The sequence below is a fragment of the Helianthus annuus genome, chromosome 9, assembly GCF_002127325.2.
Source record: "Helianthus annuus cultivar XRQ/B chromosome 9, HanXRQr2.0-SUNRISE, whole genome shotgun sequence".
NCBI lineage: Eukaryota > Viridiplantae > Streptophyta > Magnoliopsida > Asterales > Asteraceae > Helianthus > Helianthus annuus.
The window spans coordinates 79,143,190-79,287,368 of record NC_035441.2 but is presented as its reverse complement, the minus strand read 5'-3'; the positions used below and the strand labels follow the sequence as shown (position 1 = coordinate 79,287,368).

At 40.9% G+C, this 144,179-nt stretch overlaps 7 protein-coding genes and 1 non-coding gene across 8 annotated transcripts; 5 read left to right on the top strand and 3 right to left on the bottom strand.

Moving 5' to 3' along the window:
• The first annotated feature begins 20,286 nt into the window (after nucleotides 1-20,286).
• LOC118482503 lies at nucleotides 20,287-20,393 on the top strand. The gene has a single exon (XR_004868537.1). It is a non-coding gene; the product is annotated as a small nucleolar RNA R71 (small nucleolar RNA).
• Nucleotides 20,394-44,421: 24,028 nt separating this feature from the next.
• On the bottom strand, nucleotides 44,422-45,045 carry LOC110875950. The gene has a single exon (XM_022124141.1). The coding sequence runs from the start codon at nucleotides 45,043-45,045 to the stop codon at nucleotides 44,422-44,424; it is 624 nt and encodes a 207-aa protein (XP_021979833.1).
• A 4,994-nt stretch (nucleotides 45,046-50,039) lies between these two features.
• Nucleotides 50,040-55,182, top strand: LOC110875949. The gene is made up of 2 exons (XM_022124140.1): nucleotides 50,040-51,507; nucleotides 51,614-55,182. The coding sequence occupies exons 1-2, from the start codon at nucleotides 50,040-50,042 to the stop codon at nucleotides 55,180-55,182; spliced, it is 5,037 nt and encodes a 1,678-aa protein (XP_021979832.1).
• A 3,762-nt stretch (nucleotides 55,183-58,944) lies between these two features.
• Nucleotides 58,945-59,736, bottom strand: LOC110875947. The gene has a single exon (XM_022124139.2). It carries the CDS (start codon nucleotides 59,734-59,736, stop codon nucleotides 58,945-58,947), a length of 792 nt encoding a protein of 263 aa, XP_021979831.2.
• Nucleotides 59,737-69,264: 9,528 nt separating this feature from the next.
• Nucleotides 69,265-72,933, top strand: LOC110875946. Its single transcript, XM_022124138.1, has 3 exons — nucleotides 69,265-70,709; nucleotides 70,846-71,910; nucleotides 72,009-72,933. Exons 1-3 carry the CDS (start codon nucleotides 69,265-69,267, stop codon nucleotides 72,931-72,933), a joined length of 3,435 nt encoding a protein of 1,144 aa, XP_021979830.1.
• Nucleotides 72,934-76,185: 3,252 nt separating this feature from the next.
• LOC110875945 lies at nucleotides 76,186-76,935 on the top strand. Its single transcript, XM_022124137.1, has one exon. The coding sequence runs from the start codon at nucleotides 76,186-76,188 to the stop codon at nucleotides 76,933-76,935; it is 750 nt and encodes a 249-aa protein (XP_021979829.1).
• A 13,690-nt stretch (nucleotides 76,936-90,625) lies between these two features.
• Nucleotides 90,626-91,965, bottom strand: LOC110877980 (probable LRR receptor-like serine/threonine-protein kinase At4g36180). The gene has a single exon (XM_022126223.2). It carries the CDS (start codon nucleotides 91,880-91,882, stop codon nucleotides 90,758-90,760), a length of 1,125 nt encoding a protein of 374 aa, XP_021981915.1. The 5' UTR covers nucleotides 91,883-91,965; the 3' UTR covers nucleotides 90,626-90,757.
• Nucleotides 91,966-107,575: 15,610 nt separating this feature from the next.
• LOC110875944 lies at nucleotides 107,576-108,481 on the top strand. The gene has a single exon (XM_022124136.1). It carries the CDS (start codon nucleotides 107,576-107,578, stop codon nucleotides 108,479-108,481), a length of 906 nt encoding a protein of 301 aa, XP_021979828.1.
• Nucleotides 108,482-144,179: the final 35,698 nt, after the last annotated feature.

The window sequence follows — 144,179 nt, the reverse complement described above, 5'->3', positions numbered from 1 at the left end:
CTATTAAGACATAACACCCTCATGTAAACTGATTTCATAATAACCCGATTTCACTAATATATCAACAAGTTATCAATCCGGAGCATACATCGTCACAGTAACATAACAAGCACCATTGAATCGATTTAAACTTATTATCATGCCATACGACTACAAGATCATCTTTATACGATTCATATCATTCAACATACAATCAATTCGAGTCGTTCTTAATCAAAGCATGTAATAATAATAACATCATGTCATCAACGATGGTAGTGAAACACTAACCGGATTAGGGGATTGAAACTAGTGGGGGTTTCGGGTGCACAAGAACTTTCAGCCGACTACAAGACTTCGAGAGAGAGAGAGAAGGGTATTAGGGTTTGTGAAACTAACTGCCGGTTACATGCATCACGTATTTAAACGTATCACAGAAATGGGCCAAGCCCATTAGAAAGGCTGGGCCGAAAGATGTCGAAGGATAGGATCCTCGGTCGAAGGATATGTTTCGAGATCCTTCGGACCGAAAGTTGATCCTTCGAATCGAAGGATATGTTTCGAGATCCTTCGAACTGTAAGTCATGTTTCGTGATCTAGACTAAATGTTTCAAATAATAATTCTAATATTATTTTCTACCACAGCAAGTAATCACATTTAGGCAAAACTACAATACGTTTCATTAAAATACATCGCGTACAATTTCAAGTCCACAATTCAAACAACTAAACAGTCAAGGTCAACGCGCATTTAATGCGAAAGTGAAAGTCAGAAACTCGAGTTGTCACATTATCCCCAACTTAAAAGAAATTTCGTCCCGAAATTTGGTACGCACTCACTGAGGAAGCTAGGTAAGTTACATCGTTCACTGGTTTTCCTGGGGTGTCACATCATCCCCCCGTTGATTTGGAATTTCGTCCCGAAATTCAGTAGTAGTAGCTTCAGCCTCAGCAGTGGATGCATTGGTTTCGAATAACTGGGGATACTTTTCTTTCATCTGATCTTCGCGTTCCCAGGTATACTCTGGACCACGCTGGGAGTTCCAACGAACTCGAACAAGAGGGATTCTCTTGTGTTTGAGGACCTTAACATCCCGGTCCGTGATTTCAACTGGTTCCTCGACGAACTGCAACCGCTCGTCGATAGTGAGTTCCTTAAAAGGAACTATAAGGGTCTCATCTGACAGGCACTTCTTCAGATTTGACACGTGAAATACATTGTGAACTGCACCGAGTTCAGCTGGTAGGTTTAATCTGTAGGCTACTTTGCCAATCTTTTCTAAGATTTCGAATGGTCCGACGTACCGCGGATTCAGTTTGCCTCGTTTACCAAATCGAACCACACCCTTCCAGGGTGAAACTTTCAATAAAACCCGGTCCCCGACCTCAAATTCCAATGGCTTTCTACGCTTGTCCGCGTAGGCTTTCTGACGATCGCGTGCTGCCGCCATGCGTTGCCGTATCTGTGCTATCTTTTCTGTGGCGTCCACTACAATGTCTGGACCCGTAATTTGACTATCCCCCACCTCTGCCCAACAGAGAGGTGACCGGCATTTACGTCCGTACAATGCCTCGAATGGAGCGGCTTGAATGCTGGTATGGTAACTGTTATTGTATGAAAACTCCACTAAAGGGAGGTGTTTTTCCCAGCCGTTGCCGAAATCGATAACACACGCTCGAAGCATGTCTTCTAGAGTTTGAATCGTGCGCTCAGACTGCCCATCCGTCTGAGGGTGATATGCTGTGCTCATGTCTAATCGTGAGCCGAAGGATTTGTGCATCGCTTGCCAAAGCTCTGACGTGAATCGTGCATCGCGATCCGAAATAATGGAAGTGGGCACTCCGTGCCTCGAAACAACTTCTTTAAGATAAACGTCTGCTAGGGTAGAAAACTTATCCGTTTCTTTGATAGCCAAGAAGTGAGCAGACTTTGTGAGTCGATCAACGATTACCCAAATAGTGTCATTCCCCCGCTGGGATCTTGGTAAGCCCGTAACGAAATTCATGGAAATTTCTTCCCATTTCCACTGCGGTATCTTGGGCTGCTGAAGTAGACCAGCTGGTTTCTGATATTCAACCTTGACTCTCGCACAGGTTAAGCATTTTCCAACGTACGTAGCGATGTGAGCCTTCATACTAGGCCACCAATAAGTAGTGCTGACGTCGTGGTACATTTTATCCGACCCTGGATGTACCGAATAGCGAGACTTGTGAGCTTCATCCATTACAAGTTCGCGTAAACCGCCATAAAGTGGAACCCAAATACGCCCCGTTACATAGTAGGCGCCGTCTTCCTTTTGTTCCATGCGTTGCCTTGAGCCGCGTAAGGCTTCAGCTTTGACGTTTTCGGGTTTCAGTGCTTCTAACTGAGCAGCTCGTATCTGTGCAGGAAGACTGGACTGAATAGTAAGCTGTAGCGCTCGCACACGCTTAGGTAGAGTGTCTTTCCGACTGAGGGCATCAGCCACAACATTGGCCTTGCCTGGATGATACTTGATGGCGCATTCGTAGTCGTTCAGAAGTTCAACCCATCTCCGTTGACGCATATTCAAATCCTTTTGCTTAAGAATATGCTCGAGACTCCTGTGATCGGTGTAAATCGTGCACCTGGTACCGTACAGGTAGTGTCGCCATATCTTAAGCGCGAAAACAACAGCTCCCAGCTCTAGATCGTGCGTCGTGTAGTTCCGTTCATGAACTTTGAGTTGCCGAGAAGCGTAGGCTATCACTTTATCACGTTGCATCAATACACAACCCAGACCCTGTATAGATGCGTCACAGTATACCACGAAGTCATCTGTGCCCTCTGGCAATGAGAGAATAGGTGCGCTGCAAAGCCTATCCTTTAAGTACTGAAAAGCGGTCTCCTGCGTATTACCCCATCTGTAAACGACACCTTTCTGTGTTAACATAGTAAGTGGTTGCGCGATCTTTGAGAAGTCTTTAATAAATCGCCTGTAGTAACCCGCCAAACCCAAGAATTGGCGTATTTCAGTCGGTGTACGCGGTGCTGGCCAGTTTCTGATCGAATCAACCTTGGATGGATCGACATGAATCCCATCCTTGTTCACCACATGGCCTAAGAAGTGGACTTCACGAAGCCAGAAGTCGCATTTTGAAAACTTTGCGTACAGTTGCTCCTTTCGAAGAAGTTCCAAGATAAGACGTAAGTGCTGCTCGTGTTCCTCCTGACTCTTGGAGTAAATCAGGATGTCGTCGATGAAAACAATGACGAACTTGTCGAGATAGGGTTTGCACACCCTGTTCATAAGATCCATGAAGACTGCTGGCGCGTTCGTAAGCCCGAATGGCATGACAAGAAACTCGTAATGACCGTAGCGAGTTCTGAAAGCGGTTTTGGAGACGTCCTCATCCCGGACTCTCAGCTGATGATACCCTGACCTTAAATCAATCTTGGAATAGTAACACGACCCTTGCAACTGGTCGAATAGGTCATCTATGCGCGGAAGAGGATAACGGTTCTTCACCGTCACCTTATTGAGTTCGCGGTAGTCGATGCACATCCTGAACGTACCGTCTTTCTTCTTTACAAATAACACTGGGGCTCCCCAAGGTGAAGAGCTTGGACGGATAAAGCCCTTTTCCAAGAGCTCTTGTAGCTGCTTCGACAGTTCTTCCAGTTCGGTTGGAGCTAAACGATACGGTGCGCGGGCTATTGGTGCTGCTCCAGGAGCTAATTCAATCTGAAACTCGACTTGGCGATGAGGAGGTAAACCAGGTAAATCTTCAGGAAACACTTGAGGAAAATCACGCACAACTGGTATATCCTCCAGCTTCTTTACCTTTGCTGATGCGTCAGTGACAAGTGCCAGAATGGCAGTATGTCCCTTTCGTAAACATTTCTGCGCCTTTAAGAAAGAGATGATGCCAACCACAGCACCACTCTTGTCACCTTGTACTTCGAGAGGTTCTTGACTGGAGCGAGGAATACGAATAACTTTTTCCTTGCATAAGATCTCCGCGTGATGTTGGGATAACCAATCCATACCGATGACGACGTCGAAACTACCCAAAACTATGGGTATGAGATCAATCGAGAAAGTCTGACCCGCTAGAACAATACTACAACCCTTGACTACTTGTGTGGCTTCTACACTTTTACCATTGGCTAGTTCTACGACGTGTTTGGTGTCTAGGGGTGTTGGTGTACGTTTTAATAATTTACTCATTTTCAATGACATATAACTTGTATCAGCACCCGAATCAAATAAGACAGTAACATAAATATCGTCGAGAAGAAACTTACCCATAACCACATTGGGATCATTCACTGCGTCTCCTCGACCCAACACAAATGCACGACCACGAGCTTCATTGCCGTTGTTGTTGTTGTTTCCCCCGTTGTTGTTGTTACCATTACCCTGATTGTTGTTATTTCCGTTGCCCTGGTTGTTGTTGTTGTTGTTGCGATTCTGGTTCAACTGAGGGCAATCGCGTTTGTAATGACCTTCAGCCCCACACCGGAAACATCCCCGATTTCCACGCTGTGGCTGCTGCTGCTGATTCTGTGGAGCTGGCGGTGGGAGTTGCTGGTTCTGGTTTACTGGTCGCGCGCTTCTACAATCTTTGGCCTCATGGCCCATCTTGTGGCATCTTTGACAGCGATCTTTCCGACACCTTCCACTGTGGTGTTTGTTGCACTTGTTGCACCACGGATGATTTCCCTGATAACCCCGTTGTCCCTGACTTCCCGATGATTGCTGACTCGGACTCTGGTAATCGTTGGTGCGACGTTGCTGAGTTTGGGACTGAACAGACACCGATCCCCTGCTGGAATCCCCATCCCATTTTCTCTTGTTGTCGCTGGGTGTAGCAGAAGTAGCAGCTGTAGTGGCAGCAGTAGCACTGATACGCTTTGGCAGTTTGTTCTGATCCACTGCCTGATCGGTGATGCGATGAGCGAGACGCTGTATTTCCTGGATGTTGTTGAGATTAGCCGAGGTAACGTGGCTCTGTATTTCTGGTGCCAAACCTTTGAGATACAACTCGATACGCTTGTATGGAGGGTCCACCATGGTTGGACATAACACAGCCAACTCATTTGATCTCTTGGTGTATGCTTCGATTTCCGAACCAACCATTTTCAAGTTATACAACTCGTCCTCCAACTTGTGAATGTCTTCTCTAGTGCAGTATTCCCTCTTGATCAGTTCTTTGAATTCATTCCAGGGTGTGGCGTTAGCAGCTGCCAACCCTAAGATCTGCACTTGTGCGTTCCACCAAGTGAGCGCAATCCCTTCAAGTGTGCCAGTGGCGAACTTCACCCTGCGAGCCTCAGGGCATTCACACATTTCGAAAACCGACTCGAGCTTTTCAAACCAGTGGAGGAGTCCAACTGCTCCCTCCGTGCCACTGAACGAGCTAGGACGACATTCCATGAAATTCTTGAAGGTGCACCCAGGCTGTTGCTGAGCGGGTTGACCTATTGTGTACGAATAGGGCAAAGTTAAGTACGAGAATTAATGTAGGATCTAAAGATCCTAGTGTCTATACTGCAGGGTATACTACCTGCTTGGGCGGCTGCAACTGCCGCAGCAACGAGAGCCTCTAGCTGGGCTTGAGTCATGGTAATTCGTGCGGCCATTGATCTTCACATCAAAGGCAACATAAGTGAGAAAGGTTCGCGAATAGTGCGATGACAGAAGAGTGTAAGCACATAAATATTCTCATGCAATGACATGTTGTGAGCAAGGTAATGTAAGCATACTACGAGCAAAGTTCTAAGCAAATTCTAGCATGTAGGCAATAATCATAAACCTTATTACCTAAGAAGTTGAGTCTTGCACGTGGAGCGAAGCGTCGTTGTGGATCGTTGAGAGCACTGTTCTGGTTATAGTCTGGTTTTAATAAAAACGTTTTCCCATATTAAAACCAAGTTCTCTATAACCAATGGCTCTGATACCAATCTGTCACACCCCCAAAATCCACACGCGGAGTATCACCGCTTGGGAGCGTGACTGACCAGGATCAAGCCACCAATCATATTGAACATGCAATTAATATCAAGTAATATAAAAGTAAACCATCCATTCAACACGAAAGGTGTTCAAACAAAACCATAGTTTAAAATGTAGCGGAAGCATAGTAAATAATCCAGTAGTAGTTAACAATTTTAAGTGTCATAATAGTTCAAAAGAAAAGCCACGATCCTTGTCCACAACGACCCGCTTCTCCAGTGCAAGCTCCAAGTACCTAACGATCTGCAAGGCATGTAACAGAATGATCAACAAACTAGTTGAGCGAGTTCACAGTTAATAGTTTAGTTTGGGTAATAATGCGTTCGTTCAATTAAGTCTCATATCGTATCAGTTCCATCGCGGCCTCACAGGCATGTGTGCGAAGATTAGGTTCATCAGTTCGCGACCGTAGTCTTTACCGACCAGGGTGTGTGCGAAGGCAATTTATCAGTTCTTTCGCGACCATAGTCTTTACCGACCAGGGTGTGTGCGAAGGCAGTTGAGTAGTTCGTTCGCGACCATAGTCTTTACCGACCAGGGTGTGTGCGAAGGCAGTTCGACAAGTATCATTTAAGCATGCACAAACAATCATCCAACCCATTCCCACCCTGGGAACCCATGCCTTGGCTGTGTGAACTCACCTTGGTTTGCTCGGTATGCTAGGTTATGCACTCACAAGTAATTAATCACGTCCTATTGTATGCACGTATAACAAATCAGTTCATGTTCGCAATGATACGCATGCAATTTAATGTTCACATAACAGTCAGTTTGCATATCGGCACAACACGTATTGTTTCACATCAAACCATCAGCTAGTGTACACGAATACCAATGTTAACATTCATCACCAAGCATGGCATGCCAAATAAAATCAAACATACATTCCAATATTCAAAATATGTACATAATTATACATCTTTCGATCCACCCTTATCTTTCGGTACATTAGTGATCTTTCGACAAACAGTTATCACAGTTATCCTTCGGACCGAAAGTTATGTTTCGAACCAATGCCATCTTTCGACCAACTGTCATCTTTCGGTCAACTTAATTATGTTTCGGTCAATGCTATCCTTCGGTCAATACTACTATGGTTCGACTAACAAGCATCTTTCGACCACAACTATGTTTCGAGTAACAATATCTTTCGACAATTAACAGTTACGTTTGATCACAATCAGTTACGGATATCATGCAGTCAATTACAGAAACAGAAACCCTAATCATCTACAGCCGTCATCATCATTAACAAGCACATTTCATATATTCAATCTCAAGAACCCTAACCGAAAATCATGAACAATAACCATATTCATTCGGATTACTATTAAGACATAACACCCTCATGTAAACTGATTTCATAATAACCCGATTTCACTAATATATCAACAAGTTATCAATCCGGAGCATACATCGTCACAGTAACATAACAAGCACCATTGAATCGATTTAAACTTATTATCATGCCATACGACTACAAGATCATCTTTATACGATTCATATCATTCAACATACAATCAATTCGAGTCGTTCTTAATCAAAGCATGTAATAATAATAACATCATGTCATCAACGATGGTAGTGAAACACTAACCGGATTAGGGGATTGAAACTAGTGGGGGTTTCGGGTGCACAAGAACTTTCAGCCGACTACAAGACTTCGAGAGAGAGAGAGAGAAGGGTATTAGGGTTTGTGAAACTAACTGCCGGTTACATGCATCACGTATTTAAACGTATCACAGAAATGGGCCAAGCCCATTAGAAAGGCTGGGCCGAAAGATGTCGAAGGATAGGATCCTCGGTCGAAGGATATGTTTCGAGATCCTTCGGACCGAAAGTTGATCCTTCGAATCGAAGGATATGTTTCGAGATCCTTCGAACTGTAAGTCATGTTTCGTGATCTAGACTAAATGTTTCAAATAATAATTCTAATATTATTTTCTACCACAGCAAGTAATCACATTTAGGCAAAACTACAATACGTTTCATTAAAATACATCGCGTACAATTTCAAGTCCACAATTCAAACAACTAAACAGTCAAGGTCAACGCGCATTTAATGCGAAAGTGAAAGTCAGAAACTCGAGTTGTCACACATATGGTCCGTCCGGTCTCTTCAGAAGAGGTTAAGAATGCCATGTTTTCGATTGGTTCAGACAAAGCTCCAGGTCCAGATGGTTTCACTGCGGGTTTCTTTAAAGGTGCCTGGCCGATTGTGGGTAGTGAAGTTACGAAGGCTGTTATTGATTTTTTCTCTTCCGGTAAGCTTCTTAGGGAATTAAACCACACTCTTATCGTGCTGCTTCCTAAGTCCCCTTCCCCGACTATGGTTACTGATTATCGTCCTATTGCGTGTTGCAATGTTTTATATAAATGCATTAGCAAGATTGTAGCTGATAGAATTAAAGTGGTTTTGGATGACATCGTTAGTATTAACCAATCAACCTTCGTGCCTGGTCGAAGAATCTCTGATAACATTTTGTTAACCCAAGAGTTAATGCATAATTATCATCGTAACATCGGCCCCCCTAAATGTGCTTTTAAAGTTGATATTCAGAAGGCATATGACACTGTTGATTGGAAGTTTCTCAATAGTATTTTGGTTGGTTTCGGGTTTCATCACACCATGGTTCACTGGATTATGCTTTGTGTCTCCACTACCATGTTTTCGATTTGTGTTAATGTGGAGGTTCATGGTTATTTCAAGGGTAGTCGTGGGTTAAGACAAGGTGACCCGGTATCTCCTTACTTATTCACCCTAGTCATGGAGGTTCTAACGGCCATCTTACAACATGCGGTAAGGATTGACTCTTCTTTCAAATTCCATAACAAGTGTGAACGTCAGCAAATTATCAACCTTTGTTTCGCGGATGACTTGTTTATCTTCTCGAAAGGTGAGATTGCTTCGGCTAGGTGCATTATGAAGTCTCTTGATTCTTTTGCTAAAATGTCCGGTTTGTTTCCAAGCGTTCAGAAGAGTACTGTTTATTTCTCGAATGTGCCATCTTATGTGAAAACCGCTATTTTGAACATTATGCCTTTTAAAGAAGGCTGTTTGCCGGTGAAATATTTGGGTGTGCCACTTATATCCTCGCGGCTTCTTTACAAGGATTGTCATATCTTGGTGGAGAAGCTGGAAAATCGTATTATGCATTGGAGGAATAAGTTACTTTCTTTTGCGGGCAGGTTGCAACTTATTATCTCTGTTTTGTCATCGCTTCATACCTACTGGTCTTCTGTTTTTATGTTGCCGAACCGTGTGATAGTTAAGTTGGAGGCTTTGATGCGGAACTTTTTATGGTCCCAGGATAGTGCTTTTCAGAAAGGCCATGCGAAAGTTTCGTGGAAAACGGTTTGTGTTCCTAATCTTGAGGGAGGGTTAGAGATTCGTCGGATAGGAGATGTTAATATTGCTCTTATGTCTACGCATATTTGGAGTATCCTTACGAACCGTCGATCTTTGTGGGTTGAGTGGGTTCACGCGTACAGGTTAAGGGGCAAAAGTTTTTGGGCTTGCAAGGTTCCGTCTACTTGCTGTTGGTCTTGGAGAACAATTCTTCAGCTTCGTCCTATTATGAGAAACTTCATATGGTCCGAAATTGGTAATGGCTTTGACACCTCAGCTTGGTTTGATACTTGGAGCGACTTAGGGCCTCTCGAGCAGTTTTTCTCCCCTCGTCTCATCGCTAATGCGGGTTTTCACATGAATTCTAAAGTGTCCGATGTTTATTCTGATAATTTATGGAGGTGGCCAGATGCGTGGAGGGATATATACCCGGTTCTAAATCAGATTGATCGACTGTCTTTGGATCCGAACAAGTCTGATAAACTTTGGTGGCGCCATGGTGATGATAAACATGAGTTTTCTTCCTCTCGAGCTTGGGATTCGGTAAGGCATCAAGAAGAGCAGGTTAATTGGTGTAGTATTGTGTGGTTTAATCAGTGCATTCCGCGTCATGCTTTTTTAATGTGGTTGATCATGAGGCGAAAGCTGCTTACTCAAGATAAAATATTGAGCTGGGATATTTCGCGAAGAAAGAACATGAACATGATGTGTTGTTTATTATGTTATGCGAATCATGACTCTCATAATCACCTATTTTTTGAATGTAAGTTTTCGACTCAAGTGTGGATTATGGTTAGGAATAAGGTTGGCATGGATCTGGTTCAGCCGAAGTGGGAAGAAGTTGTTAAATGGTTGCGTGATCGTGACAAGTCGAACTCAGTCAAGGACTATGTTGCGAGACTGTTAGTGGCGGCTAGTGCTTATTTCATATGGCAGGAGCGTAACGCTAGATTATTCAAGAATCAACTGCGGCCTCCGGAAACTATAAGTGAACTCATTACTCAACAAGTGCGGTATAAACTGATGGGAGCGAAGCTGAAGGATTGTGCCAATGTTCGAAGGTTGCTAGGGGATTGGGAGATAAAGAGTTCCGAAGTGCAATATGATGGCAGCTGATTAACTGATCTTATATGTGTTTGATTTGTCTAGATAGTGGTAGTCTAGTGGCTCTTCTGTTAGTAGGTGGTTTTGTTTTTTGGTTTGTTTTCTGGTTCTTACTTTCATAGGGCATGTCCTATGATTGAACTAGTGTAGGCTCTCTACACTACTTGTGCTTTGTTGATTGTGAATATATAAAATCACCGGGGTAACCCTTTACCCAAAAAAAAAAAAGAATTGAAGAGATGGAGAAAGAATATAAAGAAGTGAAGAATTATGGTAGGTATGACAAGAAACGAGAATGTTATGTGAACAGCAAAGGAGAACCAGTTGTCCATTGAAAGGAAGTGATGTTTGACGACGTTCTTGCAGTAATCCCTCTATCCGGCGAGTATTATTCAAATGTTGCGAAAGATAAACATTATGAGAAAAAGCTGGATAAAATCATTAGAGATGAAGAAAGAATGAAGAAGAATGTTGATGAATTGGTTGATGATTTGAAGAAGGTAGCTGAGGAAGAGAAAGAAATAGAAGATGAAGCAGTTGTCGAAGAAGCTGTTACTGAAGAACAGCAAAATGAAGATGATCCGGAGAAGAAAGAAGAAGATGATGTGAAGCAGGAGAGATCGGTTGAAGTGGATGATAGTGCTGGTGTTGGTAAGGAACAGAAGAAGAGAGAAGCTGATCAGACACAGACGGTAGAAAACGACGAAGTGCCAATGACTGAGGTAAACATCTCAACTGAATCTGAAATTTTAAATAAAACTGTTGAAAAGTGCAAGAAATGCATGGAAACGTGCAGTGCTTGTACTGAAAAAGATGAAAAATTCAGAACAAGAGACATAGAATTCACTAAAATTAAAAAAGTTTTCAAAGAAATTTTGAAAGATAATGACGAAAAGCTGACACAAAAATGCAAGAGTTTAGAAAAAGAAAATGAAATTTTAAAAGAAAAGGTTTCAAAAATGACTGAAGAATGTGTACAAAAAGAAAATGTTTTCAAGAAATGAAAAAAGAGTATGATTCAATAAAACTTGCATATCATATCACAAAAGAATCATATGAAGACGTGAAGAGTCAAATGAAACTTGTTCAATCGAGATTGAAATATTGTTTTGAAACATCTGATACGCTTAAGCGACAGTATGAAATTAAACAAGTTGTAAATTCTTACATTGAAGATGTTGCGAAGCTAAAGCGTAAAATTGCTGATTTAGAACAAGATAACAACAAGTTACACAGTTATCACGCTTCATCATATGTTCTTGAACGCATTTTCAATCTAAAACCGGATGGTAAAGATTCTGAGCAAAACAAGAAAGGAATTGGCTCAGAGTATCATCAAGTTCCACCACTGTTTGAGGAAAAATTCACGTTCTATGATGACGAGAAGGTGGAAAAAGCTTTCAACATGGTTGATCATTGCCAGATAACATTGACATAACCTATTCCCAATTTGATCATTCTAGTGATTCAGAAGTGGTAGGTAAGGTCGTTGAAAGTGTTTTGAAAGAAGATTCGGTTGAAACAGGTAAATCTGAATCACAAGATGAAAATGAAGGTAGTTTTCATGAAGGTTATCTGAAAAACTCAAAATCTGAGAAAAATACGAATGATGATTCAAAAGGATTTGTTTATACCATGATTGGATCGGACAAATTATTCTTAGATCTTGAAGTCCCGATTCAGAATGTGATTTCAGAAAAGATTGACAAAGTTTTCAAGTTGATTGAAATTGAAAAATCCGAAATTGCAAAGTTTGCTGGAAAGAGTCACAAAACTTTTTATAACAAACCTGGTTACAAAAAGAAAAACATGAAGGCTGGGTTGGGTTATAAAAAGAAACATAATTGGAAAAGAAATGAAACGTCAAATTATCAGAAAAAGATGAAATTTTTTCACGGAACAAGTTCCGAAGAAGAGAAAGAACTCCAATTTAGACGACAGTCTAATGAAGAGTTCCATGCTCAGAAAAAGCAACAACAACAGGTCAAAGATGTTTCAAAGAGAACATGTTTTAAATGTGATCAAACTGGGCATCTTGCTCGCAAGTGTCCAAATCCGAAACCTGTTGATGTTGAGAAGAAAAAGAAGCCTGATGTTGTGAATCAGAAGCCAACCAAGTTTGATTCAAAGCAAACTTGGAAGCCGAAAATGTCTAAGGCTGAATTACAACAATCTTGGAAACTAGTGACACCCAGATTTAGAACAACACAAAGTTGGAAAACAACGATTGATGCAACAAAACCAAACCAATTTTGGAAACCAAAAGTTGTTGTTCAAAATCGAAATGATCAAAATGAATCATGTTTTTACAAAAGAAGTGCTTCAAAAGGACAAAGCTGGGTGGTTAAGACACAACCTACTTCTGTACAGAAAACTGATTCAATTAAAAAGTGTGAAGTAAAAGATGAAAAGTTGTTTGAACAAAACGATGATAATTTTCCAAGATTGAATGAAGCTTATTGTGTCGAAATGCCTAAGGTCAAACAGGCCTGGGCTGTCACACCCTGACTTTTTGCGGAAGCGTGTACGTGTGACTAGATCAGTTTTCATTGCATTCGATTATAATAAATAACTACATGATTAAAATGATGTTCATCCATTCATAAATTTTAAAACATTACAAACACCAGTCATTTAAGTTTCAAACAATACAACCTCTGATTAATTTACAAACCAACAAAAGTGGATGACATGTAAACTTGAAATTTAAATCCCGAAAAAACGCCAGCGCCCAAGATCCATCTTGTTTCCTGAAATACATGTAATTTTGAAAACATCAACAAAAGTTGAGCGAGTTCATGTGTTTTGTATGAGTTCCAATATAGTTGTAAACATTTGAGTGATTCCTTTCAAAACAGGTATGTAAAGCGTCTATGAACAGATCAATTAATGTTTTGCAAGGACATTAATATGTGACGACATAGGGAGTACTCAACCCGAATAGACGATCTTTAGTGTCGAATCACCTCGACTGTGGCAAATCCCCTTGACTGTATCAAATCACCTTGATTGTGTTAAATCACCTTGACCGTTGTCGAATCACCTCGACTGGGACACAAAAGCACTCTAAGTGGTCACACAAGGACCATGAGTGGGGCTCGGCCATACCTGTTAGATCTAAACTTTGTCCATGATTCTTATGAGAGTTAGGGGCTGTTTGGTAGCCTCTGAATGGTCATTAAGAGGCTACCTCTTAATGGAACCATTAAGAATTTTACTAATGAGAAGGTAGAAGAATGTGACATGTGATGATTTACCATTCAGAGGTTACCTCTTAACCATTCAGACTTGAGGTTATCTCTTATTCATTCAGAGGTTTTAAACCATTAAGAGGTAGCATCTGAATGGTCATTAAGAGGCTATCAAACAGCCCCTTAATGGCATTTCAGTTTCAGCCTATGCTCACCATGATCTAATAGTTTATTTCATAGCCAAATCATACCCATGTTGACATGTATTTCACCCCCGAGAGTTATAATCCAAAAATAGTTAAGAGAAAAGGGGGACATGAACTCACAAGTTTGCGTCCTGCTGTGTCGTATACTCAAAGGTCCTTCTACGAGTCGTACAACTACCTACACACGTGCCATGTTTTATTAGACGTTTAGGTCGTGTAACGACACTTAGTCTTATTTGTTTATTAAGACTTATTTTGGAATTCTTGGTATACTTTGAGTTGCATCTTTGGTGTACATTAAATAATTCCAAAGTATATAATTATTAGTTAAAATAATAATATTTTAACTTAAATTATATTTATCCAATCATTTGGAAATATTGTTAAAATAATATACTTTAACTTGGTTTATTATGTACTTTCCACATATGTATTTTCTCAAGGATGGGTATACTTGTACTTGTGTATTTTCATACTTGTGTATTTTCATGCTTGTGTATTTTGCCAAGTATTGGGGGGTGTATTCCGGTGTGTATTTATACGTATGAGGATACGCATTTTCTTGTATTTATTAAGTATTTTGTACTTAATTTTGTATTTAATTTTCCAGAATATTATTTTTAGACAACTAAAAATCACCAAATTTATATTCTTAAAATATTCATATTTTAAGGGAATTTTTATAGAAAATACCTATAACCTTACTTGGCAAAAATAAATATACCTTCATATATATCTCAAAAATAATATATATATTTTTAAGATTCACTTTAGAAAACATGTATTTCTATTTTTCACTCAAATAATATATTTTTAACTTGTCTGAGAAAATATATATATTTAACCCTCTGTTCGGGAGCACACTTGCTCATACTCAGCACTGAGTTGGTTTTCTCTACCCAGCGAACGAACGCGACAGCACCTCCAGTGCCATTGAAGTTGAGGGGCTTGCAATCCAAGAATTGCTTGTAAGTACAACCGGTTGGGGGGGGGGGTTTATTTCCAGAGGTACCACCGCTATGCTCTGAGCAGATGGCCTCGTGCTGGGCAATACCTTTTTAGATGCTTTCTTGCAGTTCGGCTTCAGTCCTTGGCAGCGTGTTAGTGTCTGTGTCACGTCTGGGCGGCATTTTCTTCTGGCAAAAGGTATTGGGTAGGTTAGACAACATTCACCAATAATTGTCTATAAGGTACATATCACCACAAGCAAACATGTAATCACCTAATATAACATGCATATATAATCAACAATGTATAAGTAAGAAAACAACCACTGAGCTTTCATATATGTTTGACAGCTTGACACATTGTTTTTAACAGAGAAAAACAAAATGAACTCGAGGTTACATCACCTCGGTCGTACAAGTTCCATTATATGAAAGTAGTAGTTATTTTCCTTCTGCATTGGTCTTCTGATGTGCGTTAGGTGTAATATATTTTTGATGTATATTTTAAGCCCGTTTTACACTTTTAGCCAAGTTTTAAATTTATAAAACACGATATTTACTAACATTAAACACACATATGGGCAAGTGCACCCATCGTGGACGTAGTATAGTGTTGGTAAGATACCGAGGTCGTCCAAGGACACAAGAGCTTTTAGTACCAGTTTATCCTCAACGTCTAATCAAATCAAAATGTTAGAAAAGATTTTTAAACTAAAAAAAAATAAAAACTAACTAAATGCTGAAAAATAAAATAAAAATAAAAACAGATAGACAAGATGAATCACTTGGATCCGACTCGTGTATTAGTATAACCTTTGATTATTTTCGCACTTTTGCACTTGTTTAAGAGATTATCTTAGTTATTGTAGTAGGCCCCTCTTTTGAAGGCGACGTTACCCTCAACCCAGTAGTTTGAGTCAGCAAGGATACAATCCTAAAGGGTTGGATTATTGGAAGATAATGAATTAAGTTATTAATGCAAATTATGGTAGGCCCCGCTTTTGGCGGTGACGTTACCCTCGACTAAGTAGTCTGAGTCAGCAGGGATACAGTTCTAAATAGCCGGGTTATAGTATTAATAGTAGTTAACTTATGAGGGGGTCAAAGAGTTTGGATCCCCGCCATCCAATACCTATGGGCATTGAAGGAGATCCTACTAAATTTGACCCAGATCCCTTGCAGGACCTCTAAACGCTGAACAAGGGCAAGACCCTTACCAAACCGTTCCCTTAACCCCCGACCAGGTAGCCAACATACCTCCATATAGACCGTGGAGATATGAATGGTGAAAATCTTTTATTTTATATAGACAGTAAAATAATGCCAAGACACCACTGACAAACGATAAGGAAAGATCACCTTCAACATAAGCAACTAGTTATTAAAGTCATTAATACAAAACCAAATAAAAAGTGCAAAAGATTAAAAATAAAAAGTATTATACTAAACACTTGTCTTCACCAAGTGATGTAAGAGACTTAGGCAAACATGGCCTTGATTGTCAAGAACTCTTACGATCAATCTTGGATCCCGAGACGACTCACACACTCTATGATGGACAATGGATGATGGTGGTGGATGATGGTGTTGTGATGGTAGTGGGTGGTGGATGAAGTGTGAGAGAGGTGGTGTGCCAAGGGATGAGTTGAAATGAAACCAAGCACTCCTATTTATAGGCTGAACAGAAGGCTGGGCATGGCCCCGTGTCCGCTGGACATGCCCCCGTGCCCGTCTGACACTCTCTCTCTTCATTAATTGTAATTCGCAATTACAATTAATGCGCCTACTGTACTTTCGCCACGCCCCCGTGCTCACTGGACACGGCCCCGTGGTGGGCAATAGAAGCTTCTATAGGTTTGTCTTTTCTGCTGCTTCTTGGGCACGGCCCCGTGCTGGCTGAGCACGGGGCGTTTTCAATCTTCTGCCTTCTCTATTTTGCTTGGGAAGATGCCGTTGAGGGGTCAGGCAATCCACTTGTGTTCCTTTTCTTGTATTTATGTTAGATTTAGCTGTCTTTTTTGCTTCTTTTGTAAATTTGAGCTCATTTAATCCTGAAAATACAAAAGGAAGACAAAAACACTCTTTTTCCAACATTAGTACTCAAAAAGGGTTAGTTTTATGCCTCATTTGATGTAATTTATATGTTGCATTTTACACACATCAAATACCCCCACACTTGAACTTTTGCTTGTCCTCAAGCAAAACTCTTTAATATGTGGCTTGCACTCCCAAATGGAATGAGTAGAAGAGAAGGTTTTGGCTTGTTAGAATCCAAGATTTTTTTTTGGGTTTTAGTTTTATTTATTTACAATCCTATTCGTTATGATTTATTTAGAACGTTTCATAGGATAAATTACTTATTTGGGCATAACATGCCTTTTTAAAATTCCATTTATATACAAGTTCACATACCTCACGGGAGAAATCACTCACACTCGGCCGAAGGTGTATTTTTAGTGAATCACTCGAGAGCGGCATGGAACTTATTCCTACCATAAGCTTGCCAAGCAATCAATCCTCCTCCTTTTTAACTTGTTACCTTTGTAAATATCAAGAGGACTTTTTGGGTATAGGCTTGGGCTAAAGGTGGGTGAATGGGTTAGTAGAAAAGGGCGAAAAGCGTAAAAAGCATCGGTTTTCATAAAACACTTTGTTTTAGTGACTTTTTATTTTGAAGTATTTTTCCAAACAAGCTTTTTGTTTTAAGAGCTTTGTTTGTTTATTTCTAACTTCATCATTTTTTTTAGTCACACGAAAAACCGAGCTTGTTACTAAAATAAAGGGTGAAAATAAAAAGGGTTTTTGGTGGGTAAAAAGGTTTTAGGGTAAAGAAATGAAAGGTTTAGGCTCAAAGGGGTTAACTAGGGGGATTTTTGGGTAGGTGCTAAAAAAATGAAAAATAATGGTGTAGAAAGAAAAATGGTTAGTCCTAATGCCTCCATCATTTACTTACTTGGGTTTAAGTTGGTAAGGACCGGGAATGAATCGTCGTGGCAAGTTCTAGAGTCGTAAGAACCAAGCGGCTATTCACACAAGAAACGAAAAATGAGCATTTAGTCTAAAGATGTAAATTTGTATGCTCAATAAAGGCTCAAAACTCACTTTTTGTGGGAATGGGTTTTTATGTGATCAAGTATATATAATCAAATTTTAACTAAGCTTGTCATGCCGTTTCATAATTTTCTTATGTCGGTTCTTATTATCACGACGCTCTCGGTTGTAAATTTGTAAAAATATAACCTTATTAATCTTAGGATTCCTAACTTAAACTTTAGACAAGTAAAAAAAATGAGTTTTGTGTAAGGCTTGTTATTAGGACTTGCAAAATTTCAAGATTTTAGCATCCCCCCTTATTAGGACTTGCAAAATTTCAAGATTTTAGCATCCCCCCCACACTTAATTTACACATTGTCCTCAATGTGTCCCAAAAATAAATTTTTAGGTTGATTAGATGTGTAATATGGTGTTAAGAGCAAAGATTTATGTTACTGACAGTCTGGACACGGCCCCGTGGGGACCAGACACGGCCCCGTGTTCAAGTGCCAGTAACGAAAATTAAAGAAAAGAAACAGAAGCCTGGACACGGGGGCGTGTCTGGTGAACACGGCCCGTGTCCAGTTACCTGAACTGGGCATTTTTCTGCAGGGGGTTCAGCACGGGGCCGTGTTGGTTGGACACGGCCCGTGTTGAACCTTCTGTATTGGAGAAATTGATGTCGGTTGCCTTGTTCTTGTGCATGGGGTCATTTTTCTCGTTCCCCTTTTCATCCCTTACCACCACGAGTTCGTTTTATTCCTGCAAATTAAAACTAAGAGATTAAACTAAACTAAGGATAGTTCCGCGGAATGCCTCCGTGGTGCGCCACGTTTATAAGGGTCCTTGGCTAGACCCAATGTGAGGTTATATATTTTCCGAGTGGGATGTTTGGCATCCCATGTTACACCGTCGGAGAGCAGCATCCAAACTCGAATCAATAACCTTCATGTAGTTGACCGGGTCATCGTCCTCTATTCTCTTCCCAACCCTGAATTTTACTTCATCATCCCCGTACCTTAGGGTGAGCGTTCCGTCATTCATGTCTACCACTGCTTGCGCGGTGGCAAGAAATGGTCTCCCTAGTATGAGGGGGACCTCGGTGTCTTCCTCCATATCGAGTATGACAAAATCGGCCGGATAGACGAATTTGTTTACCTTTACTAGGACATTTTCGATGACACCTTGCGGGAGTTTGACGGATCGATCAGCAAGTTGTATGCTCATTTTTGTAGGACTCGTTGTTCCTAGGCCGAGTCTTTTAAACATTGATGAGGGCATGAGGTTAATGCTAGCCCCAAGGTCGGCTAGTGCATTACGAACGGGGGAGTCCCCGATTGAGCAGGGAATCGTGAAGCTTCCAGGATCGATTTTCTTTTGGGGAAGTTTGTTGAGTACGAGGGCAGAGCATTCTTCGCCTAAGTTAACTAATTGCAAAGTTTCAATTTTCTTTTTATGAGTAAGGAAGTCCCTCATGAACTTAGAGTATTTGGGCATTTGGGTTAGGACATCAATAAAAGGAATATTGACATGCAATTGTTTTAATAGACTTTCGAATTTTGCGAATTGCTCATTGGACTTTTGACGAATTAACCTACCGGGGTACGGAACTCGAGGAGCCTTGGTAGGCTCTGATGATGGATGGGAGTTCTTCTCCTGCAGAGGCGGGGGTATAGTCTCTTCTGTCGGCGGTGGCGCTTCCGCAGGCCCCACGGTGCGGTTTCGTAACGTGATGAGATGAACTTGCGCTTTTGGGTTTGTTTCGGTATTGCTTAGTAATGCACCTTGTGGTCTCTCGGAAAAATTTTGAGCTAGTTGATTTAATTGTTTTTCTATGTTTTGAATACTAGCTTGTTGATTCCTAAAATTTGATTCTAATTGTAGAAACCTTTCCGAGTTTTTCTTTTCAGTGTCGGAGATGAGGCGAGATACAGTATCTTCAAACCTTTCTCGTCCACCTTGTTGTTGAGTGAAATTTTGTGACTCTTTCTTGGTTGTTGAAAGTTTGTTCGTTGGGTTTGTTGGTTACTACTATTGCCGGGTTCTCTCCAACCAAGGTTTGGGTGGTTTCGCCATCCTTAGTTGTAAGTGCCCGTTGGAGGACCCGACGGCCTAGGTCTATTATCAATGTAGCTTACCGACTCTTGTTGATCGTCTGTTTCTTTCATACAACTCCAATTTTCATGTGGCCCACCACACCCTTCACAAGCCATAACCGAGACTGTTTTTGTCATTTCTAATTTTTTTTATTTTTGAAGAAAGGGCCTCGATTTGGGCTTGTAAAGAAGTGCTTTCATCAACCTTATGGGCGCCCGGGGCAATAGATTTATTGCCTCGGGGGTGTGCCACTGAAAATTGGTTTGAGCATTTTCCTCAATTTGATTATATATTTCATGCGGGCGGCGATTAGCTAAAAGTCCCCCAGAGCTAGAGTCGAGTGTCTGCCTTGTGTGTGGCAACAACCCATTATAGAAAGTGGATACTTGTTGCCATATCGCAAGCCCATGATGTGGACACTTTCGCAATAGTTCCTTGAACCTTTCCCAAGTATCATATAAGGATTCCCCGTCCTCTTGTGAATATGTATTAATTTCAGTCATTAATTTAGCCGTTTTAGCGGGAGAGAAATACTTATATAGAAATTTTTGGGCTAGTTCATCCTAGGTGTTTACCGATCCAGCTGGGAGGGCGTTGAGCCAAGCTTTTTTTTGGGTAAAGGGTTACCCCGGTGAATTTTATAAAAGAATCAAAGAACAGGGTGCGACAAAAAGTTTGACACACACTACTAGACTTGACAACCCAAGCCTAGACAAAACAAGAAACCACAACCTAAAAAACAACCAAAACAAAAACACAACCCGACCAAACTACAAAGACTAATGCACTAGACGACTAGCTTTAGCCATTAACCGGGGTCGTCTTCCATGAGTTCCCATCTTTCCAAGAGCTTTCTCTGGTTTATATCTCCGCCGACCTTGAAACCCATTATCCGAAGCCGCACCATATCAAGAATCAGTTTTGCTACCGTCTCTTCTCTCCTTTGCAAGTGTGAAAACAACCGATTATTCCGTTCTTGCCATATGAAGTAAGTAGATGCCGCTACAACCAGCTTGCAAATGATATGTTCCAGCCTCTTTGAGCTCGCATGCTGTTCTATCCATGTCATTATAGAACTCCACGAATCATTTACACTCCCCATATCGACCTTTTTCTTAACTATGCTCCAAACCTTGGCCGAAAAAGAGCATTTAAAAAAGAGGTGATCTCTAGAGTCTCTAGAGCCAAGCTTTTGCTCGGTCTTTTAGTGTAAAAGGAAACATTCGAAGGCGGATGGCGTCATTTGATGCTCTATTGATCCGAAAGGTATCACATATTTCTAAGAAATTAGTAATATGTAGATGGGGATCCTCGTCCGCAAGCCCATGGAAGGTTGCGGAGTTTTGGAGCATTTGTATCAAATGCGGCCGAAGTTCGAAGTTATTGGCTTCAACATTCGGTGCATTGATAGCGGCGCCTAGGTTACCTACGGTGGGTCGTAGATAATCCATGAGGGTACGTTGGTCCGCCATTGGAGGTGGATTCCCCGAAACTTCCTCTTGGTTTTTAGCTTTTAGTCTTTTTCTGAGAAAGCGTTCGGGTTCTTCTAGAGGTTCTTTTATGTCCTTATTAGAACTGGAGCTCATACACTATGTAGAATGGCGTCTGGTAAAACACGAAAACAAACCCTAATGCTCTCTCTCCTATGGAGATTTCTTGTTCTTCATGAAACCTTGATTTTCTTTGTGATCTAATGTATAACAGTCTGTGATTAGAGTTTTGATCCTTTCAAAATTCTATAACGAACTCATTAGCAATAGTGATCGATCTAAATTAGGGTTTTCTCTTTCGTTTTGCTTTCAATCGCCGCCTTAGCTATCAGATTTGAAACCCTGATTTATTAAATTGGTTGTTATTGATTGCGGTTAACTGAGTTTAATTTAGCTAGATTGATAACTCTGATTTAATCGGTTAAGGGTGGCAGATTGATTCTAGGGTTTTAGGAATTAGGGTTTCTGGTTTCGTCTTCTTGCTTTGGTATTCTAGGGTTTTTGGTTTTCTTGCTTGCCGTCGAATCTGTTTTTTGTGTTGGGAGAGTTGTTTTGGAAATAATATCTTGGTAAATCAGCTTTGCTTGAGGGTTACGTGGAACGTCTGCATGGGGAGCAATTCTGATGGACCGGGGATTGGTTCTGGGGATGTTCCTTCAAAGCGTGGAATAGGGTTACGGGTTACAAATGTTGACGGCAACATCAAACTTCCAAGACGGGGTATGTTTTCAACTTCAGATGTTTCGATCTTGGATGGATTATCCAAAATCTCCGTCCCGGTGGAAAGCCCATTTGATAAACCTGGTAATTTGGTGAACTTGGGTGCACGGAAACAATCGGAATCTCGGACAGATGGAAGTCATGAGAATGTGTTTTTTGCTGATTCCCAAAACTTGGAGAAGCCGGCGGATGAATCAGGGATTGGAGCTTCAACATCTAAGCATGGTAATGCACCTTTATCTTTTGCAAATGCGCTGAAATCTAAAAAGGAGCCGGTGAAGGTTAACTTCAGGTCGATGGAGTCCAATGAATCGGTAGAAGGGGCTGATGTTGTAATCCCCATGTCGTCGGTGAAACAGGTGCATCATAGATACGAAAATACGCTTTATGGGTATTTCTTGGGGAAACGTTTAGCTTTTCCGGTTGTGGATTTTTTTGTTAAAAATAACTGGGTGAAGTATGGGCTCTCGAAACTAATGATGAACGCAAAGGGTTTCTTCTTTTTCAAGTTCGAATCAAAAGAGGGGATGGATAGTTTAATGGAGGATGGGCCGTGGACTATAAGGAATGTGCCGATAATTTTAAATGAATGGACTCCCAATGTGGTGGTGGAGAAGCAGGATATTAAAACAATTCCGGTTTGGATCAAAATGCATGATATACCATTAACGGCGTTCACGGAGGATGGCCTGAGCTTGTTGGCCTCGAAGATAGATACTCCGAAGATGTTGGATTCTTATACGGCTACTATGTGTGCGGAATCATGGGGAAGGAGCAGTTTTGCAAGGGCAATGGTCGAAATTCATGCTGAAAAGGAGCTTAAAAAAAGCATTATGGTAGCCATTCCGTCCTTGGATGGTAGCAATCACACGAAAGTGGAGGTTAAAGTTGATTATGACTGGGAGCCTATGAGATGTTCGTCATGCTGTGTCTTTGGCCATGATGATAACACGTGCCCAAAGAAACCTTCTCAGGTTAACAACAATGTTAATGCCAAACCCAGTGATGACTTTCAGGAATCGAAAACGAAAAGATTTAATGGCCAAGGTGTGAACATCAAGAACCAAAAGCAGAAATTTTTTTACCGTCCGGTTGTAAAGCCCAATTCTAAAACGATCAAGTCAGGTGCAAATACTAACCAAATCCACACCTCTAATCCTTTCGATGTGTTAGGATCAGATGCGAAAAGTATGGATGACGTAAATGGGGGTAGTAGAGCTGATGTGGGAACCGTTTTGAAATCGAAGGGTAAAAGTCAGATCACGGATGAGGTATTGGTGGATGACACGGATGTGGATAGGCTTCTAGCTGACATTCCTAAGTACATGGAGAACAAAGTTGGTAACAATTCTGAGGGTGCAAGCACACCCGGTTCAGCGGGTTTTAATGGGTAGTATTCTTTCTTGGAACATCAGGGGGTTGAACCGCTCCCTCAAACAGAAGGAGGTTCGTCAGGTAGTTGTGGATAATCATGTTCAGGTTTGTGCAATCATGGAGACTCACGTTGATAGTTCCAATGTTTCCAAGGTGTGTCAAAAGGTGTTTAATTCGTGGTTTTGGACTACGAATGCTAGTTGCTGTATGAAAGGAACTAGGATCATGCTTGGGTGGGATCCTAAAGTTGTTGATGTTATGGTCCTCGCGCAAACGGACCAGGTAATTCACACCCAAGTGATTTTCAAACTTGATAAAAAGTCTATATTCTGTTCCTTTGTGTATGCGGAGAACCATTATATGAATAGAAGGAACTTGTGGCAGAATTTATGTGGTCATAGTGCTTTTATGAAGGATAAGCCGTGGGCTCTTATGGGGGATTTCAATTCCTCATTGTTTCTTGATGATTCGAGTGCTGGTACTTCAAAGTATAACATTGGTTCGCGGGAGTTTAAGGAATGTATTAATACCATTGAAGTCTTAGATGTTAATAGTACAGGCCTTCACTTCACATGGACGAACAATCAGCAGCGGGGTGGCACTATATTCAAAAAATTGGACCGAATCATGTGCAACATAAAATGTATTACGGATTTTCCCAATGCAGGTGCTTATTTTCACCCGTTTCGGGTCTCGGATCATGCCCCTTGCATTCTGAAGTTACCGGGGATATCTAGAGATAAACCAAGGCCGTTTAAATTTGTGAATTTGATTGCGGAGAAGCATGGTTTCCTTGATGCGGTAAATCTGATTTGGAACAAAGAAATTACGGGTTTTCATATGTATCAAATTGTCATGAAACTAAAGCTCCTTAAAACCCCCTTGAGAAAGCTATTCATTCAACAAGGAAATTTGCATGAGAATGTTAAGAAGGCTAGGAAAGATCTAGATGAATGCCAGGGTGATATGGATCGGGATCCGACTAATGGGAGCATTCTCGCAAAACATAGCACACTTCTTCAAAGATACAAGGTTGTTATTCATGATAAAGCAATGTTCTTACAACAGAAATCGAAAGTTGATTGGCTGAATCTGGGAGACTCGAATACGAAATATTTTCATAACGTTGTGAAAGCTAAGAATCATCGTAGTCGTATTCTCCCGATACGTGATTCGGGTGGCATCTTACATGAGGGGGGGGCAGCGGCCCAAGCTTTCGTTGACCATTTTGCTAATTTTTTTGGGAATGTTGGCCAAGTGGTCCTGAGTCCTAATATGGATCTTTTTCGTAATAAGCTTTCGGCAGTTAAAGCTAATAATATGATTCGATCAGTGACTGAAGGTGAAATTAAAGAAGCGATGTTCTCCATTGCCGGTAATAAGGCGCCAGGCCCGGATGGATATACCTCTGTTTTCTTTAAGAAGGCATGGGATATTGTGGGGAAGGATGTCTATTTAGCAATTCAGAATTTCTTCATGAATGGAAAGCTTCTTAATCAGCTAAACCACACGGTAATTTCGTTAATCCCGAAGGTTAAGACTCCTGAGTCTGTAACGGACTATAGGCCTATTTCTTGCTGTAATACTCTTTATAAGTGTATAAGTAAGATTATCACCACTCGTATTAAAGAGGGCCTTGGAGATATTGTTAATATTAATCAATCTGCTTTCATCCCGGGTAGAAAAATCTCAGATAATATTCTTCTAACTCAAGAGTTAATGCATAATTATCATCTGAATCATGGCCCCCCAAGATGTGCTTTTAAAGTGGATATTCAGAAGGCGTATGATACGGTAGATTGGGGTTTCTTGGAAAATATTCTTCACGGGTTTGGTTTCCACCAAAAGATGATCAAATGGGTCATGGCGTGTGTCACCTCAACCACGTTTTCTCTGGCGATAAACGGGAATCTACATGGATATTTCAAGGGGAAGCGGGGGTTACGACAAGGGGACCCTATGTCTCCTTATCTTTTTACATTGGTAATGGGGGTCCTTACGTTGATCCTGCAAAAGCAAGTTGATATGTCTACTGATTTTCGATTCCATCATAAATGCGAAGAACAGAGGATTATTAACTTATGTTTTGCAGATGATCTTTTCTTGTTTGCTCGTGGTGATCCTAAATCTGCGGCTGTCATTCAAGAATCGTTGAATATGTTCAAGAATATGTCGGGGTTGGTTCCGAGCATGACTAAGAGCACTGCTTTCTTTGGTGGAGTTCCGAATCATGTAAAAATACAAATTCGAACTATTATGCGGTTCGAGGAAGGCGTACTTACGGTTCGGTATCTCGGCGTCCCTCTTATCTCATCTCGGTTAATTTATTCGGATTGTAAAAAGCTTGTTGAAAATCTGGAATCGAGAATCACTGATTGGAAAGCTAAAAGTTTGTCTTTTGCCGGTCGTCTTCAACTGTTTAGATCAGTTTTAGCTTCTATGCATGTTTATTGGTCGTCTGTTCTCATCTTGCCTAAAAGAATTATTCACGATCTTGAAGATAGGATGCGAAGGTTTCTATGGGCTCAAGGAAATAACATCAAAGGTAGAGCTAAAGTGAAATGGAGTCGCGTGTGTTTACCTAAGACGGAAGGTGGTTTGGGCATTCGGAGAATCTATGACATGAATAATGCTCTTATGGTAGCGCATATCTGGAGCCTTTTGACTCATAGGGAATCCTTATGGGTCAAATGGGTTCACTCGTATCGTATCAGGGGGAGAAGTTTTTGGGATGTGCCTATTCGGAACAATATTACGTGGGGTTGGCGTAAGATTCTCCAATTAAGGTCGATCATTCGCCAACACATCTGGATTAAATTGGGTGATGGCGCTAATACGCAAGTCTGGTTTGATAAATGGGATGCCGTATGTCCATTGAGCCGATACATTACTCCGAGAATGATAACAAATGCAGGTCTTGAGATGGGGGCTACGGTTGCGGATATGGTTCATAACGGGGGGTGGGCTTGGCCGAATTCTTGGGTAGCTAGAGTTCCGGCTTTACAACAACTCGAGAATGTCACGTTAATCCCACAAGTCCAAGATAGGGCTATGTGGCGGTCTAGAAGTGGTGAAGATATGGAGTATAGCACATTTGGGGTGTGGAATGATATTCGTGAAATCCAAAATCCGGTTGACTGGGATCGTATAGTGTGGTTTCCACAGGCTATTCCGCGGCATTCGTTTCTTATGTGGCTTATCGTTTGCAAAAAACTTAAAACACAGGATATCATGTGCAACTGGCGGGCATCGGGTAATGCAAATTATAATTTATTGTGTTGCTCCTTATGTACTTTGGGGCCGGACTCTCATGATCACTTGTTTTTTGAGTGTGAATTTGCTTCTCAAGTATGGTGTGGGGTTCGTGACAAAGTGGGTATGCAATTGATCGGGAAGAGATGGGACGATATCATGGAGTACCTAAGACAACATGCGGCTTCAAAACATGCTTCTCACATTATTGGTAAACTAGTGGTGGCGGCTTCGGCTTACTTTGTTTGGCAAGAACGTAACAACAGATTGTTCTCGGCTAACAAAAGGAATGTGGCTCAAATTATTGAGGTGGTCCTGATGACGGTTAGAATGAAACTACATACAATGAAGTTTCGAAGAACGAATAGCGTTAACCAGATCTTAAGCGAGTGGAGTCTTCCTCGTGAGGTGCTATTAGACCAAGATGATTTTGGCTGAGTTTGATCTCATGTGTCCGTAACCATGTGTGGTTACTTGTTTCTCGAGTTTTCGTTGTTTTGATCTATTGTTTGCAGTTAATTGCGTGTTTATTTGTATAACTCTAGTAATGGCATGTCATTCTAGAGAACTGGGGCGATACATTATCCCTCACTTGTTTTAATTTTGTGGAATAAAATTTAACCGGGGTAACCCTTTACCCAAAAAAAAAAAAGAATGGCGTCTGGTTCCAAGTCCTGCAATAAAAACAGAAAAGAATACTGGTCAGAAGGTTTACCACGGCCCCGTGCTCAGTGAACACAACCCGTGGTCGGAGTTACAGTGTTTGTTTTCCAGATCCCAGCTACTGGAGAGTTGGACACGGCCCCGTGTTGCACCTACACGGCCCCGTGGTCAGCCTTCTGTAACTTGGAAAACTAAAAACTGCCAGTGATTATGCTGGGCACGGCCCATGTCCGACCAGGCACGGCCCGTGCTGAGCTCTGCAGAGGCTGAAAACTAAGAAAATCCTAAAAAATTTTAAAAAGAAAAATAAAAATATGATTAGGCCGTTGATTCCTAACTTTCTTAAAATCCTTGTCTCCCCGGCAACGGCGCCAAAAACTTGATGTGCGTTAGGTGTAATATATTTTTGATGTATATTCTAAGCCTGTTTTACACTTTTAGCCAAGTTTTAAATTTATAAAACACGATATTTACTAACACTAAACACACATATGGGCAAGTGCACCCATCGTGGACGTAGTATAGTGTTGGTAAGATACCGAGGTCGTCCAAGGACACAAGAGCTTTTAGTACCGGTTTATCCTCAACGTCTAATCAAATCAAAATGTTAGAAAAGATTTTTAAACTAAAAAAAAAATAAAAACTAACTAAATGCTGAAAAATAAAATAAAAATAAAAACAGATAGACAAGATGAATCACTTGGATCCGACTCGTGTATTAGTATAACCTTTGATTATTTTCGCACTTTTGCACTTGTTTAAGAGATTATCTTAGTTATTGTAGTAGGCCCCTCTTTTGAAGGCGACGTTACCCTTTTTTTTTGGGTAAAGGGTTACCCCGGTGATTCTATTAAAATGCAACCGCAAATAAGTACAAGTAGTGAGGATGTGTTCCACACTAGTTCATATATAGGACATGCCCCATATATGTATGACCCAGCAAAAACAAAACAACTATGACACCCCGTAACCTAGCCTACTATACATCATGATCTAGTAGACAAAACAATGGAAAAAACAAAAACAAAATCCTCAACCGCCATCATCAAAAATAAAGTTGCCACAAACCGGCAACCCCTTCAAACGAACCAAAAGTAGCCTATCCATTTGAGAATTTTGTGGAAGAGGTGCTTGCCCCTGCTTTCGAAGAGAACGGATGAGTACCCGATGTCATAAATGCACTAGTTTCATTGTAGACTTCTTCGACCTCCTCTTCATCTGAATCCTGCCTGTCACTCGACTTTTTCTCCTTCTTCTCTATACGACCCACAGTACTACCTCCCTGTCCACCATCATCATCCTTAAGTGCATCAAAGGGGTTTGACGTTGATACCTGATTGTTCACCGGCTTCTTCAAGGACGAGATTGGTTTAGGGTTTACAACTGGTCTGTACACTACCTTAGGCTTCTGATTTTTCATGTGAAGCCCTTGGTTAGTAGATTTCTTCTTCTTTGCACCCACAACCTGAAAGTCATCAATATTCTTTCCAGAATCCCCACTCGAAACGACCTGAGGGCTCTTTGGACACGAGTTATCCTCATGACCAAACACTCAACCCAGTAGTTTGAGTCAGCAAGGATACAATCCTAAAGGGTTGGATTATTGGAAGATAATGAATTAAGTTATTAATGCAAATTATGGTAGGCCCCGCTTTTGGCGGTGACGTTACCCTCGACTAAGTAGTCTGAGTCAGCAGGGATACAATCCTAAATAGCCGGGTTATAGTATTAATAGTAGTTAACTTATGAGGGGGTCAAAGAGTTTGGATCCCCGCCATCCAATACCTATGGGCATTAAAGGAGATCCTACTAAATTTGACCCAGGTCCTTTGCAGGACCTCTAAACGCTAAACAAGGGCAAGACCCTTACCAAACCGTTCCCTTAACCCCCGACCAGGTAGCCAACATACCTCCATATAGACCGTGGAGATATGAATGGTGAAAATCTTTTATTTTATATAGACAGTAAAATAATGCCAAGACACCACGGACAAACGATAAGGAAAGATCACCTTCAACATAAGCAACTAGTTATTAAAGTCATTAATACAAAACCAAATAAAAAGTGGAAAAGATTAAAAATAAAAAGTATTATACTAAACACTTGTCTTCACCAAGTGATGTAAGAGACTTAGGCAAACATGGCCTTGATTGTTAAGAACTCTTACGATCAATCTTAGATCCCGAGACGACTCACACCCTCTATGATGGACAATGGATGATGGTGGTGGATGATGGTGTTGTGATGGTGATGGGTGGTGGATGAAGTTTGAGAGAGGTGGTGTGCTAAGGGATGAGTTGAAATGAAACCAAGCACTCCTATTTATAGGCTGAACAGAAGGCTGGGCACGGCCCCGTCTCCGCTGGACACGCCCCCGTGCTCGTCTGACGCTCTCTCTCTTCATTAATTGTAATTCGCAATTACAATTAATGCGCCTGCTGTACTTTTGCCACGCCCCCGTGCTCACTGGACACGGCCCCGTGGTGGGCAATAGAAGCTTCTATAGGTTTGTCTTTTCTGCTGCTTCTTGGGCACGGCCCCGTGCTGGCTGAGCACGGGGCGTGTTCAGTCTTCTGCCTTCTCTTTTTTACTTGGGAAGATGCCGTTGAGGGGTCGGGCAATCCACTTGTGTTCCTTTTCTTGTATTTATGTTAGATTTAGCTGTCTTTTTGCTTCTTTTATGAATTTGAGCTCATTTAATCCTGAAAATACAAAAGGAAGACAAAAACACTCTTTTTCCAACATTAGTACTCAAAAAGTATTAGTTTTATGCCTCATTTGATGTAATTTATATGTTGCATTTTACACACATCATCTTCTTAGGTCTTTAGTTTTACAAAAACAGGTATACTTCCCAAGGGATGGGGGTTGTGCATTTCTACCACGTATAGGGGGTTGGTATTTTGGTGTTTTATATTATTTTTAAGTTCCTAAAATAATATAACTAATACAATCAATATACAAATAGCACACAATTTGTGACATCTAAATATATATTCTCCTAAACATATACTTAGGCATTTTTATTATCAAAAATCAACCTCCAATATTTGTAATTTTTGTAATAAAAATTATGGCAAATTTTTATGATGAAAACCATGATCAAAATTTACTTGTAAACACTTGTTTAAAAATATTTTTTTAAGTGTTTAATTTCTACAAAAACTTTGCCATAGTTTCCCCTTAAAAATGGAGGTTTCCATGCTTAAAAGCATATCATTTTCTTTTAGAAATTCATCACCAATCATCAACGATTTACACATAACTTACCAAGAGCCAAAAATATGCATTTTACACTATGACAATGACTTGAAAGTTTGTAAAAATTTGTAGTATTTTCACATGTTGTTTAGTAAGCTTAGTTATCTCTAAAAACATGGTTTTTAGTTTATGAAACTCATTCTTGTGAATTTTGGTTCTTCACAACTTGTATGATGATTTTTCAAAAATAAATCTTCTTGTATTTTTCTTGTTACGAACATTTTTCTAGCTTTGATTAAACCCTAAAAACATGTTTACTTTCTTTAAAAACCATGATCATGTTAAATCTTGTAATAAACTTTGGTTTCTTGAAAATATTATCTTTGAAATCTTTTATTCTCAAGATATATAACTTGTAGAAATATTCATCATACACTATAACAACTTCATCTTCAAGTTCATGATTTACATAAAGGATGGTCATTATGATTTTCTCAAGATTCATCCTTATACTTGCTAGATCATGTGTTTAATCATCATCTAGCAAGTCTCTTATGATGATCTACATCATAAACACAAGAAATCAACAAACAAGTTTCATACATACACTAAAACAACTTTGATCTTCATGTTTTTAAGCTTTATGTTTATGTTCATGCTTATGTTTCTTTGAGATTCTTTAGATTCTGCTTGGGGATTGATCGAAATTCAGATTAACGGTGCTAGGGTTTTCCAACTTGTAGGCGGCTAGGGTTTGCTTCTTTCTTTGTTGAGTTCGGCTAGGGTTTGTCTCATTCAGCCGACATACCTTGGCTGAATCTCTGTTGACGGCTGCTAGGGTTTGCCAAGTTTGGGATGGATGATCTTAGCAGTTCTGGTGGAAACCAACAGGATGTTCGTGGGAAGCCGCGGGCATCGTTTGAAGAAATTGCTGCACGGTTTCTTGATGTAGAAGGGTACACTTTGCAGCCAAAGCGGGGTGTAACGATTAGTTCACAAAATGATCCTAAGTCTTCAAACATCATTGATGACCTCACCAAGGTCACAGTTCCGGTTCATTTGGAAAAGGGGGATGTTGAAAAGTCATATAACTTTTGGGATTACCCTAGCAAGTTTTCGCCAAATTCAGACTTTTTTGGTGCATCTTTCTCGGCGGACAACAGGGCTGTTCATGGTAAAGCACGTACTTCGGGGACTGCAGATCCTGTTTCCTTCGCTCACATTGTAAAGAATGCAAAGGAGAAGGTTAAAGTGAATTTTCGGGCGATGGAATCTGCCGAGAAAGTTGATGGGGCTGATGTTGTTATTCCTTTGTCATCGGTTCAACAAGTTACTGATAGGTATGCTAACACTTTGTTTGGATATTTTCTGGGTAAACGGTTGGCATTTCCTGTGGTCGATTACTTTGCTAAAAACAACTGGGCTAAATATGGTCTTTCCCGGCTCATGATGAATGCAAACGGGTTATTTTTCTTTAAGTTTTCGTCTAAGGAAGGGATGAATCAAATGCTAGAGGATGGGCCTTGGCTAATCAGAAGTGTTCCCATAATTTTGAAGGAGTGGTCGCCCTCTATCAAGATGGAGAAAGAGGACATTAAAGTGGTTCCAGTTTGGGTCAAGATGCATAATGTGCCGTTAGAGGCATTTACTGAGGATGCGCTTAGCTTGGTTGCTTCTATGATTGGGACACCTAAGATGTTGGATACGTATACTGCCTCAATGTGTGCTGAATCTTGGGGTAGGAGCAGCTATGCTCGAGCGCTTATTGAAGTGCAAGCGGGGACTGAGTTAAAAAGAGTGTTACTGTTGCTATCCCATCTATGGATGGTAGTGGGTATTCAAAGGTGGAAGTCAAGATTGAATATGATTGGGAGCCTATAAGGTGCTCCTCTTGTTGTGTGTTTGGTCATGATGACAGCTTGTGCCCGAAGAACACTCAGGTATCTTCTAGTGGGGATGCTGAAAAGAATAATGATGAATTTCAGGTTGTAGGGGGCAAGAAGAAGAAAGTGAACAACCAAGGCATCCACATGAAAAATCAGAAGCCTAAGGTAGTTTACAGGCCAGTTGTTAACCCTAAACCAAAATCGTCCTCAAAGAGTCCGATGCAGAATCAGGTTTCAACGTCTAACGTTTGACATTCTGAAGGATGATACTAGTAATCAGGGAGGTACCACTGTGGGTCGAGTGGAGAAGAAACCGTCGAATAACAGGCAGGAATCGGATGAGGAGGAGGTTGAAGAAGTATACAATGAAACTAGTGCATTTATGACATCGGGTACTCATCCTTTTTCTTCGAAAGCAGGGTCAAGCACCTCTTCTACCAAGTTCTCTAATGGATAGGCTGTCTGCTTTTCGTCTGAAGGGGCTGTTGTTTTGTGGCTTCTTTATCTTTGATGATGGTGGTTGAGGATTATGTTTTGTGGTTTTGCATTATTTGTCTACTAGATGTCGTGTCATGATGTATAGTAGACTAGGTTATGGGTTGTTATAGGTCTTTGGATTTTGTTTTGTTTTTACATATATGGGGCATGTCCTGTATATGAACTAGTGTGGAACTCATCCTCACTACTTGTACTTATTTGCGGTTGCATTTTAATAGAATCACCGGGGTAACCCTTTACCCAAAAAAAGAGATTCTTTAGATTAACAAATTACATGATACTTTAACCACTAAAATTAGAAGTAAAAACAAGGTTAAAGGAGCTTACTACTAGCACTATGGCTAGGGAAGAACAAGTATGAAGATGATGAAGAAATGTGGTGGTTAATAGCTTTCCAAGAAGGTCCTTCCAATCTCCTTGCTTCCACCCTTCCTAACTATGCTTGAATCACCTTGTAGGATGCTTAGATTACTTGGAAATGGGCTAGAAAAGGATGTATATGTGTGGGTAGTGGTGGCCATGAGTTATGGGGTTCATGGAGGAGGTTGTGTTTGATTTTTGAGTTATGGAGAAATGAGATGAAGACTCATGGGTTATAAAAAAAAAGGGTAGTGCACGGTACCCCTGACCGCGGAGGGGATAACCCCTCCCAGGCCGCCACCCGACAAGCCTGAGCCTGGCAGTAAATACCCTTGCCGAGCCGACCCTTTGAGGGTACTTTGTTCGCCCCAAGGTTCGAACCCGGTACCTCTTGGTAAGAGGTGGGTGTCGGTGGCCAACTGGGCTACCCCAGCTGGTTAGACTCATGGGTTATATGCTTATGCCTTCCAACATTTTAATACACAAAAGTCCTTATGTCCAATATCCTTGTAACTAGCTTTATAACATTGAAACAATGCTTCTAGTTAAATTTTGGTGTTTCGGGTAGTGTCCGGTTGTTCGGTTGGTTACTGCTTCGTTAAGGTGCAAAATTGCGCAGTTTAGTGTGCTTTATGTAGGCGTTTATGACAGTTTTGATTCTCGACACTTAGGAAGGTATTCTGGACCATTAAACCATAATTCTGCATTATAATTTGATGTTAAAATGCTGAAAATTGCTGAATTTTGTTGTTTTCTGTAGAATTCTGCAATTTTAGTGTGTTTCGGGCACTTAAATCATCACTCGGAATGCAGTCCTATGATCCCCTACTTTCCTACACACTATGCTAGTGTTATTCTTGATTTCGGGGCTCATTTTGTGTCTTAACATCATGTCTGTCTGAGTACTGAACTCCCGTCAGTACTTCTAGTTTGTCTGATAACTGTGCTAGCTTTGTTCTGTGCACTAATTGAACCATACTGTGTTGCATGTAATAATGATAAACAATCTTGCAACATGAAATGCCTTTGTATGTATATGAAAGTATTCAGAAAATCATTCGTCTTGTTAATTCAATCATGCACTGTCATCAAAGTATACTTTACTGTTCATTATTGTACGGAATACATGGAAAAGTGCCAGTTGTCACATTCTCCCCCCGTTAAAAGAATTTCGTCCTGAAATTCAAGCTGTGTTATCGGTTGTAGGGGAGTTGTGAAATAAATGTGGATACTTAGACTTGATTTGGTCTTCATGTTCCCAAGTAAATGGGCCATGATGTGAATTCCAACGAACTTTGACAAGTTTAAAACGACTTATCCGTGTTTTGTGGACCTTACAGTCCATAAGCTTAACAGGTTCTTTGGTAAATTGGAGTTTGTCGTTGATGTCAATCTCATTTGCGGGAATGACGACTGCTTCTTGAGTAGGACTTTTCCTGAGGTTAGACACGTGAAACATGTCGGGGACACTGATAAGTTCTTCTAGAAGTTTTAGCTTGTAAGCAACGGTTTCGATCCTTTCCAGGATCTTGAAAGGTCTAATATAGTGTGGGTTCAACTTCCCACGCTTTCCAAATCGTACCACGCCTTTCCAGGGCATGACTTTCAATAAAACCATATCTCCAACCTCAAATTCCAATGGTTTCCGCCGCTTATCAGCGTAGCTTTTCTGTATACCACGTGCTGACTTGATACGATCACGTATCTGAACGATCTTGTCTGTAGTTTCCTAAACCAACTCTGGACCAATAAGTTATTTATCCCCGGTCTCTGCCCAACACAGCGGAGACCGACACTTACGTCCATGGAAAGCTTCAAACGAGGCGGCCTGAATGCTGGTGTGATAACTATTATTGTAGGAACACTCCACTAAGAGCAAGTGAGTATCCCAACTTTCACCAAAGTCCATCACACAAGCACGTAGCATGTCTTCCAAGGTTTGTACCGTCCGTTCACTTTGGCCGTCCGTTTGAGGGTGAAAGGTTGTGCCAAGGTTCAACTGTGATCCAAATGCTTGCTGATACGATTGCCAGATTCTCGATGCAAATCGACCATCTCGGTCGGATATGATAGGTACAGGCACTTCGTGACGTGCCACAATCTCCCTGAGGTATATTTCTGCTAACTTCCTCGTGCGGTCTTTCTCATTGATCGGTAAGAAATGTGCAGACTCCGTGAGTTGATCAATAATCACCCAAATCATATCGTGACTTCTCGCGGCTTTGTAATGAAGTCCATTGAGATTTGTTCCCACTTCCTCACGGGAATCTCAGGTTGTTGCAACAGCCCTGATGGTTTTTGGTATTCTGCCTTAACTTTGGCGCAAGTAAGACGATTACCTTCCTAAGTAGCAATATCGGCTTTCATCTTGGGCTGCCAATAAAAGTCTTGGTACATCCTGTCGGATCCAGTATGGATAGAGTATCTTGACTTATGAGCTTTATTCAAAATAAGTGCGCGTAGATTGCCGAAGAATGGAACCCAAATTCGCTCCAGGAAGTACAATGTTCCATCTTCATTAGGCAACGATTGTGCTTCCATTCCATGTAATGCTTCAGCTCATAGGTTCTTCGATTTGAGCGCCTCTTGCTCAGCTTCACGAATCCAAGTAGCGAGATTTGTCTGTATGGTCATTTCTAAGGCTCGCATCCTTAGTGGTTTTGAACGTTCCTTGCAGCTCAAGGCGTCTGCTACAACGCTCGCCTTGTCCAGGTGATACTTAATCTCACAGTCGTAATCATTCAACAGTTCAACCCATCTTCGTTGTCTCATATTCAAATCCTTCTGATCAAAGATGTGTTGCAAACTCTTGTGATCAACAAAGATCGTGCAACGTTTTCCATACAAGTAATGACGCCAAATCTTCAACGTGCAATTCACTACACCTAGTCCAGGGTTGTGCATGGTGTAGTTCTTCTCATGATCCTTCGATCGACGTAACGTGTACGCGATGACTTTGTCTTGTTGCATCAACACGCAACCAAGACCTTGTCGAGAAGCGTCACAATAAACCGCAAATCCATCGGTACTGTCAGGTAAAGACAAGATGGGTACCGTCTAGGTTAGGGTTGTTAGCGGTTGAGCAATCTTTGAAAAGTTCTTTATGAATCGTCTGTAATAGCCTGCTAACCCCAGAAATTGTAGTATATCTGTTGGTGTCTTTGGGACTTCTCAGTTCTTGATTCCTTGGTCTTGGTAGGGTCGACATGAATTCCATCCTTATGCACCGTGTGACCTAAGAATTTCGCCTCGCGAATCCAAAGTTCGCATTTCGACAGTTTCGCATACAGTTGTTCTTTCTTCAAGAGTTCTAGGGTAGCTTGAAGGTGTCGCTCATGATCCTCCTGGGTTCGCGAGTAAACAAGAATGTCATCAATGAATATAATCACCAACTTATCCAGATATGGCTTACACACCCGATTCATGTTATCCATGAATACTGCCGGTGCGTTTGTTAAGCCTAATGACATGACAAGGAACTCGTAATGTCCATAGCGAGTCCTAAAGGCCATTTTAGGGATACTTTCTTCTTGTATTCGCAGTTGAGGATACCCTGACCTCAAGTCGATCTTCGAGTAGTAACTAGAGCCTTGTAATTGGTCGAACAAGTCATCAATCCTCGGCAAAGGATACCGATTCTTGATGGTTAACTTATTCACTCTCTGTAGTCGTTACACAAACGGAAAACTATCCATCCTTTTACTTGACAAATCACACTGGAGCTCCCCAAGGCGAGAAGCTTGGCCTTGTGAATGGATAACTCTTATATTTTGGACGGCGCAAGTCGATATGGTGCCTTGGCTACAGGAGCGACACCTGGAGCCAAGTCGATATGGAATTCGACTTGTCTCTGTGGGGGTAATCCTAGCAAGTCCTCGAGAGAGACTTCTGGAAGTTCCTTCCCAACGGGAATGTTTTCCAGCTTTGGCTCCTTGGTCTCCTTATCGACCACATGAGCAAGGAAGACTATGCGGCCTTTTTCGGAGGCACTCCTGTGCCTTTATGACCAATGTGGGATGTCGCCATCCTCCGCCTTATTAGGCCCAGCGTCCTTGCATCAACTGCATGAAGGCCGTGTACTATAAATGTTTCATCATTCGCAAGAGGGATGCGAATGATTTCCTCATGACAAACAGCCTCAGCTCTACTCTTGGATAGCCAATCCATGCCGACTACAACGTCATAACCTCCCAAATCAACTGGTAGGAGTTCAATAGAAAGTTCCCACTCCCCAAGTTCCAAAGTTAAAACCCTTAATCACCTCATATGCTTCAGCTAACTTTCCATTTGCCAATTCTATAGAATATGGGACGTCTAGCTTACTTAAAACTAGGCCAGGTATATTCTTAAATTCTATAGATACAAGGCTAAAGTCGGCGCCAGTATCAATCAAAACGGATGCATAGTGTTGGTTAATAGGGAACGTACCCGTAACCACATTGGGATCCTGGCGTGCTTCACGAGCTCCGATCATGAAGACTCTTCCTCGCTTGGTTCTTCCTGGGGCAATCTTTCCTAAAGTTCCCCTCGTCACCACAGTTGAAGCAACCTGGAACTCTTCCATTATCATCTCCGCCCTGGTTGTAGTTACCATTTCCTCCTTGGTTGGGATATCTTGTCCAACAGGCATCCTTGTTGTGTCCTTCTTTTCCACATTTGTCGCACTAAGGTCTCGGACATCGACCTTCATGGTGAAACTTGCATTCGTCACATCTCGGCTTAGTTCCCAAATAAACCTTACCACTGGCCTTATTGGTGGCTCCATAATCTTTCACGCCGCGAGGCGGGTTCGCTTCCCTTCTTTTGTTTGCATTTGAGTTGTCATGACTTACTTGAGTGCCTTTCTACAAGTTTGAAAACTTTCTTTTGTTGTCACCCGAAAACTCCACATGAGTCTCTTTCTTGTGTGCCTCAAATTTCGAAAACTTTCCCATACGGAGAGCTTCTTCAGTAAGTGTAACGCTCAAATTCATAACCTCTGCGATGGTTGGAGGCTTTGCGGCAGTAACCATGCTTAGGATTTGAGGCGCAAGTCCCCAAATAAACCGCTCGATTCTCTTGAATTCCGGCTCGACAAGACAGGGAACTACCCTTGATAAATCATGGAAACGCTTAATATACTCTGCTAATTTCGGACCATCCATCCTTAGGTTCCAGAACTCTATCTCCAGCTTCTGGATTTCAGCTCGTGAGCAGTACTTCTTGCGCATTAGCTCCTTAAGCTCATCCCATGTCACCGCGTATGCAGCAGTCTCGCCCAATGTTTGAACTTGGAGGTTCCACCATGAAAGCGCTTCGTCAAGAAATAATCCATAAATATATGTAACCCTCTGTTCAGGAGCACACTTGCTCATCCTCAGCACTGAGACGGTTTTATATACAGAGCGAACAAACGCGACAGCACCTCCAGTGCCATCGAAGTTGAGGGGCTTGCAATCCAAGAATTGCTTGTAAGTACAGCCGGTTAGGGGGTTATTTCCAGAGGTACCACCGCTATGCTCTGAGCGGATGGCCTCGTTCTAGGCAATAGCTTTTGAGATGCGTTCTTGCAATTTGGCTTAAGTCCTTGGCAGCGTGTTAGTGTCTGTGTCATGTCTGGGCGGCATTTTCTTCTGGCAAAAGGTATTGGGTAGGTTAGACAACATTCACCAATAATTTTCTATGAGGTATATATCACCACAAGCAAACATGTAATCACCTAACATCACATGCATATATAATCAACAATGTATAAGTAAGAAAACAACCACTGAGCTTTCATATATGTTCGACAACTTGACATATTGTTTTTAATAGAGAAAAACAAAATGAACTCGAGGTTACATCACCTCGGTCGTACAAGTTCCATAATATGAAAGTAGTAGTTATTTTCCTTCTACATTGGTCTTCTTAGGTCTTTAGTTTTACAAAAACGGGTATACTTCCCAAGGGATGGGGGTTGTGCATTTCTACCACGTATAGGGGGTTGGTATTTTGGTGTGTTATATTATTTTCAGGTTCCTAAAATAATATAACTAATACAATCAATTTACAAATAACACACAATTTGTGGCATCTATATATATACTCTCCTAATTATATACTTAGTCATTTTTATTATCAAAAATCAACCTCCAATATTTATAATTTTTGTAATAAAAATTATGGCAATTTTTTATATGAAAACCATGATTAAAATTTACTTGTAAACACTTGTTTAAAAATATTTTTCTAAGTATTTAATTTCTACAAAAACTTTGTCATAGTTTCCCCTTAAAAATGGAGGTTTCCATGCTTAAAAGCATATCATTTTCTTTTAGAAATTCATCACCAATCATCAACGATTTACACATAACTTACCAAGAGCCAAAAATATGCATTTTACACTATGACATGAACTTTGAAGTTTGTAAAAATTTGTAGTATTTTCACATGTTGTTTAGCAAGCTTAGTTATCTCTAAAAACATGATTTTTAGTTTATGAAACTCATTCTTGTGAATTTTGGTTCTTCACAACTTGTATGATGATTTTTCAAAAATAAATCTTCTTGTATTTTTCTTGTTACGAACATTTTTCTAGCTTTGATTGAACCCTAAAAACATGTTTACTTTCTTTAAAAACCATGATCATGTTAAATCTTGTAATAAACTTTGGTTTCTTGAAAATATTATCTTTGAAATCTTTTATTCTCAAGATATATAACTTGTAGAAATATTCATCATACACTATAACAACTTCATCTTCAAGTTCATGATTTACATAAAGGATGGTCATTATGATTTTCTCAAGATTCATCCTTATACTTGCTAGATAATGTGTTTAATCATCATCTAGCAAGTCTCGTATGATGATCTACATCATAAACACAAGAAATCAACAAACAAGTTTCATACATACACTAAAACAACTTTGATCTTCATGTTTTTAAGCTTTATGTTTATGTTCATGCTTATGTTTCTTTGAGATTCTTTAGATTAACAAATTACATGATACTTTAGCCACTAAAATTAGAAGTAAAAACAAGGTTAAAGGAGCTTACTACTAGCACTATGGCTAGGGAAGAACAAGTATGAAGATGATGAAGAAATGTGGTGGTTAATAGCTTTCCAAGAAGGTCCTTCCAATCTCCTTGCTTCCACCCTTCCTAACTATGCTTGAATCACCTTGTAGGATGCTTAGATTACTTGGAAATGGGCTAGAAAAGGATGTATATGTGTGGGTAGTGGTGGCCATGAGTTATGGGGTTATGGAGGAGGTTGTGTTTGATTTTTGAGTTATGGAGAAATGAGATGAAGACTCATGGGTTATATGCTTATGCCTTCCAAGATTTTAATACACAAAAGTCCTTATGTCCAATATCCTTGTATCATATCTAAATAAAATATTCAAGAAATTAATATGGTGGTGGGACCCACTTGTAACCGGTTATGGGGGGGGGTATCTTGTTTGGTTTCAACACTTAGTTGCATGAGCTAGTTACTCTTTAAGTGTTAATTTAGGTGTTAATTATGTTTAAGTGCTTTAAGTAGTAATATGATGTTTAGTGATCATAACTAGTTATGTAACATTGAAACAATGCTTCTAGTTAAATTTTGGTGTTTCGGGTAGTGTCCGGTTGTTTACCGGTTCGTTAAGGTGCTAAATTGCGCAGTTTAGTGTGCTTTATGTAGGCGTTTATGACAGCTTTGATTCCCGACACTTAGGAAGGTATTCTGGACCACTAAACCATAATTCTGCATTATATTTTGATGTTAAAATGCTGAAAATTGCTGAATTTTGTTGTTTTCTGCAGAATTCTGCAGTTTAGTGTGTTTCGGGCACTTTTGGGCACTTAAATCATCACTCGGAAGGCATTCCTATGATGCCTACTTTCCTACACAGTATTCTAGTGTAATTCTTGATTCTGGGGCTCATTCTGTGTCTTCACATCATGTCTGTCTGAGTACTGAACTCCCGTCAGTACTTCTAGTTTGTCTGATAACTGTGCTAGCTTTGTTCTGTGCACTAATTGAACCATACTGTGTTGCATGTAATAATGATAAACAATCTTGCAACATGAAATGCCTTTGTATGTATATGACAGTAATCAGAAAATCATTCGTCTTGTTAATTCAATCATGCACAGTCATCAAAGTACAATTTACTGTTCATTATTGTACGGAATACATGGAAAAGTGCCAGTTGTCACATGGGATAAATTGTTCAAGTAATTGAATAATTGTGAATGTGTAGGTGCTCCCGAAGAAAACTGGATGTCTAATCAACGGTGGAAGCAGCCTGGCACAAAAGGAGGAGGCTGCTGATCCCTACATCTGAAACAGGGAGTTTGTTCATTTCTGTACATAAATAAACCTTATTACAAAACCCTAAAAATTGAAAAATTTAAAAACCAAAAATATGTTTTCATTTTGTTAAAAAATTGAAAAATCAAAAATATGTTTGTTTTTAATTTTTTTCAAAAAATCAAAAATTTCAAAAGTATGTTGAGTGAATATGACAAAACCCTCACGGCGGATCAAACATGATTAATTTCACAAGATTGAAAAACGGTTTTCAAACTGTAAAATATCAATGTGTTGTAAATCATGGGGGTATATTTTCTGCAAAACAGAGCATGTGAAGCAGAAAATGGATGGCGAGACAAAGCTATCTACATCGGTTATCAAATTTTCTATAAATGTTTTGAATTTTAGGGGGAGTATAGCGTTGTCAGAAAATCCAAAAACATTAGAAAATTTGAAAAAGCCAAAAACATGATAAAATCAAAAAGAGTGTTGTGTAAAAAGAGGAAATGATAGTACATCAGTAGACAATCACAGTACGCTAAAAAAATGGAAAGTTAAATGTGATAAACGATCTCACTGATGATGTACCAGTAGGTTTTTACACGCTTAGTAGATTGTTTTCGAGATATAAACCTAAATATCAATACTTACTTATCTCGTGGGGAACATCTCTCGGATATATGGGTAACCCCCGAAATCTTGTTTGAGAGATTGCCTGATTCTAAGATACTAGGTCTTTATACTGTTTGATATCTGGGGTATTATACTTGGTCTTCTGATATTGCGGAAGCAATGGCCTAGACCTCGTATAATACTTTACGCGCTTTTAAAGCTTACCCTCTGCATAAAAATTGATAAAATATCGAAAGATACGAATCAATTGCAGTTGAAGAAAAGATTCTCTAAAGGGAACACACCTAAAGTCGAGCCATCATCTCTTTGACTGAACGGACGTTCATACCTGAGCTCTCAAGGTCTCGCACTAACCTAGAGTACAGATATCAAATTGGTATACTCACCTGTAAGACTGAATCTACGGAATTTTGATACGGGAGTATATTCTGAGGTGGGACACACGAATAAGTTTAAGTCCTTAAAACACTAATCTCGTATCAGTTGAACTTTGTGTGAAAATTATAGTGGATCAGTATACTGACAATCTAAGTGAATCCTTTAGAACTTAAAGTGTTTAAAGCTCAACGGTGCTAGTGATTTGTCATAAACTGATATGATCTCTGACACGAACTAAAACAAAAATATTTTCTGTAAATATGTTTGTAAATATTTCTTTATTGCTTTATGTTTCAGAAAAATACAAAAAGATTTTGATTTCTGCTTTATTTTCGACAACCAATGTCTGAAAGCTGAGTTTCAAAATCTAAGTATGTTGATCGTGTTTGTGAAAATAAAACAAGTTCATTAATTTGAAACTTGAAGTTTTTAATCAAAAATCAAAAACAGTTTGTGATATCTCCAAGGTCATTAATTTGGACTTGGATGATAAATCGTGAAGGTTTTGGATGTTTAAATTGATAAAATCTGTTGTAAAGAGCCAGGTTACGGTCTTGGTTGCTTAAACTGCCAAATATATAAAGTGTTTTGATAGGGGGAGTGAAGTCAAGTAATCCTGGAAATATTCATATTTTTATATTTGTGCAATAAAGCCAGGTTATTGATTCAAAAATTTTTTAAGAGCCATGTCATCAATCCTGGATGTTCAAAAATGCTTTCACTTATAAATGTTTGAGATTTGTAGATGTTGTACCAGATTACAATACCGATAGCCGAGTCTAAGGGGGAGTCTGAAGACGAGCTCGACGCAAGGGGGAGCTTGTAACCAGAAAGCCAGGTGTCGATCCCAAAAGCACGGAAGCTTAACGAAAGGGGGAGCCTAAAGAAAGAGGCTACCGCAAGGGGGAGCTAAAACTGAAGACAGATCCACGGGGAATCTGTTCGAGCAAGAGGGAGTCTGTGGTTTCTGAAGACGTTAAACCTTCAAGAAGACTCAGGGAGAGAGAAAAGACAAGATGCTACGAGATTAAGTGCGGCAATATCCAAGGGGGAGTCTGTGAGTGTAGGAATGTCTATCGCCTCCGTCAATTTAGTTCATAGCAGAATATTAGAAGAAAAGTTGATTTTATAATCTAATATGTAGGGAAAAGGCAAGGTGGCACTATTGTAATTAATGAGAACTTCCTTAAAAGCCTTGGCCTATAAATAGGAGGCTTATGACTTAGATTTAGAACTTTTGCCATTTTGCACATTTGAGGAGCTTGGAGCCTAGAGAGAGAAAGTAGAGAGAGAAAGTGCAAAAGGTGATTCGAGGTGCTTGTATTGTGTTACATATTCTATAGAATCAGATTATAGACGTTCTTGTGTTCGGTCCACGCACGTGTACAAATTTCGCATGTCACACGTGTCGTTCGCAATCGTTCGGGAGTCAAAACCGATCCTACATCTGCCTTCAAAATCATGAGTTGGGTTCGCATAACCATCTTGAATACAGATCCACATCCGTGTGTCCTGATATTCAATGCAAGACGGAAACCTCTCTTTCCATGTTAGATAGTTCTCCACTTTCATCATCTTAGGCGGTTTGTTTGTGGTACCAACATCATGCTCCATCCTCAAAAGTTCATTCAAATTTGTCATGTTCGACATTTTTTTTTTTGGGTAAAGGGTTACCCCGGTGATTTTATAAAAATAAATAAAAACAAGTAGGAAGCTGAAAATACTCCCTAGTTCTCTTAGTGGCATACCACTAAAGAGTGAAACACAAAACCAAAAAACAACCAATTACATCAAATGACATATCAAAAAATGGTCTTCACTCTTCATCCAAGAAGTCTTCCTTATCCATCATCCATTCTTCCAAGAACCGCTTGACATTCACATTCCGCTTGTACTTGAAAGAAGTTAATTTTAATCTGACAGTGTCGATAATATCATCAGCAAGTTGCTCCGGGGGTCTCAGCTTGTTTTTGAAGAGTTTCGAGTTTCTTTCCCTCCATATAGCATAGGCTGAAGCTGCCACCACTAATCTACTAGCCACAGCATAAACCGATCTCGAGTTTGCCGTAGCTACAAGTTTCGAAGTGATGTCATCCCATGTTTCTCGAACCGTACACATTCGGATTTTTTTCCTCACTTTATTCCATACCAGCTTCGAGTAAGGGCATTCAAAGAAAAGATGCTCATGGTTCTCTAACCCTGAATAACATAATACACAACACATGAGATTCATCGAACCTGTGACCGTATGGTTCCAACGTAGAATCCGGTCTTGTGTCCATAGCTTCTTCTTGTAAATAAGCCAGCAAAGGAACGGATGTTTTGGAATATTGAAAGCGGACCAAACAACCTTCGCCCATGATGTTTGCTGATCACGCCATCGAATAGAATCCCAAACCTCCCTAGATGAGAACGGAACCAGCTTGTTATCCGAATTCATCCATAAAACTCTATCCTTTGTATCCGCCAAGTTGAGAGGTTGGAGCTGAAATAGGATCGGGTACACGCTTCTCCAAGCTTCCGGCCAAACCATTGGCCGTCACTAATCGCCTCAGCCACTTTAGATTTGATATTAAAGCCATAGCGAGCCATCTGACGAGGAGTCACTATATATTGCAACGGGCACTCGGACGTCCATTTATCAAACCAAAGCGATGTGCTAAGACCATTAACAATTTTCGTCCATAAATGCTCACGAAAACTATCTTTGCATTTCATAAGACGTTTCCAGCCCCAAGGAGAATTAACTTGAACCGGAATGTCCCATATACTCCGGCCGCGCAGCCTATACAACTCTATCCAGGTAGTCCACAACGACTTCCTACCCGAAAGAATGCTGTAAATATGATACGCCATCAGAGATTTATTGACATCCGATATCCGCCTTATGCCCAACCCACCTTCCATCTTTGGAAGACACACCTCCTTCCATGCCACTTTAGCTCTACCCTTCGAACCCGACCCATTACCCCATAAAAACTCTTTCATTTTGTTCTCCAACTGTTTTATAATACTGACTGGCAGAATAAAGACCGACGCCCAATATACATGTATCGAAGAAAGCACAGCAACCACCAGTTGAAGCTTACCAGCAAACGAAAGAAAACGGTTCTTCCAGTCATTGATTTGTTTCTCCACACGCTCCACTAACACTTTGCAATCCTTACGCAACAAACGTGAAGCAATCAAAGGCACACCCAAGTATTTAATAGGAAGTTTCCCCTCCTCAAACGGAACCACTTCAGCTATTCTAGTCTTGGTCGAATCTGGCACATTGCAAAAAAATATAGTACTTTTCGCATTACTAGGCACAAGACCCGAGCATTCTTCAAACTGCTTCAAGGAACGCATAATAAGCTTTACCGAGCCGACATCCCCTCTAGCAAATAAAATGAGATCATCTGCAAAACACACATTAATTATCATTTGTTTCTCACATTTGTTGTGGAACCGAAACGACGGGTCAAGCTGAGCATTTTTGTTTAATATCATCGTTAGGACTTCCATGACCATTGTAAACAGGTACGGAGACATAGGATCTCCTTGTCGTAAGCCTCGTTTGCCTTTGAAGTATCCATAAATATTACCGTTTACACTCACGGAGAAAGACGTTGACGTAATACACTCCATAATCCACGATATAAACCTTGGCCGAAAACCAAACCCATGCAAAACATCTCGTAAAAATCTCCAATCCACAGTGTCATACGCTTTCTGAATATCAACTTTCATGGCACATCTCGGGGGACCCCTTTGCTGATGATAATTATACATAAGCTCTTGGGTCAACATTATATTGTCTGAAATCCTCCTACCTGGAACAAAAGCTGACTGATTTTCACTTATAAGATCCTTTAAGCCTTCAAGAATCCTATTCGTAATAATCTTGCTAATTCCTTTATAAATCACATTGCAGCACGAAATAGGTCTATAGTCAGTAACTGTTCCGGGAGTAGAGACTTTTGGAATTAGAGCTAAAAACGTGTGATTGATCTCCTGAAGCAACCTACCGGATTGAAAGAAATCAATGATAGCAGCCGTTACATCACCTCCAACAATCGACCAAGATTTTCTAAAGAATTCCGACGTAAATCCATCGGGGCCCGGAGCCTTGTTCTCGTTGATAGAAAAAATAGCAGCTTTCACTTCTTCTGGAACAATTGGTCTACACATGGATTCTGCCACGATAGGATTCAAAGTGACCGAGAAGCAATCCTGATTAACTCGGGTAGCCATACCCCCATCAGCGCCCAAAAAATCTCGGAAATGATTAACCAATGCCATAGAAACCTCTTCCCCATCATAAGTATTTCCAGCCGTATCTTTTATGAAGTTAATTTTATTGATATGGTTGCGACATTTCACTACGTTATGGAAAAAAGCGGTATTAGAGTCCCCAGCTTCAAGCCACTTTTGCTTAGCTTTTTGTTTCAAAAATCTCTCCTCATCTATCGTAGCCTCCTTGTATTTCTTTGCACACACTGATTCAGCTTCTTTAAGATCCATATTGAATGGATCCGCATCCAACCTACCCTGCAAATTGTCCAATTGTGACTTTAAATCAGCTACCTTTTTGTGCAAATTACCTTGTTTCCTCAGTAAAACTCGTAACGGATGTTTGAGCCCTTTTAATTTCTTTACAACACGAAACATTGGAACCCCAAGAACCTCCATATTCCAGCCACTGGCTACCACATCCAAAAATTCGCTTTTATGCGTCAAGAGATTAGTAAACTTAAACGGCTTTGGCTTATTCTGTTTGGCCATTTGAATTTTCAACAACCCTGGACAATGATCCGAAATACCATTCGGAAGGAACATGGCATATGCATCCACAAACTTATCAACAAAACTCACATTTGCCATGATTCGGTCCAACTTCTTTCGAATTCCAATACCTTTTTTTGGCCGTTGATTCCACGTGTAATGCATCCCATGAGCTCTAACGTCAAACACCTCAACGTAATTCACACATTCATTGAACTCTCTCATCGCTGCATTTACATCCGACGATCCCATGCACTTGTCATCCAGATTAAGGGCCACGTTAAAGTCCCCCATGATGATCCACGGACTAGACTGAACTACTCTCTTGTGCATTCTCAACGAATCCCAAAGCTGTTTCCTCTCCTGATCACTGTTACTAGCGTAAACAAACGACACATTTATCATAGTTTTATCACTTTTAAAATGGACTTGAACATGAATGACTTGGTTCGTAGCGTGCACCACCAATACGTCAACATTATCCACATTCCATCCTAGAATAATTCGCGTACCTTTGTTACACAATCTACCATTTGATGTCCATTCCCAATTCCGAAATACCTTCTTACACACCCCATCAAGATTCTCCACCTGTACATGCGACTCCAGAATAGCAATCACTTGTAAGTTATTACCCTTTACAAACTTCTGAACCTCTTTTTGTTTAAGGGGATGGTTCAAACCCCTAACATTCCAATGATATATAATGTTGAAAACCAAATTTAGGATTTTCCAGAGTCTTTTTTTGTCCTAAAAATCCAAGGAATTCAACGATGCAAACGGTTTAGTCAGGTGAGCTACGGATCACTTTCTATTCATGAAAATGTGAATTTTTTCTTACGTTTGCCAGAAAATATTCCACCGTTTTAAATACTCTACTAATTTCGCTAGTTAATCACTTAAATTCGCTGTTAATTTCGCTGATCAGGGAGGTTATATAATTTCGCTGGTTAATTCCTCCAGATAATTTCGCTTGCAGGTTAATTTCCCTGGCACGACGACTGTTAATTTCGCTGATCACCGTAATAATGTCGCTGAGGACAATTAAAACGGTTAACTACGCCGGTCAGTTAATTTCGCAGGTCCAGACTGCGAAATTATTAAATACTCCAGTAAATTTGGAAACTTAATCAGTTCAAAATTTTGAAGATTTTCCAGATCCTTTTAACAGTTTCCTGCAGAATCAAGAAGCAAAATATCAGTAATATTTTAAAAAAACATGAAGAACACAAAGAACAGTCTTCGAATCTTCAAATCTTTTCCAGCCAAAATTCTTCAAGAAATCAAACAAAAACTGTCCCGAAAACCTGCAAATCAGCAAAACTAAAAACACAGTAAGATCAAAACAGCCACAAATTCGCAGAAATATATCAAAACTTAAGAAATTCGAAAACCCTAATTTTCAGGTTTAAAATTTTTGAAAATTTCCACCCAAATCTGCAGACACAATTCTGAACCGAGCTTCTACAAGAGCTTAAAGCTCTGATACCAATTGTAGGTCCCCTGGTTCGTACGGATCATCACAGAATCGTCAATCCAATCTAGAGTGCGGAATCCTCTGGACTAGAATAGCACAGAAACGAGTAGAAAACAGAAATTACTATCAACCGGGTTTTTATTGATTATCAAACACAAGTATTACAATCAATCAAAACCCTAAATTCGTCCAAGCCTCAATAATCTCACAAAAATCCTCTCTAAAACGTTTTGGCTGATTAACCTAAAGCCTAATGCAAAGCCTTGTTTATATAACACAAGGTTGCAACTTTAGGCTAGGGCTTCCTACATGGGCAAAGCCCAATTCGTCCCCCCTTGACCCAATGTGGGTTTGGTTTAGCCCAAAGTCTAACTATTACAAAGCCAAACCTGCTAACCGTTTATCGTTTAACTAATTACAAGATATCCAAAGACCAAATCTAAGCTGTTGTCACAAATATGCACCAACACTCAAGCCTCAACTTTTAAAGTCCAGGTGTTAAATGCTCTAAGCATTTATTTTTATGAACAAAGTACAAAAACACCCGAAAAACCAAAAAAAAAGCCTAAGTTTACCCATTACGTTATCTTTCGAGGTACTAAAATCGGTAATTTTTAGTAGATGGGAAACGGTGGCTAAACACATTCAATGCCCCAACCCAATTTATAAAAAAATTACAGATTTTCAAAAGGCTATAGAAACTACAAGAGAGCATTTTGGGATATGTAGCTTTTAACATTTGTAGAAATGGCAAAACAAAGTCAGAACAAGTGATTAAAGCCCACGAGGAGTTAATCACTAAGTTACAAGAACAACTTATACAATAAGGAAAAAATACACAGTATATATAAGATAAGATTGAATACAGTCAACACAGAGAAAAAATGGCTTCTCTGGCGATTTTGGCGATTTTGGCAGACCTCCTAAAACCCTAGCTTGTTCTTGATCTTCTTCCTTAATTTTCAATCGATCTGGGTTAGGTATTGGGGTGTTATCGTTCCCTCTAAGTAGGGTTCTAGATTGCAATCCTGGTTTCTAATCTTTTGACGTTGATTTTAGGGTTTTTCTTTTCGTTTCTTGCTTTGCTAGGGTTCTGCCGTTCGTTCATTATTGCCGTAGGTTTTGTCGTTTTTGAGTTTGTTTTCACGTTGCATGCTTAGGTCATCTGCTTCTTTTTTTCTTTCGTATGCATGGAGCACACTTATGATAACAGTTTAGAGGATCTAGGGTTTCAGTCCTTCTCTGAAAGGATGCATGGGGATGTCTTTATCAAGTCAAGCAATGCAAACCAGCCGAACCAAAAGGATTCGCGTGATATGTCTTCTTTTTGGGCTAGTCTGGATGCTAAATCGTTAAACATTGATGGATCGTCGATGTTGCCGAGGAGGGCTGTCGGCCAAAAGGAACCTAGAGTGATTAACATAATTGATGAATTGGAGAAGGTATCGGTTCCGGTTCATGAGGCAAGTATTGATGCAGATCGGAATAAAGAGGAGCCTGCCGTTAAGGTCTCATATGCGGATAGGGTAAGGAATGCTGCTGTTGTAAAAAAAGAGGTGAATTTCCGGAAGATGGATTCTGGAGAGACAAAACCTGATGCTGATGTTGTCATCCCTCGTGAGGTAATCCGCAAAGCTCAACAGAAATTTGTCAATGTTTTATATGGTTACTTCTTGGGTAATCGGTTGTCGTTCCCGGTTGTTGAGTACTATGCTAAGAATGTTTGGGCTAAATTTGGTTTTAATAAACTCATGATGAACGGGGATGGTTTCTTTTTCTTTAAGTTTGATACTAAGGAGGGTATGGAAAAAGTGTTGGAAGGTGGTCCTTGGTTGATCAGGAAGGTGCCGTTATTTCTTAACGTCTGGTCCCCGTCCATTAGCCTTAAGAAAGAAGGAATTAAATCTGCTCCGGTTTGGGTGAAGCTCCATAATGTGCCTATTGCGATTTATAATGAGGATGGGTTAAGCTTGCTAGCTTCTAAGATTGGTGAACCAAAACGGTTGGATGGTTATACAGCGGATATGTGTTCGGAAAACTGGGGCAGGAGTAGTTTTGCTAGGGCATTGATTGAAGTTAATGCAGACCATGAGCTTAAAGACCGCATCGTTGTTGCTATCCCGAAGCTTGAAGATGAGGGATATATTAATGAAGTAATCAATGTGGAATATGAGTGGAAACCTCAGAGATGTTCTGTATGTTGCATTTTTGGGCATAATGATCAAACCTGTGGGAAGAATGAGAACAGGAAAACTAAACAAGTTGTGGTGGATGATGAGGGTTTTATAACGGATAAGAGGAAGACGGTACGAGTAGGAGTGGTTCCAAGGAAACAAAAGCAAAAATTCATTTACAAGCCTAAGTTCAATAAGTCTGATCCGAGTACATCTGGTACAAAGGATGTAAATGTCAATGATAAGAAGAGTGATAATGTTAAAACTCGGAACTCGTTTGAAGCATTGTCGAAGATAGATGACATGGAAGGGAAGGAAGATAATGATAGGGAGGGAACAGGTAATTGTAACAACGGGGGTCAACCTAAGATCGTTGAGGAAGTAGTGGAGACAATTCCAACGGAAATGGCGGCTTTTATGAAAAATGACAACCTGGGAAAGGGTTCTGAGGGGGCAAGCACTCCCGGTCATAGCGGTCTCCATGGTTAGCATCCTATCCTGGAATATAAGGGGTTTGAACCAACCCCTGAAACAAAGGGAGGTTCGTGTTGTGCTTTCTAATAACAAGGTTTCGGTTTGTGCTATCTTAGAAACTCATGTGGAGGTTGTTAATCTGGATAGGGTTTGTAAAAATGTTTTTAGAGGTTGGAATTGGACGTCTAACGGGGGAATCTGTGAACGTGGTACTAGAATTATTCTCGGTTGGGATAGTGATGTAGTAGATGTCATGATTTTGTCTCAAACTGATCAAGTTATACACTCTCAGATCTGGTCCAAAGCTGATAATTCGAGTATTTTTTGCTCTTTTATCTATGCGAGAAATAAATACCAAGAACGAAGAAGCTTGTGGGAGGATTTATGTAGACATAAGCTTTTATGCTCGGATAAGGCTTGGTTCGTCATGGGGGACTTTAATTCAGCTCTCAGCTCAGATGACTCGCTTTTTGGGCCATCTAGTCGGTCGATAGGTATGCGGGAATTTTGTGAGTGTATTGAAGAGACGGAGCTTATAGATGTTAAGGGTCATGGTCTCCATTTCACATGGAACCAGAAACCGAAGGAAGGAGTTGGCTTGTTAAGGAAAATTGATAGAGTAATGAGTAATGTTAAGTGCCTAGATTTGTTTCCGGATGCTTACGTTATTTATCACCCTTATCGTGTCTCGGATCATACGCCTTGCATTCTGAAGTTGACTAATGTTACTAACAATTCTCGGCCAAAACCATTTAAGTTTCCGAACTTTATTGTTTCAAAACCAGAATTTAAAGTCTGTGTGGAGAAACAATGGGCGAAGAAGATTGATGGGTTTGCTATGTTCTCGGTTGTTAGTAAGCTTAGAAACCTGAAACCGGACCTCCGCAAAATCCTGTTTCAACAAGGCAACCTCCATAAGCGAGTTCTTGAGCTTCGTTTGAAGCTAGATGCGATCCAGGAACAGGTTGATGCTAATCCTATGGATGTGAATATTCGGAAAATGGAGCTCGAGTGTCTCCATGACTTCAAAACTGCTGCCTATGACGAGGAATGTTTTTTGAAACAAAAATCGAAGGTGGAATGGCTTTGTGCGGGGGACTCTAACACGGCATTCTTTCACAATTCTGTTAAATGCAGGAACAAGCGCACCAAAATTCAGTGCATTAGAGATGTGAATGGCAATAGGTTTGAAGGGGATGAGGCCGTGCACGCTCTAGTTGATCATTATTCAGCGTTTTTGGGAAAGGAGGATCAGGTTACTTTTATGAATATGGATGATGTTTTTGTTAATGTCATTAATCCGGAGAATGCAGCTAATATGGTCCGACAAGTAACGCGGGAAGAAGTAAAGAATGCTATGTTCAGTATAAGTGAAATCAAAGCTCCGGGGCCGGATGGCTACACTTCAGCATTCTTTAAGAATGCGTGGGATATAGTGGGGCACGAGGTAACGAATGCAGTTCTTGATTTTTTTGGGAACGGCAAGATCCTTAAACAATTGAATCACACAATCTTGGCCCTTATTCCTAAAGTTGATACCCCGGATTCTGTTCTTGACTATCGCCCTATTTCATGCTGTAATGTACTCTACAAATGCATTAGCAAGATTATAACTGACAGGATTAAAGGGAGTTTGGATTCTTTGGTTAGTATCAACCAATCTGCGTTCGTCCCAGGCAGACAGATCTCCGACAACATTCTGTTAACCCAAGAGTTGATGCACAACTATCACTTGAACAAAGGTGCTCCGAGATGTGCGTTTAAAATTGACATCCAGAAGGCGTATGATACTGTAAGTTGGGTGTTTCTAGAGAAGATTCTTAATATGTTTGGCTTTCACAAGACGATGGTGAAATGGATTATGGCATGTGTCACAACGGCAACGTATTCTTTGAGTATCAATGGAAATCTCCACGGGTTTTTTAAAGGTAAAAGGGGTCTTCGACAAGGGGATCCAATGTCTCCATACTTGTTCACTCTTGTTATGGAAGTTCTTACCTTATTACTCCAAAAGAATGCTCGTTCGGGTACGTCTTTTAAGTTCCATGCGCAGTGCGTAAAGCAACGAATTATAAATGTCTCTTTTGCGGATGACCTCTTTATTTTCGTTCATGGGAGTGTTCATTCGGTTAGAAAGGTTAAAGCTGCCCTGGAGTTATTCACGGGTATGTCGGGGCTTGTTCCGAGTCAGGCTAAAAGTACAGTGTTCTTTTGTAATGTTCCCCAACAAGTCAAAGCTGAGATCCTCAATGAAATGCCGTTTCAGGAAGGATCCTTACCGGTAAGATACTTGGGTGTGCCGCTAGTTTCGTCAAAGTTAAGTGCTGGGGACTGCAAAATGCTAGTGGACCGTTTGGATAAGAAAGTTAATAATTGGATGACAAAAACGCTATCCTTTGCGGGTAGGGTTCAACTCATCAATTCCGTCCTGTCTTCTATGCATATATATTGGGCTTCGGTTTTTGTTATTCCGGCTAGGGTTGTCAGTGAGCTGGAAAAACGTATTCGGAGGTTCCTTTGGAATGCCGGGAGTGCTGGGAAAATTAAAGCCAAAGTGGCTTGGTCCGACATTTGCCTTCCTAAAGTGGAGGGAGGCTTAGGAATTCGAAGAATTTGTGATGTGAATAGGGCCCTTATTACGAGACACATATGGAGTATCCTTGTCAAGCGGAAATCGCTATGGGTGCAATGGATTTATGCTCACAGAATTAAACATCAGAATTTTTGGAATGTCCAATGTAGGGGATCCGTAAGTTGGGGTTGGAGGAAACTCTTAGGGATTCGCAATATGGTCCGGCCATTTATATGGAACGTCATTCGAAATGGAGCTCATACAAATGCATGGAGTGACAACTGGTGTCACTTGAGCCCTCTTAGGGACTTTATCACTCCGCGGCACATTGCTAATGCAGGTTTCAACCTTCAGTCTTCGGTGGCGGATATATTAGATGCTAACGGTCAATGGAGATGGCCTCAAGCTTGGTATGATACTTACCCAGTTTTAATTGGCTTAACTATTATTCGGGATAACTCCCAATTACATGACCGAATGGTTTGGAAAGATCTTGAGGGAAACGAACGGCAATTTAGCTCGATGGAAGTTTGGCATGCTATTCGTCTGCGTAGTAATACAGTTAGCTGGGCAAACATGGTCTGGTTCAGTCAATGTATCCCGAGGCACTCGTTTCAGCTGTGGTTAGTGATCAAGAATAAATTGAAAACCCAAGACAGGTTGAAAGTCTGGGAGGCGGGTAGTGAAACAAACCTAAGATTAATGTGCTGCCCTTTATGTCAGCGAGACCGTGACTCTAGAGATCATCTTTTTTTCGCGTGCAACTTCTCTTCGCAGGTTTGGATGAATGTGAAATCGTTGGTGGACATGAAGCAAGTTAATGAGTTGTGGAGTTCAGTTTTGGCATGGATGGAGCAATACTCGAGCTCAACGAACTTGGAACATATCGTTAGCAAGCTGGTTCTAGCGGCTTCGGCTTACTTTATTTGGCAAGAGAGGAATAACAGATTATTTTCCAGGATGCAATGTTCAGCTACTCAAGTATCTGAGAAGATTAAAAGTTCCGTGCGTTTTCGGTTGATGGGCTTCAAGTTCAAAGGTCATTCTGACCACAACCGTGTTCTAAGAAAGTGGAAAATCCCGTCAAGGGCGTCGGATGAAGACCCGGGCTGAGGTGATCGTTCTGTAGGGTCTAGTTTGTGTCTGTTTGTGGTTGTTTGAGTGGCTGTTTGTGGTTGGTTTGTGTGTTCTGGTTGTTTTTCATTTTCTTTCCTAGGCTTGGTATGCCAAGTCTAGTAGGTGTGTTCGTTCTGGCACACCCTTGTAATGATTTTAGTTGATTTATAAAATTTACCGGGGTAACCCTTTACCCAAAAAAAAAAAGATTGAATACAGTCTATTAAAACAAAAAATGGTTCTTCTCGAGGAAAAATATAGACAGTTACTACAAAAAATTGAGAAAAAGGAAAATACAACAATAAACAGAAACTATGAAATGTTTAGGATTGGAGTTCTTGATACACTATGGAAGCATAGTCTAAAGCCTATAATAGAACGTTTTCCTGAGTTTAAATTGTCACACCCTGACTTTTGCGGAAACGTGGTTAATTTGGTATGACTTCTTAATACCATAGCATTCAATCATAACAACGCTATATGATAAAAAACATGAGATGTTCATCCATTAATAAAGTTTAGAAAATACCACAAGATACTTGTCTTGAAAACATCGATACCAAAATAAGTTACAAACCATAACATGTTCAACTGAGTTCATAAAGACTCCACAAAAGACTTTAAATAAAACCTGAGTTTAGAAACATGTATCCCGTCCAGGATTAGGATACACCCCCTAAACTCAACACCCATGGATAACATCTCTTATTTCATGACGCAGCTTGAAGACACATGCATACCCTGCCTGATCCACTAGTTCCCTGAAATACATGTAATTTGAAAAACATCAACAAAAGTTGAGCGAGTTCATGTGTATGTCTGTGTGTATAAACCTTTAAAGTATGTCTGTATGAATGTATGTCCCTGGTATGTAGAAATAAGGAAAAAAAACAGATCACCAATGGGTTGCAAAGCCAATGGTATGTGTGAAATGGTGCAGGAAGACTCAAACCTAGCAGATTTGTTACCGGGCCTCCGGCTGGAAGACATAGTCCTATGGGCCACCCTAGTCCCCATGGGTGTGGGCTCGCTATACCCAAATAGATCTATCACTCATGTCCCTCGGTTCTACTACGAGGATTAATTGCCTTAAGTGTTGTACCCACCTTTCACATGATCTAGCAGTAAATCCTCCTTAAGCTAATCATACCATGTATAAAACGTTTGTAATAATCGTAACATGTATTTCACCCCCGAAGTATAAAACTGAAAACAGTTAAAAGAAAAGGGGGACATGAACTCACAGTAATGCGTCTTCAGTACCGGCAACTCAAATTTCCGCAGCTAACACGACTACCTACAGTGTACGACGAACGGGCCATGCCTTGGCTTAGAGTTTAACGTTTTTGAGTTGCGTTTCTTATGTTCCCAATATTATTCCAAGTTATAATTATTTGTTAAAATAATAATTATTTTAACTTTAAATTATATTTAATGTTTGGAATAATTGTCTAATCAATATTTTCGTATTAATACTTCTCAAGTATTTAATTTCGTATTTTCCTTCCCAAGGATGGGGGTATCTTATACATGTATTTTTCGTATTCTCGTATTTGTATTCACAAAATAATATATTTCTAAAACAATATACTTTAGAAAATATATATAACTTATTTGTCAAAAATAATGTATCCCAAGAAAATATATATTTTTCCCAAAAATCATATATCTTCAAAATATACTAGGAAAATATATTTTTATCTCCCAAAAATAATATATTTTCTTTTTGTCGAAAATATGATATAACTTGTCGATATGTACAAAAATCATATTTTCAATCCTTTCGTTTCCAAAATAATATTTACCAAAAATATATTGTAAAGGTATTTCTCGGAATATTTTGTAAGTTACGTTTTAGTGTTTGGTTTCACAATATCAAGTGCAATGTAATTTTTGGTATTATTTTGTAATTGTAAATTCCATGGTATTTGTTAAGTTATATTATTTTACCCTAAAATAATATAACTATTCCACAAAGTATACAATTATTCACACAAGTGTCTTTAATATAAAATATATATTCTAAATATATACTTATCCATTTTTATTTACAAAACCAACCTCTGATACTTTGTATTTTTGTCACAAAACCTATGGCAAAGTTTACATGGGAAACCAAAGTTTAAAACATACATGTAAATACTTGCCTAGAAAATATTTTCTAAGTGTTTGTATTTTTAGAAAATTTCGCCATAGTTTCCCCTAAAAATGGAGGTGTCCTTGCTATTTAGCATATCATTTTCTTTTCAAAATCAACACATAATGATCAACAATCAACCCTAAACAATATTATACTTACTAAGTGCAAAAACTATTCCATTTACAATACAACATTAACTTGATCTTTCACAAAAACGCGTAGTAACTTGGTAAAGTGTTTAGTAGCCTTAGTTACCCTCCAAAATATATTTACTACTTGGTAAACTTCATTCTTGGAATTTTTAGATGTTTACAACTTGTAAACATATTTCACAAAAATGTTTATTTATTAGATCTTCTTGTTTCAAAAGTATTTCTACACTTATTTTATCACTAAAAATACTATAGGTTTAATAAAAACTATGATCTTTCAAAAATCATCTTTTTAAACTTGGTTCTTTTAGAAGAATCATTCATAAATCTTGGATCTATAAGTTCACTAGGTTACTTTGATCATTGTTTTACAAGAAATCATTTTTATCCATCAAGTTTTTTTTTTGGGGGTAAAGGGTTACCCCGGTTAAATTTCATTCAACAAAACCAAAACAAAACAAGTGAGGGACAATGTATCACCCCAGTTCTCTAGAATGACATGCCATTGCTAGAGTAGTAAAAAAAACACGCAACAAACTGCAAACAAAATAACAAAACAACGAAAACTCGACAAGCTGCGACCCACTGTTGCTATCCCATATATTGATGGTAGTGGGTATTCAAAGGCGGAAGTCAACATTGATTATGATTGGGAGCCTCTAAGGTGCTCCTCTTGTTGTGTGTTTGGTCATGATGACAGCTTGTGCTCGAAGAACATTCAGGTATCTTCTAGTGGGGATGCTGAAAAGAATAATGATGAATTTCAGGTTGTAGGGGGCAAGAAGAAGAAAGTGAACAACCAAGGCATCCACATGAAAAATCAGAAGCCTAAGGTAGTTTACAGGCCAGTTGTTAACCCTAAACCAAAATCGTCCTTAAAGAGCCCGTTGCAGAATCAGGTTTCAACGTCTAACCCGTTTGACATTCTGAGGGATGATACTGGTAATCAGGGAGGTACCACTGTGGGTCGCGTGGAGAAGAAACCGTCGAGTAACAGGCAGGAATCGGATGAAGAGGAGGTTGAAGAAGTATATAATGAAACTAGTGCATTTATGACATCGGGTACTCATCCTTCTTCTTCGAAAGCAGGGGCAAGCACCTCTTCTACCAAGTTCTCTAATGGATAGGCTGTCTGCTTTTCGTCTGAAGGGGCTGTTGTTTTGTGGCTTCTTTATTTTCGATGATGGTGGTTGAGGATTATGTTTTATGGTTTTTGCATGTTTGTCTACTAGATGTCGTGTTATGATGTATAGTAGACTAGGTTATGGGGTTTTTAGGTATTTGGTTGTTGGTTTTTGTGTTTGTTTTACATATATGGGGCATGTCCTGTATATGAACTAGTGTGGAACTCATCCTCACTACTTGTACTTATTTGCGGTTGCATTTTAATAGAATCACCGGGGTAACCCTTTACCCAAAAAAAAAAGCAAGTAACCACACCATGGCTACGGACACACGAGAACAAAGTCAGCCAAAGTCATCTTGGTCTAACAGCAACTCACGAGGAAGGCTCCACTCGCTTAAGATTTGGTTCACGCTATTCGTCCTTCGAAACTTCATTGTATGTAGTTTCATTCTAACAGTCATCAGGACCACCTCGATAAGTTGAGCCACATTCCTTTTGTTAGCCGAGAACAATCTGTTGTTACGTTCTTGCCAAACAAAATAAGCCGATGCCGCCACCACTAGTTTACCAATAATGTGAGTAGCATGTTTTGAAGCCGGATGATGCCTTAGGTAATCCATGATATCGTCCCATCTCTTCCCGATCATTTGCATGCCCACTTTGTCACGAACCCCATACCATACTTGAGATGCAAACTCACACTCAAAAAATAGGTGATCATGAGAGTCCGGCCCCAAAGTACATAAGGAGCAACACAATAAATTATAATTTGCATTACCCGACGCCCGCCAGTTGCACATGATATCCTGTGTTTTAAGTTTCTTGCAAACGATAAGCCACATAAGAAACGAATGCCGAGGAATAGCCTGTGGATACCACACTATACGATCCCAATCAACCGGATCTTGGATTTCACGAATATCATTCCACACCCCAAAAGTGCTATACTCCATATCTTCACCACTTCTAGACCGCCAAAAAGCTCTATCTTGAACTTGTGGGAATAACGTGACATTCTCGAGCTGTTGCAAAGCCGGAACTCTAGCTACCCAAGAGTTCGGCCAAGCCCACCCCCCGTTATGAACCATATCCGCAACCGTAGCCCCCATCTCAAGACCCGCATTTGTTATCATTCTCGGAGTGATGAATCAGCTCAATGGACATACGGCATCCCATTTATCAAACCAGACTTGCGTATTAGTTCCATTGCCCAATTTAATCCAGATGTGTTGGCGAATGATCGACCTTAATTGGAGAATCTTACGCCAACCCCACGTAATGTTGTTCCGAATAGGCACATCCCAAAAACTTCTACCCCTAATACGATACGAGTGAACCCATTTAACCCATAAGGATTCCCTATGAGTCAAAAGGCTCCAGATATGCGCTACCATAAGAGCATTGTTCATGTCATAGATTCTCTAAATGCCCAAACCACCTTCTGTCTTAGGCAAACACACGCGACTCCATTTAACTTTAGCTTTAACTTTGATGTTATTTCCTTGAGCCCATAGAAACCTTCGCATCCTATCTTCAAGATCGTGAATAATTCTTTTAGGCAAGATGAGAACAGACGACCAATAGACATGCATAGAGGCTAAAACTGATCTAACAAGTTGAAGACGACCAGCAAAAGACAAGCTTTTAGCTTTCCAATCAGTGATTCTCGATTCCAGATTTTCAACCAGCTTTTTACAATCCGGATAAACTAACCGAGAAGAGATAAGAGGGACACCGAGATACCGTACCGGAAGTACACCTTCCTCAAACCGCATAATGGTTTGAATTTGTATTTTAACATGATTCGGAACTCCACCAAAGAAAGCAGTGCTCTTAGTCATGCTCGGAACCAGCCCCGACATATTCTTGAACATATTCAACGACTCTTGAATTACAGCCGCAGATTTAGGATCACCACGAGCAAACAAGAAAAGATCATCTGCAAAACATAAGTTAATAATCCTCTGTTCTTCACATTTATGATGGAATCGAAAATCGGTAGACATATCAACTTGCTTTTGCAGGATCAACGTAAGGACCTCCATTACCAACGTAAAAAGATAAGGAGACATAGGGTCCCCTTGTCGTAACCCCCGCTTCCCCTTAAAATAGCCATGAAGATTCCCGTTTATCGCCAGAGAAAACGTGGTCGAGGTGACACACGCCATTACCCATTTGATCATCTTTTGGTGGAACCCAAACCCGTGAAGAATACTTTCCAAGAAACCCCAATCTACCGTATCATACGCCTTCTGAATATCAACTTTAAAAGCACATCTTGGGTTGAAGATGATCATCATATGTTATTACATGATCATCCTCCCACTTGCTAGATTATGTGTTTAATCACCATCTAGCAAGTTCCATGTGATGATTAACATCATCATCTCTAGTAACAACAATCAAACATCATACATGCACTAAACAACATCATTTCAACAAGATTTCATCATATTTCCTCTTATGTTTCAAGATTCAAGTGTATGTCTTTTAGTGTTCTTGTGTTAACCAACATACTACAACTTTTAACCACTAAAAATATGAAGTAACAAGTGTTATAAAGGATGTTACTACTAGCTTCAAGCTAGGGAAGAACAATGATGAAAATGGAGTGGATAAAAGCAAGCAAAGGAGGTCCTTCAAGATCTGAGTCCACCAAACCTTCTAATACGGCTTCTTACACCTTGAGTACACTTGAGAATGGATGAACTTGGGAAAAAAAATGGTGATGGTGGGGAGGGGACTCGGTCGTGCGCTTTAGGGGAGGAGAAGAGAGGTAAGGTGTTGTGAAGATGATGATGATCAAGACTACTTATAACCATACTTCTCTAATATCCAATGGGTTTAGTGTCTTGAAAGTACATTACAAATCTTGCCACAATCTTTGGGAATCCAAGGAATATCATAAGTAATCTTGTGAGATTTTTGAAGGTGGGGCCTTACTTGGGCCGTAAATTATATGGGGGGAGGGGGTCCATGTGTAAATTTGATGGTAAGAAGATAATTAGTGGAAGTTAAGTGTAAAAGTCTAGTGTTTTAAGTGTATCTTGCATTGTATAATATGCTAGGGTGTTCGGGGACCATAACTAGCCAAGAAAAAGTAAAACAATGCTTCTAGCAATATTTTGGTGTTCCGCGTAATGTCTGGTTGTTCGGTTAGATACCGGTTTGTTAAAGTGTCAAGTTATTCCGTTTAGTGTTCTTTAAGTACCCTTTTGTGACACTTTTAATTCCTGACACTTAGGAAAGCATACAGGACCATTTTGCTATATTTTTGCATGTTACTAGCATGTTAAAATGTTGATTTTTGCTGATTAGTGTAGAATTCTTCACTTTGAGTGGGTTTTAGGCACTTTCCGGCACTTAAACTATCACCTAGTGACGCAGTTTTATGGTACTTACTTCCCTACACTCCATACTAATGTAGTACCTTGTCTCTGGCCCTTACGGGGTCTCAAAACACTGTTTGTCTATGCACTGACATTGTCAGCATGTTTCTGAGTTATCCGCTAACTGTGCTAACTGTGCTTTGTGCATCATGTATGTCACTAAGGTTTGTATGTGATAAATGGTGTGACAGTATGAAATGTGATGCACATGTATGTATGATACAGAAATCAGAAAGCAGTTTATATCATCAGTTGTAATCAAGCACAGTCATTAAGCATTAATCATAATTAATTAATTGTACGGATACATGTAATTATGAGGGTTGTCACATTCTCCCCCTGTTAAGAAAATTTCGTCCCAGAATTTTAGTTCTACTACTAGATGCAGGGGTCTTGGGGAACAAATGTGGGTATTTGGCTTTCATACGATCTTCACGCTCCCAAGTGAACTCTGGGCCATGTCGCGCGTTCCAACGAACCTTGACGAGTTTGACACTACTCCGGCGTGTTTTATTAACTTTCCAATCGGTAACCTCAACAGGTTCTTCAGGAAAGTGGAGTGTGTCGTCAATGTGAACTTCGTCAGCAGGAATGATGACTGTTTCTTTAGTTGGACTCTTTTTCAGATTAGATACATGAAATGTATCATGAACGCCATTCAGCTCTGCAGGAAGGTCCAACTTGTAAGCTACCAGACCAATCCTTTTCAGGATTTTGAATGGTCCAATGTATCTTTGGTTCAACTTCCCACGCTTCCCAAAGTGTGCTACACCCTTCCAGGTTGAAACCTTTAGCAAAACCATATCTCCTACCTCAAATTCCAGAGGTTTCCTTCTTTGGTCCGCATAACTCTTTTGTCGATCACGAACACTTAATGAGTTCTCGGATCTGGAAAATCTTGTCAGTCGTCTCTTGAACCAATTCCGAACCAACAAGCTGTCTATCACCCGTGTCAGCCCAGCATAATGGTGATCGACACTTACGTCCATAGTGGGCTTCGAACGGTGCAGCTTGAATGCTTGCATGGTAACTGTTGTTGTATGAGAATTCTACCAAGGGTAAGTGAGTGTCCCAACTCCCACCCAAATCCATTACGCAAGCTCGCAACATGTCTTCCAACGTTTGAATTGTTCGTTCACTCTGTCCATCTGTTTGCGGGTGAAAGGCAGTACTCAGATTCAACTGAGAACCAAATGCTTCTTGGAAGGATTGCCAAATCCTTGACACGAACCTTCTATCTCTATCAGAAATAATTGAGAGAGGCACTCCATGTCGTGCAACAATCTCTCTCAGGTATAGCTCAGCTAGCTTGCTAGTGTTGTGTTTTTCCTTGATTGCCAAAAAGTGTGCAGATTTCGTCAGTCGGTCTACGATTACCCAAATCGTATCATGACCTTTGGGCATCCTTAGCAATTTCGTTATAAAGTCCATCGAAATCTGTTCCCATTTCCACTGGGGTATTTCAGGTTGTTGCAGGAGACCTGAAGGTTTCTGGTATTCGGCCTTTACCTTGGCGCAAGTTAAACTTTTGCCGACATATATCGCAACGTCGCCTTTCATTTTCGGCCACCAATAAAAATCCTTTAAATCTTGGTACATCTTATCTGCCCCTGGATGGATCGAGTACCGAGATTTATGAGCCTCATCAAAAATAACATTTCTCAAACCACCAAACAAGGGAACCCAAATTCGTTTCATGAAGCACAACGTTCCTTCCTCATTTGGTGCCAATTGCTTCTCCATCCCACGGAGATATTCGTTCTCAATATTCCTTTCCTTAAGAGATTCCCTCTGCGCGGCACGAATGCACAATGAGAGGTCCGTTTGTATGATCATCTCCAAAGCTCGAACCCTTATGGGCTTGATTCTTTCCTTTCGACTCAGGGCATCGGCGACCACATTCGCCTTCCTTGGGTGATACTTGATCTCACTATCATAATCGTTCAATAGTTCTACCCAATGTCTCTGTCTCATGTTAAGGTCTTTCTGGTCGAATATATGTTGTAGGCTCTTGTGATCAGTAAAGATTATGCATCGCGTGCCATATAAGTAATGTCGCCAGATTTTCAAAGCAAACACCACCGCGCCTAATTCCAAATCATGTGTGGTGTAATTTTTCTCGTGGACCTTCAATTGGTGAGAAGCATATGCTATAACTTTCTGTCGCTGCATCAGCACGCAGCCTAAACCGTGACGCAAGGCATCGCAATATACCACGAAGTCGTCAGTGCCTTCGGGTAGAGATAAGATTGGTGCATCACAAAGCTTGTTCTTTAACAACTGAAATGCTTCTTCTTGCTTGTCTCCCCATTCATCCTTCTTATCTTTTTGTGTGAGGGAGGTCAATGGTTGAGCGATTTTCGAGAAATCCTTAATAAACCTATGATAAAAACCAGCCAAACCTAGGAACTGTCGAATCTCGGTTGGCATCTTTGGGGTCTCCCAGTTTTTTATCGCCTCGATCTTTGTGGGATCCACATGAATTCCATTTCCGTTAACTACATGACCAAGAAACTGAACTTCGCGTAACCAGAACTCGCACTTCGAGAACTTAGCGTACAACTTCTCTTTCTTTAGCAGCTCTAGAATAGCCCTTAGATGTTGTTCATGTTCTTCTTCCGTCTTTGAATAAATCAAAATGTCATCAATAAACACAATCACAAACTTATCGAGGTAGGGCTTGCAGACTCTGTTCATCAAATCCTTGAGCACTGCTGGTGCGTTCGTCAGACCAAACGGAATAACCAGGAACTCGTAATGTCCATAGCGAGTCCTAAAGGCAGTCTTTGGAATGTTTTCCTCTTGTATTCTCAACTGGTGATAGCCTGATCGAAGATCGATCTTGGAGTAAAAACTCGAACCTTGTAATTGATCGAACAGGTCATCAATCCTTGGCAAAGGATACCGATTCTTAATTGTCAACTTGTTCAGCTCTCGGTAGTCGATACACATACGGAAACTACTATCTTTCTTCTTAACAAACAAAATTGGAGCTCCCCAAGGCGAGAAGCTTGGTTTGATAAATCCCTTATCCAGTAGCTCCTGAAGTTGTGTTGACAGCTCTTGCATCTTTGAAGGCGCAAGTCGATAAGGTGGCTTAGAAATAGGCGCGGCGCCTGGGACTAAGTCAATGTGAAACTCGACTTGTCTTTGGGGCGGCAATCCTGGCAAGTCTTTTGGAAAGACTTCAGGATACTCCTTCACGACTGGAATGTCTTCTAGTTTCGGTTCAGCAGCTTCCTTATCCACAATGTGTGCCAAGAAGGCAACACATCCCTTCCTCAAACATTTTCTAGCCTTCAAGCAACTAATGATCCTTAGAGGCGTGTCGCGCTTCTCTCCATGTACCACAATCGTTTCTTCATCCGCCATTGGGATGCGAATGGTCTTCTCGTGACATACAATTTCTACTTTGTTGCTTGACAACCAATCCATCCCTACTACCACGTTGAAGCTTCCCAACTCGACTGGTAGTGGATCCAGTGTAAACTCGTGCTCTCCCAGTTCTATCACGCATCCTCTAATGACTTCATTCGTTTCAACTAGCTTTCCATTAGCCAGTTCAATTGAGTACGGAATGTCTAACTTACTAGCAGTTAACCCAAGCATATTCTTAAATTCTAGCGATACAAAACTATAGTCGGCAGCAGTGTCAAATAGTACAGATGCAAAGTGTTGATTGATAGGGAACGTACCATTAACCACATTTGGATCTTGGCGAGCTTCCCTTGCTACGATATTGAAAACTCTTCCTTGTGCTTGATTGAGCCTTGGGCATTCTCACTTGCAATGCCCCATGTCCCCACAATTAAAACACCCTGGTCCTCGACCATTACCGTTCCCATTACCACCTCGATTGTTGTTTGCTCCCCGGTTACCAGCTTGATTCCCAACATTTCCACGATTTCTATTTCCGCCATTTCCTCCTTGCGGGAGGTTTCCATTGCCATTTCCATAACCTCTCTGATCACCACGACCAGCACCAGTACCAACCCAGCATGTTTCCTTTGAATGGCCAGTCTTCCCACAAGACTCACATTTCCTTAACCTGCACTGGCCGGAATGATGGTACTGGCATATATCACATTTGGGCAGAGCGCCCATGTACCCCTTTCCCTTGACTTCAGCACCAGTTTTAGCTTCAGCTGGTGGGTTCACCTCCTTCTTCTTGTCGCTGCTGGTACCCTTTTTAAAATTGGAGAACTTCCTTTTGTTCTCTCCTGAGGACTCAACGTGAGTCTCCTTTTTCTTCGGGTCAGAAATTGAAAACTTGTTTAACCTGATAGGTTCCTCAGTCAGTGACACGCTCAGGTCGATAGCCTCCGTAATTGTTGCAGGCTTTGACGATGTTACCATACTCATAATCTAAGGTGCCAACCCCCAAATGAAACGCTCAACGCGTTTGAATTCCGGACTGACCATGTATGGTACCACGTGAGATAGATCGTGAAATCTCTGCACATATTCGGCGATCTTCGGGCCGTCCATCTTGAGGTTCCAGAATTCAGTTTCCAACTTTTGAATTTCGTCCCTGGAGCAATACTTTTTACGCATGAGTTCCTTTAACTCATTCCAAGCCAAAGCGTATGCTGCTGCCTCTCCCAGAGTTTGGACTTGGAGATTCCACCATGAAAGCGCTCCATCTATGAACAATCCAGAGATGTAGGTGACTTGTTGTTCTGGTGCGCATTTGCTCATTCTTATCGCTGAATCGGTCTTCTCCGTCCATCGAACATAAGCCACAACACCCCCGGTGCCGTCAAAATTCAGCGATTTACAGTCTAAAAACTGCTTAAAGGTACAGCCTGTACAAGTAACATCATTCACAGGAAGCATTAGCGATTGCACATGGAATGCCCAAATGTAATGTAACGTAATGTGTCCCAAGCGACTTAAACATTACCATGTGGTGGGTTGTTCCTCGAGGTACCCCCGCTAGTTTCGGCGTGTGAGGCCTCGTAATCTGCTATTGCTCGGGAGATCCTTTCTTGTAATTCGGCGTCAGTAGTGGGTAAACGATTTTCCCTTTGTGGAGGCATCTTCTATAAGAAGATTGTATAGGTCAGGTCTTATGCATATAAGTATGTAGTATGCGTATGTAATAACACTCATCAACACAAGTAACACATAACATCCTATGTCATAACACAAACAAGTAATCCAACAATGCATGTAATGAGAATGTTGCGATTGAGCTATCATATATCAAGACCACAAGTACAGTTTACAAGTTTCACAATTGTATTATACATCAAAAGAGACTAAGGGTCACATCACCCTTGTCTGAATCGTCTAACTAACTACATCAGTCAAAAGTCAGAAGTCAACATGTGGTCTTCAAAATGTTGTGCAATCTGGATCAATAGCTGCACTCTCATCAAAAACATGCTACCTGCATCAAACCAAAAACCTCTAAGCTGATGGGGGAGGAGGAAGAGGTGGAAGAACGAAAATCAACCTGCGCAAGTGCGCCAAATCCTCCTCAAGTGCATGAACAATACACAACAGGTAAGCAATCTCTTGCTCCATCATGAGGAAACGGACATCAAAATCAGGGTACGGTAGGAGAGGAGCTAGTGGTGTCGCGAATGGTGACTGGCAGTGACAAGGCGGAGGACGCGGGATCCTCTCCAACTCCATGACTCTCCTACATAGCATCTCCTGCTGGAGCTGTAGAGACAAAAGCAACTCATCCCTCGAATATCCAATGTGGAAGGGATGGTATGGATCAGATATAGGCATCACGTTGGCGGGAAACCAGATAAGTGGCTCGCCCGTGGGTACAGAAGAAGAAGCCGTGTGTGGAAACGGTGGCATGAAATGATCGGCTGCTGACACAAAAGGTAAATGACCAGACGGCTGACTCGATGGTCCTTCACCTAGACGGGGAGGAGGGATATCCTGAAGAAATGTGACTGGTAGATCTGTGCGGTGAATGTCTGACACGTGCGGGTGAAATTGGGTGACATCAACGGGTGCCTGGGTAGATGCAGGAGGGGGAGTAACGGGTCTGACAAAAGGAGGATAGTCGTCGTCATCCTCAATCCACCCATTGCGGGTGTGAGCATATCTGGGGTCCACATGGGTAGCAAATGGAGCGTGATCAATAAGTACAGGTATCGGGTCAAGCAGAGGTGGTGCAACAACTGGAACATCAACAGGGATAGGGTCATGCACAGGTAAACGGTCGTGAGCAAGTATAGGCTCTGGTGCAATCTCAGGCTCTGGGTCAGCTGGAGCAAGCTCATGATCAGCGGGTATATCGAAGAGCTGATCGTCAGGAATGACAGGTGCCTCAAAAGGGTGCTCGTCAGGTACAAACTCAATCTCATGATCTGGGTCAAAGTCATGTGGAAAGATAGGTGCAGCAGACATCGCCATGTCGGAATCAGTGTCAGTGGGGTAATGCTGCACGCCCCATGCGTGTAATGTAGCGGATGATACAAACTCAAACGAATCGGGACCTGAATGATCAGATGAGATCTCATCAGCAGGAATCTCGACCAACGGAACTGCAATAATGTCAGCAACTGGAAGCTCAAAAAGAGGGATAACAACATCATCATCGACTGGAATCTCTGCAGACGGAATAGCGACATCGTCATCAGCCAGAGCCCTGCCATCCTGGTCATCCTCAGGGGGACCCTCGATAAAGAGATCGATGTCGTCATCGGACATATCATCAAGAGGCAAATCCTCCAAAGGAAATGCAGCCAGAGGAAAAGGAGCAGGGATCTAAACAAGAGGTAGATCCCCATCATGAAAACCATCAGCTATAGGTATGTCATCTCCAAAATCCGGTAAGGCGAAGGGCTGAAAGTCATCGTCGTCGTCGTTGGTGGTATCTGATGTAAAAACCTCCGGGTCCGTGGCTATCTCATCATCTAAGACAATGGCCATAGGGTCTATCGTGTCAGATACTCCACTCTCGGATGAAGATGACATAATGTCTGTAACAAACAATCACACATATGGAAAAAATGGCTTTTCTCTGGTACTCTAGGCGATTTTGGCGACTATTCTAAAACCCTAGTTTCTTGATTTTCAACCCTAAGTTCGATTGATCTAGGTTAGGTATTGAGGTGTTGTCGATCCTTCTGAGTAAGGTTTCTAGAATTCTACCTTGGTTTCTAATCTTTTGAAGTTGATATTAGGGTTTTCGTTTCTTGCTTTCGGCTAGGGTTTTGTTGCTACAATCGCTGCGGGTGTTGTGTTTTTCTGTTCGTTGATTTGCATGCTTAAGCCATCTGGTTATTTTCTACGTCCTTGGATATGGATGATAATCGTGATGAGGGTTTGGAGAATTTAGGGTTTCAATCGTTCTCGGATAAGTTGCATGAGGATGTCTTTATTTCCTCTAAGGGTCCTATGAATATTCAGGGTTTGCGTGATAAACCGTCTCTGTTTAGTAAGCCATTAAAGATTGATGGGAATCCATTGCTTCCCCATAGGGGCGTGGTGCAGAAAGATCCTAAGATCATAAACGTTATTGATGAGTTACAGAAAATCACAGTTCCAGTTCAGCCTGCGCCTAGTCAGAATGATCAGCATGCTGAGCCGTCAATGCCAGTTTCCTATGCAGATAAACTTCGGTCTTCCATCCGGAACAAGAGAGAGATTAACTTCAGACTTATGAAGCCGCTGGAAACAAGAGAGGACGCGGATGTGGTTATTCCGAAAGACGTGGTCAAGAAGGCTCAGGATAAACTTGAGAATGTGCTGTACGACTATTTCTTGGGCAATAGGCTGCCGTTTCCGGTTGTGGAATATTATGCAAAGAATGTTTGGGCGAAGTTTGGGTTCACAAAACTCATGATGAATGCGGGTGGCTTTTTCTTTTTCAAGTTCGACACCAAAGAAGGTATGTTAAGTGTGTTAGAAGGTGGACCTTGGCTTATAAGGAAAATTCCATTATTCTTGAATATTTGGACTCCCTCGGTAAGCTTGAAAAAGGATGGGATTAAAACGGTGCCTGTGTGGATTAAGTTACATAATGTTCCTCTTGCTGTTTATACTGATGAGGGTCTAAGTTTATTAGCGTCGAAGCTTGGGATTCCAAAAAGACTTGATGCCTACACGGCTGATATGTGTGCTGAAAATTGGGGCAGAACGAGCTTTGCTCGAGCAATGATAGAGATATCGGCAGATAATGAATTGAAAGATCACATTGTTCTTGCTATCCCTAAGTTGGATGAAGAAGGTTATCTGATGGAAAAAGTGGACATTGAATATGAATGGAAACCTCATAGGTGTGCGGCTTGTTGTTTATTTGGTCATTCGGATGCTAAGTGTCCTAAATCTGCTACTATGAAGCCTAAACAAGTTACAACCGATGATGAGGGGTTTGTAACCGATACAAGGAAAGTTGCAAGGCACGGATTTCCTCAAAAGAAGCAAAAGGCTAAAGTTTTTTATAGACAAAAGAGCAGCCATGCGTGTTCGGGGCCATCTGGTACAAAGAGTGTTGAAGGGGAACGGCACTTGGATAAGGCAAGTCAAGGAGTTAACAATAGTAATCTGAATTTAAGGAACTCTTTTTCGGTTCTGGATAGAATGGCTGATGGGGATCCAAGTACGAGTAATAGTAAGGAGGATAGTTCATTAGTTGATGAATTTGTAAAGCAAAACACAACTGAGACTTCAGAATTTATGTGTGCTGGTACTAGTGACAAAAAATCTGAGGGGGCAAGCACTCCCGGTCAACCTGGTGTCCATGGGTAGCATAGGAGTCTGGAATATAAGGGGATTGAACCTTCCCCTGAAACAAAGAGAGGTTCGGCAACTTGTATCTGAAAATCGGCTCCAGGTGTGTTCTGTATTGGAATCTCATGTTAATGTTAATAATCTTGATAGGATCTGTAAAGGGGTGTTTAGATTATGGGATTGGACCTCAAACGGTAGCTGCTGTTCTAGAGGTACTCGGATCATTGTTGGTTGGAATAAGGATTTGTTGGATCTTGTGGTGATAGCCCAATCGGACCAGGTTTTACATGTGCAAATTCGTATAAAATCGGATAATAAAGTTCTTTTCTGCTCGTTTGTTTATGCTGAAAACAAATACCAAGATAGAAGGGCTCTTTGGGATGACCTATGCAAGCACAAGTGTTTCATTCAAGATAGACCATGGGTGGTGTTAGGAGACTTTAATTTGGCTCTTTCAATGGATGATTCCTTAGTTGGGCCATCTTCTATTCCGCCAGGGATGAGGGAGTTTTATGATTGTGTGCAACATAATCAACTCTCGGATGTTAAAAGTCATGGGTTGCGGTACACATGGAACCAAAAGCCGAAAAATGGTATAGGGGTGTTAAAGAAAATTGACAGAGTTATAAGTAACACTCAGTTCCTTGATCTGTTTCCAGATGCTTATGCCCTTTTCCATCCCTATCGGGTCTCAGACCATTCGCCATGCATTCTTCATTTGTCGCCGTTCAAGCATAACCAGCCTAAACCTTTCAAGTTTGCTAATTTTTTAGCAAATAAGGAGGGTTTTATTCCTTGTGTTGCCAAGGAGTGGGCAAAGGTGATCCCGGGTAAAACTATGTTCTCGGTGGTTAAGAAGTTGTCGGCTCTCAAGTCTCCGTTGAGACGTCTTCTGTTTGTTCAGGGTAATCTGCGCAACCGAGTTAAGGAGCTTAGAGAGAAGTTGGATGCTATCCAAAAGGCTATAGATGTCAACCCGTTGGACCTGGCTCTTCGAGAATCTGAAGCTAGATGCATTCAGGAATTCAACACCGTGTCTTATGACGAGGAATGTTTTCTAAAGCAAAAATCCAAGGCAGAATGGCTAGCAGCAGGAGACTCGAATACGAAGTTGTTTCATAATTGTGTTAAAATGAGGAATGCATGTAATAAGATTCATAGTATTCAAGATGTTCTGGGAACTGGTTTCATGGGAATGATGTTTTTGGTGTCTGGGTAGCGCACTATTCGGATTTTTTGGGTACCCATGACCAAGTCACCAAGCTGGTGAATCATGATTTATTTGCTAACGTTCTTGACACGAATGTTGCTAGCCATATGATTCGGCAGGTTACTCGGGAAGAGGTTAAAAGTGCTATGTTCTCCATAGGTGAAAACAAAGCCCCGGGGCCGGATGGATACACTTCGGCGTTCTTCAAAAACTCTTGGGATATTGTGGGTGATGAAGTTACGAAAGCAGTTCTGGATTTTTTTGATAATGGTAAGATGCTTCAACAAATTAATCATACTATCATTGCACTGGTGCCGAAAAATCCTTCCCCTAATTCAGTGACCGATTATAGGCCGATATCTTGCTGCAACGTTATTTATAAGTGTATTAGCAAAATTCTCACTGACAGAATTAAAGGGAGTTTGGATTATTTAGTTGACATTAATCAGTCTGCCTTTGTCCCGGGTAGGAAAATCACAGATAACATTCTTCTTACTCAGGAGCTTATGCACAATTATCACCTAAACATAGGGCCGCCCAGGTGTGCGTTTAAAATTGATATACAAAAGGCTTATGATACGGTGAGCTGGTCATTTCTTGAGGATGTTCTGCATGCGTTTGGGTTTCATCAGAAGATGGTTAAATGGATCATGGTTTGTGTTACGAATGTCTCCTATTCGCTGAGCATTAATGGCAACCTGTATGGATATTTTAAGGGTAAAAGAGGGCTCAGGCAGGGTGACCCTATATCCCCTTATTTATTTACACTTGTTATGGAGGTTCTCACGTTGCTGTTGAAGAAGGTTGCCTACTCTAGTAATGCGTTTCGGTTTCATCTTTATTGCAAAAAACAAAAGATTATTAATGTTTCGTTCGCTGATGATCTATTTTTATTTGCTAATGGTGATGTGGCGTCGGTTAGAATTCTTAGAGACACTCTTCAGAGGTTCACAAGTGTGTCGGGTTTAGTTCCAAGTCTTCCGAAGAGTACCGTTTACTTTGGTAATGTTCCCCGTCTCATTAAATAGGAAATCCTTCATATTATGCCTTTCCAAGAGGGATCTCTCCCGGTTCGCTATTTGGGAGTGCCTCTAATATCAACGAAGCTCGCTTATAAAGACTGCAGAATTTTAGTTGATAAAATGGGAAAGAAGATTGATAACTGGATGACGAGATCTTTATCCTTTGCGGGTAGACTTCAGTTGGTAAACTCTGTTCTATCTGCAATGCATATTTATTGGGCGACTGTTTTTATGTTACCCACTAAAATTGTTAATGATCTTGAACGATGTATGCGTGCTTTCCTTTGGTCTGGTACTAACCAGTCGTCGGTTAAGGCTAAAGTGGCTTGGAAGGTTGTCTGCTTACCCAAGTATGAGGGGGGATTGGGTGTTAGATGTATTTCTGATGTCAACAAAGCGCTTCTATCCACGCATATCTGGAGTATCCTTAATAACAGAAAATCGCTTTGGGTTCAGTGGATCCACATGTATAAGCTGAAAGGTAGAAGTTTTTGGGAGGTCCCGAGCCGTGGTCGTATGACTTGGGGTTGGAGGAAGCTTCTCGCAATTCGCAACTTAATCCGTCCTCATTTGTGGTCTTCTATTGGCAATGGGGCTCAAACAAACATATGGAGTGATATGTGGTGTAATCAATGTCCGTTGAGTAGTTTTATTAGTCCGAGAAGTATCTCTAATGCTGGTTTTCATCTTCAGATGGCACGCGAAGCGCATGCGGAACGGGCACGTTCGGTTGCTGAGTTGGTTTCGCATAGTGGGGAATGGAAATGGCCTATTGCTTGGTATGATTTATTCCCAGTTCTAATTAATATACCGGTTCCTACTTTTCTTGATAGGCAGGATCGGCTGATATGGAAGGATCTTGATGGCAATTCTCGCCACTTCTCTTCTTGGGAGGTTTGGAATAATATTCGGCATCATGAAAACTTAGTGTCATGGGTTAATATGGTTTGGTTCAAACATTGCATTCCAAGGCACTCGTTTCATTTGTGGCTTGTCCTTAGGAATAAGTTGAAGACGCAAGATAGATTGTCGGTTTGGGAGGCAGGAAGTGCTACCAATTTAAACCTCATGTGCTGCCCGTTGTGTTACCATGATAGAGATTCAAGGAATCATCTATTCATTGAATGCTCGTTTGCTGTGAAGGTTTGGGATAATGTTAAGGCGTGGACAAATATGGAAAGTGTTAGTGGTACTTGGGCCGAAATTATGTCTTGGATGAATCAGAACTCGAACATGCAGCTGCCAGAAAATATTATTAGCCGCTTGGTATTATCAGCTGCTTCTTATTTTGTCTGGCAGGAAAGAAATAATAGGCTCTTCTCTAAAAACCAGCGCTCGGAGATGGTGATTGCACGTGAGATCACTAGAACGGTTAGACTGCGTCTATTGTCATTCAAATTCAAGTAGAGACCTGGTATTCAAAGATTACTTGACAAATGGCAGCTTCCTAGTGGAAATGTGGTTATCGACCCAGGCTGAAAAGTAGAGTCTTGTCTTTATTTTGATGCTCTGTTGAGCTGAGTTGTTTAGTTGGCTGTTGTTTTTGGTTTTGTTGGTTTGGCTGTTTTGTTCTTTCCTTGCTATGCCAAGGTTTTGGTGTGTAACATTTCAGTTGCACAAATTGTGCTTTTTTGATTTATAAAATTCACCGGGGTAACCCTTTACCCAAAAAAAAAACAATCACACATATGCACATACATCAATGATCATCAAATAAGCATGTATAGTAATAATGAAAGCATGTAGTCATCCTAGTCTTCCCAGACTATCCCACCCAGCCTCTTAGACTAAACTCCCTAGTCTCTCAGACTAAAACCTTCCCAGTTTCTCAAACTGACTACCCAGTCTCTAAGACTCAATTTCCCCTAGTCTCTAAGACTCAATTTCCCCAGTCTCTAAGACTAAATTTCCCCAGTCTCTAAGACTAAACCTCCCTCAGTCTCTAAGACTGAACCTCCCCAGCCTCTAAGACTGAACCTCCCCAGCCTCTAAGGCTGAACCTCCCCAGCCTCTGAGACTGAATCTCCCCAGCCTCTAATACTGAACCTCCCCAGCCTCTAAGACTGAATTATAAATATAAGTTTTGGAATGTGTATTTGTGCCTTTTGTTTGTACAAATGTTTGTTACCTGGATCTGGACGTTTTAGTGTATGCAATGTAAAAATGTTTTCGTGAGAGCCCTAGTGATCGTAGTCTAGACTTGAGAATGAATCCTAGTTCACTATAATCGAAGCTCTGATACCAAGCTGTCACACCGTGACTTTTGCGGAAGCGTGGTTAATTTGGTGTGACTTCTTAATACCATAGCATTCAATCATAACAACGCTATATGATAAAAAAACATGAGATGTTCATCCATTAATAAAGTTTAGAAAATACCACAACATACTTGTCTTGAAAACATCGACAACAAAATAAGTTACAAACCATAACATGTTCAACTGAGTTCATAAAGACTCCACAAAAGACTTTAAATAAAACCCGAGTTTAGAAACATGTATCCCGTCCAGGATTAGGATATACCCCCTAAACTCAACACCCATGGATAACATCTCTTATTTCATGACCCAGCTTGAAGACACATGCATACCCTGCCAGATCCACTGGTTCCCTGAAATACATGTAATTTGAAAAACATCAACAAAAGTTGAGCGAGTTCATGTGTATGTCTGTGTGTATAAACCTTTAAAGTATGTCTGTATGAATGTATGTCCCTGGTATGTAGCAATAAGGAAAAAAAACAGATCACCAATGGGTTGCAAAGCCAATGGTATGTGTGAAATGGTGTAGGAAGACTCAAACCTAGCAGATTTGTTACCGGACCTCCGGCTAGAAGACATAGTCACCCTATGGGCCACCCTGATCCCCATGGGTGTGGGCTCGCTACACCGAAATAGATCTATCACTCATGTCCCTCGTTTCTACTACGAGGATTAATTGCCTTAAGTTTTGTACCCACCTTTCACATGATCTAGCAGTAAACCCTCCTTAAGCTAATCATACCATGTATAAAACATTTGTAATAATCGTAACATGTATTTCACCCCCGAAGTATAAAACTGCAAGGATACGTCCTCATGTAGCTGGAGCTGGAGAAAGATTCTCCAATTGCGTTCGTTGGTTAAGGATCATATATGGTCGTCGTTAGGTGCTGGCACCTCCATATCAGCCTGGTATGACTCGTGGTGTCACCTCGGGCCTCTTTCAGCTTTTCTTTCGCCTAGAGCTATATCTAATGCAGGCTTTCGTCTGGATGCTATGGTTGCGGATATTTTTAGAGATAACTCTTGGGCATGGCCGTCTAGTTGGAGGGATTTGTTTCCGGCTATTAATCAGCTTGACCATATAAGGCCGGATCAAAACAAACAAGATCGCTTGTTATGGAAGGATGGAGACAAATTGATAGATTATTCGTCGGCTACGGTTTGGGACACTATTCGGGTTAGGGAGCAGGAAATTAATTGGGTTTCTATTGTTTGGTTTCCGCAATGCATCCCTAGGCATGCTTTCTTGGTGTGGCTTATAATGCGTCGGAAACTTTTGACTCGAGATAAAATTCTAAAGTGGGATTTTTCTAGGAGGAAGAACATGAATATGATGTGCTGTCTTTTATGCTATGCTGATGTCGATTCTCATGACCATCTTTTCTTTGAATGTAAGTTCTCAGAGCAAGTGTGGAAGTCGGTTCGTGACAAGACAGATATGGTTGATGTGGACCCTAAATGGGTTTCGATTATCGGCTGGTTGATGACGAGAATCCGCTCGAAGAAGGCTTCTTTTTATGTGGCTCGGCTGCTTGTTGGTGCAACTGCCTACACTATTTGGCAAGAACGTAACGCTAGGCTTTTTAAAAATCAAACTCGCCCACCGGAAGCAATCTGTGAAGTAATCTTAAAGACTGTTCGATATAAGCTGATGGGCGTGAAGTTCAAACCGTGTGCAAATGTTAAGTCTTTGCTTGGGAAATGGGGGATTGATGATGCTGCTATGATCGATGATGGAGGCTGATTAAAGCTTGCTTTGTGTTTTGTTTTTTAGCTCTAGATGATAGTCTAGTCGAGTTGTATTTGGTTTTTTGTTGATTTGCTGTGGTCTACGCTCTTGAGGCATGTCTCTTGAGTGAACTAGTGTGGATGTTCCCCCACTACTTGTTTTATCTGCTTGTGAATATATAAAATCACCGGGGTAACCCTTTACCCAAAAAAAAAAAATTTCCACAGCTAACACGACTACCTACAGTGTACTAACGTTTATTAGACGAACGGGCCGTGCCTTGGCTTAGAGTTTAACGTTTTTGAGTTGCGTTTCTTATGTTCCCAATATTATTCCAAGTTATAATTATTTGTTAAAATAATAATTATTTTAACTTTAAATTATATTTAATGTTTGGAATAATTGTCAAATCAATATTTTTCGTATTAATACTTCTCAAGTATTTAATTTCGTATTTTCCTTCCCAAGGATGGGGGTATCTTATACATGTATTTCTCGTATTCTCGTATTTGTATTCACAAAATAATATATTTCTAAAACAATATACTTTAGAAAATATATATAACTTATTTGTCAAAAATAATGTATCCCAAGAAAATATATATTTTTCCCAAAAATCATATATCTTCTAAATATACTAGAAAAATATATTTTTATCTCCCAAAAATAATATATTTTCTTTTTGTCGAAAATATGATATAACTTGTCGATATGTACAAAAATCATATTTTCACTCCTTTCGTTTCCAAAAAAATATTTACCAAAAATATATTGTAACGGTATTTCCCGGAATATTTTGTAAGTTACGTTTTAGCGTTTGGTTTCACAATATCAAGTACGTAACTTATATATTTATTTCGTGTAATTTTTGGTATTATTTTGGAATTGTAAATTCCATGGTATTTGTTAAGTTATATTATTTTACCCTAAAATAATATACCTATTCCACAAAGTATACAAATATTCACACAAGTGTCTTTAATATAAAATATATATTCTAAATATATACTTATCCATTTTTATTTACAAAACCAACCTCCGATACTTTGTATTTTTGTAACAAAACCTATGGCAAAGTTTACATGGGAAACCAAAGTTTAAAACATACTTGTAAATACTTGCCTAGAAAATATTTTCTAAGTGTTTGTATTTTTAGAATATTTCGCCATAGTTTCCCCTAAAAATGGAGGTGTCCATGCTATTTAGCATATCATTTTCTTTTCAAAATCAACACACAATGATCAACAGTCAACCCTAAACAATATTATACTTACTAAGTGCAAAAACTATTCCATTTACAATACAACATGAACTTGATCTTTCACAAAAACACGTAGTAACTTGGTAATGTGTTTAGTAGCCTTAGTTACCCTCCTAAATATATTTACTACTTGGTAAACTTCATTCTTGGAATTTTTATATGTTTACAACTTGTAAACATATTTCACAAAAATGTTATTTATTAGATCTTTTTGTTTCAAAAGTATTTCTACACTTATTTTATCACTAAAAATAGTATAGGTTTAATAAAAACCATGATCTTTCAAAAATCATCTTTTTAAACTTGGTTCTTTTAGAAGAATCATTCATAAATCTTGGATCTATAAGTTCACTAGTTACTTTGATCATTGTTTTACAAGAAATCATTTTTATCCATCAAGTTCATGTCTTCACAAGAAGATGATCATCATATGTTATTACATGATCATCCTCCCACTTGCTAGATTATGTGTTTAATCACCATCTAGCAAGTTCCATGTGATGATTAACATCATCATCTCTAGTAACAACAATCAAACATCATACATGCACTAAACAACATCATTTCAACAAGATTTCATCATATTTCCTCTTATGTTTCAAGATTCAAGTGTATGTCTTTTAGTGTTCTTGTGTTAACCAACATACTACAACCTTTAACTACTAAAAATATGAAGTAACAAGTGTTAAAAAGGATCTTACTACTAGCATCAAGCTCGGGAAGAACAATGATGAAAATGGAGTGGATAAAAGCAAGCAAAGGAGGTCCTTCAAGATCCGAGTCCACCAAACCTTCTAATACGGCTTCTTACACCTTGAGTACACTTGAGAATGGATGAACTTGGAAAAAAAATGGTGATGGTGGGGAGGGGATTCTCGGCCGTGAGCTTTAGGGGAGGAGAAGAGAGGTAAGGTGTTGTAAAGATGATGATGATCAAGACTACTTATAACCATACTTCTCTAATATCCAATGGGTTTAGTGTCTTGAAAGTACATTACAAATCTTGCCACAATCTTTGTGAATCCAAGGAATATCATAAGTAATCTTGTGAGATTTTTGGAGGTGGGGCCTTACTTGGGCCGTAAAATTATATGGGGGGAGGGGGTCCATGTGTAAATTTGATGGTAAGAAGATAATTAGTGGAAGTTAAGTGTAAAAGTCTAGTGTTTTAAGTGTATCTTGCATTGTATAATATGTTAGGCTGTTCGGGGACCATAACTTGCCAAGAAAAAGTAAAACAATGCTTCTAGCAATATTTTGGTGTTCCGGGTAATGTCCGGTTGTTCGGTTAGATACCGGTTTGTTAAAGTGTCAAGTTATTCCGTTTAGTGTTCTTTAAGTACCCTTTTGCGACACTTTTAATTCCTGACACTTAGGAAAGCATACAGGACCATTTTGCCATATTTTTGCATGTTACTAGCATGTTAAAATGCTGATTTTTGCTGATTAGTGAAGAATTCTGCACTTTAAGTGGGTGTTAGGCACTTTCCGGCACTTAAACTATCACCTAGTGACACAGTTTTATGGTCCTTACTTCCCTACACTCCATACTAGTGTAGTACCTTGTCTCTGGCCCTTACGGGGTCTCAAAACACTGTCTGTCTATGCACTGACATTGTCAGCATGTTTCTAAGTTATCCGCTAACTGTGCTAACTGTGCTTTGTGCATCATGTATGTCACTAAGGTTTGTATGTGATAAATGGTGTGACAGTATCAAATGTGATGCACATGTATGTATGATACAGAAATCAGAAAACAGTTTATATCATCAGTTGTTATCAAGCACAGTCAATAAGCATTAATCATAATTAATTAATTGTACGGATACCTGTAATTATGAGGGTTGTCACATAAATAGATCGTATCATAGAAGATTTGTAAATAATTTCCTCTAATTTTCTATGAACTACAACAAAGATTGGTAGAATTGGCCCTTAGAGATCCACTCACCACTAGAGTAAAGGTAGTAGAAAGAACAGATGACGAAGGTAATGAAACTGGCCTTCTTTTATTACAAGTTTTTCTTCCTACACAGTTAAATGATGATAAAATAGTTCAATTCTACCACCATGGTATGATTGACTATATGGAAATCAGATTAAACAGCAAGACAGAATAACCTCTTAATCGTTTTGGAGAGAAATTTATTCAGACAGCAGGAAACATTACTACACACAACTTCCAACCTACAATCGGATGTAAGTTTTTGCCTCATTTCCTTATGTCGACTCCAACACATACAGACCAACAAGAAAACGAGTTTTTTATTGATCATCATATTTCTACAAACACCTACCTAGAACGCCTGGCAGTAACTACTGGTATAAACTTTGCAAATATGCCATGGCTAAAAACAAATCATAAAACTCTAGAAATTATACCACATGTTTAGCCACAAGTTGAAATAGGGTCACTAGACAAGTTTATTGAAAAGTGTCAACAAACCCTAGATTTACTAACTATCTAAACTCTCTCTCTAGCCGGCGATCCTGGTTCCCCACGCAAACCCTAATGTTTTCCTCGTAATCTTTGCGTTCAACAGGTTTGTTCTTAGTGATTTTGATCGTTCAGATCTCTAAAACGTATTCTGTTACCGTTTGGATTCGATCTAATATTAGGGTTTCTGTTTCCTCTTTCATTCGCCATTAACCTGCCGCCGTATTTGATTATGGGGTAGGGTTTCTACTAGATAAGGGTTTTTTTCGTTGTACTTTGGTCCGTTGCTTGCTTGTTTGGTGTTGTTTATTGGAGAGAGTTTGTGTTCAGCCGTATGGATGATCTCAAGAATCCTGGGGGTTATCCACATGATGTTCGTTCTAAATCTGATTTCTCTTTTGATAGCTTGGAGAATCGGGTGATAGATGTTGATGGTAATACACTGATGCCTCGAAGAGGATCAGTCCTGATGTCGCAAAAGGATCCCAAGGGAATTAATATCATTGACGAATTGTCGAAGTTTTCTGTCCCAATCAATACCGGAAAGCAACAGCCGGTTTCTAGGGTTTCTGATAGGGTCGGTTTGAATCAACCTAGCATGAGATATGCGCCAAGGTCAGAATTTGATGCTCCTTCATTGGCTGATCAAGGGAACAATCCTCTATCATTTGCCAAAGTAGTAAACAACACTAAGGAGACGGTAAAGGTCAATTTTAGGGCGATGGAATCTACCGAGGCTATTGATGGAGCTGATGTTGTTATTCCGTTGTCGTCAGTTAAACAAGTCACGGACAGGTATGTGAACACTCTTATGGGTACTTCTTGGGTAAACGTCTAGCTTTTCCTGTGGTGGATTATTTTGCTAAGAACAACTGGGCTAAGTACGGTTTGTCTAGACTAATGATGAATGCGAATGGATTCTTTTTCTTTAAGTTCAAAACAAAGGAAGGGATGGAAAAAATGGTAGAGGATGGGCCATGGATGATAAGAAATGTTCCGATAATTTTGAAGGAGTGGTCGGCTTCTATCAAACTTGAAAAAGAGGATATTAAAGCTATTCCAGTTTGGGTTAAGATGCATGATGTGCCGTTAGCGGCATATACCGAGGATGGTCTTAGTTTGGTTGCTTCTAAGATAGGGGTGCCTAAGATGTTGGATTCGTATACTGCCACGATGTGTGCTGAATCATGGGGAAGAAGTAGTTATGCTAGAGCTCTAATTGAAGTACATGCGGGGGCTGACTTAAAAAGAAGTGTCACTATTGCAATTCCATCTTTAGATGGTAATGGTTATTCTAAGGTGGAAGTCAAAATTGAATATGATTGGGAGCCTTTAAGGTGTTCTTCTTGCTGTGTATTTGGTCATGATGATAGTTCGTGCCCAAAGAACCCTCAGGTTGTTCCAAATGGGGATTCTGGAAAGAATGGTGATGATTTTCAGGTTGTGGGAGCTAAAAAGAAGAAAGCTAACAACCAAGGTCTACACATGAAAAATCAGAAACCTAAGTTTGTTTATAGACCAGTTATCAATCCTAAACCAAAACCGCCTTTGAGGAGTTCGAACCGGGTTTCAACATCAAACCCGTTTGATGCCCTTAAGGACGATGATGGTGATCAGGAAGGTACCACTGTGGGGCGAATAGAGAAGAAGGAGAAACAGTCGAGTGACAGGCAGGATTCGGATGAAGAGGAGGTCGTTGAAGTCTACAATGAAACTAGTGAATTTATGACCTCGGGTTCTCATCCTTTTTCTTCGAAAGCAGGGGCAAGCACCTCTTCCACAAAATTCTCAAATGGATAGGCTGTTATTGGTTCGTTTGAAGGGGTTGCCAGTTTGTGGCAGCTTTATCTTTGATGATGGCGGTTGAGGATTTTGTTTTTTGTTTTGCATTGTTTTGTCTACTAGATCTCTTTCATGATGTATAGTAGACTAGGTTATGGGGTGTCATAGATACTTTGTTTTGCTTTGTCTTACATATATGGGGCATGTCCTATATATGAACTAGTGTGGTACTCATCCTCACTACTTGTACTTATTTGCGGTTGAATTTAATAGAATCACCGGGTAACCCTTTACCCAAAAAACCCTAGATTTACTAGAACATTTTCGTTGGGAGCAATTCAAACTTCTAGGAGAGGGACATTATATACAAATATATGCTAAACAAAATTGGAGAATGCTTTTACCATTTGGAGGTGAAAATGATATTCTAAAATTAAAACATATTGTAAACCTAGAAACATCCGATGATGAAAATGATGATTCAGGAACACCACAGCATATCGACAACACACTCAGAGATTTCTGAAAAAGATGACATAAGCAACGAAATCAAGGGAGAAGTGTACACAACAACAGAAAAGAGAAAGGTTCTAGATAGCTATAATTTCTACAAAGCACATGCATTCTGGTAGTCTGAGCACATGCAGGAGACAAAGAATCTCTTATTGTATATAATTTTTTTGTCTTTTTCCTTTTTAAATTGTATTTGTTTCTTTTTCTGACATTAGAGTGCATTGTATAGTGGTGCATTATTAGTATAGTCCTTCTTTCTTGCCTATATAAGGGCAGAGATTTCAGTTGTAAATATCATCCTGGAGAATTCAGTAAAACTTCTGGCATTCTCAATCATCCATATGGCACACTAAATTTCTCTCCGATACTCCGTAGCCTAACCTCCTAGTCCCTTAGTTTGTCCATTATTCTTCATATTATATTCCCAAAAAAAACAGTCTTGTTTACCTTTTGTTACTGTTTGCTCAACCCGACGTGCATAAATCTCTAGGTTTGCTCAAGCTTCTGTGTACACATTACTGAGCCATTTTCTCTTTACCCACTGTAAGTAAATTTTTTTATTACCCACCTTTACTTTTATGGTAATTTTTTACTGTTTGCACCAAAAAATTAAAATTTTGTAAAAAAAAAATCTAGCTATGTATCCCTTCTATATAGGGTAGAGTTATTGTAAAAATGGGTTTTTTGTGAGAAGTTTAAGAAGTGGTTTAACCCTTAGATCTTGTAGTTGATGGTTGAGATAAAAAAAGCGCTTAAACTGTAATTATGTTTATTTTTCTTGATTAATTTGGCTAGATTAGGGTAATAGTGTCTTTTTGCTATCAACCTCCATGCACATGCAAGTCCCCCCCCCCCCCCCCGGTCTTTTTTAAACATGAATAACTTTTTATATGTAACTATTTAAAAAAATACACATAATAACGAACATTTTTTATCTTTAATATGAGTACCATATTGCTATACTTATATAGAGAAAAAAATACATTTTAATCGGATATTTTAGTCCATGGTGTTTTATCTATGTTCATACAATAGTGTTTTAACAGTATTGTGATTCAAGGCGTGATGTTTTAAACATCTGGAAACATTGTATTGTGATTCAAGTTAGGGTGTTTTAACATTTGAAATCTAGAAACATTGTATTGTGATTCAAGTAACGATGTTTTAACATTTTGAATAACAACACAATCATTCCCAAATGGTGTTAAAACACTACGACTTTAATAGCAATACAATCATTCCAGATGTTAAATGACTTATTACAATTCAAGTCGTGGTGTTTTTGAAATTTATATGGTGTTTTATACCTGTAAAATAACAAAACACATTCCAGATGTTCAAACACCATGATCAGTTATTGATACGTAAAAAAATAATTATATCCTAAAATAACTCCTAAAGCGATTACAATCTATTTTATAATTAAATTGGTTTTTGAAGTTAATTACATTATCACCTCTCTCTCTCTCTCTAATGGAGAAAAACGGCGACCACCTCTCTGTGACCTAAAATTCGTGATTTCATGCTGATTATGATGATTGTTTGTATGATTAGAGTCTTATGATCTCTAGTTTATCTTTGCAATTCATTATAATTCGTCTTTGGTCCGTTTTTAGGTATTAGGGTTACGTTTTTTCTTCTGTTCTTGGGTTCTTTCCACTTGGCTGCTGCGGTTAATTGGATTCAAGTTTAATCATGTTTGGGTTTACTACAAGAGAGTATCATTGCTGTTTCGCTGAATTCGTCATCTTCTGATTGCATTAGGGTTGACGGCGCCAAGGTTGTTCCGGTTTCGTTTCTGCTTTTTTTGGGTACGGTTGCTAGGGTTTCTTCAATCTGTTTACGGCAGATTGGGAGTACCTAGTGGGTGTTATCCGATTGCTAATAGAAATCGTTTTGGAGGCTGCAAATCTGAGCTAGGGTTTGTCGATATTTTGGTTTCTGGTTGGGTTTGATCGAACTTAAGCTTGACGGCGGCTAGGGTTTATTTGTTCAGTTGTTTAAGTTCGGCTAGGGTTTGTCACGGTTGCTTTTGTTTTCAGCCGGCATACATTATGGGAATGGATGAACTTAACAATTCTGGTGGAAACCAACAGGATACTCGTGGAAAGCCGAGATTATCGTTTGATCAAATTGCTGCACGGTTTCTTGATGTTGATGGGAACACTTTGCAGCCAAAGCGTGGTGTAACGATTGGAACACAAAATGACCCTAAGTCTTCAAACATCATCGATGATCTAACAAGGGTCACAGTTCCGGTTCGCTTGGAAAAACGGGATGTCGGAAAGTCAGACAATTTTTGGGATTACCCTAGCAAGTATACGCCGAAATCAGACTTTTTTGGTGCATCCTTCTCGGCTGACAACAGGGCTGCTCAAGGTAATTCGGGGCCTGCAGATCCTGTTTCCTTTGCTCACATTGTAAAGAATACAAAGGAGAAGGTTAAAGTGAATTTTCGGGCGATGGAGTCTGCCGAGAAAGTTGACGGTGCTGATGTTGTTATTCCTTTGTCGTCGGTTCAACAAGTTACTGATAGGTATGCTAACACTTTGTTTGGATATTTTCTGGGTAAACGGTTGGCATTTCCTGTGGTCGATTACTTTGCTAAGAACAACTGGGCTAAATATGGGCTTTCCCGGCTCATGATGAATGCAAACAGGTTATTTTTCTTTAAGTTTACTTCTAAGGAAGGGATGAATCAAATGCTAGAGGATGGGCCTTGGCTAATCAGAAGTGTTCCCATAATTTTGAAGGAGTGGTCGCCCTCTATCAAGATGGAAAAAGAGGACATTAAAGTGGTTCCAGTTTGGGTCAAGATGCATGATGTGCCATTAGCGGCATTTACTGAGGATGGGCTTAGCTTGGTTGCCTCTATGATTGGGATACCTAAGATGTTGGATACGTATACTGCCTCGATGTGTGCTGAATCTTGGGGAAGGAGCAGCTATGCTAGAGCACTTATTGAAGTGCAAGCGGGGGCTGAGTTAAAAAAGAGTGTTACAGTTGCTATCCCATCTATGGATGGTAGTGGGTATTCAAAGGTGGAGTCAAGGTTGAATATGATTGGGAGCCGCTTAGGTGCTCCTCTTGTTGTGTGTTTGGTCATGACGACAGCTCGTGCCCGAAGAACCCTCAGGTATCTTCTAGTGGAGATGCTGAAAAGAATAATGATGAATTTCAGGTTGTAGGGGCCAAGAAGAAGAAAGTGAACAACCAAGGCATCCATATGAAAAACCAGAAGCCTAAGGTAGTCTACAGGCCAGTCGTCAACCCTAAACCAAAATCGTCCTCAAAGAGTCCGATGCAGAATCAGGTTTCAACGTCTAACCCGTTTGACATTCTGAAGGATGATACTGGTAATCAGGGAGGTACCACTGTGGGTCGAGTGGAGAAGAAACCGTCGAATGACAGGCAGGAATCGGATGAGGAGGAGGTTGAAGAAGTCTACAATGAAACTAGTGCATTTATGACATCGGGCACTCATCCTTTCTCTTCGAAAGCAGGGGCAAGCACCTCTTCTACCAAGTTCTCTAATGGATAGGCTATCTGCTTTTCGTCTGAAGGGGCTGCTGTTTTGTGGCTACTTTATCTTTGATGATGGTGGTTGAGGTTTTTGTTTTGTGGTGTGCATTGTTTGTCTACTAGATGTCGTGTCATGATGTATAGTAGACTAGGTTATGGGGTGTTATAGGTCTTTGGTTTTTGTTTTGATTTACATATATGGGGCATGTCCTGTATATGAACTAGTGTGGAACACATCCTCACTACTTGTACTTAATTGCGGTTGCATTTTAATAGAATCACCGGGGTAACCCTTTACCCAAAAAAAAAAATACATTATCACCCTTAATCCATTAAATTAAATAATGGCACGTGTTGTCTCCATAATATTTCTCTCACTTCTTGCAAACTTCACCATTTTTATAAGAACCTAAACCTATATATATATATATATATATATATATATATCACCTGAATTTGGGTTGGCTTTTCTCAAATTTACATGGTATCTAGCCAAAGCCAATTTGTTTCCTCCCTCACCTTCTACATCGCTAACCCTAATTCTCCCATCGGACATCTCGTTTTCTGCTAAAAGTCTCTATTTCTTCATCGATGGTTGCCACGTCTTCTTCTATATCTGATGGTACCCTCCCTATGGCCGCTATTCTACATATGAGGCATGTTGATGGTTCTTCCTCTCCACCCCCTATTACCACCCTTATTGACGAAAAAGAGGTTACGAACCAAGCATATGTGACCTGGTTGGATAGTGATCGGGTGATACTATAAAGAGGAAGCAATAAAGGTAATTTAATGCTAGCTCCACTTGAAGGTGCTTATAGTCTTGTATCTTCTCCAAGTTTGCAAACTTACTAAAGTGTTGTATTTAGCCATGAGTTATTAAGATAGTGATATTAACTTGTTAAATCTCTGAAGTCTCAAGCCAGCTTTGATACCCCTTGTCATGGAGCCATCGTTTGAGGCCCCGTGTGCGTCGTCGAATACCATGTTATCCATCCCACTTTTGATCATGTGTCACTAGTTTCACCCCTAAGGGGAGTGTCCGTGCAATAGAATACGAGAAGTTCATACACTTCCTGAATACACTCTTAATTAATCAATTGGCACTCCCAACAATATAACAATGTACACATAAAGTAGATGCACTCTTCAAACATTTAGCTTGTAAAACCTTGGTTAACCTATCCAAATATTGACGTTGAGAGTGTAGCCACTTCACACAACCGCTCACTTGTTTTGAGGCTTGTTATGCAGTGATGAGAGTTTTTTTATGGCTTTGTGCAGCGCAATCGAAGGTGATTAGTGTACTAAGTCACACATTACATTAATCAGTTTGCACATATATGTTGTTTAGTGATATGGTAGCTTTTATCATTGTTCATGTAGGTGAATTGGACATTCATAGAGGAGCGAATCTTCACCCGATCATTAAAAGTAACCCTATATCTAGAGGGGGGGGGGTTAGTGCACGGTAAGTAACCCTATATCTAATTCTATTAGTTTTAGGATACTAACATACTTTTCAAGGTATATCTAATTCTATTAGTTTTAGGACACTAACATACTTTTCAAGGTATAAAAGAGTATATTTTGTATTTGATTGACATATTTTATTTAATAAATTAGACGGTTTTATAAGTTTTGTAAAGGATGGGAATAATATAATATGTTTTTCACCATTTTCTATGGTGCATATATAACTAAAATACTTGATTATGCTCTATCTTGATGTGCATTCAACAAGTGGATTAGTTTTATAAGTGTTGGGGTAAGAGTGGGGCCACACCCACAACAAAAGGCTGGGCGTGTTGAGTCAACAATGGTTGGTAGAATATATCGTCTTCAATGATATAGAAAGTTGCAATTTAAACTAAACCAATTAGTTTATAAAGTTCACAAATGTTTGCTACTCGTATTTTCTTGAATATATTTTTTATTTATATATAGAGTAAATTGTGATTTTAGTCTCTAAGATTTAGCCTAAATTGTTACATTAGTTTAAATAATTTTTTTCTTCATTGGGTCCTCGATTTTTATAGTTTTTTGCCATTTTGGTTCAACCCGCTAACTCTGTCAAAAAAACTCAGTTTAGTTTAGTGAGGAGTATTTTGGTCACTTCACATTAATATTTTGTTTTTGCTGTTTTGATCCAAAATCTTTTTTACATTTATATTTTTTTAATCATTTATATTAAATATATATACAATTATATTATAAATATAACATAACATTAATATAAGAGTGAATTTCAAAGATTGTCCTTTATTTTTATACCCATTTTCAGGCGCTGTCCTTTATGTTCAAAATTGACGAGTTTTGTCCTTTATGTTTTAATATCATACATGTTTTGTCCTTTAGGTCTAACCTAGTTAGTTTTTTCAGTTAAATTTGGTCATGTGCTTTGCACATGAGGGCATTTTTGTCAATTCAAAGGTAAGTTCAACGACAGATTTACAGCTCAAAGCTTCTGCAACCTTTGAATTGACAAAAATGCCCTCATATGCAAAGTACATGACCAAATTTAACTGAAAAAACTAACTGTGTCAGGCCTAAAGGACAAAACGTGTATGATATGAAAACATAAAGGACAAAATTCGTCAATTTTGAACATAAAGGACAGCGTCTAAAAATGGGTATAAAGATAAAGGACAATCCTTGAAATTCACTCTTAATATAATAATAATAATAATAATAATAATAATAATAATAATAATAATAATAACAATATACTACAAATATTTAGACTATGGGGTATGGGGCAGGGGCAGGGGTTGTGGTGTGGGTTGGGTACAAACGCTCAAGTCACCATCCCGGGTGAGCTTGGGTTTCGGCGTGGCCCCTTGGGCGGGGGTTTCAGCCCGGGCGTTGGGCGGGGCTATCAAGATGACATGACGGTATCTCATTGGCCAAGAAAAGTAGCCGTTTGGGCTAGCCGTTGGCCAACGGCTATGTGTAAAAAATTATTTTTCACTATAAAAACTCACACTTCTATTATTTTTTACCACAACTACTCCACCTCTTCTATAATCATCTCTACCTTATTTTTTCTAAAAAAAATCTCATCCAACCACAATACGAAAAATGAATCCTCATAATCGTGGTTTTGACCCGAACAATCCGTGAGCATTACAAGAAACACCTAGCCCACCATCCAATCGTCCAATTGCTCCCTTTTAAATACACTCCACTATGCCGGATATGGCTAGTTACGCATCGTTTGTATACTAACTTCCCTCACACCGACGATTTTATACCTAGCCCGATTCCACAAACGCCCATCAACCTTTCACAAACGCCTCAACCTTTCCCAAATCGAAAGCGTCCCCGAAACTCAACCCCCATCGATGGTCCTTCCGCATCCAAACCCATCAAGAAGAGAAGTCACAAGAAAAAAACCGAGGCCGAGAAAGCACTTGAAAGCGCCAAACGAAAACAACAAAGATGGGTCCTTAAAGAAGAAGTTGCATTGGCGAGTGCTTGAGTTCAGAAATCTCTACATCCAACTTTAGGTATTTCTAAAAATTTTGTAGCACTTATTTTAGTATTTATGTTTTTTATAATATAACTTTGTATTATATTAAATGTTGTTTTTATTAAAATAGGAAATTCTCAACATAGAAACCATTTGTGGGACTCGATCAGTAAAGCATTCCATGAAGAAATGGAAAGAGAGCTTTATCTTGAAAATGATAGCTTATCCACGCGTTGTCAGTTCCATGCGTTTTCAAAAGGGGTGGCGGCGGTGTGCGTGATGGTTCCACGCGTGGTGGTGACGACGGGGCGCCCTGTCCACCTTATTCTCACTTCGGAGGGTGGTCACAAGGAGAACCCCCTAATCCCCTCTTTTTGGCAAGTCACCGGTGTTCTGTTTTGCAGGAGATTCAACTAACGACGAGTGAAGGAAGAAATTGAACCCTTACTTCAAGAGACGACCAACTGGGATAACCTAGCGTTAACCAGTGTTTCATCAAGGAGATACGCCAATGGTTGGTCTTCTCTAATGTTAGAAATAACGAGCGGATGCGCCGGAGAAAAAGCAACGGTCGATTACTAAAATATCAATTTCACCCATCAAATAAATTCTTTATTATTAACTTGTAAAAAACATTTGATTCCAACGGCCAAATAAATAAAAAACCATTTGTTTTATAAAAAAACCTCGTAGAATCTGAGTCTCCGATAAGCAAAAATAATAATAAAAAAAATGATTCCCTTAACATGATTCGTACAGCGTATGATTAATCAAAAAGAAAAAAAGATCCAAACATTTTTTAATTACAAAAAAAAAAAAAAAAAAAAAAGATGATGAACCAACTTTACGACTATTGTTTCACTTTCCCCTGATAAGCTTTTTGGCAAATCGAAAATGGTTTCTGCGATTTCACGCAAAGCTCCGACCAAACCGGACAACTCTTTAAACAGTTGTCCCCTAAGCTGCCGGTAATTGAGATTTTCCGGGAGAAAAGTTCCTTCGGCGGCAACCCAATTAACAAATTTCCTTCAAGAAACAGTCTGCTTATCTTGCTATACTCAGATGGGATTCTTCCTCTTAGCTTGTTGTAACTCAATGACAAAGAAGCCAACATGGAGTACGCCGGAAATGTCGCCGGGAGGTAGCCGTAAAGTTTGTTGAACCCGAGGTTGACGGCAACGAGGGTGCTGTTAACCGGTTTTAAGATCACAAGTCCGGTGAAACTATTGTTGGCTAAATTGATTTGCTGAGTTGAGGGTGTTAAAAAGAACCAGCCGGGAATTGTTCCGGTGAGTGAGTTGTCACTGAGTTCGATTACTTCCAACTGAGTTGACTCGGTAAAGGATTGTTTTGTTAGGTACCCGGATAGCGAGTTTGATTTGAGAGCGAGTTGTATTAAGTTTTTTGGGAGTTTTGGGATGGGTCCGGTGAGTTTGTTGAAACTCAGGTCGAGACGAGTCAACTGAGTAAGTTGAGTTAACGAGTTGGGTAATGAGCCGGTGAAAGAGTTATGAGACATGTCTAAAGTTTGTAAGTTTTTGAGGTTTGAGATTGCTGGTGGGATGAAGCCAGAAAATGAGTTGGAGCCGAGGATGAGTGTTTGGAGATTATGGAGGAAGAAGAGGGAGTTTGGAATGGGTCCGTGGAAGCGGTTGTCGGAAAGGTCGATGGTGATGAGTTGGGTGAGTTGAGAAATGAGAGGCGGGAGAGTGCCGGCGTAACCGGCTGGGTCGAGGGTGAGTTGGGTGACTCGGTTGCCGGAGCATGATAATCCGCAAAGGAAGTGAGTGACATGAGGTGGTGAGCATGGGTCCGAGGTGAAGTCCCATGAGTGTAAGCATGTGTAAGAGGGGATGGTGGCAGGGTTGATGGCAGATTTGATCGCTCTGAGGGCGGTAATATCAGATGAGACGGTGGCCGTGGCCGTGGCCGTGGTGGAGAGGAGAAGGAGGAGGGAGATGAGGGTGGTAGACATGGTGGTGGATGAATTAGATGTTTTTGGTGTGTCGTTGGGTGGGGTTATTATTACTTATTAGAGAGGGTTTTTGTGACAAAAAAAAAAAAAAAAAAAGCATTATAGAAATGGGGAATGTTATGTAAATCAAGGTTGTTTTTGATTTGTAGGTAGGTAAAATGTCCTTATAGCCTCCTAGTTTCGTGTTGGAAGTTTGGTAGTCTAACTAACAAAAATGATTTAGGAAGTCAAACAAAATGAAGTTAACTAATAAGTTTCATAATTTCTTTTAAGATTGGAAAACTGTTAAAATTGAGTTAAGATTGAAATCTATGATTATGAATATTCTAATTTAAATATCTAAGGTTATATTGTGGGTAAAATATGAGAAAACCGAACATCAGCTTACTTTCTAAATCATGATTTTTTGATAACTATGACATGTAGAAGTGGCTTTTTACTATTGATGATGACATGCAATGAAAGGACAAGAGCCTAAGAAGTAACAACGTCCGTCCGTAGTGGGCGGTATTTTTTCAAAAAAACCACCAAACACGCCTAATACTGCCCGACCCACCGCCCCTGCGCGTGTTTTACCTTTTTTTTTTTGTTTTTGGCTTTTTTGAATCACGCGATTGGGGCGAAATTTTGACCAATCAATACGTTGCAACGGTCAAAAAGCAACGGCTAGTTTTATTTTATTTTTATTTTTTCATTTCTCACCTATATACATATACACACTTTCATTCCAGTTTTACAAACAAAAACCTCTACAATCTCAAATATTAAACCATTTTTATAAAAAAAATGGCTTCCCCTAGTTCCTCCATCGCAAATTATTACTATACAGAGTTTTTAGCGGATCATGGTGAATCCACCGATGAGTAGGTCGAGCAAGAGGCGGTTACGAGTGCTTGTCAACTAGCGGTTCGATATGTGAAGCATTGTAGCAGGCCCGAACGTGAAATTAAAACAAGAGATTATATTGAACGAGACCGACGTGCGGCAAACGATCGGTTGATGAAAGATTATTTCGATGAAGCGCCACCATTTCCGAATCCAGAAGTTTTTAGGCGCCGTTTCCGAATGAGTAGGCCTTTATTCTACGCATCGTCGACGACCCATTACACGAGTCATCCCATTTTCATTCATCTGATTTTTAAGAGTATTGCAGTTTTCGTCCAAACATCAAGTTTCATACACCTTTAACACTATTCATCCATTATCTTTTAAATTTTAACACTTTTAGTCCAATTCTCTAACTCTGTTAATTATTTTATGTTAATTCTTGTTAATGATCAAAATGCCTTTGGAAATTACATAAATAGGGTTAGGATGTAATAGGAAGTTTTTTTGGCTAGAAATGCTAGGAAGTAATCTTGACCATCAATTGATTTAATCAAGAGCTAAGATTAAATGAGTGAAATTGAAGAGAAAAAAAGAGACGCGTGGGTTTGTGTAAGGGCATTCTAGTCAATCCAGTACAATAGTTTCTCTCTCCTCAAATCCCCCACCCCTAATTTTTTAAACGTTAATAACTTTTTCATACGACATTATTTTTTTTATAAAAATTGCACCAAAAAAACGAGCGTTTTTTTATCTTTAAAACGAGTATACTATTGCTATATTTTCGAATTTTTTTTCAAAATCCAAGTTGCGTAAAACGCAATGGACAAAAAACGTAAAAAATGACTTTTTTTTTCTAAAACCCAATGCACCAAAGAACAAAGAAATGTCTTATTTCTAAAACGCAATAACCAGAAAACACAAAGAAATGTCTTATTTCTAAAACGCAATGGGCTAAAAACACAAAAGAAAGTGTTTAACCTAAAACACAATGGCCAGAAAACACAAAAGAATGTGTTCTTTCTAACACATAGTGGACTGAAAACACATAAAAATGTGTTTTATCTAAACGCAATGGACGGAAAACACTTCAAAAATGTGTTTTCTAAAATGCAATGGCCAGAAAACACATAAAAATGTCTTATTTCTAAAATGCAATGGCCTAAAAACACGAAAGAATGTGTTCTTTCTAAAACGCAATGGACTGAAAACACATAAAAATGTGTTTATCTAAAACGCAATGGACTGAAAGCACTTCAAAAATGTGTTTTTCTAAAAAGCAATGGCCAGAAAACACATAAAAATGTCTTATTTCTAAAACGCAATGGCCCAAAAACACAAAAGAAAGTATTCTTTCTAAAACACAATGGACTGAAAACACATAAAAATGTGTTTACCTATGGACGGAAAACTTTTCAAAATGTGTTTATCTAAAAAGCAATGAACTAAAAACACTTTAAAATGTGTTTTTCTAAAACGCAATGGAACAAAAACACTTAAAAATGTCTTTTTTTCTAAAACGCAATGGCCTAAAAACACAAAAGAAAGTGTTCTCTCTAAAACGCATTGAACCAGTGTTCTCTCAAAAACTGTCTACGATTTTTTGTCTATGAAATGAGGCAATTTCCAGAAAATTAAATTTACTGATGCAGTTTTATTAAAGCAATTTAATAAAAAAAAAAGCTTGACCCCAGCCAGGGGCTGCCGCCCCTTGGACCCTGCTCCTAGGGGCGCTGCCCTCGGACCCCCGCCAAGGGGGCGTTGCCCCCTTGGAACCCCCGTAGAACGCAATGACTCAATTCAAAAACCCAGATCGTAAAAATGCAATTTAAGAATTTCTTACATGGATCGAAGCCCAATTTCTTCAACGATTGACGAAATTTGGATGATAGAAACACTTATCAGCGTTCTATGGTGGGATGGAGATGATCTTAATGAGTTATCGGCGTCGTGTGTTTGGCACTCGGTGTGGTATAGAGAGCCGGAAGTAGAATGGTGCAAAGTGTAACACCCCGTGTTTCGGAGGTCAAAGTCAAAGTCAAGATTGAAGTCAAAGGAATAAAAGATTGCTAATTGCGATCTGTCTCTCCTTGCTCAATTCCTGTTTTGACTTCTTTGCTTATAGTTAGTCTATTTTATTTCTCACTTTAGTTGTATTATGTGGAGTAATTGTTATGAATCGCAGTAATCGATGTATACTTATCGCTATGAACCGCCTTACGACTGTGAACAATAGGAAGTAACAATGTGATAAAGACAATTAAACGCTAATCGAACTAATCTAATCAACATCGCGCTCGCAACTCGAATTACGCATTTTGGTGATTGTTATACGTGTGTGAGTGCCTTATGTGTTACTTGTGCATGTTTACTTATGTTATGTGTGGTGATCAATCGAATCACAATCGAATTCAATCGCAATCGAATCACAAATGCTAAACGAATACGAAACAAGGATGCTTGTATGTAGATATAGTATGATAATTTGTGGAGAAGAGATAGCGCGAGATATGAGTAGTTGGGATTAAAAGTAATTTGACTAGGAAACTCCATCGCATCGCAATGCTCACAATCGAAATCGAAACAGCAAAACTCGTCGCACCGAACGCTCAAACCTAGCGACCGATCGATCAGGCAACCAGCCGATCGACCAGCCGTCCGCTCGGACTGCTGTCCGATCGGACAGGCTGTGCGATCGAGCTGCCTGGCCGAACGGCCAGCCCTTTCCTCTTTGGGTAACCCTATAAATACCCATGTCACTTTCATTCTTTCCAGTCGTTATGCTATTGTTCTAATCAGGCTAACCTTACTCTCTAGCGCTCCCTTCAATCCATCAACCGCTGTGAGTATACTCGATCCCTTTTTGCTTTACGCACTTTTGGGTGTTACATACGTTACTTATTCTAAATCACATCGAACACACTACGCAATACTTTTAACGCTAGCTGTTACCGCATGTTATACGTGACTTAATGAATGCTTGTTTGTTATGTTTACACATGGAATGCTGTCTACCTGCCTTAGCAACGATAGTACTATGGACTCAGCACCAGTTCACACGGGGGTTGTTAAGGACAATTATTTGCATGGATTACAGTGGTGATCATGTATTACGAACTGCCTTGGGCAGTCAACCCGCAGTCATTGGTATCAATAGGTTCATGTCGATAACTAACATGCTTCGTTTTACTCAGTGTACATGCTGGTTATGCGTAAACTATTTCGAACTCTATATGCTATTATCAAACTTGTATGCTCGCCTTTACACTATGTGTATTGACTTTATTTTAACGTATGTGACAGGTGCTTAAGGTGTCTATTTGCTTGGAAATCAAGGCTAGGAAAGAGTCTTAGAGACCAACAAATAGTTGTCTGTACTATTGAAACCTGAGAACAGAACAATTTGCCTAGATTTGTGTTGTAATAATTATATTATCTTATATGACATGGTATGGGACGTGTTACTTAAAATATTTGGTAAATATAATTGTTGTGGAAACTTCTGGACAATCTGTTTCGCTCAGTGCCGCGCCCCGATGTTTCCGCCATCGGTTGGGGTGTGACAGATTGGTATCAGAGCCATAACTATAGGGAATTAGGCAAGACTCGACCTAGTCCGGGTCGACGTCTTAGAGACCTAGTCTATAGTTAGGACCCAATAGACCGACTCGTGCATATCCAGTAGGGATTATGTATGAGCTTACTGCTATTCTTCGCCATTCTCGCCTACGCTACACTATCACTGTACTCGAATTGAAAATTATAAATAAGCGATTAAGTCGAGATTAGGTGTGAAAACTGCAAACTCTCGATTAAATTGCTTGTTTGATCTGTATTATCTATAAAACGTGAGAATTCGCGTTAAACTAGGAGTGAAATCCATACTTTAGCGTGAATTTTTGTGACAACTCGAGTTTCTGACTTTCACTTTCGCATTAAATGCGCGTTGACTTTGACTGTTTAGTTGTTTGACTTTGACTGTTTAGTTGTTTGGATTGTGGACTTGAAATTGTACGAGTTGTGTTTTAATGAAACGTATTGTAGTTTTGCCTAAATGTGATTACTTGCTGTGGTAGAAAATAATATTAGAATTATTATTTAAACACTTAATCTAGACCACGAAACATGACCCATAGTTCGAAGGATCTCGAAACATATCCTTCGATTCGAAGGATCAACTTTCGGTCCGAAGGATCTCGAAACATATCCTTCGACCAAGGATCCCATCCTTCGACATCTTTCGGCCCAGCCTTTCTAATGGGCTTGGCCCATTTCTGTGATACGTTTAAATACGTGATGCATGTAACCGGCAGTTAGTTTTCACAAACCCTAATACCCTTCTCTCTCCCTCGAAGTCTTGTAGTCGGCTGAAAGTTCTTGTGCACCCGAAACCCCACTAGTTTCAATCCCCTAATCCGGACGTGATTAATTACTTGTGAGTGCATAACCTAGCATACCGAGCAAACCAAGGTGAGTTCACACAGCCAAGGCATGGGTTCCCAGGGTGGGAATGGGTTGGATGATTATTTGTGCATGCTAAAATGATACTTGTCAAACTGACTTCGCACACACCCTGGTCGGTAAAGACTATGGTCGCGAACGAACTACTCAACTGCCTTCGCACACACCCTGGTCGGTAAAGACTATGGTCGCGAACGAACTGATAAATTGCCTTCGCACACACCCTGGTCGGTAAAGACTACGGTCGCGAATTAATGAACCTAATCTTCGCACACATGCCTGGGAGGCCGCGATGGAACTGATACGATATGAGACTTAACTGAACGAACGCATTATTACCCAAACTAAACTATTAACTGTGAACTCGCTCAACTAGTTTGTTGATCATTCTGTTACATGCCTTGCAGATCGTTAGGTACTTGGAGCTTGCACTGGAGAAGTGGGTCGTTGTGGACAAGGATCGTGGCTTTTCTTTTGAACTATTATGACACTAAAAATTGTTAACTACTACTGGATTATTTACTATGCTTCCGCTACATTTTGAAACTATGGTTTTGTTTGAACACCTTTCGTGTTGAATGGATGGGTTACTTTTATTTTATTTGATATTAATTGCATGTTCAATATGATTGGTGGCTTGATCCTGGTCAGTCACGCTCCCAAGCGGTGATACTCCGCGTGTGGATTTTTGGGGGTGTGACAGATTGGTATCAGAGCCATTGGTTATAGAGAACTTGGTTTTAATATGGGAAAACGTTTTTATTAAAACCAGACTATAACCAGAACAGTGCTCTCAACGATCCACAACGACGCTTCGCTCCACGTGCAAGACTCAACTTCTTAGGTAATAAAGTTTATGATTATTGCCTACATGCTAGAATTTGCTTAGAACTTTGCTCGTAGTATGCTTACATTACCTTGCTCACAACATGTCATTGCATGAGAATATTTATGTGCTTACACTCTTCTGTCATCGCACTATTCGCGAACCTTTCTCACTTATGTTGCCTTTGATGTGAAGATCAATGGCCGCACGAATTACCATGACTCAAGCCCAGCTAGAGGCTCTCGTTGCTGCGGCAGTTGCAGCCGCCCAAGCAGGTAGTATACCCTGCAGTATAGACACTAGGATCTTTAGATCCTACATTAATTCTCGTACTTAACTTTGCCCTATTCGTACACAATAGGTCAACCCGCTCAGCAACAGCCTGGGTGCACCTTCAAGAATTTCATGGAATGTCGTCCTAGTTCGTTCAGTGGCACGGAGGGAGCAGTTGGACTCCTCCACTGGTTTGAAAAGCTCGAGTCGGTTTTCGAAATGTGTGAATGCCCTGAGGCTCGCAGGGTGAAGTTCGCCACTGGCACACTTGAAGGGATTGCGCTCACTTGGTGGAACGCACAAGTGCAGATCTTAGGGTTGGCAGCTGCTAACGCCACACCCTGGAATGAATTCAAAGAACTGATCAAGAGGGAATACTGCACTAGAGAAGACATTCACAAGTTGGAGGACGAGTTGTATAACTTGAAAATGGTTGGTTCGGAAATCGAAGCATACACCAAGAGATCAAATGAGTTGGCTGTGTTATGTCCAACCATGGTGGACCCTCCATACAAGCGTATTGAGTTGTACCTCAAAGGTTTGGCACCAGAAATACAGAGCCACGTTACCTCGGCTAATCTCAACAACATCCAGGAAATACAGCGTCTCGCTCATCGCATCACCGATCAGGCAGTGGATCAGAACAAACTGCCAAAGCGTATCAGTGCTACTGCTGCCACTACAGCTGCTACTTCTGCTACACCCAGCGACAACAAGAGAAAATGGGATGGGGATTCCAGCAGGGGATCGGTGTCTGTTCAGTCCCAAACTCAGCAACGTCGCACCAACGATTACCAGAGTCCGAGTCAGCAATCATCGGGAAGTCAGGGACAACGGGGTTATCAGGGAAATCATCCGTGGTGCAACAAGTGCAACAAACACCACAGTGGAAGGTGTCGGAAAGATCGCTGTCAAAGATGCCACAAGATGGGCCATGAGGCCAAAGATTGTAGAAGCGCGCGACCAGTAAACCAGAACCAGCAACTCCCACCGCCAGCTCCACAGAATCAGCAGCAGCAACCACAGCGTGGAAATCGGGGATGTTTCCAGTGTGGGGCTGAAGGTCATTACAAACGCGATTGCCCTCAGTTGAACCAGAATCGCAACAACAACAACAACAACCAGGGCAACGGAAATAACAACAATCAGGGTAATGGTAACAACAACAACGGGGGAAACAACAACAACAACGGCAATGAAGCTCGTGGTCGTGCTTTTGTGTTGGGTCGAGGAGATGCAGTGAATGATCCCAATGTGGTTATGGGTAAGTTTCTTCTCGACGATATTTATGTTACTGTCTTATTTGATTCGGGTGCTGATACAAGTTATATGTCATTGAAAATGAGTAAATTATTAAAACGTACACCAACACCTCTAGACACCAAACACGTCGTAGAACTAGCCAATGGTAAAAGTGTAGAAGCCGCTCAGGTAGTCAAGGGTTGTAGTATTGTTCTAGCGGGTCAGACTTTCTCGATTGATCTCATACCCATAGTTTTGGGTAGTTTCGACGTCGTCATCGGTATGGATTGGTTATCCCAACATCACGCGGAGATCTTATGCAAGGAAAAAGTTATTCGTATTCCTCGCTCCAGTCAGGAACCTCTCGAAGTACAAGGTGACAAGAGTGGTGCTGTGGTTGGCATCATCTCTTACTTAAAGGCGCAGAAATGTTTACGAAAGGGACATACTGCCATTTTGGCACTTGTCACTGACGCATCAGCAAAGGAAAGGAAGCTGGAGGATATACCAGTTGTGCGTGATTTCCCTCAAGTGTTTCCTGAAGATTTACCTGGTTTACCTCCTCATCGCCAAGTCGAGTTTCAGATTGAATTAGCTCCTGGAGCAGCACCAATAGCCCGCGCACCGTATCGTTTAGCTCCAACCGAACTGGAAGAACTGTCGAAGCAGCTACAAGAGCTCTTGGAAAAGGGCTTTATTCGTCCAAGCTCTTCGCCTTGGGGAGCTCCAGTGTTATTTGTAAAGAAGAAAGACGGTACGTTCAGGATGTGCATCGACTACCGCGAACTCAATAAGGTGACGGTGAAGAACCGTTATCCTCTTCCGCGCATAGATGATCTATTCGACCAGTTGCAAGGGTCGTGTTACTATTCCAAGATTGATCTAAGGTCAGGGTATCATCAGCTGAGAGTCCGGGATGAGGACGTCTCCAAAACCGCTTTCAGAACTCGCTACGGTCATTACGAGTTTCTTGTCATGCCATTCGGGCTTACGAACGCGCCTGCAGTCTTCATGGATCTTATGAACCGGGTGTGCAAACCGTATCTTGATAAGTTTGTTATCGTCTTCATCGACGACATTTTGATCTACTCCAAGAGTCAGGAGGAGCACGAGCAGCACTTACGTCTGATCTTGGAACTTCTTCGAAAGGAGCAACTGTACGCAAAGTTTTCAAAATGCGACTTCTGGCTTCGTGAAGTCCACTTCTTAGGCCATGTGGTGAACAAGGATGGGATTCATGTCGATCCATCCAAGGTTGATTCGATCAGAAACTGGCCAGCACCGCGTACACCGACTGAAATACGCCAATTCTTGGGTTTGGCGGGTTACTACAGGCGATTTATTAAAGACTTCTCAAAGATCGCGCAACCACTTACTATGTTAACACAGAAAGGTGTCGTTTACAGATGGGGTAATACGCAAGAGACCGCTTTTCAGTACTTAAAGGATAGGCTTTGCAGCGCACCTATTCTCTCATTGCCAGAGGGCACAGATGACTTCGTGGTATACTGTGACGCATCTATACAGGGTCTGGGTTGTGTATTGATGCAACGTGATAAAGTTATTGCCTACGCTTCTCGACAACTCAAGGTTCATGAACGGAACTACACGACGCACGATTTAGAGCTGGGAGCTGTTGTTTTCGCGCTTAAGATATGGCGACACTACCTGTACGGTACCAGGTGCACGATTTACACCGATCACAGGAGTCTCGAGCATATTCTTAAGCAGAAGGATTTGAATATGCGCCAACGGAGATGGGTTGAACTTCTAAACGACTATGAATGCGCCATCAAGTATCATCCAGGCAAGGCCAATGTTGTGGCTGATGCCCTCAGTCGGAAAGACACTCTACCTAAGCGCGTGCGAGCGCTACAGCTTACTATTCAGTCCAGTCTTCCTGCACAGATACGAGCTGCTCAGTTAGAAGCACTGAAACCCGAAAACGTCAAAGCTGAAGCCTTACGCGGCTCAAGGCAACGCATGGAACAAAGGGAAGACGGCGCCTACTACGTAACGGGGCGTATTTGGGTCCCACTTTATGGCGGTTTACGCGAACTTGTAATGGATGAAGCTCACAAGTCTCGCTATTCGGTACATCCAGGGTCGGATAAAATGTACCACGACATCAGCACTACTTATTGGTGGCCTAGTATGAAGGCTCACATCGCTACGTACGTTGGAAAATGCTTAACCTGTGCGAGAGTCAAGGTTGAATATCAGAAACCAGCTGGTCTACTTCAGCAGCCCAAGATACCGCAGTGGAAATGGGAAGAAATTTCCATGGATTTCGTTACGGGCTTACCAAGATCCCAGCGTGGGAATGACACTATTTGGGTAATCGTCGATCGACTCACAAAGTCTGCTCACTTCTTGGCTATCAAAGAAACGGATAAGTTTTCTACCTTAGCAGACATTTACTTGAAAGAAGTTGTTTCAAGGCACGGAGTGCCCACTTCTATTATTTCGGATCGCGATGCACGATTCACGTCAGAGCTTTGGCAAGCGATGCACAAATCCTTCGGCTCACGATTAGACATGAGCACAGCATATCACCCTCAGACGGATGGGCAGTCTGAGCGCACGATTCAAACTCTAGAAGACATGCTTCGAGCGTGTGTTATCGATTTCGGCAACGGCTGGGAAAAGCACCTCCCTTTAGTGGAGTTTTCATACAATAACAGTTACCATACCAGCATTCAAGCCGCTCCATTCGAGGCATTGTACGGACGTAAATGCCGGTCACCTCTCTGTTGGGCAGAGGTGGGGGATAGTCAAATTACGGGTCCAGACATTGTAGTGGACGCCACAGAAAAGATAGCACAGATACGGCAACGCATGGCGGCGGCACGCGATCGTCAGAAAGCCTACGCGGACAAGCGTAGAAAGCCATTGGAATTTGAGGTCGGGGACCGGGTTTTATTGAAAGTTTCACCCTGGAAGGGTGTGGTTCGATTTGGTAAACGAGGCAAACTGAATCCGCGGTACGTCGGACCATTCGAAATCTTAGAAAAGATTGGCAAAGTAGCCTACAGATTAAACCTACCAGCTGAACTCGGTGCAGTTCACAATGTATTTCACGTGTCAAATCTGAAGAAGTGCCTGTCAGATGAGACCCTTATAGTTCCTCTTAAGGAACTCACTATCGACGAGCGGTTGCAGTTCGTCGAGGAACCAGTTGAAATCACGGACCGGGATGTTAAGGTCCTCAAACACAAGAGAATCCCTCTTGTTCGAGTTCGTTGGAACTCCCAGCGTGGTCCAGAGTATACCTGGGAACGCGAAGATCAGATGAAAGAAAAGTATCCCCAGTTATTCGAAACCAATGCATCCACTGCTGAGGCTGAAGCTACTACTACTGAATTTCGGGACGAAATTCCAAATCAACGGGGGGATGATGTGACACCCCAGGAAAACCAGTGAACGATGTAACTTACCTAGCTTCCTCAGTGAGTGCGTACCAAATTTCGGGACGAAATTTCTTTCAAGTTGGGGATAATGTGACAACTCGAGTTTCTGACTTTCACTTTCGCATTAAATGCGCGTTGACTTTGACTGTTTAGTTGTTTGACTTTGACTGTTTAGTTGTTTGGATTGTGGACTTGAAATTGTACGAGTTGTGTTTTAATGAAACGTATTGTAGTTTTGCCTAAATGTGATTACTTGCTGTGGTAGAAAATAATATTAGAATTATTATTTAAACACTTAATCTAGACCACGAAACATGACCCATAGTTCGAAGGATCTCGAAACATATCCTTCGATTCGAAGGATCAACTTTCGGTCCGAAGGATCTCGAAACATATCCTTCGACCAAGGATCCCATCCTTCGACATCTTTCGGCCCAGCCTTTCTAATGGGCTTGGCCCATTTCTGTGATACGTTTAAATACGTGATGCATGTAACCGGCAGTTAGTTTTCACAAACCCTAATACCCTTCTCTCTCCCTCGAAGTCTTGTAGTCGGCTGAAAGTTCTTGTGCACCCGAAACCCCACTAGTTTCAATCCCCTAATCCGGACGTGATTAATTACTTGTGAGTGCATAACCTAGCATACCGAGCAAACCAAGGTGAGTTCACACAGCCAAGGCATGGGTTCCCAGGGTGGGAATGGGTTGGATGATTATTTGTGCATGCTAAAATGATACTTGTCAAACTGACTTCGCACACACCCTGGTCGGTAAAGACTATGGTCGCGAACGAACTACTCAACTGCCTTCGCACACACCCTGGTCGGTAAAGACTATGGTCGCGAACGAACTGATAAATTGCCTTCGCACACACCCTGGTCGGTAAAGACTACGGTCGCGAATTAATGAACCTAATCTTCGCACACATGCCTGGGAGGCCGCGATGGAACTGATACGATATGAGACTTAACTGAACGAACGCATTATTACCCAAACTAAACTATTAACTGTGAACTCGCTCAACTAGTTTGTTGATCATTCTGTTACATGCCTTGCAGATCGTTAGGTACTTGGAGCTTGCACTGGAGAAGTGGGTCGTTGTGGACAAGGATCGTGGCTTTTCTTTTGAACTATTATGACACTAAAAATTGTTAACTACTACTGGATTATTTACTATGCTTCCGCTACATTTTGAAACTATGGTTTTGTTTGAACACCTTTCGTGTTGAATGGATGGGTTACTTTTATTTTATTTGATATTAATTGCATGTTCAATATGATTGGTGGCTTGATCCTGGTCAGTCACGCTCCCAAGCGGTGATACTCCGCGTGTGGATTTTTGGGGGTGTGACAGATTGGTATCAGAGCCATTGGTTATAGAGAACTTGGTTTTAATATGGGAAAACGTTTTTATTAAAACCAGACTATAACCAGAACAGTGCTCTCAACGATCCACAACGACGCTTCGCTCCACGTGCAAGACTCAACTTCTTAGGTAATAAAGTTTATGATTATTGCCTACATGCTAGAATTTGCTTAGAACTTTGCTCGTAGTATGCTTACATTACCTTGCTCACAACATGTCATTGCATGAGAATATTTATGTGCTTACACTCTTCTGTCATCGCACTATTCGCGAACCTTTCTCACTTATGTTGCCTTTGATGTGAAGATCAATGGCCGCACGAATTACCATGACTCAAGCCCAGCTAGAGGCTCTCGTTGCTGCGGCAGTTGCAGCCGCCCAAGCAGGTAGTATACCCTGCAGTATAGACACTAGGATCTTTAGATCCTACATTAATTCTTGTACTTAACTTTGCCCTATTCGTACACAATAGGTCAACCCGCTCAGCAACAGCCTGGGTGCACCTTCAAGAATTTCATGGAATGTCGTCCTAGTTCGTTCAGTGGCACGGAGGGAGCAGTTGGACTCCTCCACTGGTTTGAAAAGCTCGAGTCGGTTTTCGAAATGTGTGAATGCCCTGAGGCTCGCAGGGTGAAGTTCGCCACTGGCACACTTGAAGGGATTGCGCTCACTTGGTGGAACGCACAAGTGCAGATCTTAGGGTTGGCAGCTGCTAACGCCACACCCTGGAATGAATTCAAAGAACTGATCAAGAGGGAATACTGCACTAGAGAAGACATTCACAAGTTGGAGGACGAGTTGTATAACTTGAAAATGGTTGGTTCGGAAATCGAAGCATACACCAAGAGATCAAATGAGTTGGCTGTGCTTTTGCCGAACGCCCAAGACTCGAGGCAAAAGCACAGTCCTGATAGTCAAAATGTGTACAACAAGTCCTTGAGAATAGTCGGATCACTTTGGGTATTCAATGTCTAATAGCCGCAGACAGTCTATTTCTCGATTTTTATGTGTTTCGATTCTGAGCCCGCAACTGCCGACTCTGATGATTCGTCGATTTTATGTGTTGTATGTGTATTTACCTGCTTATGTGTTTAAATTTTGGAGACTTATTCGATTTTTGCCTTCACTTCGATCGATACGCACGACTCACACTGCATTTCTACCTCAAAACGCTGACAAATCACTAAATCATGGACGGCCTTATGCTACGTTATACGCTTATACTACAAATAATCGCTACGCTAAACGCGATCGCTATATTCGAACGCTCGTAGACTTTGAATGATAGGTTTCTGTATTCTGACTGCTTCTGGTGATTATGTGCTTACGTGCTTCTGTGTGCTACGTGCTTCTGTGATTATATGCCTTGGTGATTATGTGATACATGTTTCATTGTGCTCCTGAGTTTTAGTAAGTATTGAACGCGTGAGGTGAGATTCGAATAATGACGTGTCTGAGACCTATTACAATGTCTGTTGCAGACAATGTCAACTGAACCATCATCTGGACCTCGACACCCACGACTCACTCGCCAAGAACAGAGGGACAAACGCCTTGCTGCCATCCTCGCTAAACAAGTGGCCAAGGTTGTGCCCCAGATCGTGAGTTAAATCTACGAGAACGTTAGCAAATCGTCTGAGGAGTCTAGAACCGAAGCTCCTAAAGTTGCTACCAAGACTGCTTTCAGCTTCAAGCAGTTCAAGGCTTGCGGTCCAAAGGAATTCACTGGAGAAGGGGGCCCAACGGCTATGTTTCAATGGTTCGATTCCGTCGAAGTCACTCTGTGCCAGAGCGGTTGTCCTGAAAATCTTCGTACCCTAAACGCTACCGGCGTCTTCCAGTCCCGCGCATTAGACTGGTGGATGGCCGAGAGAAACAAACGCAGGAATGATGCAGCTTATGAGCTGATCTGGGAAGAGTTGAAAGCCATCATGATGGACGAATTCTACCCTCCTCATGAACGCCAAAAGCTGGATGACGAGTTCTGGAATATTAAGCAGAAGGATGGAGACAACGCTGCCCTGACTGCTCGCTTTAAGCAGCTCAGCATCATCTGTCCCGATCAAGTGAAGACGTCTGACATGGCTATCAAGAAGTACATCCGAGCTCTACCCGACTGTGTTGCTGATTTTGTGCATGCCGCAAAGACAGCAACGATCGAAGAAACTTACCTACTTGCCGCAAAATCAACGACAAGCGGGTAAAAGCTGGTTTTTGGGATAAAGCTTCCAAGTCTTGTCTGTTTCCTTGATAGCCAAGAAATGTGCAGATTATAACATTCATTAACCCTAATTCTCTCTCTAGCAAATGGCGATTTGGTTCCTTCATCCATAACCCTAGTTTCTCTTCGTGCAATCTGTTGCTGATTAATTCGTTAGAAGATTCATAGTCTACTACGGAATCGGTTCAAGATTTGGTGCGATTTTCTTCTAGGGTTTCGGTTTATTGCAATCGCCGCCCAACTCCATATTCGCATAACTTGTTGTTCTTTCTTTGGTTATCGTTCTGATCTCCCAAGTAAGTTATCAGATTTAATCGAATTATGGGTTAGGATTTCTTTGCTAGTTTAGGGTTTCGGCCAGTTTTCTTCGCTGTTCTTGGTTCGACAGGTTGTTTGGTGATTTGTTTTTCGATTGGGTTTCTTGTTGCTTGTTTCAATACTGCCGTAGGGTTATAGAGAGGTGTCAATCTTGTTATGGATGATCGATTGAATACGAGTGGTAAGCCGACACTTACGTTTAAACAGATTGCCGATAGAATTTTGGATGTTAATGGGAACAATGTGCAGCCAAAACGGGGTATAAACATCATTGATGAACTCACAAAGGTCACCTTACCGGCTCAATTGGATAATCTTGGTTCATCAACAACAGGGGTGGATGGTATGAAGTTGTCGGCTGATCCGGGGAGGGTTACGAAACCGCCTGTTGTGCGACCGGAACAATTTTGGGATTACACCAATATGGGATATTCGCCTTTAGCAGGTCTGGATGGAATGAATGGGTCGGATGCACAAGGGAATTCACGCAATATGGGGGCTGCAAATCCTACATCATTCGCTAACATTGTTAAGAATGCCAAGGAGAATGCTAAGGTGAATTTCAGGGCGATGGAATCTACCGAAACAGTCGAGGGTGCTGATGTTGTAATTCCAGTGACGTCGGTTCAACAAGTCAATGATAGGTATGCTAACACTTTGTATGGATATTTTCTGGGCAAACGGTTGGCTTTCCTGTGGTCGATTATTTTGCTAAAAATAACTGGGTTAAATATGGTCTGTCACGGCTAATGATGAATGCAAACGGTTTCTTTTTCATCAAGTTTAATACTAAGGAAGGGATGAATCGAATGTTAGAGGATGGACCTTGGTTGATCAGAACTGTACCGATAATCTTGAGGGAATGGTCGGCTACTTCAAAGATGAAAAAAGAGGATATTAAAGCAGTTCCAGTTTGGGTTAAGATGCATGACGTGCCGGTAGCGGCATTTACCGAGGATGGTCTTAGCTTGATTGCTTCTAAGATTGGAAATCCTAAGATGTTGGATTCGTATACAGCCACGATGTGTGTTGAGTCTTGGGGAAGAAGCAGCTATGCTAGAGCACTTATTGAGGTTCAGGCTGAGGCTGAGTTAAAGAAGAGTGTTACTGTTGCAATTCCATCCTTGGATGGTAATGGTTATTCAAAGGTAGAAGTCAAAATTGAGTATGATTGGGAGCCTCTAAGGTGCTCCTCTTGCTGTGTGTTTGGTCATGACGATTGCTCATGCCCAAAGAACCCTCAGATTACTTCAAGTGGGGATTCTGGAAAAAAGAATGATGATTTTCAGGATGTGGGTAATAAGAAAAAGAAAGTTAATAATCAAGGCCTCCATATGAAAAATCAGAAGCCGAAGGTAGTGTACAGACCAGTTGTCAAACCTAAACCAAAATCGTCCTTGAGGAGTCCGGTGATTAACCAGGTTTCAACATCAAACCCGTTTGACATTCTTAAGGACGATGATGGTAATCAGGGAGGTAGTACTGTGGGTCGAGTGGAGAAGCAAGCTGCGCAGCCTAGAAGTGACAAGCAGGATTCGGATGAGGAGGAGGTTGTTGAAGTCTATAATGAAACGAGTGAATTTATGACTTCGGGTATACATTCGTCATCTTCGAGAGCAAAGGCTAGCACCTCTTCCACAAAATTCCCCAATGGATAGGTCTTTCTTGGTTCTTGTGAAGGGGTTGCCGGTTTCTGGCAATTTCATTTTTGATGATGGCGGATGAGGACTTTATTTTTGTTTTGCCTTGTTTCGTCTACTGATGTATAGTAGGCTAGGTTATGGGGTGTCATAGTTTTTCTTGGGTTTTTTGGTTTTACATATATGGGGCATGTCCTGTATATGAACTAGTGTGGAACACATCCTCACTACTTGTTCTTTTTTGCGGTTGTTTTAATAGATTCACCGGGGTAACCCTTTACCCATAAAAAAGCTTCCAAGTCTCTGCATCAAGCTAGCACCGCACCAACCGCTGAAACCGCCACCGCTCAACCGTCAAAGTCCTCACGCCGAAAGAAGAGGAATAACAACAGCAGCTCCAGCAACAAGAACTGTGCTGTCACCAGCACTGCTGCTCCACTTCAAGCCGTACCGGCTCAACAGCAGCCTCACCACCGCCCAGCTCCAGTTACTTATGCAGCGCCTGCAAAGCGTGCATACATAGGCCCACACCCGGCTTGCCCAACATGTTCCTATCATAATCCGGTGGATCTTGCCTGTCGTTTCTGCACCCACTGCAATATGTACGGCTACTTCACTGTTAATTGCCGTACTGGTCCCCGCAACACCGCAGCTCCGGCCACTGCTCATCAAGCTCTACTCCCAGCCCCACAAGGCCATCACGCGGCTCAGACACCCGCGATCAATGCCCGAGTCTGCTTCGCATGTGGTGATCCCAACCACTTTGCGAACATGTGCCCGAACAGGGTTGTGAAACAAGAGCCTCAGCAGCAGCAGCCTCACCAGCAGCAACAACCGCAGCACCAGCAACAAGTCGCACGCGCCATGACGTTCAACATCAATATGCGCCAAACCCAGGCTGACAAAAATGTAGTCAATGGTACGTTCCTTGTGAATGGTATTTATACATCATGTTTGTTTGATACTGGAGCCGATAATTGCTTTGTGTCGTTTGAATTCGAGAAGCTCCTTAGTCGTAAGCGCTCCCATCTCCCCTCGACGTTCGATGTTGAAGTTGCTACCGGAAGAACTGTCGCCATTAATTCTATTCTCCGTGATTGTACTCTTGAGCTCAACAATAACATTTTCCCAATCGACCTTGTCCCAATGCAACTCAGAAGTTTTGACATCATAGTAGGTATGGACTTTCTTCGCGAATACCATGCCGAAGTTGTGTGCTTCGATAAGATGATTCGATTCTCGCTCACGAATGGTGATTTATTGTGTGTCTATGGCGAAACTGCTTCGAAAGGCCTCAAACTCATGTCCTGTGTCCAAGCTAGCAAGTATCTCCGCAAGGAATACAGAGCTTTCTTGGCTAACATAGTAGTAGCGAAGAAGGAAAAGAAAAGGAAGACAGAAGTAAAAGACGTCCCCGTGGTCCGCGAATTTCCTCAGGTGTTCCCTGATGATCTTCCTGGACTACCGCCAAGTCGTGATATCGACTTTCGTATCGACCTCATTCCTGGAGCCAACCTGTTGCCAAAGCCCCTTACCGACTCGCACCGTCCGAAATGCGTGAACTCTCGAGTCAGCTTCAGGAATTACTTGAGAAAGGCTTCATTCGCCCGAGCACCTCTCCTTGGGGCGCGCCAGTCTTTTTCGTTAAAAAGAAGGATGGGTCATTCAGGATGTGCATCGACTACCAGGAATTGAATAAGCTGACCATCAAGAACCGCTATCCCCTGCCTCGCATCGACGATTTGCTTGATCAGCTACAAGGTGCTACGTGTCACACCCCAAAATCCACCTGCGGAGTATCACCGCTTGGGAGCGTGACTGACCAGGATCAAGCCACCAATCATATTGAACATGCAATTAATATCAAGTAAAATAAAAGTAAACCATCCATTCAACACGAAAGGTGTTCAAACAAAACCATAGTTTCAAAATGTAGCGGAAGCATAGTAAATAATCCAGTAGTAGTTAACAATTTTAAGTGTCATAATAGTTCAACAGAAAAGCCACGATCCTTGTCCACAACGACCCGCTTCTCCAGTGCAAGCTCCAAGTACCTAACGATCTGCAAGGCATGTAACAGAATGATCAACAAACTAGTTGAGCGAGTTCACAGAAAGTAAATGCGTAATAGTAAGTTCGTTTGTAACAGGTGGCTCTACTGGGCCGATTGTATGTTCTATTGGTGGTGGTGTTCCACGTTGTATAACCACTAGACTACTCGTAACTATAGGTATCCTTCACAACCGAGGATAGTGATCAATATAAGTAAAGTATCCTGCACATCCGAGGATAGTGATCAGTGTATGTATCCTTCACAACCGAGGATAGTGATCAGTATAGGTATCCTTCACATCCGAGGATAGCGATCAGTATAAGTATCCTTCACATCCGAGGATAGTAATGTGGTAGTCCAGTCATAGTGTCAGTAGCATATCTATTCAAACTTATCCTTTCAATCCCATTCCCAACACCCCGGGAATCCCATGCCTTGGTAAGAGTGTGAACTCACCTTGGTTTGCTCGGTATGCTAGATTATGCACTCACAAGTAATTAATCACGTCCTATTGTATGCACGTATAACAAATCAGTTCATGTTCGCAATGATACGCATGCAATTTAATGTTCACATAACAGTCAGTTTGCATATCGGCACAACACGTATTAATTCACATTAAATCATCAACTATCATTCGATTCACATTACCCATCCTTCGATACATTGCTCATCCTTCGATACATTGCTCATCCTTCGGTCTAACAATTATCACAACTATCACAATTATGTTTCGACACGTCTTTCGATACACAGTTATCATCTTACGATTCATGGTTATCTTTCGACACATCAGCTATGTTTCGACATAGTTATCCTTCGACACACAGATTATGTTTCGGTCAACACACTATCTTTCGGTCAAAGCTATTCTTCGGTCAACACTACTATGTTTCGAAGGACATGTATCTTTCGACAAATAACAGTTACGTTTACACCAAGTTTCCAAGTTTATCCGATTATCAATTAACACAAATTCAAGTATTCAGTTACTTCAGAATCGATCAAACAGGGAGTTTCATATTAAATCTCATGAACCCTAATTTAACCACATGAACAATAATAACACGATCGAACCGGCCCTAAATCACTATCATGCGATTCTATTAAAACAACATCAAAACCTCAAGTATAGACAACCAATCATACTAACTGAACCGTTCGGAATGCATCACATACATAATCGATTAAACAGGTTAGCATCATACAAACAATCCGGCCGATCAATCAAACAGGTTTGGCCGATTTGCTAGCCGATCAACAACAACATCTTAACAATCATTACAATTCTATCCAATTATATTTGCTAAACCTACCTTATCCGATTCATAACAACATACAAGCAACATATTGCAAGACAATTGGTTAATCATGAAATCAAAGCATCATAAACAACATCACACACTAACCGGAAATCTGGATTACGGAATGAAATCCTTCGAACAGGGAATGGGTCTGCTATGCCGTCACACACACACAAGGGAACTAGGGTTTTTGGAACTAACTGTCGACTTACATGCATTCACGTTAATAAATCGTTTCACAGGAATGGGCCAAGCCCATTAGAAAGACTGGGCCGAAAGATATCGAAGGATAGAATCCTTGGTCGAAGGATATGTTTCGTGGTCCTTCGAACCGAACGTTGATCCTTCGAATCGAAGGTTATCTTTCGTGGTCCTTCGGATCCTTCGAACTGTATGTCATGTTTCGTGATCTAGACTAAGTGTTTTAATAATTCTAATATTATTTTCCCACCACAGCAAGTAATCACATATAGGCAAAACGACAATACGTTTCATTAAAACACAACGCGTACAATTTCAAGTCCACAATCCAAACAACTAAACAGTCAAAGTCAACGCGCATTTAATGCGAAAGTGAAAATCAGAAACTCGAGTTGTCACATTATCCCCAACTTAAAAGAAATTTCGTCCCGAAATTTGGTACGCACTTACTGAGGAAGCTGGGTAAGTTACATCGTTCACTGGTTTTCCTGGGGTGTCACATCATCCCCCCGTTGATTTGGAATTTCGTCCCGAAATTCAGTAGTAGCAGCTTCAGCCTCAGAAGTGGATGCATTGGTTTCGAATAGCTGGGGGTACTTTTCTTTCATCTGGTCTTCGCGTTCCCAGGTATACTCTGGGCCACGCTGGGAGTTCCAACGAACTCGAACAAGAGGGATTCTCTTGTGTTTGAGGACCTTAACATCCCGGTCCGTGATTTCAACTGGTTCCTCGACGAACTGCAACCGCTCGTCGATAGTGAGTTCCTTAAAAGGAACTATAAGGGTCTCATCTGATAGGCATTTCTTCAGATTCGACACGTGAAATACATTGTGAACTGCACCGAGTTCAGCTGGTAGGTTTAATCTGTAGGCTACTTTGCCAATCTTTTCTAAGATTTCGAATGGTCCGACGTACCGCGGATTCAGTTTGCCTCGTTTGCCAAATCGAACCACACCCTTCCAGGGTGAAACTTTCAATAAAACCCGGTCCCCGACCTCAAATTCCAATGGCTTTCTACGCTTATCCGCGTAGGCTTTCTGACGGTCGCGTGCTGCCGCCATGCGTTGTCGTATCTGTGCAATCTTTTCTGTGGCGTCCACTACAATATCTGGACCCGTAATCTGACTATCCCCCACCTCTGCCCAACAGAGAGGTGACCGGCATTTACGTCCGTACAATGCCTCGAATGGAGCGGCTTGAATGCTGGTATGGTAACTGTTATTGTATGAAAACTCCACTAAAGGGAGGTGCTTTTCCCAGCCGTTGCCGAAATCGATAACACACGCTCGAAGCATGTCTTCTAAAGTTTGGATAGTTCGCTCGGACTGCCCATCCGTCTGAGGATGATATGCTGTGCTCATGTCTAATCGTGAGCCGAAGGATTTGTGCATCGCTTGCCAAAGCTCTGACGTGAATCGTGCATCGCGATCCGAAATAATAGAGGTGGGCACTCCGTGCCTCGAAACAACTTCTCTCAAGTAGATGTCTGCTAGGGTAGAAAACTTATCCGTTTCTTTGATAGCCAAGAAGTGAGCAGACTTTGTGAGTCGATCAACGATCACCCAAATAGTGTCATTCCCACGCTGGGATCTAGGTAAGCCCGTAACGAAATCCATGGAAATTTCTTCCCATTTCCATTGTGGTATCTTAGGCTGCTGAAGTAGACCAGCTGGTTTCTGATATTCGACCTTGACTCTCGCACAGGTCAAACACTTGCCAACATAGGTAGCGATGTGGGCTTTCATACTTGGCCACCAGTATGTTGTTTTGATATCGTGGTACATTTTATCTGCCCCTGGATGTACCGAGTAGCGAGACTTGTGCGCTTCATCCATCACAAGTTCGCGTAGACCGCCATAAAGTGGGACCCAAATACGCCCCGTTACATAGTAAGCGCCGTCTTCCTTTTGTTCCATCTGTTGCCTTGAACCACGTAAGGCTTCAGCCTTGACGTTTTCGGGTTTTAGTGCTTCAATCTGAGCAGCTCGTATTTGTGCCGGAAGACTGGACTGAATGGTAAGCTGTAGCGCTCGCACGCGCTTCGGTAGAGTGTCTTTCCGACTGAGGGCATCAGCCACAACATTGGCCTTGCCTGGATGATACTTGATGGCGCATTCATAGTCGTTCAGAAGTTCAACCCATCTTCGTTGTCGCATATTCAAATCCTTTTGCTTAAGAATATGCTCGAGACTCCTGTGATCGGTGTAAATCGTGCACCTGGTACCGTACAGGTAGTGTCGCCATATCTTAAGCGCGAAAACAACAGCTCCCAGCTCTAAATCGTGTGTCGTGTAGTTCCGTTCATGAACCTTGAGTTGCCGCGAAGCGTAGGCAATAACTTTATCCCGCTGCATCAATACACAACCAAGCCCTTGTATCGATGCGTCACAATAAACCACGAAGTCATCCGTGCCCTCTGGCAATGAGAGAATAGGTGCGCTGCAGAGCCTATCCTTTAAGTACTGAAAAGCGGTCTCTTGCGTATTACCCCATCTGTAAACGACACCTTTCTGTGTTAGCATAGTAAGTGGTTGCGCGATCTTGGAGAAGTCTTTAATAAATCGCCTGTAGTAACCCGCCAAACCCAAGAATTGGCGTATTTCTATCGGTGTACGTGGTGCTGGCCAGTTTCTGATCGAATCAACCTTGGATGGATCGACATGAATCCCATCCTTGTTCACCACATGGCCTAAGAAGTGGACTTCACGAAGCCAGAAGTCGCATTTTGAAAACTTTGCGTACAGTTGCTCTTTTCGAAGAAGTTCCAAGATAAGACGTAAGTGCTGCTCGTGCTCCGCCTGACTCTTGGAGTAGATCAGAATGTCGTCGATGAAAACAATGACGAACTTGTCGAGATAGGGTTTGCACACCCTGTTCATAAGATCCATAAATACTGCAGGTGCGTTCGTAAGCCCGAACGGCATGACAAGAAACTCGTAATGACCGTAGCGAGTTCTGAAAGCGGTTTTGGAGACGTCCTCATCCCGGACTCTCAGCTGATGATACCCTGACCTTAAATCAATCTTGGAATAGTAACACAACCCTTGCAACTGGTCGAATAGGTCATCTATGCGCGGAAGAGGATAACGGTTCTTCACTGTGACCTTGTTCAGCTCGCGATAATCGATGCACATTCTGAAAGTGCCATCCTTCTTTTTCACAAATAACACTGGAGCTCCCCAAGGCGAAGAGCTTGGACGAATAAAGCCCTTTTCCAAGAGCTCTTGTAGCTGCTTTGACAGTTCTTCCAGTTCGGTTGGAGCTAAACGATACGGTGCGCGGGCTATTGGTGCTGCTCCAGGAGCTAACTCAATCTGAAACTCGACTTGACGATGAGGAGGTAAACCAGGTAAGTCTTCAGGAAACACTTGAGGAAAATCACGCACAACTGGTATATCCTCCAGCTTCTTTTCCTTTGCTGATGCGTCAGTGACAAGTGCCAGAATGGCAGTATGTCCCTTTCGTAAACATTTCTGCGCCTTTAAGAAAGAGATGATGCCAACCACAGCACCACTCTTGTCACCTTGTACTTCGAGAGGTTCTTGACTGGGGCGAGGAATACGAATAACTTTTTCTTTGCATAAGATCTCCGCATGATGTTGGGATAGCCAATCCATACCGATGACGACGTCGAAACTACCCAAAACTATGGGTATGAGATCAATCGAGAAAGTCTGACCCGCTAGAACAATACTACAACCCTTGACTACCTGTGCGGCTTCTACACTTTTACCATTGGCTAGTTCTACGACGTGTTTGGTGTCTAGGGGTGTTGGTGTACGTTTTAATAATTTACTCATTTTCAATGACATATAGCTTGTATCAGCACCCGAATCAAATAAGACAGTAACATAAATATCGTCGAGAAGAAACTTACCCATAACCACATTGGGATCATTCACTGCATCTCCTCGTCCCAACACAAAAGCACGACCACGAGCTTCATTGCCGTTGTTGTTGTTGTTTCCCCCGTTATTGTTGTTATTGTTCCCGTTGCCCTGATTGTTGTGATTGTTGTTGTTCTGATTCCTGTTCAACTGAGGGCAATGCCTTTTGAAGTGACCCTCTGCACCGCAATGAAAACACCCTTTGTTACCCTGCTGCTGATTCTGCTGTGCTTGAGGTTGCTGCTGATTCTGGTTTGCAGGTCGAGCGCTTCTACAATCTTTGGCCTCATGACCCATCTTGAGGCATCTTTGACAACGAACCTTATTACACTGGCCACTGTGATGTTTGTTGCAGGTGTTACACTTTGGAAGGTTTCCTCGATACCCTCCCTGTCTGTGGCTGCCTGAGGAGTGCTGACTGGGACTCTGGTAACTGTCTGTCTTTCGTTGCTGAGCTTGTGACTGTACTGAAGCTGACCCCTTGCTAGAATCCCCATCCCATTTTCTCTTACTTTCACTGGGAGTAGCAAGTGTAGTAGAAGCAGTAGCGGTAGCAGTAGCACTGATACGCTTTGGCAGTTTGTTCTGATCCACTGCCTGATCGGTGATGCGATGAGCGAGACGCTGGATTTCCTGGATGTTGTTGAGGTTAGCCGAGGTAACGTGGCTCTGTATTTCTGGTGCCAAACCTTTGAGATACAACTCAATACGCTTGTATGGAGGGTCCACCATGGTTGGACATAACACAGCCAACTCATTCGATCTCTTGGTGTAAGCTTCGATTTCCGAACCAACCATTTTCAAGTTATACAACTCGTCCTCCAACTTGTGAATGTCTTCTCTAGTGCAGTATTCCCTCTTGATCAGTTCTTTGAAATCATTCCAGGGTGTGGCGTTAGCAGCTGCCAACCCTAAGATCTGCACTTGTGCGTTCCACCAAGTGAGCGCAATCCCTTCAAGTGTGCCAGTGGCGAACTTCACCCTGCGAGCCTCAGGGCATTCACACATTTCGAAAACCGACTCGAGCTTTTCAAACCAGTGGAGGAGTCCAACTGCTCCCTCCGTGCCACTGAACGAGCTAGGACGACATTCCATGAAATTCTTGAAGGTGCACCCAGGTTGTTGCTGAGCGGGTTGACCTATTGTGTACGAATAGGGCAAAGTTAAGTACGAGAATTAATGTAGGATCTAAAGATCCTAGTGTCTATACTGCAGGGTATACTACCTGCTTGGGCGGCTGCAACTGCCGCAGCAATGAGAGCCTCTAGCTGGGCTTGAGTCATGTTAATTCGTGCGACCATTGATCTTCACATCAAAGGCAACATAAGTGAGAAAGGTTCGCGAATAGTGCGATGACAGAAGAGTGTAAGCACATAAGTATTCTCATGCAATGACAAGTTGTGAGCAAGGTAATGTAAGCATACTACGAGCAAAGTTCTATGCAAATTCTAGCATGTAGGCAATAAACATAAACCTTGTTACCTAGGAAGTTGAGTCTTGCACGTGGAGCGAAGCGTCGTTGTGGATCGTTGAGAGCACTGTTCTGGTTATAGTCTGGTTTTAATAAAAACGTTTTTTCATATTAAAACCAAGTTCTCTATAACCAATGGCTCTGATACCAATCTGTCACACCCCCAAAATCCACCTGCGGAGTATCACCGCTTGGGAGCGTGACTGACCAGGATCAAGCCACCAATCATATTGAACATGCAATTAATATCAAGTAAAATAAAAGTAAACCATCCATTCAACACGAAAGGTGTTCAAACAAAACCATAGTTTCAAAATGTAGCGGAAGCATAGTAAATAATCCAGTAGTAGTTAACAATTTTAAGTGTCATAATAGTTCAACAGAAAAGCCACGATCCTTGTCCACAACGACCCGCTTCTCCAGTGCAAGCTCCAAGTACCTAACGATCTGCAAGGCATGTAACAGAATGATCAACAAACTAGTTGAGCGAGTTCACAGAAAGTAAATGCGTAATAGTAAGTTCGTTTGTAACAGGTGGCTCTACTGGGCCGATTGTATGTTCTATTGGTGGTGGTGTTCCACGTTGTATAACCACTAGACTACTCGTAACTATAGGTATCCTTCACAACCGAGGATAGTGATCAATATAAGTAAAGTATCCTGCACATCCGAGGATAGTGATCAGTGTATGTATCCTTCACAACCGAGGATAGTGATCAGTATAGGTATCCTTCACATCCGAGGATAGCGATCAGTATAAGTATCCTTCACATCCGAGGATAGTAATGTGGTAGTCCAGTCATAGTGTCAGTAGCATATCTATTCAAACTTATCCTTTCAATCCCATTCCCAACACCCCGGGAATCCCATGCCTTGGTAAGAGTGTGAACTCACCTTGGTTTGCTCGGTATGCTAGATTATGCACTCACAAGTAATTAATCACGTCCTATTGTATGCACGTATAACAAATCAGTTCATGTTCGCAATGATACGCATGCAATTTAATGTTCACATAACAGTCAGTTTGCATATCGGCACAACACGTATTAATTCACATTAAATCATCAACTATCATTCGATTCACATTACCCATCCTTCGATACATTGCTCATCCTTCGGTCTAACAATTATCACAACTATCACAATTATGTTTCGACACGTCTTTCGATACACAGTTATCATCTTACGATTCATGGTTATCTTTCGACACATCACCTATGTTTCGACATAGTTATCCTTCGACACACAGATTATGTTTCGGTCAACACACTATCTTTCGGTCAAAGCTATTCTTCGGTCAACACTACTATGTTTCGAAGGACATGTATCTTTCGACAAATAACAGTTACGTTTACACCAAGTTTCCAAGTTTATCCGATTATCAATTAACACAAATTCAAGTATTCAGTTACTTCAGAATCGATCAAACAGGGAGTTTCATATTAAATCTCATGAACCCTAATTTAACCACATGAACAATAATAACACGATCGAACCGGCCCTAAATCACTATCATGCGATTCTATTAAAACAACATCAAAACCTCAAGTATAGACAACCAATCATACTAACTGAACCGTTCGGAATGCATCACATACATAATCGATTAAACAGGTTAGCATCATACAAACAATCCGGCCGATCAATCAAACAGGTTTGGCCGATTTGCTAGCCGATCAACAACAACATCTTAACAATCATTACAATTCTATCCAATTATATTTGCTAAACCTACCTTATCCGATTCATAACAACATACAAGCAACATATTGCAAGACAATTGGTTAATCATGAAATCAAAGCATCATAAACAACATCACACACTAACCGGAAATCTGGATTACGGAATGAAATCCTTCGAACAGGGAATGGGTCTGCTATGCCGTCACACACACACAAGGGAACTAGGGTTTTTGGAACTAACTGTCGACTTACATGCATTCACGTTAATAAATCGTTTCACAGGAATGGGCCAAGCCCATTAGAAAGACTGGGCCGAAAGATGTCGAAGGATAGAATCCTTGGTCGAAGGATATGTTTCGTGGTCCTTCGAACCGAACGTTGATCCTTCGAATCGAAGGTTATCTTTCGTGGTCCTTCGGATCCTTCGAACTGTATGTCATGTTTCGTGATCTAGACTAAGTGTTTTAATAATTCTAATATTATTTTCCCACCACAGCAAGTAATCACATATAGGCAAAACGACAATACGTTTCATTAAAACACAACGCGTACAATTTCAAGTCCACAATCCAAACAACTAAACAGTCAAAGTCAACGCGCATTTAATGCGAAAGTGAAAATCAGAAACTCGAGTTGTCACACTACGTGTTTCTCAAAGATCAATCTATGCTCAGGCTATCACCAGCTATGCATTCAAGAGGAGGATATACCAAAAACCGCTTTTCGCACGCGTTACGGCCACTATGAGTTTGTTGTTATGCCTTTTGGTTTAACCAACGCACCCGCGGTTTTCATGGATCTGATGAATCGCGTGTGTAAACCATATCTCGACCGTTTCGTCATCGTGTTCATCGATGATGTCTTGATCTATTCCAAGTCGAAGGCCGAACACGCGCAACATCTACGTTTGGTTCTCGAACTACTCCAGGGGAATTGACTCTATGCCAAGTTCTCCAAGTGTGAATTCTGGCTAGAGGAGGTTCAGTTTCTGGGTCACATCGTAAATAGTCAAGGTATTCATGTCAATCCCGCGAAGATTGAAGCCGTTAAGAGCTGGATTACCCCTAAGAACCCGTCTGAGGTCCGCTCTTTCCTCGGACTAGCGGGCTATTACCGACGATTTATCGAAGGATTCTCAAAGATCGCTGTGCCGCGATCAGGTGTTACGTGTGCATGGAGGGTAGAAGTGACGGTATGATGGAGGATGGTATCCCTCCAGGGACGGAAGAAAAATCACCACCTATCCGTGGTATAGGGTTGCGGGTGACGAACATTGAGGGGAATAATCTGTTCCCTAGACGAGGTATTTACTCTACCAACAATCATTCGGTGATTGATGGTTTGTTGGAAATCTCAAAACCTGTGGAAGTGAAATCTGGCTCGGCTTCTGGAGGGAGTGTTATGGCGGCGGAAACCGATCCCCATGCAAACCCTAGGAATTCAGGAAAATATGGTTCGGCTTCTGGAGGGAATGTTATGGCGGCTGATCAGGGTTTTATGAGTAACAAGGGTGCGGATACGACTAAACCTACATCCTACGCGGATTTGGTGAAAAATCAGAAGGTGCAACAAGTGAATTTCAGGTCTCTTGCTTGTTCGGTGCAACATGAGGATTGTGACATTGTTCTTCCTGTGGAATCGGTTCGGGTAGTTCAAGACAAGCTAGCGAACACCTTGTTTGGATACTTTTTGGGTGACCGAATCGCGTTCCCTGTAGTTGATTACTTTGTCAAGATTAACTGGAAAAAATTTGGATTGCAGAAGTCAATGATGAACGCGAATGGCTTTTTCTTTTTTAAATTCGAAGACCGGAAAGGGATGTTGGATGCTCTTGCTGCTGGCCCGTGGCTTATAAGATCGCAACCATTTTTTCTCCAAGAATGGACTCCTAATACAAAGTTAGAGAAAAAGGAGGTAAAGAAAGTTCAACTTTGGGTGAAAGTTCACGAAGTTCCGATTGCGGCATATACGGAAGACGGCCTTAGTATGATTGCGACTACCATAGGTGAGCCGAAAATGCTTGATTCATACACAACGTCTATGTGTGTAGAAAATTGGGGTCGTAGTAGCTTTGCTCGGGCCCTTGTTGAGGTGACAGCGGAAAAAGAGCTTAAAGAAAAAATAACTATGGCTATTCCCAATCTGAATGGAGATGGCTTTACGAAAGAAACGATGTACGTTGAATACGAATGGAATCCTTTAAGATGCTCGTCATGTTGTGTCTTTGGTCACTCTAATGAGTCTTGTCCTAAGAAGCCGAAACTTGCTGTTCAGAAAGGTGGTACAACGCAAGCTAATCAAGGTAGATCGAAGACAAAGTCTACTCCTAGAGTTGATGATGATGGGTATATGGGAGTTCATAACAAGAAAGTGGCCAGGAAAACGGGTATAAGCATCCCTAAACCGAAACCAAAGTTTGAGTATAGACCGATCTCTAATAGTCGTAAAGCTGATTTGAAACTTAAATCAGTTTCAACGGATTTTCAATCCTCAAACCCGTTTGATGTGTTAAATTCGGCTGATGCGGATGAAGGGCAAAGTAGCAAACAACATAACGGAGATGGATATGATGACTCTGATGATGAGGAGGTGATAGAAATATACAACGAGACGAATGAATTTCTGGTAGGTGAATCCTCAAAAACGAGCAACACTAAAGGGGCAAGCACTCCTTCTCCAATGGTTACTGATGATTAGTCTGGCTGCGTGGAATATAAGGGGGTTGAACCGCCCTCTAAAGCAAAATGAGGTTCGTCAGGTGGTGAAGGAAAATGGGGTTAGTTTTTGTGCGATTCTCGAGTCTCATGTAGACATTAGTAAACTTGATAAAGTTTGCAATTCAGTTTTCCGTAATTGGGAGTGGACGTCTAATGGTGGCATTTGTAACAAAGGAACTCGTATCATTATTGGTTGGGATCCGGATGTTTTTGATATTATGGTCTTAGCTCAAACGTCTCAAGTGATACATGTTCAAATGACGATTAAAAGCGACAAAAAGGTTATCTTTTGTTCGATTGTCTATGCTTCTAATTTCTATATAACTAGGAGAGAATTGTGGAGCCACTTGGCTAGACATAAAATTCTGGTAGACAATAATCCTTGGATTTTAATGGGGGATTTTAACTCCGCGTTGAATTTGGAAGATAAATCGATGGGATCCTCGGGTATTTCTGCTAGTATGAGGGAGTTTCAAGAATGTGTGAATCATATTCAAGTGGCGGATATTAAAAGCATAGGGTTCCACTTCACGTGGACTCAAAAGCCGAAAAAAGGGGTTGGTTTACTAAAGAAGATCGATAGAGCGATGAGTAATATTCAATTTGTTAGTGATTACCCGGAAGCAGTTGCGATGTTTCAACCTTATCGAGTATCTGACCATTGCCCTTGCATTCTTAGAATTAATAAGACAGTAAAGAAAAAGGCTATTTCTTTCAAGTTTGCTAACTTTTTGGTTCATAAACCGGGGTTTCGGGATGTGGTTAAGAACAATTGGGATCTGGCGATTTCGGGAGTGCACCAATTTAGGTTGGTCAAAAAGCTTCGGGCTCTAAAGTCCCCGCTTAGATCTCTTTTATTTAAGCAGGGTAATCTTCATAAAAGGGTTGAAGAGTTACGCGGGAAATTAGATGCTATTCAAAGGGTTGTAGAGAAAGATCCTTTCAATGATAATGCTAGGCGTGAAGAAGTCAGGGTCACTCATGCTTTCCAAGAAGCGTGTCTGGATGAGGAAAGATTTCTAAAGCAAAAATCTAAAGTGGCTTGGTTACGAGCGGGGGACGCTAATTCAAAATTTTTTCATTTGTCGCTGAAATCTAGAAACCACCGAACTCGCATTGAAGGTATTACGGATCTAAGTGGGATGTTTTGTGAAGGCCAGGCCGTTCCTGAAGCGTTTGTCAACTATTACGAAACGTTTTTAGGGAGTGAAGGGGATATCTCTTCGGTTCTTTCGCCGGAGATGTTTCAAAATCGTCTAAGTCAGAGCGTTGCTGATAACATGGTTCGGGCTATCACTGTAGAGGAGGTTAAATCGGCCATCTTTACTATTGGGAATGACAAAGCTCCGGGTCCTGATGGCTATACAGCGGCTTTCTTCAAGAGCTCGTGGGATATTGTCGGTACGGACGTTACAAATGTTGTTATGGATTTCTTTATTTCAGGTCGGTTGCTCCAGGAGATTAATCATACTCTTATTGTGCTCTTACCTAAAATGACTACCCCTGCTACGGTAAAAGATTTTCGTCCCATAGCTTGTTGTAATGTGATTTACAAGTGCATCAGTAAAATTCTGTTGGATCGGTTGAAGGTGGCTCTTAATGACATTGTCAGTATTAATCAATCAGCTTTTGTTCCTGGTAGAAAAATTTCAGACAATATTCTTCTCACGCAGGAATTAATGCATAATTACCATAAAGATTATGGGCCTCCTAGGTGTGCATTTAAGGTTGACATCCAAAAAGCTTATGACACGGTGGATTGGAACTTTCTTGAAGATGTTCTGCTGGGTTTCGGGTTCAACCAAATGATGATTAAGTGGATCATGCTTTGTGTTACTACCCCATCATATTCTATTTGTGTGAATGGTAGTGTTCATGGTTATTTCAAGGGCAAACGGGGCCTTCGACAAGGAGATCCTATCTCTCCTTACTTGTTCACATTGGTAATGGAAGTATTGACGTGTCAGTTACAACATGCCACCTCTATTGATTCATCGTTCAGGTTCCATAATAATTGCCATCGTCAACGTATCATCAACCTTTGCTTTGCGGATGATTTGTTTCTGTTCGCTAGGGGGGATGTGCAATCGGTTACATGTATTATGAACGCTCTCTCTCAATTTTCTCGTATGTCTGGCTTGATTCCCAATGTTCATAAGAGTACTAGCTTCTTTTGTAATGTCCCGCAGCATGTCAAGGGAGCTATTCTTGGAATCATGCCTTTCGTTGAAGGTGAGTTGCCTGTCAGATATTTGGGGGTCCCATTGATTTCGACTAGGCTCTTATACAAAGACTGTAGTATTTTAATTGAGAGATTGGACAAGCGTATCTTGAATTGGAAGAATCGCCTTTTGTCGTTTGCGGGTAGAGTCCAGCTAATGCTCTCTGTCCTGTCCTCTATGCATATTTTTTGGGCTTCTGTGTTAATTCTGCCGGCTAGGGTTATCAAGGAGCTAGAAACAAAAATGAGGAATTTTCTGTGGTCGCAAGATGTTTCCTTTCAAAGAGGGAAAACTAAGGTTTCGTGGAATTCTATATGTAAGCCGAAATACGAAGGAGGCCTTGGGTTGCGAAGAATTCAAGATGTTAATAAAGCTCTTATGGTGTCTCATATATGGAGCATTATTACCAAGCGGAATTCTCTTTGGGTTCAATGGATATACTCTAACAGGTTAAGGAATTCTAACTTTTGGGAATGCAGGATTCCTTCAGTGTGCTGCTGGAGTTGGAGGAAAATTCTTCAGTTACGACCGATGATTAGACATTTTATTTGGTCAAAACTAGGTGACGGTGGAATGACATCCGCATGGTATGACCGATGGTGTGAATGCGGGCATTTAGCCGGTTTCATATCTCCTCGTATCATTCATGCTGCTGGGTTTTCCCTTCAGGATTCGGTCAAGGATATCTGGGTGGATGGCTATTGGAAGTGGCCTATGGCTTGGCGAGATCTGTTTCCGGTTTTGATTCAGCTTGACAACATGCAACTTAGCCCGAATCATAGAGATCGTTATATGTGGAAGGTTGGGGATAAATTGTGTGAGCATTCGTCTGCGTGCGTGTGGGATTCTATCCGAGACAGGGAAACGGAAGTAGAGTGGGGTAATGTGGTTTGGTTTTCTCAGTGTATCCCTCGACATGCTTTCCTTATGTGGCTTATCATGCGGAGGAAACTCTTGACTCAGGATAAAATTCTTCAATGGGATCTATCGAGAAGAAAGAACATGAACATGATGTGCTGTTTATTGTGTTTCGAAAATAATGACTCTCTCGAGCATCTTTTTTTCGAATGTAAGTTCTCGACTCAGATTTGGCTCTCAGTTAGGGATAAGGTGAATATGGGCAAGGTTGAACCGAAGTGGACAGAGATAACGAATTGGCTTTTAGCGAGAGGAGCGTCTAAATCGGTTTGCAATTATTCTAGTCGTCTCATAGTTGCTGCTTCAGCATATTTCATTTGGCAAGAGCGAAACGCTAGATTGTTTAAAAATCAAACGAGACCTCCTGATGTTATTATCTCTTTGATTCTTCAAACAGTTCGTTACAAACTTATGGGGGCGAAGTACAAGAAAACGGAGAAAGTCAGACGCTTTCTAGAGCTGTGGGATATTCATGAGGACGTGATGCTAAACGACGCGGGCTAGTCTGTTTATGATTCATGTCTTAGTTTGTTTTGCCTAGAGTTGTCTAGTGGGTTTAGTTTTGTGTGCTAGTTGTTTGGTTTGATTTCTGGTTTACTTTCATGGGGGGTTGTCCCATGTTAGAACTAGTATGGGTTCTCCATACTACTTGTTTTTCTGTTTTGTGAATATATAGAATCACCGGGGTAACCCTTTACCCAAAAAAAAAAAAGATCGCTGTGCCGCTTACCGCTCTTACGCATAAAGACAAGCCTTTTGTTTGGGGAAATAAACAAGAGTCTGCTTTCCAAACCCTCAAGCACATGCTCTGCAATACTCCTGTTCTCACGTTGCCCGACGGAAACGATGGTTTCATTGTCTATTGTGATATTTCCAACCTTGGTCTTGGTTTTGTTCTCATGCAACGGGACAAGGTTATAGGTTATAGCTTACGCATCTTGACAACTCAAAATCCACGAGAAGAACTATACAACCCATGATCTCGAGCTAGGCGCGGTTGTTTTTACGTTAAAGATCTGGCAACACTACCTGTATGGTACCAAACGTATGATCTTCACCGATCATAGGAGCCTACAACATATCTTTGATCAGAAAGAACTTAATATGCGTCAACGCCGATGGGTAGAACTTCTCAACGATTACGACTGTGAGATTCGTTATCACCCAGGCAAAGCAAATGTCGTTGCCGATGCTCTCAGCAGACGGAGCTCTTTGCTCAGCATTCGCGATACCCAAGCCCAATATGATCTCGAAACCCTCATCCGCGAAGCCCAGCATGCCTGCTTTACTGAACGCACTCTGAAGAAGGAACGAATCTATCACGATGGAGCTCAACTGGTGAATAAGTCGAATGGGATATTTCACTTCCTGGACCGAATTTGGATCCCTAAGCGGACCAATTTGCGACAGAATTTGATGGACGAAGCCCATAAATCCCGGTATTCTATTCATCCCGGTGCCAATAAAATGTACCAGGATCTTCGCTACAAGTACTGTTGGCCGGGCATGAAAAGGGATATTGCTCTCTACGTTGGGAAGTGCCTGACTTGTGCAAGGGTCAAGGCTGAACATCAAACGCCCTCTGGCATACTCGAACAACCCCCAATCCCCATGTGGAAGTGGGAGAGTATAGCTATGGACTTCATAACAAAGCTTCCTCACACGTCATCAGGTCACGACGGCATCTGGGTTGTTGTTGACCGTTTGACCAAATCTGCTCACTTTTTGCCAATACGGGAAGACTACATGGTAGAACAATTAGCCCGAATCTACACCAACGAGATCATTTGTAATCATGGGACGCCTCGGTTTACCTCGCGACTGTGGGAAACGTTTCAAGCTGCTCTCGGTACTACGCTTAATCTGAGTACCGCATTCCACCCCCAAACCGACGGTCAGACTGAAAGAACAATCCGTACTCTTGAAGACATGCTCCGTTCGTGTGTCATAGACTTCGGGGGTAATTGGGACACTTACCTGCCGTTAGTCGAATTCTCGTATAATAACAGTTATCATTCCAGCATTCAAATGGCACCATCCGAGGCTTTATACGGAAGAAGATGTCGATCGCCTATCGTGTGGCACGAGATCGGTCACTCGCAACTAACGAGTCCTGAGCTATTGCAAGAAATGACTGACAAAGTCCTCCAAATTCGAGACAACTTGTTGAAAGCTCGAAGTCGACAGAAAAGTTACACCGATAGACGATGCAAGCCCCTTGAATTTGACGTTGGTGACTATGTACTCCTAAAGGTATCACCTTGGAAGGGTGTGGTCAGATTCGGCAAGAAAGGGAAACTAGCGCCTCGATACGTTGGACCTTTTAAGATTCTGGAAAGGATCGGAAAAGTCGCCTACAGACTCGAACTACCGGAGCAACTTAGTAATGTCCACTCGAATTTCCATGTGTCAAACCTTCGAAAGTGCCTGTGTGAGCATGATTTAATTGTACCCCTCGACGACCTCCAAGTAAACGTAACACTACACTTCGTGGAGAAGTCTGTCGAAATCATGGATCGCTAAACCAAGCAGCTCAGACGCTCGCGCATTCCTATTGTGAAAGTCTGATGGGAAGGCAAACGAGGCGCAGAGTTCACTTGGGAACTCGAAAGCGACATGAAGGCGAAGTACCCGCAGTTGTTTGTTACGGCTTCAGCCTAATTTCGGGACGAAATTCCCTCAACTAGGGGAGGCTGTAACACCCCGTGTTTCGGAAGTCAAAGTCAAAGTCAAGATTGAAGTCAAAGGAAGTAAAGATTGCTAATTGCAATCTGTCTCTCCTTGCTCAATTCCTGTTTTGACTTCTTTGACTTATAGTTAGTCTATTTTATTTCTCACTTTAGTTGTATTATGTGGAGTAATTGTTATGAATCGCAGTAATCGATGTATACTTACCGCTATGAACCGCCTTACGACCACAATGCGATAAAGACAATTAAACGCTAATCGAACTAATCTAATCAACATCGCGCTCGCAACTCGAATTACTCATTTTGGTGATTGTTATACGTGTGTGAGTGCCTTATGTGTTACTTGTGCATGTTTACTTATGTTATTGTTGGAACCTGAAGGTTTATTCATATAGAATTATAATAGTACAAGGTTGATCTTTTAATGTTTTAACTATTTTGTAATGGGTCGAATATTGTAATGGGTTTGGGGTGTTCTCGAGTGGTCCTTGGACTGTTCTCGGTCCATTGTAATTAGTATATAAGCTAATCTTAGTTATGATTAGGGGTTAATGGTTGAGTAGAAGCTTAAGGAGGCCACTCGAGATCACGGTTCTTGTGTCTTGTATCCGTCATCAACTTTAAGGTGAATGCAAGATTGTTTTGATTTAATTATCTCAATTATATTCTTAACTGTTTTCTTGAATCCGCTTGTGTTTGGATTCCGCACTCACACAAGTTATTATTGATATCATTGAAAGATCCCATCGGGTTTTACAATTGGTATCAGAGCCAAGAAACCAAGTCTTGGTTCAGTTTTGATATCATTGGATTCAAGAAAACATTAATCGGTACTAATCCTGTTTGCTAAGTGTTTTACAGAGTTTAAATTTTTTGTGACCGTGTTCGGACTCAACTGTTCTTCACAAATATTGTTTAAAGTTGCTGATTTTATATTGTGATTCGTTGTTAAGGTGTTTGCTGAAATTACGGAAGGTTGTTGAGGATAAAAGATTCAAAGATATCATATCTTTGAATTTTGGGAAGCTGCTAAAAATCAGGAATCACGGTTGCTGTTATCTCATCAATCTGTTTTGCAGGTCTCGATTGAAAGTCATTGGTCTCGACTCGCAACAGCTTTGTTCTCGAGTATTGAAGTTTTGCTCTCGACATCGGTCTCGACTCGCAACAACTTTGTTCTCGAGTATTGAAGTTCATGTTCTCGACATAGGTCTCAACTCACAACGACTGGGTTCTCGAATATTGAAGTCTCTGTTCTCGACATTGGTCTCGACTCGTAACGATTGTGTTCTCGAGTATTGAAGCTGTGTTCTCGACACCAGTCTCGACTTGCAACTGCTGTGGTCTCGAGTTGTCATTTAACTCGCAATTTCCGTTTCGACTTATGGTCTCGACTCGCAACGTCACTTGCAACGTTAAATTGGACATTTGGACTTCTGAACTTAATTAATTAATTAATCAGTAATTTAATTAAGGACTTAAGTAACCATGACCTCGAATAATCAAACTGTGGACTTGGCAGCTATGTCTAAACATCAAGAACTGGATTCCATCATTGGAACTACCACTCGTGTTCCCCGGTTGTTGGATGGAAATGAGTTCCCTGAGTGGAAGTGGCGTTTCGAGAAACATGTTAAGGTCAAAGATGCAAAAATCTGGCGTAGCATTTTAAGAGGCCCAAGAGAAATTATGATGGACAGTCCAACTGATGAGGGTGTAAAAGTGAAAAAGCCTGTTGATAAGTATACTGAAGAAGATTTTAAGATTGTTGAGGAAGATGAGATGGCATTTTCTTACCTGACCATGGCATTGGGACCAGACATTGCCATTGGTTTTCGCACTTGCAAGTCTACTAAGGAATTGTGGGAATCATTGATAGATGTATATGAAGGAAATGAAGATATGAAAGAAAGCCGTAGGAATCTATTGAGTCAAAATTTCAACAACTTTAACCATATATATGGAGAGACTGTTGATAATCAAATTCAGAGATTCGTTAAGTTGGTTACTCAAATGCAGATGGAGGAAATGCAGACATCCAATGCTTCAACAAATAGGCAGCTTCTGAATGCTTTACCAAAAAGCTGGGATCATCACGTCGCAATGATAAAGAAAACCAAGGATCTAGCAAGATGCAGCTTATCTGAAATGATTTCTCACATTAAGGCTTGTGAGCTAGATGATAAACAAAGAGAAACAAATTACAAGAATAACATGTTGGCTGCAGGATTCACCGCAACATCCCCAAATTCAAGCAACAATACTGCCTTTGTATCTCATGCTGGTTTTCAAATGTTCAGCAACTCTGCTTCTGCTAAAGCAGCTCCTACCTCACCAAATCTGTACTACTCTAGAACTCCCGCTCCTGCTGCTGCTACACCACCTTCTGCTAATGCTAATGTTACTGCTACTGTTGCTGCATCGTCAACTCCCACTGCTACAAATGAGATGATTGCTTTCTTCTCGCAACAGACAAAGGAAAACCTTGAAATAGCCGCTTCTGTCATAAACTGCTTGAATGCTTTTGCTACTGGTAAACTCGGTCCTCCTAAGTTTTCCATGGATGACTTGGATCAAATTCATCCCGAAGATGTAGAAGAAATGGATATAACTTGGCAGATGGCTATGGCGGCATTTAGAGCCAAAAACTTCATGAGGAAAACCAGGAAAAACAAATGGCAAGGTCTTACCTTTACAGGACCCACAAAAATGCCATTTGAGTTTCGTTGCTACAACTGTCATGAACAAGGTCATTTGGCTAGAAACTGTACCAAACCTAAGGTCAATGGTGAACAAACTCCAGTCAACCTGCTGTACCTGCTACACCCAATCGAGAAAGAGCTCTTGTGACCACATCGAGCATGTCTGCTGATGCTGCTAACAGTGGAAGTCCTCAACCTTTGGGATTGGCTCAAGCCTTGGTGTTTCAGCCTGATTCGCCCTTTGATTGGAGTTCGGAAATTGAGCGACTGAACATCTCAGCTCCAGAAAATCAAGCAAATTCAAGCAACATCGCCTTCATGGCCACAGATGATCAAGTTCCAGTAACTGCAAATGAGACGTCAGCGCCCGAGGAGGAGCTTTCAGCTGAAAATCTTGCCTTCATGACTCAGATTCTCTCAGCTCCTGTCAAGGGTCTCACGAAAGAAGAGGTGATTTTCGTTTTCTATACCCCTGAATGTAGAGAACGTGTTGAAGCTTATAGAATAAACAACGCTGAGCTAATCGAAGATTACAATGAAAATAAAAGGAAAAATTTCACCTTAACTAATAACAAAAAACTTTTTAAGGAGAAAATCGAAGCTCAGTGAAAGGACATCATTCAACTTAAGGATGATGTTAGTGTAGCTACAACCCAACTTTTTATGGTTAAAGAAAAACTATGCGTAGTGACTAAAGAACTGGAGGATATCAGGGATAAATATCAAATTAATGAGCTAAATATTAAAAAGTTTGATTCCTCTAGCAAATTAGTCAAAAATCTGTGTGATCAACAGCTAGCATACCATAAAAAGAAAGGGTTGGGATTGGATTATAATCAGGCTCCTCCTCCGTATAATGACAATTATACTTACTTGCCTATGACTGAGGAGGAGATGTTGAATGAAAGCAAAATGACATATGGTCCCAAAAATAACAAGCCTTCAGTAAATGTCAAACCTGCTGAAAAACAGACCATCAGCTTGTTTTGTATCAAAGGGTACTTTTGATCCTAACGTTTCTTCATCATGTGCAGATAAAGTACCTGAAGTGATATGGGGAGACTTGTTTGGGAATGAACAAGTTTTAGATTCTGATTCTTCTAAAACTACTTCTGATAATACTAATTCTGGTTGTGTGTTTGGACAAGCGTTTTTGAACTCGTTTCATAGTTATGTTTCGTCTTCTTTTGGGCCTGATGTTTTGGGCAAAACTGTGAATGCTTGTGATGAACCTTTTAAAAATGTGTGTGGTGATGAATGTTTTTCAGTAGCTGAAAATTGTGATCCTAATGTTTCTAATTCTTCAGCTGATACTAGTGTGACAGGTGAGGTCCCTCAGGACGCATTCAGTGAAACCACTGAAACTACTTCTCAAGAAAATCAACAGTGTTCTGATTCTTCTTCAGAATCGATCTCAGTGGATGTCCCTAATGTTGAACCTAGTGGGACCCCATTAGAAACCAAGGTTGAAAAGGAACCATTATTAAACTCGGATGATTTAGGCGTTGATGAAGTCTCAACATCTTCTGAGATTAAAACTGATAATGATTTTCAAAAGGAGAAAGAGGCTGTTTTAAATGAAAATTTGCAAGAAAATTTTTGTGAAGAGAAAATTAAAACGGAATCTGAAACATTCTCTCAAAATGGTTTTGATGAAGTGATAAGCAAAGATAAATCTAATTCATCTAAATCTCACGCTTGTGCTAGTGCTAGTTCTGACCAACAGGTATCTAAAAGCTCAGAAAAGGCACAAGCCAGTCAAACAAAACAGAACAAGCAAGCTCAATCTTCAAGACCCAAGAGACCAGCATCTGCTGTGAAGCATCAAAATTTTCCCGCACTGAAACGATAAACTTGTTTCAATTGTGGAATTGCTGGACACATCGCCAAAAACTGTGTTCACTTCCCATGTGTGCAGTCTAAAAATAAACATGCACAAAATCAGAAAGTCAAGCCAAACCGATATCGTTATTCAGAGTCAGTGACGACTGAAAGGTCTAAGACAATGAGGAATAACTATCGTAAGGTTAGACCTTCTGATCAAGATTGGAATGCAGCCAAACACAGAAATCAAAATCAACAAAAGGATTTTTCAAAAAATCAATCTAAAGCGTTTGATCATTACAACTCTAAATGGTCGAACAAGCATTGGAAACCTACAGCTAAGGCCATGCATTCCAATTCGCCTCATACATTTCATCAAAATTCTGCTGATAAAACTCCTTCGAAATTTTTAAATAAAGATAATTTGGTATTGCAGAGAGTATCTTACGTTGATGCACAAGGGAAACCCAGATCCACTATGGGCTGGGTTCCTAAATCTAACTGATCCCGCTATTCGTGCAGGAACAGCTGTGGAGGACTACCGTGCGCCTCTGGTACATGGATAGTGGCTGTTCCAGGCATATGACGGGAGACTTGTCTCAACTGGTCAATGTAAAAGAATTTGACGGTGGATATGTCTCTTTTGCGGGAGAAGACTCTGGAAGAATCACATTGAAGGGAACAGTGAAAAACGGCGTTTTAAGCTTCAAAAATGTGAATTATGTCCCAGAACTAAAACACAATTTGCTGAGTATTTCACAAATTTGTGACCGAGGAAATTCAGTTCATTTTACAAAGAAAGGATGCTATGTACTGAAGCCAGGAATTGTTATTCCTGAAGATTGGTTTTTGATGACAGCTGAGAGACGGGGAAATGCTTATGTCATTGATATGAACAAGAAGCCGTGTGAAGAAATTACTTGTCTCTTTTCGAAGATATCAGAACATGATGGCTTATTGTGGCATCGTCGTCTTGGACATGTGAATATGAAGAATTTGAATCGTCTTGCCAAAGGTCAACTGGTCCGTGATCTGCCAATCAAAGACTTTATGGTTGTAGAAAAATGTGTTGCTTGTGCTAAGGGAAAAGCTCATCGGAAGCCTCATAAATCCAAGCCTACACCCTCAACCAAGGCTGTGCTTGAATTACTTCATATGGATCTGTTTGGTCCAGTGAATGTGTTAAGTATTGGCAAGAAGACGTACTGTCTCGTGATAGTCGATGACTACTCACGTTATACCTGGGTGTACTTTCTAAGTCACAAGAGTGAGGCTGCGGGTTTGATCAAACAATTTATTATTTTGGTGGAAAATCAAGCTAGTACGAAAGTGAAGGCTATTCGATCAGACAATGGGACGGAATTCAAAAATGTTACCATGGATACATTCTGTGCAGAAAAGGGAATTGATCAACAGTATAGTACACCACGAACTCCACAACAAAATGGAGTGGCTGAAAGGCGAAATCGTACTCTTATTGAGGCTGCGCGTACTATGCTGGCTGACTCAAAGCTTCCTAGTTTCTTCTGGGCTGAAGCTGTTAGCACGACTTGTTATGTCCAGAATCATGCTTTAGTTAATAAACGTCATATGAAAACTCCTTATGAGATTCTGGAAGGACATAAACCTTCGGTTTCACACTTTCGCATCTTTGGTTGCCCATGTGTATTACTACTTATGGACACCAATGGAAAGTTGTCAAAGGGGACGACTGTTACTTTGTTGGATACGCTAAAGGTTCAGCCTATAGAGTATACAACAAGGTAACTAAAAAGGTCATTGAATCGTGCAACATTGAATGGCTAGAAGAAAATACTACTGATGCTAGAGTTGGACCAGATTGGTTATATGATTATGCTGCATTATTTAAATCATTTAACATGTTGTCAAGTGTCCCTACAGCTGCAGGTGTGTCTACTCCAAAACAACCGTTGTCATTCGGTGACACTGAAGAAGAAGAACAAGCTGAAGGAAGATCAAGAAATCATACCATTGATCCACCGGGAAAGGTTTTTACTCGACATCCTACGCCTCAGCATCTGTCCCATTTATCCCCTGAAGGTGTTTCACCAGATGGTACTGTCTCTGATGGTTCAGGATCTGCATTGTTTCCTGAATCCATTCCTGAAGATTGCACCGTTACCACTCCATTCCTTCATCATACTGCAACATCTAATGAGGGGGAGTCTAGCAACACTAATGCTAATAGTCAAGATGCTTTTCCTGAAGACGAGACCGTACCTGACATGGCTATACCTACAAACGTCCAACGAAATCACCCTATAAAGAATGTGATTGGTCCTGTAAATGCAGGAGTTTTAACAAGGAGCCAATCAGGAACCATCAATACATGCTTATATTCTTGCTACATTTCACAAATAGAACCTAAAACTGTTGATATAGCTTTGCAGGAACCAGGCTGGGTAGATGCTATGCATGAAGAGCTGAACCAGTTTGAGAAGCTTGGAGTATGGAAACTTGTCAAGTTGCCAAAGGGAAAGCGCAAACTTGTAACTAGATGGGTGTTTCGAAACAAGCAAGATTCTGCAGGTGTTATTGTTCGAAATAAAGCAAGACTGGTGGTTCAGGGTTTTCGACAGATAGAGGGTCTGGATTACGATGAAGTATATGCTCCGGTTGCCCGACTTGAAGCCATCCGGATCTTCTTAGCTTACGCGTCATATATGGGATTCACTGTATATCAGATGGATGTCAAGACAGCGTTTCTATATGGAGATGTGAAGGAAGAAATCTTTGTTGAGCAGCCACCAAGTTTTGTGCATCCAGATCATCCAGAATATGCCTACAAGCTAGACAAGGCATTGTATGGATTGCACCAAGCACCACGAGCTTGGTATGCCACACTAACTGAACATCTTTTGGCACATGGGTACACACGTGGCACGATAGACCAGACTCTGTTTATCAAGAGAGTGGGCAAGGATCAGATCTTGGTTCAAATTTATGTCGATGATATTATCTTCAGATCTACAAGCGAGGAGCTGTGCAGAGAGTTTGAGAGAGTTGTGAAAAAGAAGTTTGAAATGAGTGCTCTCGGGGAGATGACACTGTTTTTGGGTCTACAAGTCAAACAGAATTCGCAAGGCATTCTTATTCATCAAGGGAAGTATGTGGATGATGTGTTAGCAAAATTCAAGTTTACGGACGCAAAATCAGCTGAAACACCAATGGCAGAGAGACCGTTATTGACTGAAGATGAAGAAGGATCTCCTGTTGATCAACGTCAGTATAGGTCTATGATCAGGTCGTTGATGTATCTGACAGCTAGCCGTCCGGATATCATGTTTGCTGTCTGCAACTGCGCAAGATATCAGGCTAATCCTAAAACTTCTCATCTTATTGCTGTTAAACGAATCTTTCGGTACCTTAAAGGCCGACCTCGGTTTGGTCTGTGGTATCCGAGGGATTCCAATTTTGACTTGTTTGCGTTTTCTGATAGCAACTTTGGAGGTACTGATAGTGACAGGAAATCTACATCAGCTGGATGCCAATTTCTGGGTGACAGGCTTATTTCTTGGCAATGCAAGAAACAACAAACGGTGGCGACTTCTACAGCTGAAGCTGAGTACGTTGCCGCCTCTGCATCTTGCTCTCAAGTGGTGTGGATGCAACATCAATTGCAGGATTACGGTTTGACTTATCTCAATACTACAATTTACTGCGATAATAACGCTGCAATACAAATTGTTAGAAATCCTGTTTTTCACTCCAAAACCAAGCACATAGACATAAAGGTTCATTTCATTAGAGACTGCTTTGACAGAGGTCTTATTACACTTGAACAAATCGACACAGATGCAAATGCTGCCGATTTGTTTACTAAACCTGTAAGCAGCTCAAAATTCAAAGTGCTTGTTGATTTTCTGAAAATGATCCGGTATACCGACTGAGTATGGTCGTTTGTGTTTTAGTAAATTTGTTCATAAAGTTTTCTATTCTTAGGTAGATTTTATTTATGCACAAATTTAGGGGGAGAAATTCTGAAAAATACAAAAACAATAAAAAATTGAAAATCCAAAAAGAAACTTTGCTATGACTGGGAAATGAAATGAACTTTCACATTATGGTCAAGGGCTGACTCATGTAAGACCAGTATCGAAACAGTTTGACTCTAGTATTGATGTGTTGGTAGGCTCTACCCTTAAGACTGGAAACATTGGCTGTTTCTGTTTAGAACTAAAACAGTACATGACCTCAGGTAAGAAAATCACTTAGATTTAGCTCATGTCTATTTGAATGTCTGTATGCTGTCCCGATACACACAATTTTGGTCTGACTCTGAAATCTTCTCTGAAAAAGTCGTGTACCTCCTCTGCTGCATCCAGATACATGCTGACCTGGAGGTGCTAGGCAACGACAGCTTCTGCTGCATCCAGATACATGCTGACCTAGCTGTACGTTGTCGCGCTGTAGATCTAATATACCCGAAAGAGGCCCTCAAGTGCCCAAAAGAAACCCCAAGAAACCTATATCAAATTGAGAAACACTCATTTGATCTGTATATTATATCTTCTCTGCTTAAGATCTATTCTGTTCTCTTCTCAACCTATTCCTAGTTAAGCTTTCAGAGATCTGGATTGGACTTGTGAAATATATGGTAGGGAAGCTACTTGCATGATAGAGTGTGCTATTTATATTTCTGGGATTTGATTAGTATTTGCTTGGGTGTTCATTGTTAAGAAATTAAAACATGATAAAATATGTTACAGGCAGTTATATGGAACAGGTCTAGGGAGATGAGTTTAGGTGGACAAATATACTGGCAATCGTCTAGATCATTCGGTAGTAGATCAGTGTTGATAAGTGAAGTCAAGCCCAAAACCTCGTGATTTGATCCCTGAGCAAATTATGATATTTCCTATTTTATTTTTATAAATAATATTTCGATATTATTTAATTTTGTGTTTGTAGTTTTTTGTTTTGGTCTAATAAAACATGCTCAGGAAGTAGAAGGGTTGTATAAGAAAATATTTTTAAAAAAAAATTGGATTTCTGAAATAAATGACAATTATATTTTTGAATCCAAATTAGTAAAAGGATTGTGGTCTCGAATCGAGACTGTGGACTCGGCCCATTTCATGAAAGGCCGGCCCACAGACTGAGTATTTAAAGGGATCTCGACTCGAGACCCCATTATGCACTCGAAACAATCTCCGGTCATCTTTGAAGATTCTCTCATACTCCGGCAATCCTTTGAGTTTTTCCGATATAACTTCGGTCTCGACTTGTTGAAAAGGTAATCTTATGAGTTTAATGATATTTTGGTGAAGATTTGGTTGAAGGTTTTGCAGGTTTGTTTAAAGTCTTGATGAAGATTGTTTGAAATCGTTTGAATATTTGAAGATCCTCATGAACCCTAAACTTGGATATATTTTGATCTTCAAATAGGTTTGAAAGTGTTGTTGGTTTTTAATCCAAATTTCAATAGATCAAAAGGTGTTTGGGAGATCTCGACTCAGATTGAAGAAAACCTTTTAGAGACTCGAGATCTGCGTTGCGAGTCGCAATCTCTGTTGTCTCGAGTCGCAATCTCTTAAGTCTCGACTGAGGTCTCGAGTCGATATCATTTCGGTCTCGAGTCGCAATCTCTGTTGTCTCGACTGAGGTTTCGAGTGGTTGTTTTGTCTCGACCATGGTCTCGACTCAAAATCATATGGTCTCGACTTGAGATATCATGGTCTCAAGTGATTAGAAACACATTTTTTAAATCTGAGTAGTTGATTGATGATCCGCCTGTTGACTGTTGACCATTTGTTTTGTTATTAAGCTTCATCTAATAAGGAATTCTTATGAAATGAATGTTTCTGTTGTGCAGATATGGATCTAAAGTTCATTCCTACACATAATCAAGCTGGATATTTGGCTGCTCCTCCAGCAAAGCACAGAGGATTATATACGTCACTGATTAAAGGATTGAATAGCTGCAGACTTGTTCATGCATTGAGAGAGAATCCCGTTGTTTACGAGAATTTAGTTCAAGGCTTTTGGAAGACTGCTAGATTCGACGCTCTTGGAGCTGAAGGAAAGGGAGCGTTAATTGCTGAAATTGAAAAGAAACCAATTACTGTGACTGAACAGATGATTAGAGAGGTACTGCAATTCAACGACTAGGAAACTGATTCTATTGACCTGCCAGCTGGTATTGTGGAAGCAATTCTGCCAAGATTAAGCTATGAAGGAAAGTACCCTCCGTTAGTGAAGAAGTTTGTGCATCCTTATTGGCGTTTGTTGGTACATATGTTCATTCTATGCATGACAGAAAACCGAGGGGGCACTGATCAATTAAACATCACTCAATCTGCTGCTTTTACTTGTCTAATAACCAACGCACTTTTCAATTACTCGAAGTACATTTTCGAAGGAATGAAGAGGAATGTGACAGGAGTCCGAAAAGACAAGTTTCTGATGTATCCGAGGTTCTTGCAGATGATTTTTAATGCCTGTTATCCAGACTTAGAGCGATCTGGTGATACTCTGGAGTTGAAATCTATGGGCCCTGCTTGTTTTGGTGCTCTTACTCCGAAAAAGGGTACTGAAAAGAAGTTTGAGGGTTTGATTCCTCTTGAAAAGTTTGGTCATTTTGCTGAGACAGAGGATGTAGTTGCTGATCCAGTGTGACAACTGTGCTCTGTAATCGATGTATGATATAAAACAATGTTGATTATTAATAAAACAATGTGCTTTGGTGTTATTATATGTGTTTTGGTGTTATTTTGTGTGTATTTGTGTTTGGTGATTTTATAATTCGATTCAATTCCAATTTCAAGCTTTAAATCGCTTTCTGGAAGGTTATACGCGCACTGATGCGTAAATATAACCAGTTTAATGCAACAAACACTCCAGAATAGTGAAATAGGCTTAACATATCTTAAACAACCTCCACATAACTTAGAAATAAGTTCTGGATTGTTTGGTGTGTTAAAATCAACTTTGTTCGATCGCAGGGACTATTTGTGTCAAACTACAAAACTATACCGATTTGTGTAGTAACGAACACTCCGGAACTTGATCATAAGTTAAATATACCATAAATATCCTTTACATAGCTTAGAAATAGGCTTTGAAGGGTTCGGTATGCAAAAATAAACTTTATTGATCAATAGGGACTAAAAGCGTCAAAAAGTGCACAAGTTTGCATTTTCGCGCATATCTTACGTTCTGAATATATCCGGACATCCAAAAAAAAAATTATGTAAGCACTAAAATATTTTATTATAGTGTTTGGCATACGAAAATTCCATTCGTCGCTTGATTTGGATCGTTTTTGCGTCCGTTACGACTTTCGTCGTAATTAAGCGAATAACGCGACCGTACGACCAAACGAACCGACATCCGAGATGTTTTTGAGCATATTTTAAGTTCCCTATACTTTAACTTTATTTTAGATCCTTGAAATGGGGTTAACGGGGCTTAAAAGTGCCAAAAAAATCAAGTTTTACAAGTGTAGGGACCATTTTTGAAATTTCTGACAGATTCAATGAACCTAGTCCATTTTGAAGTGTTGATGGTTTTCACCCATGGTTTTGCAAAACCATGGGCTGGTATTCAATGAACATTGTCCACATTAGGGGCTCCCATGGTTTTAGAAAACCATGGGCACACATGTAAGGTCCAGATCAAAGCTCAGTTTTCAAGGAACGATCTTAACGGTTCTAGAAATCCTATATATACCCCATCCATTTCACTTCAAAACCCACAATTTGAAATCTGATTTATGCTCTCTAAGTGGAAGTATATGCTTCCTACCTGAGAGAAAAATCGGAATCAAATCTTGCGGGGACCTTCTGTAAGTATTCTTTTTTTTTTGGGTAAAAGGTTACCCCGGTAAATTTTATAAATAACCAATAAGAACAAATCATGTGCCTGACATAGCACATGCAACTAGACTTTGCATACCAAGACTAGGACAGCAAGAAAAACAAGACCAGCAACAGACGTTCAACCAAACACGACACAAAGCCCAAACACTACCAAAACAAACAATTACTACAAACGATAAACACTAAGCATCTTCCTTAGCCTGGGTCTTCATCCGATGCCCTACATAGGATCTGCCACTTTGTAAGAGTCCGTCGATAATCCACATCACCCCTATATTCGAAGCCCATTAGCCGAAGCCGGACAATGTTTTTGATTTTCTCGGTCACTTGTTTAGCCGTACACTCCGTAGATGTGAAAAGCCGATTATTCCGCTCTTGCCATATGTAGTAAGATGACGCCGCTATCACTAGCTTACACATGATGTGCTTCAAACTTTTGGATTCCGAGTTGTGTTCCATCCAATCCGCAATAGAGGTCCACGAGTCGTTAACGTTATCCATATCTACCAGCATCCTTATGTTTGACCAGACTTGTGAAGCAAAACTACACACGAAAAATAAGTGATCTCTAGAATCCGTACCATGCTTACAAAGGGGACAACACATGAGTCTTCGGTTTGTTTTGCTGCCCGCTTCCCAAACCGCCAACCGATCTTGTGTCTTGAGCTTGTTTTTTATCACCAACCAAAGATGGAATGAGTGTCTCGGGATACATTGACTAAACCAAATCATGCTAGCCCACTTAACTGGAATGTCACGTGTCCGTAAGGTGTGCCACACTTCCAATGAGCTAAAGTGCTGATCATGACCATCCAAGTCCTTCCAAACCATTCGATCCGCTAACTGGGAGTTCTGTAGATTAACAGTTAACCCAATCAGAACCGGGTAAATATCATACCATGCTTGGGGCCATTTCCATTGCCCATTCTCATCAAGTAACTCTGCCACCGTAGATTGAAGATTAAAACCCGCGTTCGCAATATGTCTTGGTGTTATAAAAGACCTAAGAGGACTCAAATGACACCAATTATCACTCCACGCATTCGTTTGCATACCACTCCGAATAATGCTCCAAAAGAACGGCCGAACCGCATTCCGAATAGATAAAATCTTCCTCCAACCCCACGTCATACTACCTTTACACTGGACTTCCCAAAAATTCTGATTCTTTAGTTTATGAGTATAGATCCACTGCACCCATAGAGAGTTTCTTTTCGAGAGAATACTCCAAATATGCTTAGTAATTAGGGCCCTATTGACATCCGCAATTCGTCTAATACCCAATCCACCTTCCGCTTTTGGCAGGCATATATCGTTCCATGCCACCTTCTCTTTAACTCTCCCATTATTACCCGCATTCCAAAGAAAACGACGCATACGCTTTTCTAACTCATTGGTTACACGGGCCGGAATCATGAAAACCGACGCCCAATATAAATGCATGGCTGAAAGAACAGAGTTTACTAGCTGCAACCTGCCCGCAAAAGAAAGAGTCTTTGTCATCCAGTTATCAATTTTCTTCTCCATTCGATCCACCAGTAACTTACAATCCTTGGCCGTTAACCTCGTGGTAATCAGCGGCACACCAAGATACCGAACAGGCAAGATGCCTTCCTGAAACGGCATAATGTTGAGAATGTGCTGCTTTACCTGCTGACTAACATTATAGAAAAAAACCGTACTCTTTGCAGGGCTCGGAACCAGTCCTGAAATATTAGTGAACAACTCTAACGCCTCCTTTATTTTGTTTACTGAAGAGACACTCCCATGAACAAAAATAAACAAATCATCAGCGAAAGAGACGTTAATAATTTTCTGCTTCACACAATTTGCATGATACTTGAAAGATGTGCTTGAGCGAGCATTATGTTGAAGTAGTAAGGTGAGCACCTCCATGGCAAGAGTGAACAAATAAGGAGACATCGGATCTCCTTGACAAAGCCCCCTTCTCCCCTTAAAGAAACCATGAAGATTACCGTGTATACTCAATGAATAGGTAGCCGTGGTAACACACGCCATAATCCAGTTCACCATCTTTCTATGCAATCCAAACTGACAAAGAATCTTTTCCAGAAACGACCAACTAACAGTGTCATACGCCTTTTGAATGTCAATTTTGAAAGCACACCTTGGCGGGCCTTTATTCAAATGATAATTATGCATCAGTTCTTGCGTTAAGAGGATATTATCCGAAATCCTCCTACCAGGCACAAACGCAGATTGATTAATGCTAACAAGAGTCTCCAAACACCCCTTTAATCTCTCCGTTATAATTTTACTTATACACTTGTAGAGAACATTGCAACAAGAGATTGGACGGTAGTCCAAGACCGAATCCGGGGTCTCAACTTTGGGAATCAGAGCCAAAATTGTATGATTTAACTGTTTCAGAATTTTACCGTTATAAAAAAAAATCCAGAATCGCTTTTGTAACCTCGGTCCCCACAATATCCCATGCATGCTTGAAAAAGGCAGACGTGTATCCATCCGGACCAGGAGCTTTGTTCTCACCAATGCTGAACATAGCATTTTTAATTTCTTCAGGAGTAACTTGTCTGACCATATTACTCGCCACTTCCGGACTAAGCGTATTAATACATATATCCGTCAAGTCCATGCTAGAGACTTGATCCTCCGTGCCTAAAAAACCCGCGTAGGGATTAACTAACGCGTCCGTAGCCTCATCCCCTTCATATCGGGTTCCAGCCAAATCCCGAATACAATGAATTTTGTTTCTAGCGTTTTTGCATTTCAGGCTATTATGAAAAAATGCCGTATTCGAATCCCCAGCACAAAGCCACTCAACCTTTGATTTTTGTTTCAAGAAACACTCCTCATCATACGCCGCAATCTGGAACTCCTTTAGGCAATCAGACTCGTTATTACGAAGCTCCACATCAAGAGGGTTCTTGTCTAGCAATCTTTGGATCTTATCAAGCTTTTTACGCAGCTCACTCACCTTTAAATGCAAATTCCCTTGCTGGTTCAGGATTTTCCTAAGACCTGGCTTCAAGTTTTTTAGCTTAGTGATAACCGAGAACATAGAAATCCCATCAACCGTCTTCACCCACTCTCGCTCAACACATATTCTGAAATCCGGTTTAGAAGTAAGGAAATTCGCGAACTTGAACGGCTTCGGCTTAGACACTTTAGGCTCCTTGGTTAGCTTTAAAATACACGGGGTGTGGTCAGAGACACGATACGCGTGATACATAACATAAGCTTCTGGAAACATATCAAGACCCTTAACGTTACACATAACCCTATCAATCTTACGAAGTAAGCCAATCCCCTCCTTCGGCTTCTGGTTCCAAGTGTATTGCATACCATGACCCTTAACATCAAGCAGGTCCGAATTTTTGACACAATCATAAAACTCTCGCATACCTATAGTTTGAATTGACGTACCAAACAGCGAATCCTCCATATGAAGAGCCGAGTTAAAATCGCCTATGACAAACCAAGGCTTATCCCTACACAAAATTGCATGCCCACATAAGTTCTCCCAAAGAGCCCTTCGGTCTTGATATTTATTCTTTGCATAAACAAAAGAACCGAAAACACTAGTGTTATCAATTTTTGACCATAATTGAGCATGAATGACTTGATCAGACTGTGACAGAATCATGACATCCACAATATCACTATTCCACCCTAGGATAACTCTAGAACCCCGATCACAAAGGCCCCCATTAGACGTCCAACTCCAATTTCTGAACACCTTCTTACAAACCCTCTCCAGATTAGCAACCTCCACATGCGATTCTAAAATAGCACAAACAGACACCTTATTTTCCGACAGCATAAGACGAACCTCATTTTGTTTCAGGGGTTGGTTCAAACCCCTTATGTTCCATGTAAGAATACTATCCATCAATACCACTCTGACCGGGAGTGCTTGCCCCCTCAGCAACCTTTTCATGTTTATCATTCCGCACTGGCTGTTTTAGTTGGTATAGAATCGACCACCTCCTCATTATCATTAGCGTGCTTCCCTGAGTTCTTTTCCACGTTTTTCCTGTTATCCATCTCAGTATCCAATTCCTGCCTATCAAGTTTCGATAAAGAGTCAAACGAGTTCCTCACTTGGACGTTATCCGATGTCTTCTTGATCCCGTGGCCATCTTTTGTTCCAGAAGTACTTGGGTCAGCCTTGCTAACCTTTGGCCTATACATAAACTTTTGTTTTTGCTTCATTGGTAC

Excerpts from the sequence above, each read along its gene's own strand:
- LOC110877980 (XM_022126223.2), bottom strand. The coding sequence starts at position 91,882 with ATGTCTACCACCCTCATCTCCCTCCTCCTTCTCCTCTCCACCACGGCC.
- LOC110875944 (XM_022124136.1), top strand. The coding sequence starts at position 107,576 with ATGAATGCAAACGGTTTCTTTTTCATCAAGTTTAATACTAAGGAAGGG.
- LOC110875950 (XM_022124141.1), bottom strand. The coding sequence starts at position 45,045 with ATGAATTCGGATAACAAGCTGGTTCCGTTCTCATCTAGGGAGGTTTGG.
- LOC110875949 (XM_022124140.1), top strand. The coding sequence starts at position 50,040 with ATGGAGCACACTTATGATAACAGTTTAGAGGATCTAGGGTTTCAGTCC. Across the intron at positions 51,508-51,613 it reads CGGTCATAGCGGTCTCCATG|AAACTCATGTGGAGGTTGTT; the intron begins GTTAGCATCCTA and ends GTGCTATCTTAG.
- LOC110875945 (XM_022124137.1), top strand. The coding sequence starts at position 76,186 with ATGGTTGCGGATATTTTTAGAGATAACTCTTGGGCATGGCCGTCTAGT.
- LOC110875947 (XM_022124139.2), bottom strand. The coding sequence starts at position 59,736 with ATGATAACAAATGCGGGTCTTGAGATGGGGGCTACGGTTGCGGATATG.
- LOC110875946 (XM_022124138.1), top strand. The coding sequence starts at position 69,265 with ATGGATGATAATCGTGATGAGGGTTTGGAGAATTTAGGGTTTCAATCG. Across the intron at positions 70,710-70,845 it reads GGTCAACCTGGTGTCCATGG|GATCTGTAAAGGGGTGTTTA; the intron begins GTAGCATAGGAG and ends TAATCTTGATAG. Across the intron at positions 71,911-72,008 it reads ATGATGTTTTTGGTGTCTGG|CCATATGATTCGGCAGGTTA; the intron begins GTAGCGCACTAT and ends GAATGTTGCTAG.